This window comes from Pholcus phalangioides, unplaced genomic scaffold (assembly GCF_987345545.1).
Source record: "Pholcus phalangioides strain wild (caught in Gottingen) unplaced genomic scaffold, Ppha-v1.0 ptg000018l_1, whole genome shotgun sequence".
In the NCBI taxonomy this organism is placed as follows: Eukaryota; Metazoa; Arthropoda; class Arachnida; order Araneae; family Pholcidae; genus Pholcus; species Pholcus phalangioides.
Window position 1 is genome coordinate 8,284,152 of NW_028301611.1, and position 144,179 is coordinate 8,428,330.

The 144,179-nt window shown below is 37.5% G+C and overlaps 3 protein-coding genes across 4 annotated transcripts; 1 reads left to right on the forward strand and 2 right to left on the reverse strand.

Moving 5' to 3' along the window:
• Positions 1-31,714: 31,714 nt before the first annotated feature.
• LOC149071651 (uncharacterized) lies at positions 31,715-39,095 on the reverse strand. The gene is made up of 2 exons (XM_089247852.1): positions 38,274-39,095; positions 31,715-32,207 (listed from the first exon to the last, which is right to left on the reverse strand). Exons 1-2 carry the CDS (start codon positions 38,946-38,948, stop codon positions 31,968-31,970), a joined length of 915 nt encoding a protein of 304 aa, XP_089103978.1. The 5' UTR covers positions 38,949-39,095; the 3' UTR covers positions 31,715-31,967.
• A 227-nt stretch (positions 39,096-39,322) lies between these two features.
• On the forward strand, positions 39,323-43,069 carry Ttc19 (tetratricopeptide repeat domain 19). The gene is made up of 2 exons (XM_089247908.1): positions 39,323-39,484; positions 42,116-43,069. Exons 1-2 carry the CDS (start codon positions 39,336-39,338, stop codon positions 43,029-43,031), a joined length of 1,065 nt encoding a protein of 354 aa, XP_089104034.1. The 5' UTR covers positions 39,323-39,335; the 3' UTR covers positions 43,032-43,069.
• Positions 43,070-47,298: 4,229 nt separating this feature from the next.
• Positions 47,299-115,364, reverse strand: mle (dosage compensation regulator mle). 2 transcript variants are annotated; one of them, XM_089247922.1, is made up of 28 exons: positions 115,298-115,364; positions 109,605-109,753; positions 109,337-109,480; positions 105,348-105,545; positions 105,029-105,168; positions 100,249-100,295; positions 96,804-96,940; positions 95,100-95,195; positions 93,328-93,489; positions 91,183-91,260; positions 88,641-88,760; positions 85,385-85,456; positions 81,453-81,594; positions 80,423-80,505; positions 80,148-80,304; positions 79,925-80,028; positions 78,444-78,542; positions 74,248-74,457; positions 74,032-74,105; positions 72,228-72,380; positions 69,903-70,063; positions 64,978-65,089; positions 63,733-63,985; positions 59,191-59,289; positions 54,864-55,031; positions 50,545-50,660; positions 47,860-48,093; positions 47,299-47,760 (listed from the first exon to the last, which is right to left on the reverse strand). In XM_089247922.1, the coding sequence occupies exons 2-28, from the start codon at positions 109,716-109,718 to the stop codon at positions 47,436-47,438; spliced, it is 3,798 nt and encodes a 1,265-aa protein (XP_089104048.1). In that variant the 5' UTR covers positions 109,719-109,753; positions 115,298-115,364; the 3' UTR covers positions 47,299-47,435. The 2 variants fall into 2 exon arrangements, with proteins under 2 accessions (XP_089104048.1, XP_089104050.1); XM_089247924.1 differs by lacking the exons at positions 105,029-105,168; positions 105,348-105,545; positions 109,337-109,480; positions 109,605-109,753; positions 115,298-115,364 and adding an exon at positions 103,524-103,542.
• Between the last annotated feature and the right edge of the window lie 28,815 nt (positions 115,365-144,179).

Here is a 144,179-nt window from a genome sequence, read left to right on the forward strand (position 1 = left end):
TGTTCCTATGAAAACTTATCAGGGGGGATTAGAAAAGCGTTCGTTATAACGAGATTTTCGCTATAACGGTATTCGTCAAAACGAGATTTTCACTATAACGGTATTCGTTAAAACGGGATTCGACTGCATAAGTAAATTTTAACACGTGATTCCAGAATAAAAATATGGAATTAAAACTGTCAAAACTGGGACCACCAGGTTATTGACGTGGGGCCCCTCTGGCTAAGATAAAAGTATATTCATTGACGCTATATCCGAAGTATCGTTATAACCGAGCTTATGACTTCAGTAGAGAATAAGTTTCTTTTCTTTTGAGAGAAAAAACAACACGAAACAGGTTGTCCTAAAGATGAAAAATCGTTGCTGATTGGTCAAAAAACTTGAAATTCCGGTTTTTTTTTTGACCTATCAGCAACTACGTTTCATCTTTAGGTCATAAAAATCCGAACCCCTCACACTGATTAATATTACATTATCTGTGACAATTTGTTTTTGTTCTCGACGAATAACGTTTGCGACGAGATTTCGGATTTTATATAGTTGCGACGCTCGAACGTCAACTGAATGAATGGGAGATCCATTTCTCTCGCCGCGCGTTCCTTAATTACCAAGTGATTCAGTGCTTTTCATGATATAAATTAATTAGCTAAAGGCCCTGGCACAGCGAAAACAGCCCTTTAACTTGTATCTGGTTTGGTGTTCGCCTTCACCCATAGCAACATCACGGAATCACGTGATTTTTTTTTCGATTTTGTTGTCGCTCGCTGCACACACAAGAGGCAACACTTTTAACAAACTAATCACATCGGAAGCATCGACTAACATTCGCGTCACGCAGATCTCGTTGAGCGATTGTTGTCTACTTCAACCCTTCGTTCTTTTCCATTTCTAATGTTATCATCTACTTTTTTTTTATAACAACAACCGCGCGTGATAATATAATCGGGGGCACAATTTCAACAAAATTTCAGACTCGGTTAATGTATAAACTGGCGCAGTGATTGACGGGAGTTTTTTTGTGGTTACACGTAGAGAAATCTCTATGTGACTTCGAAAAAAACTATTTTATATCGTGTCCCCTGATTCAAGTGTTCTTTTGAGATTTGGTGCTACGATCAAATTTTCCGTCAATGAATTGTTTGTCGGTGAATTTCCACCTTCGGTGAATTTCCACATTCGGTGAATTTTCCTTTCGATGAATGTCCTTGTCGATAAATTTTTACTTCGAGAATTTTCCGTCAATGAATTTTTGTCGCAGGATTTTCCGTCAGTAAATTGCTTATAGGTGAATTCCCCAATTTTTTCGATGAATTTTTCTTTCGACGAATTGTTCTGTCGGAGAATTTCGGTGACTTTTCCCTCAATGAATTTTTTATATGTGAATTTCCCCTACGATGAATTTTCCTGTCGATCAATATACTTTACGATGAATTTTCCTGTCGATCAATATACTTTACGATGAATTTTCCTGTCGATCAATATACTTTACGATGAATTTTCCTGTCGATCAATATACTTTACGGTGAATTTCCCGTCAGCGTATTGTTTGTCGATGAATTTTCCTGTCGATCAATATATTTTATGGTGAATTCTCGCTTTCAGCGCATTGTTTGTCGATGAATTTTTTGTCGGAGAATTTTCCGTAAATTAATTGTTTATAGGTGAATTCCCTAATTTTTTCGATGAATTTTCTCCTTTCGATGAGAATTAACCTGTCGATGAATAATTTATAGGTGAGTTTTCCGTCAATGAATTGTTTGTAGGTGAATTACTTCCTTCCCGATGAATTATTCTGCCGAGGAATTATTCAGTCGAATAATTTTCCTGTTGATGAATTTCGCGGTGAAATTTTCCTCAATGAATTATTTATAAGTGAATTTCCCTGCCGATCAATTTACTAATGGTTTATCACATTTTCAATACTCCCAGTAATGAGGCTTCTTGAATAGACGTCATAATAATCATCATCAGCATCGCTTTGAGAGTCAGGAAAAGGGTGGGAATCATAGGAATCAGTGTTAAAATTGCCGATTTTACTGTGGAAATGCCGAAATTTGGTGGGGTTTTCTGTGTCACATCAATAATTTTAAAAATTGTATAGAATACTCGATTTTTGAAATATTGAGTTCACTTATACCAAGCACAGAAAATTAAATATGAAGTAATTAGCCGGACCTACATTTGAGTTGGATATCCACACAATAACATTGATTTTAACTTTTTATTTACATCTTCTCAAGCATGATAATTAATGTCTCCGTATTGTCTTTTGACATTCAACTGCATAAGTTCATATAGTTTAGGTTGTTTTTAAATTAATTACGGGCCCATAAATTACATCGAATAAATTCCACAGCTTTAATTAAGCATTTTTGGAAGCTGAAATAGGCAGAGATGCATAACTCATAAGTTCAAGGGAGGGGAATCGACATGCCTAGCGCCCCTTTAAAAAAAGGGGAAAAAATATATTCATTTCTACGTTTCTTCAAAATCTAGATTTGTTTATTTCCTGAGCCGCGCAGGAAGTCGCCATATTGGTTAACTTAGACACGGTTTGCATGTCCCTCAAAGAAAGAGGGCGATATACCACGTGATCCAAAAAGCCTCATTAAAGAAAAGCGCCGGGTATTATAGCTGGTTAAATATATAATAATAAATTATATCTATATAATCATGTTTCGAATACGTCGTTTAATTATACTGAGATGAAAAAAGATCGAAAGCGGAGATTAAAGTTGTTGCAGCCATTTCAATTCGCAAATCATTCCAGGTCAAATTCTCTCACGCACCCTGTATACAGCACCCTGATGATATCTTGGAAATGGCTTCTTATCGGTAGTCCTACTAATGTCCCAAAATTAAGAATTAACGCTACCGTCTGACCATCCTGGAAGAAAACAAACGTTAATTAATCACACCCGAACGAAACACAGGTGTCGTTGCAATCAACCAAGACATCGGTCATGCGATCTAATCCCCCAATTTCGTCTCGTAATTAAGGAGTTTCATGCTCGACCTGTAAATGACGCATCGTTTTTTTTTGTTTTGGTTTCGGATGGCAGATGTCCAAAGCCACTTGTTGGGAAAAGACGCGTTGATGTGCCAAGTTATCCGGAAACACTGGAGGGCTTACGGTCAGTCTGAGCGAGGAGAGGAGGTTTAATTAAGTTACCTTCTGCCAGTCTTCCCATATATAGATCGATCACGTGATTCTCGAGGGAAAAATGCTGTTCTGGCGTCTTCGACTGAAGCAACGGCATTGGCATTTCGAGGTGACGCGCTGCTGAAAATTAGCGTGGTTGAAACGCGCCGTGTGAGGAGTCGGTTGACTAGTCGCTGCAAGTACCAGTATCATCGTTGTGCGGAAAAGGAATGATCGGGCTCAGAATTGGCGATTTCTATGCCCCCACATCCAATTGCTATGCGGCATTTGTGAGCCAGTCAGGGAGATTCTACGCCAAAATAAGAAGAAACGAAATAGGATGCTGTGTTTCAAAATGTGGCAAACTTGCTAGGTATATAGTCTGAATGACGTTTATGGCAAACAGTGCAGAGGCCTTTTATCTCTAGGAGGTGCTGGTCTAGCACGTCAACACCTGGCAGCTTAAAAAACAATCCCTACATTTCTAGCTGCATTGTAGAAATTTAGCGCATCGTGATTGGCCGAAATGAGTGATGAACCATTACGTCACTCATGGTGAAATTTTTGCTGGCGACGTTTTTAACAATAGATACATTTAATTGTATTTGAATCCGACATCCACCGTTGGAGTAATGGTTATACAGTCGAATCCCGCTATAACGAACGCCAAGAGACCGGAGGAATCACTTCGTTAAAACGAGATTTTCGCTATAACGGTATTCGTTAAAACGGGATTCAACTGTAATACTAGACTCACATACCGAAAGTTGTGCGTTCGATTAGGTCTGAAACCCATCCAAATTTTTTTGCTGTCATTTACTGATTTACTAAAAAATGTTTCCATTTTTGTTTCTGATTTAATCAAATGCGATTCACGTGCATCGAGAAGACAATAATAACGGCTCGTGAAGCTGGGCCCAGCCTATCATTTACTCATTCAATAAAAGAATGCTTTCATTGTTCGTTAATAAACCTTGAACTTCAGGTTCGCCCAAAACTCCGCCTCTCTCGTGACGTCATGCTAAGATTTTTTTGCTCACAGTAACCAATCACCGGCGTGCTGATGCTTCCTGTGCCACTAAGAAAGTAGGGACTAGGGATTGTAATTGCGCCACCCGGCAGGCGAGAAGACGTGTGGGTTTCGATTCCCCGCAAGGGGTCCGTTGAATTCTCGTTCCCGGATTCATCGTCGCATCAGCCAGCTGTTGAAACCTTTGTTATGAATAGAGGAGAGTAAGACACCATCTTCGGATATGTCGATGTTGTGGGGGGGGGGGGTGCTAAGAACCGAGAAAGTCTTGTTTCTTCCGCAAGATGTCGCTATATGTGGCTAATAAATGGCTGCGAAATTATCACGAAAGTATTAGGACGACACGAGAAAATTCCAAGAAAAAAAAAAGGGACTAAAATCACTGATATTAAAAAAGACCCTTTGACGGGGAGGGGGGGGGGGGTTGCGGGATTTTTAAATTCATTCTTGGTCTCTGTTGGCGTTCAAAATATTAATATAGAACGAATCCCGTTTTAATGAATACCGTTATAGTAAAAATCCCGTTAAACGAACACTTTTCTAATCCCCCGAAACACTCAAATGATATGGAATTATGCCGCGAGTCACTCGAGTGATCTGGAATTATGCCGCGAGTCACTCGAGTGATGCGATACTCCACCGTGGGTCACTTGCACTGGCCGCTGAAGTGCTCTGGAATTATGCCGCAGATCACTGAAATGATCTGGAATTACGTCGCGGGCCACTCAAGTGATCTCGAATTATGCCGCGAGTCACTCAAGTGATCTCGAATTATGCCGCGAGTCACTCGAGTGATGCGATACTCCACCGTGGGTCACTCAAGTGATGTTACAGTGCACCGTGGGGTCACTTGCACCGGCCGCTTAAGTGCTCTGAAATTATGCCGTGGGACACTCAAGCGATCTGGAATTACGCCGCGGGACACTCAAGTGATCTGGAATTATGCCGAGTGTCACTCAAGTGATGTGACAGTGCACCGTGGGTCACTTGCACCGGCCGCATAAGTGCTTTGGAATTATGCCGCAGATCACTCGAATGATCTGAAATTATGCCGCAGATCACTCAAGCGATCTGGAATTATGCAGCGGGCCACTCAAGTGCTCTGGAATAATGCCGAGGACCACTTAAGTAATGTGGAACTGCACCGCGGGTCACTTAATTCACCACGTGCCACTTAATTAATTTTTTATACAAAATTAGGTTTGAGATAACGGGCAGCATCGTATGAATCAGAGGGGCCACATTTCACCCGCGGACCATGGGTTTTCTCTCTCAGACCATGTATATATTATACCCCTTCAACTCTTAAAAAATTCTCTTATTACCAAATATTATCACGCGGAATTTCCTCAGAAAACTCTTTTCTCCACCAAATAGGATTAATTTATTGATTTCATTAGATCTTCATCGGTAATCGGTAAAACACGAGTAATAATCTAACCAAATAACGATCATTGCCAGTTCCTTAATCACGAATCCAATTTCAAAAGGATATACAAATACACAATTTCAAAAACAAAAAGAAACGAAAGACTTAAATAATTGAAATTAACGGCGAAATTTACATGTAAATACTAAATCCGCAAGAATTTCAAATTTTCATCCAATATCGAAGGTATTCGGAGAGAGAAATAGAAAATACATGAAATTTAATACTATCATTAGTATATCGCGTTTGGGAGGAGCATCAGAATGAAATATAATGGATCCGGCCGCGGAAATTATTAACAAAATCATTAAAATCGGGAGAAACTGTGATTTTTCTTTAGGAATACAGTCAAACCTCGTTAGTGCGTCACCCGGTTAACAAGCCACTCCGCTTACCGGGTCACTTTTTTGGAAGTCCCAATTGTCTTCAGGCAGGAATCGGCACATTTATGGCTTACTCCGTTTAACGAGTCACTCCGCTTACTAAGTCATATTTTTGCTCTCCCAAGAGTGACTCATTAACAAGGTTTGACTGTACGTATTTTATTTTTTTTGTACAGGGTGGGCAAAAAAAAAAAGAAACTTCAAAAATTCATAACAGGAAAAATAACCGAAATAAAAAACGGTTTGCAGGGTTAGCCACGCTAGGTCACGGGAATTTTTTTTAAGACAGGAAAAAAAAAACTCAAAACAGCGGATAGAGGGCACTGGCGTACACAAGTCAAAGAAAAATACTCAAATAACGAACAGGATGCCTCCAAATCGTTTATTACAGCAGTACGTGTTCCACATGATTACCACCACCAAAGGGGATAAAACATTGCAGGTGAATCACAAATCTAGCAGCGGCAGAGTGCAGCAGGTCCACATACACGGTTCACAACGGTGAACTGGTTGTGGATTAGGAGCCTTTAGAAACTTTACGCAAAGTTCTTATAAAAACCGTCTCACTTGCATATTTACACCGAAGTCGCTCGTATCAGCGCCACCTATCGGCTGTTTTTGAGTCATCTTTTTTCCGTCTTAAAAAAATTCCCGTTACCTTAGCTATGCTGACCCTGCAAACCGTTTTTCATTTCGGTTATTTTTCCGGTTTTTATTCATTTTTACAGTTTCTACGGACTTTTTGCCCATGCTGTATTTTCGGTATTACACACGTGTATTCTCTCTCATGAAACTTTTAATGAACGTTACATTTTGGTTCTTCTCTACTACCCAATTACTCTTTTATTTATACGGGACACGCGTCACGGCTAATAAGGCAAAATGTCGGAGAGGAATCGTATCTAGAGATCATGAAACTGGTTATTATGCGTGTATGCCATAATTCCCAATTTTTACTATTTTGTCCATCCCTTTAACTCTTAAAAATTCTACTATTACCGAATTCTCAGATGAAATTTTCTTAGAGGAATTTCTTCCTTTTACAAAATAGGATTAATAAAAATTTTCATTAGATCTTCATCACTAATTGGCAATTCGCGGTAACACAAACTCCGATATCTCGAATATCTGTTCAAGTCGAAGTTGTCGCTCAGTCGCAGAACTTTTTCTGTATTTTAGTGTATCATTAGCAACAGAATTATTTAGAATTTAGCAACATAATTCAGCATTTTATGAATCAGAATTCAGTATTTAGCAACATAATTCAGCATTTTATGAATCAGAATTCAGTATTTAGCAACATAATTCAGCATTTTATGAATTAGAATTCAGCATTTAGCAACATAATTCAGCATTTTATGAATTAGAATTCAGCATTTAGCAACATAATTCAGCATTTTATGAATCAGAATTCAGTATTTAGCAACATAATTCAGCATTTAGCAACATAATTCAGCATTTAGCAACATAATTCAGCATTTTATGAATTAGAATTCAGCATTTAGCAACATAATTCAGCATTTTATGAATTAGAATTCAGCATTTAGCAACATAATTCAGCATTTAGCAACATAATTCAGCATTTTATGAATTAGAATTCAGCATTTAGCAACATAATTCAGCATTTTATGAATTAGAATTCAGCATTTAGCAACATAATTCAGCATTTTATGAATCAGAATTCAGTATTTAGCAACATAATTCAGCATTTAGCAACATAATTCAGCATTTTATGAATTAGAATTCAGCATTTAGCAACATAATTCAGCATTTTATGAATTAGAATTCAGCATTTTATGAATTAAAACTCAGCATTTTATGAATTAAAATTCAGCATTTTATGAATTAAAATTCAGCATTTTATGAATTAGAATTCAGCATTTTATGAATTAAAATTCAGCATTTTATGAATTAGAATTCAGCATTTTATGAATTAAAATTCAGCATTTTATGAATTAGAATTCAGCATTTTATGAATTAAAATTCAGCATTTTATGAATTAGAATTCAGCATTTTATGAATTAAAATTCAGCATTTTATGAATTAGAATTCAGCATTTTATGAATTAAAATTCAGCATTTTATGAATTAGAATTCAGCATTTTATGAATTAAAATTCAGCATTTTATGAATTAGAAATCAGCATTTTATGAATTAAAATTCAGCATTTTATGAATTAGAATTCAGCATTTTATGAATTAAAATTCAGCATTTTATGAATTAGAATTCAGCATTTTATGAATTAAAATTCAGCATTTTATGAATTAGAATTCAGCATTTTATGAATTAAAATTCAGCATTTTATGAATTAGAATTCAGCATTTTATGAATTAAAATTCAGCATTTTATGAATTAGAATTCAGCATTTTATGAATTAAAATTCAGCATTTTATGAATTAGAATTCAGCATTTTATGAATTAAAATTCAGCATTTTATGAATTAGAATTCAGCATTTTATGAATTAGAATTCAGCATTTTATGAATTAGAATTCAGCATTTTATGAATTAAAATTCAGCATTTTATGAATTAAAATTCAGCATTTTTTATGGATCAGAATTCAGCAACAGAATTTAGCGTTTTATGAATTAGAATTCAATATTTAGCAATAGAATTAAATTGGCATTCAGCAACAGAATTTCGCAGAATCATTTCGTAGATTCATTTGTCTGCTCGCAAAAAAGTGAATGAACGGCTTTCTCATGAAAGAAGGACAAAAAAAAGTGAGAAACGCAGTCGAAAATCACCGCATTTTTTCCGAGAGCAAATAATCTTGCACACACTTTTTTGATTTATATAATTCGTTTCCTTTATATAAGAGTATCGAGTATGCACGTCTACTTTATTTCAAATACAATAAAACCTCTCTTTTCAGGGGTCGTCGTCTGTAAAAGAGGGGGGGGGGGTGACCGTTAACTAGGAGTTTGAAATGCATAATTTTATTATACGAGAGGAAATTTTTTTTTTTTTTTTGGCCGTAAAAAACGGGTGACCGCATCAGCGGGGTGTCCGTTAAGGCCGGGATTACACTATAAAAGTTTGATGAAATCCCTTTTATAAAATTTGAAAAATCCACCCAATAAGATTATTGGTTACATTCTAGAAAATGCAACCAATGATCTTATTGGTTAGATTTTTCAAGTTTTATAAAAGGGATGTTACCAATCTTTTCTAGTGTAATACCGGCCTTAGAGAGGTTTTTACTGTAGCCTCATTCAATAATTGAATATGATCAAATAAGTTATTGCAATTCCTTCACCTCCAGAAGTTTAACATGTTTTCACCAATACGATATTCGTAAACAGCGCTGTTATTTTAATAAATCCGAATTTTCGATAAGCCGAACCTAACGGTAACTCGGAAGTTGTTTTTATTAGTAGAGTAGTATTCCGCCGCTGCACATTCGACTTACCGCGATTTCGATTGAAACATTCTAACCAAAAGTGATCATTACCAGTTTCTTAATTAGGAATCCAATTTCAAAAAAGGATAACCCCCCCCAAATAAAAACGGAACACAAAAAAGACTTAAATAATTGAAATTAACGGCGGAATTTACATGTAATTAATTAAATCCGCCAAGAATTCCGAATTTCCATCCGATATTCGGGAGAGGAATAGAAAATACATGGAAAAATTTAATTCTATCATTTGCATATCGCGTTTGGGAGGAGGAGGAGCATCAGGAATGAAATAATGAATCTCCGGCCGCGGAAAATATAATAATAAAATCATTAAAAATCGGGAGAAAATCTACTCCCGTTTTTTTTTTTTTTCTCTCGAAAAAATACATATTTTACTCTCTTTTCGGTATTACACACGTGTATTTTCTCTCTCTCTCTCTCATGAAACTTTTAATGAACGCCACAATTTGGTTCTCTCTTCTCTACCCAATTACATTTTATTTTATTTTATACGGGACTCGCGTCACGGCTAATAAGGCAAGTGGTTGGAGAGGAATGGCATCTAGAAATCATGATTGCGGTCGGTAATGTATTATTATTATGTGTGTGTGTGTATATATATATATATATACGCCCGAGAAAAACCGCATATACCTGTTTTTAATAAGGATTATTCAAATAAGGCGAAAAGGTTTATTACTATTATTTTTATTATTATTTTATTCCAAAAAAAAAAATTGCCGGTCCCCTCGCATTACGCACGCACTGCCGTCTTATTAAGGAATGTCAATCACACGCGGATTATTTTTATCATTATTTCCTCCCCCTTCCTCTCACTATTGCCTCGAGCTCATTTGCTTAAATGCATGTGCCATACACGCATTTTATTATTATTATTCGTTATTCGTTATTTGTAAATATTGTAATAATCAATTGCTTTCTTGTTGCAGTTTTTCATGTTTCGGGATTCATTTTGATCATTATTTTTGCGATTATTATTGCTGTTGTTACCGGTGGGTGGGTTTTTTTATTGTGTTATGACGGGAGGATGTGGTTTTGAGTTTTCCACGAATTTATATTTATTTTGTGTTTGCGGTCTATTATACGTGGGGGGTGATTCTAAATTCATGGGATAAAATTCAAGAGGTGATACAGTAGAACCTCTCGATAACGGATAGCCATGGGACCAAACGTTTCGTCGGCTAACGGGGAGTGTTCCCTAGCGGGGAGTAACGATATACATTTCATTTTTTGGTATCCAAGATTTGGTATTCAACCCAAGTAGGAAACTCGGTCGGCGTGTGTGACTAGTGGTTAGATATTTTTTCCCTCTGAAGACGACACCCATTGGTGTCGAAATTGCATAAGGATTTTTGTATTTTCGTGGATTTGCCCTATTCGTTGGTGTCTTCTTAATAACGATAACTCTGCGGATCAAAAAATATATATATATCGTGGTGAAAGGGTTAGCGTTATATCGACTTAATAGACTTATCATCACAAATTTATGCTGTTTTGGCATCTTTGCTGAATTGGTGTTGTTAGCATCACCATAAACTGCATTTGTGAGTTCTCATTCACAGCATTAATTTCTAATTGATCAGTTTATCAATAAAACATGGTTATTTTTTCCACTCTGTGTAAATTAGCTTACCTCATAGTATTTTTTTACTACACAAAAAAGCAGTGAGTACTACTAAGGGGGTAGTACCCTTCCCCCTATTTAGTAGTTCGTTAACACATTCAAAGGACAGATATAGTGCGAAATACAGGTGTTATTAGACGCTCTCGAAAGAAGAAAAAACTTTTGTGACAAATTTAAAAATTAATTGAAGGTGTGGTTTGAGCGAAATGTAAAAAATATCGCTGTGGCTGTGTTTCGAAATATAGAAAAATATCGTTATATATACGATATATACAGTCAAACCTCGTTAGTGCGTCACCCGGTTAACGCGTCACTCCGCTTACCGGGTCACTTTTTGGAAATCCCAATTGTCCTCAAACAGGAATTGGCACAGCTAGGGCTTACTCCGTTTAACGAGTCACTCCGCTTACTAAGTCATATTTTTTCTCTCCCAAGAGTGACTCATTAACGAGGTTTGACTGTATATACATAGAGAGAGAGAGAGGGGGGGGAAAGGATATATGGATTTACCATAGTAAAAGATATCGTTGAATCGAAAAGCGTTTATCATTAGATTATAAGCAATTCCATACATGATTTAAATATATATATATGTCGTTGTACAGGGATTTAATTTATCGTTGTAGCGAGGTTTCACTGTATAATGAAAACTCTCAAAATAGAAACCCAAAGGAGAGGAAAATTTCTACGCCAACGATGTACTAGTCCGTTGATACTGGAAAAAAAAAAGCACTGAAATATGTTGTTAATACTCCATTGATGGGAGGGGGGGGGCGAGGAAGAGTGAAATATATCAGTAGTAGAGGAAGAAGCTAGCATAAAAAACATTGTCAATAGCCCAATAATAGTGTAATTTATCAGGAATAATCTGTTAATAGGGAAAAGAAGGTAGTGAAATATCTTGTTAATAATACATTAGTAACATATTGAACAAAAAATTTAAATTTCGCATAGCCGCGAGAACTTTGAGAACTATATAGACTATAAAGGTGATCCAACAATGAAAGTAAAAGAAGTAGTTAGTAGTCCGATGATAACAAAAGTGGGGGGGTGGGAGAACTTTATTGCTAGTAGTCCGATAATAACGGAAAAAAAAAAGGATGGAATAGTAGTGAAATATAACGGTAATGGAGGGAGAAAGTTGGTAAAATATATTGGAAAATAGTCCGCGTGTGTTAATAGGGGACAAACTAGGGAAATATATTGGTAGTGGAGGAAAAAGTTGGTGAAATATATTGGAAATAGTCAGTTACTATATAGGGAAACGGTTTTGAAATATATTGGTAATGGAGGAAAACGTTGCTGAAATATCTTAGAAAACAGTCCGTTAAGATAGTCAAAAACTCAGTAGGGAAATATATCCCTATTCTTTATCCTGTAAAAGATGGAGGGAAAAAGTTAAAATATATTGGGGAAATAGTCCGTTAATGGGGGAAAAAGAAGGGAAATATATCAGTAATGGGGAGGAAAAAGTTGAAATACATTGGAAACCGTCAATTAATAGGGAAAAAGTAGAGAAATTCATCGGAAATAGAGATAAAAATTTGTAAAAAAAGAAATAATATCTGAAAGAATTACTTAAACATTTTTATATTAAAAAAAAATAATTCTTTTTCTTGAATTGTCATCGTAATACAGTCGGTGGTGGTCAGCTGAAGTTGGTTTTCTGTGGTTCCCAACTTCGTGGCACGAATACGAGCCGATCCCCCCCCCCCCTTTAAAATATCTCGCCACAGAAAGCAACAGGCCTGTAATAATACAATTCTTCTTCACAATCATTACACTTCATTCATACAAAGGTTTTTAAACAGCTGGCTAAGATATATTTTTGGAAAGAGAGGGAAAAAATTCAACTGCCTCCTGCGGGGAAACGAACCCACGTCCTTTCACTTTCCGGGTGAACACCCTAGACCCACTAGACTACAGAGGCAGCGAATTTCTCAATTTCTCCTTGGAGCTCGTGTGCACTGTACGGCACCGTACACGGACGGCCGGACATAATTCAGGATAAATCGTCATCCTCGGATAAGTCGCCATCTAGTGGCATCGTCAGCAATTATGAGCTTCGGTCTGAATTGTGTCCGACCGTTCATGTACGGTCCCGTTCAGTGCACACGACCTCCAAGGAGAGATTGAGATATTCGTTGACTCTGTAGTCTAGAGCGTTCACCCGGCAAGTGAAAGGACTTGGGTTCGATTCCCCGCAGGGGCACAGTTGAATTTTCTCTCTTTCCAAAAATACACTGAGCCAAAAAAAGTGGTAAACCTGCCTAATATCGTGTAGGGCCCCCGCGAGCCCGCAGAAGTGCCGCAACACGACGTGGCATGGACTCGACTAATGTCTGAAGTAGTGCTGGAGGTAATTGACACCATGAATCCTGCAGGGCTGTCCATAAATCCGTATGAGTAAGAGGGGGGTGGAGATCTCTTCTGAACAGCACGTTGCAAGGCATCCCAGATATGTTCAATAATGTTCATGTCTGAGGATTTTGGTGGCCAGCGGAAGTGTCTAAAGTCAGAAGTGTGTTCCTGGAGCCACTTTGTAGCAATTCTGGACGTGTGGGGTGTCACATTGTCCTGCTGAAATTGTCCAAGTCTGTCGGAATGCACAATGGACATGAATGGGTGCAGGTGATCAGACAGGATGCTTACGTACCTGTCACCTATCAGAGTCGTAGCTAGACGTATCAGGGGTCCCATATCATTAGATAGATTTACTTTTTTACCGGATTCCCGATATTCACGGTACACTCGTGAAATGGTCATACGTGAAAATCCAAATTTCATCGCTACCTCGGATATGCTATGTCCCATCTCTCGTGCGCCGACTATAACACCACGTTCAAACTCACTTAAATTTCGATAACCTGCCATTGTAGCAGCAGTAACCGATCTAACAACTATGCCAGACACTTGTTGTGTTACATAGGCGTTGCCGACCGCATCGCCGAACTCTGATTTGTTCCATATATCTTTATTTGCATACGCATGCCTGTACCAGTTTTTTTGGCTCTTCAATTTACATCTTGCGGGATGCAAGAATATTTGCCGAGATCTGCCCTCAGGAAATATACCATCGCATCATCCAGTGGAGAGTGACGTCATCCTCGGACTTCATTCATAGTTAGAAAAACTGATGACATCACCATGGCCCCCACATCTTGATGTAGGGCCCCTAGGCTGGGACCTATGGAAGGCCCCCCCCCGAACTAGATTTTTCACGGGCCCGCCCTTCTATACTGAATATATAGCATGAAAAAATCAAAAAATTATGATAATTGTCCCGGGCCCCAGGGCTAGAGCTCTGTCAGTCCTGCCCACGTGGGGGCCATGGGCATCACACACTGCACATGACAGGCATTGCACAGAAACAAACCTCACGTTAGATCCACAACACAGGTTAGAAATTCCGCAGAGGAATGTGCGCGATGTGCATGTGCGGTTTAGTAGCAGCCGGACAAGAACCGAGCTCTCAAATACGACGCCTGGGCATGAGAATATGCAAATAAGGTAAGTGACGCGCAGTAAGCAAAGGGAGTGTGGCCTTAAAATTTTTCACACACCCCGTTTCTACACATTTTTTGTCATGGATTGTATTGAAAAGAGAAACGTCATCCCTTTTTTTTTTCTACTGGTTCCCGATCCCGTTTCTGATGCCGCCGGAGACGGGACAGAAATGGTCTCCGAAGGTGAGGCGACCCTAATTGGTAATGCTGTCGGCAATTATGGGGAGAGGATTTTGAAGTCACGTGACGTGCTATTAATCTATTCCAGTGGACGTGACACAACAACCCGAGAGATCCGTAGGATACATCATAGGAAGGGGGGTTTTGAATGGGATTGGGGGGGGGGGAAGCTCGCTCTTCGACATTGATCCCCCCCCCCGGGGTTTTTGTTTTTACCCCTTTATTATGAAAAGAGATGTCAAAAATGAGACGGAAAAGGCTCAGCCCTCACTCTTTCTACTTTATTGTCGGTGAAATTAATCAATTATTCATGAAAACAGTGCTTACTACGAGAAATGCGGTGCCCAATGAAATCACGGCCACTTTATACTAGATTTAAACTACAATAATGACACAACTACAAATAATGATTTTAACAAATACGTTGTAATCACATGTAAAAATAGTTTCGTGCACTATGTGTACGAAAAGAGAGAGAGAAAGAAATTGCGAAATGATGAATGATGTACGGGGTGATTATAAAAAAACATTATCCCGACATATGGGCCCCTAACTATCACACCATTCACAGAAACTGAATGAAATTTTGGCATAAGGTATTTTGAGGTATGCGCTCAAGAATGATATGGAAAATAACAGTGTCACTCTAACAGTTACGGTTACAGTGAGAAAATTTCGAAAATATCAAATGGCAACACCAAGTTTCTTGTATTGGAATGCGATCTCCACACTGAAAAACACTAAATAGCGTTGGAATGGCACCTGTAGCACGAAAATCCCCGGAGCTAGGCAAGGAAAAAGTAAAAAGGACTTTGCCGTGCACCAGAGCATTAACGTTCGTTTCATTCGTCACACCGTTTGAGATCCCAGCCTGATTAGTCCTCCACAAGGTCATGTGGGAAATTTGTGAAACACAATAAAATGCTTTATTTTATGCTGCTTCTCTGTCCTTATTGGTTGTCCTCACTTTTAGCCTATCTACCGCCGGTGATTTTCATGCTACAGTTGCCGTTCGAACGCTATTTAGGGGTTTTCACAATGGAGATCACATTCCAATACAAAAAACTTGGTGTTGCCATTTGATATTTTCGAAATTTTCTCACTGTAACCGTAACTGTTAGAGTGACACTGTTGTTTTCCATATCATTCTTGAGCGCATACCTCAAAATACCTTATGCCAAAATTTCATTCAGTTTCTGTGAATGGTATGATAGTTAGGGGCCCATATGTCGGGATAGTTTTTTTATAATCACCCTGTATATGGTTGTGCATGTAAAGTATAGATAGATACGTGTATATGTATGTTGTTTAACGTACTAACTGACATTCATAAGGGGTCATTCAAGTATTACGTCAGCATCGATGGGGGGGGGGTGGTTTCCGATTTGCTGACTTTGGATGATCTTACGTCGTCAACCACCGTTTACGAAAATATTCTTAATGGCATCTTACTCGGTGCACCAACAACGAGAGAAATCCAGCGCCGCCATTATTTAGGGGGGGGGGGGCGTTGCTTTTGAAAACACACTAAAAATGGTACATATATATACAAATATATATATATACATGCATTGAGTACATGTGCTCTGCCCCCCCCCCCCCCGCCCTGGAAAAAGTTGAAATGACGGCCCTGGAGAAATCTTTCGCTAGTTTGTGGGCACCTGAACTCCAACGGGTTCTCCCTAATTATAAATCCCTTACAGAGCCTCTTCAGCGATCTCTAAATATTTCACGGATCCTTCAAGTGCTCGGGAAATGTGTCCGGGCTGCTTATAAGTGCTACGCAAATGTTTTCGGGCCGCTTAATTGCTTTGGAACCGTGAAACGCATCACTCAAGTGATCCGTAATTATGCCACGGATCACTTAAGTTATCTGGGAAATGTTCCGCGTGTAACTTGAGTAATGTAGAAACACGCTGGAGGGCGGGAGGGGGGCGCTTAAGTGCTCTAAAATTGCGCCAATTCTTGTGGAAATTCAGAATTTATGAAAGAAATTATTATTACCGCAAACTCGGGGGGAGGGGGCCTAGTGCGACCGCACCTGTCTGCGGTCACACCACCTAAGGGCAGCTCTGCGCGTGCTGACAAATTGTCTGGAAGTTTCGCTCGAGCTGATAATAACGTGATCCACACGTATTCCCAAGGGATCAGCATGATCCGTCCAGGGAATTTGTTAGTGTTAGTAAACATCCATGCCCGAACCGGGATTCGGACCCAGACCTGCACAGTGAGAAGATAGTTCCCTAACCACTCGACTGCCAAGCGGCTTGATGAATATACTGTTTGAGAGTTTCCAAACTAGAGCTAAGGCTTCAGATGCAGTAGGTACTGATTAAGAAATTTTGCGATGTTAATTAAATTGTCATTTTACCCCGGCTGACTATTGATTCCGTACTGCGAGCGACTTTTCCCCTGTTAAATTTACTGATAAGTGGTGATGAAATTCAAATAGTATAGCGCCATCTATCGACGAATTTTTAAACATTTTTTTCCTTAGCCAAACAAAATTTCATTGCTTCAGCAGCATTCGCGCAAATTTTCAAGTCATTCTGGCTCATGGCTGTTATTTTACAACCTTTTTTTCATCGCAACTTTAATTATAATCAATCACCCTGTATTCTGTTGTTTTCGGAGAAACTTGCTTCAGAATTCGTTACAACTAGGGCTGGGATTTTTGTAAACCCAAAAGCCGACAGAATACGTTCCATAAAAAAAGCATTCATGTAATAAGAAACTGAACATATGCATTAAGAACCTAAAAAAAATATGCTTTTATGAATAGATGGGCTGACCATATTATCTCGAGAAAATTACGGGAAATTTTACAGAAAATCACCAATCATTGCCAAAAATGATGCCAAAAGAGAACAAGTAAAACTGCCAATTTTTGCTTATATCGCCGGCAAAAAAAACTGCCAGTCATTGCCAAAAACGGTAAGTAAAAGTGCCAATAATTGCTAAAATTGCCAATTGTGGGGAAATAAAGCTACAGAAGAAAGAGTTTAAGGGAAAAAAATCCGTCTTCATTGTTATGCTATGCCGAAATATGCAAGATAATGCTCCAAAATATGAAATACGCCTTAAATTCCTAAAGATCACGAAAAACACCTCAAAATTACTGAAAAATCATAAAAAACGCTCTCTATCGCGTAAAAACAGCGAAATATGCAAAAATGCATAAAAAAAAATTATGCAGTCATACAAATCTTGGCCCTAATTATAACGGTAATGTCGAAATTCGCAATTGTTCCATTCGTAAAACATATTTAGTGATTCGAAAAGTTTTCGTTACAAAGAGATTTTCGCTCAAACGGTATTCGTTAAAACGGGAGAATCGACTGTACCCCAGAAGTTTATATTTGCACAGGGTATGGACTTATGAAGAACGGGGCTCCTCGGGGTATGACCCCCCCCCCCCCCCGAAATCAACTGGAAATGAACCGGCGTCCAGAGAAATCACCCGGAGAGAAAGAGAGACAAAAGACAAAATTTATATCAATTTTAACGTTTTCCTCCGGAGAACGGTTCCGTACAATTTCCAGAGATTCTCCACAGAAGATGACCTGCTGCCACCACCGACAACCAACCACGGCCGGTGATCCTTCTCTCCACCTTCTTCGACTATTAGGATTGAAGTCGGCTAATTAGTGAAGAGTTTGGGGTGGCATCGCTACGCGACGGAACTGTGACAGCTCTTCCCGTGGTCCCGCGACGGTTTCGCGGATTTACCAACAGAGCCGGGCCACCCCCCACCCCACCCCACCGCCTGAAAAGGGGGTTTTGGTCGGGAAAGAGTGGGGGTGGAGGGGAGGGAGCTGCGCCTCATTAAGTCTACTTTCACAATAACCCGGCGCTACAACTGGAAAAGATGCGGTGGTACATCGGGAGAGAGAGAGACACACAGCAGCTTCTCCCCGGATAAAGGTTCGATTCCAGGAGTAGGAGGAGAGTACAAGTGGTGTGGGAGGAGTTCCTCTTGTGATGGTGGTAGTAGTGGCTGGTCGGGTAGTGTGTGTGTGTGTATGTTGTGTTGGGTGGCATATCCCTCTGGTAAGGTAGTAAAGTTTAGCGGAGAAAGCGCTCGCTAAATTGCCATAATCGGATCTGAGCGAATTCCCTGATTTCTCTCCACTTAATGCAATAGGATTTAGTCTTCACCGGAGTTGGAACGTCGCTCGGAATGACAGCGGGAACGCGGAGATACGAAAGGCTGAGGTAGGGCAAACAAAAAAAAAAATGCACTGAGGGGTTGGTGGTAGACTCCTTGACATGCGCAGTGTATCTTTTTTTTTTTTTTAGCTCAAACAGCAACAACAATCACCATTTTATTAGGAGGGTACGTGAGCTTAAAATATCACCGATCGAAACAGTAAAAAAAAGACGATGAATTTGCAATTTATAGGCGTGTTGGTCGAATGATTTCAAGTTGAGATGTACATACAATGATGATGGAATTCAAAAAGATTTACGATCGGCACTTAAGGGGTGTCGCGACCCCTGGAGTCGATTTTGCAAAGAAATGACTTTAAAAAATATATTTCCTGATTACTATACATATTTACTGTATAAAAAATTACAACCAAACCAACCTTGTTAAGCCGTCACCCCGGTTAATTCGTCGATTTTCTTCCCGTCCAGCTTTCATTCATACATAACAATGTTCATAAACCCCTCGTTTACTCGTCGCTGTGGGAAAAGTTTCAGAGCGGAACATATTGTATTTTTCGACGGCTTCCTATAAAGAATGAGCTTGGTAACAGCGCATTGCGCCATGCGTTCAAAAGTGACCATAAAAGGCTTGCGGGCCAAATTAGAGCGGCTCAAGTCATGGCCCCCACAATGGGTGGGCTGACAAGGCTCCTGCCCCGGGACAATTTTTCACATTTTTTTTGCTTTTTCACGCTATAAATTCATCATAAAGGAGTCCCCCAAGTGAAAGTCTTGTCTCGGGGCCCGCAAAAGACCCCAGTCTAGGGGCCCTGCTTCAAGATGTGGGGGCCATGGCTTAAGTAACGAAAGTTACGCCGAAGGATATCAATTTGCTTACTAAAAAAAAAAACAAACGTTATTGAAACGTTAGGGAACGTTTTTGAGCTGGACCTGATTTCTCTGCGTGGGACCCACTAATTTGGGGGCTTCAAATTTAAACAAAATACTTGTTGAAGAACCAGGCATTTTTCTCAAATTTGAGGCCTTCTGGTGCCAGCTTTTTCCTGCTCAGCCCAACTCCCCAAAGTCAAAAGTGAGCCCTGCCATATTTGAAATTACGTTGTAGTTATATCATGATCAGAAATTCAAATCACTGAAATTAAAATGACGTGTATATGCAAAATTGATGAGCAATACATACATATGTAGTTCTGTTGTAGAGAAAGGCTAACTATTCTAAGTTTCTCTGATTAGTGTAAATTAAAAATTACAAAGATAAATCACAAGCGCGTACCAGTGTATTCTGCTATAATAAACTAAATACCAAAAACTCAAAAAATTTAAAAATTCCGTTTTCTTTTTGTAATCTATAAATTTTGTTAACATATATACTGAGATTTTAATTCATATTTCAATAAATTTTATACTACAGTTGAATCCCGTTATAGCGAACGCCAAGATACCGGAGTAATCACTTCGTTATAATGAAATTTTCGCTATAAAGGAATTCCATTGTTCCTTTGCAAACTTATCTGGGGGGATTAGAAAAGTGTTAATATAAAAGTGCTATAACTGTATTCGTTGAAACGGGATTCAACTGTACTTTGAATTTATACGATTTTTACAATAAAATTGCACATTGAAACTGACGGCACTTTGCTTAAGTCGTCACTCCGCTTAAGCCGTCATCATTTGTTTTTTTATCTTCTCAAAGTGAAAGAACGAAGTAATGAATTATAGTGTAAATGAATACGAGAATAAAACACTTATGTCAACTCGATTTCCCTTAAAAAAAAAACTACTGCTCCAAAAATTCTGAAATTTTGCAGAAATTTGCATTTGGCATGTTATTAAAGTGAACTTACGCTTTAGCAATTGACCAATGCGATGTATTATTAAAAAAAAAAATGTTGAATTCAGATTTTTGAAACTTATATTTTCTTTGAAAGTTTAAAAAATTTATAAAATTTTAACGAATGGTGAGATATCCAAGTTCGACAGCAACATGTAGTATAAATACTCCAACAAAATCTCATAAATTTTGAGATGCAGTATTATTATCATTATTTCAATATTAACGGGTGAGCTCACAAAAATTGCAATCTGTAAGGGGAAATCACGTTCATGAGTGTTTTTTCTTGTATTAATTTACACTATAATTCATTATACGAGGTACGTAGCAAACACGGAGAGGATTATGGCATTTTACTGGCGATCCGTTGACCCTAAAAGTATACTTTGATATTAGAAAACGTTACCAAATAACATGTAGTACTCAGATATGTCTAAATTTTCACCGATTCACCTTTCGCCGATAAATCTAAAATCCAATTCAATAATCCGATCCACATAACGCAGAAGAAAAAAAAAACTGCGTTAAATGCAGGTTAAACGGTTATTCAGCATTTTTACAGCTTTTTTCCCCCAATTTTCCCCAAGTTTTTCGAATTCGAGAGAATATCTCAGTGAATATTGCACTTAGAAACACGGAGCTTTTTTTTTTGTTGGCATCAACAGAGAGATAGGGTAACAACCCTCTAATTTGGTTTTGAGACACACGGGGACTGTAAGAAGAATCAATTTTTTTTTACTGTAATACTTATATAATCCGCTGCAACATGAATGGTATATATCTGAGTATTACACGTTACTTGGAAACTTTTTCTAATTGGAAGTATTCTCCTAGGATCAACGGTTCGCCAATAAAATGCCATAACCCCCCCCCCCCGTCCCGTTTGCTATGCACCATGTATTATTCCTTTGATCATTTGAGTCGCACCACGGTCATTTTCTGCACACGAGGGATTATTAGACCGGGACCTACAATTTTTTGCCGATTCCGAACGGCAGGCTTGTTTCTTATACTCATCGAGAGGCTGGTACGCTAACCCCTCGATGGGGGACCCCCTGCGGTAGCAATTTTTTGCTGCGGTCAAGTCGCCGTTTTTGTTGTACCCCTGTGTCAGGAAAGTTTTCTGACAAGGGCGAACCGGGTATCGAACTCGCGACACCTCTAAATATCCTTTGGTACTTCAGGGGAGTATCTTATCGACTGGGCTACCGCGCCCTGTATTATTCCTTTATTTTGAAAGAACAAATTAACCGACTGACACGAAATTTTTTTAGTAATTTGATTTGCAATCGAATGAAATATTTTTTAAAGTCATTTTTGAAAAATCGACTTCAAGGGGCCAGGGGACGACCCACTTAAAAAAAGAATTCACTGGTCTGAATATTTGCAACGCAGAATATATATGAAAGAAATAGTTTCGGAATTGGTGAAAATTCAGAATAAATGAAGGAAATAGTTTCGGAATCGATGGAAATTCAGAATAAATTAAAAAAATAGTTTCGGAATCGATGAAAATTCAGAATAAATGAAAAAAATTAGTTTCGGAATCGATGAAAATTCAGAATAAATGAAAAAATTAGTTTCGGAATCGATGAAAATTCAGAATAAATGAAAAAATTAGTTTCGAAATCGGTGAAAATTCAGAATAAATGAAAGAAATAGTTTCGGAATCGGTGAAAATTCAGAATAAATGAAAGAAATAGTTTCGGAATCAATGGAAATTCAGAATAAATGAAAGAAATAGTTTCGGAATCGGTGAAAATTCAGAATTCATTTTTAAAAAAATTCCAGATTTGGTGGAAATTCTCAGAAGTTGTAAAAGAACTAATTCCAGAACTACTTTCGACACGGAAATGCAATTCCACGGAATTATTTCTATCTAGATGAAAATTTCCAGAATTGATGAAAATTCAGAATTTATGAGAGAAAGTACTTGTGACCGTAAGTGCGAGGCCCCCCTCCCCCCAGGCCCGGTGCGTCTGCATCTGTCGCTCACCCCCTAAGGGCGGCTCGGTTCTCTGACACTGTGAAGTTAGGAAATATCGCAATTATACGGGAGTTTGAAACACTCCGAGTTCTATAATCAATATTCTCATAAACGGTTTAAAATATTCAACGAAAAAAAAATATATATAAAATAGAAACTGGAACGGCTCTTTCTCCGCTTTTCCCCCCAAAAAAATTACGGCTGAACAATATGCGTTATTTGCGAGACAAAATGACGCGAGTAATCCGTTTTACCTCCAATCTGAGAACTGGAAGAGGTTTACGGATAATTAAACACAAATTTCGATCATTTTTCAGAGATAAATAGGATAGAGATCCGACATGTTTAACTGCTTTCCAACAGCGAATAAGACAAGCGGAGATAAAACAAAAAGTATCACAAAAATGGGTTTACGCCCAGCTATGGTCATCTTTTAATGGCCAATAACCAAAAGAGCAAGTTCATTTATTAGAATAACACCTACCTGTCTTTCTGGACCAAATCGCGATGGATATTTTTATAATTATAATAAGAGGAGGGTAACATGCTTGGGATATGATCTAAAAGAACGAGTATGATCGTCCTTAATAATTCAATGGACATTCACAAGGTTTCGCCCAAGCCCGAATGGCTTGTGTATAACATTACCTACGGGTGGCAAACCTCTCTCTCTCGAACCGCGGCCCCTCTTAAACGTTATTATTGAGGCCTCGAGGCTCGGTGGTGGTAATTGTGAGATGTGGTAAATCCATTTCACGCTCGGTCAAATCTGTGATTCATAGACTTGATTTACGGTGTTATATGTGGTACGAAAGAGGGGGGGGGGGTTATGTTATGTGTCTCTTCCGTTCCGGTAGCTTTCCTGAGTGAAAAACTAAAACAAAAAGGGTAATCCTGATTGGATTAGGACTGAATATGGCAGAAAGTGTTCAACATGATTGATTTTTTTCCGTCCCGAAAATATGGTTGTGGTGTTCTTTTCAATTTCAGAGATTTCAGTACAGTCTTTTCACCGTGAAAACACAAATTTCCTTAATCCTCTCCCCGGCATTGACGAGATATCGCGTTTTGTTAGAAGCCTCTAATTTTAGCTATGAGAAGTTCCGATATGATTTCATGAAAAAGTTTATAAATCAAGATGTGTAACGTCTAAATTTTTGCTTTTCCCAAAAGCTTTAGGCACATTATTGTAAAAGCAAATTCGTTTGAACTCGACTTTCCTACTCGACTAACCCATGCTGGTTATTCGAACAAACATTATTGTCCTCCATACCTTTTAGTGATAATTTCAAGCGTTTTCTTGAAGAATGGGTTTCCGTTAAACACATTGAACGATAGTTTGAAGCGGTTTCTTTTCGGCCTTTCTAGAAAGTCGGGACCGCATTGGAAAGTTTCAAATCCCATATACAAATACAACGCCACAACAGGCAAAATGCCCAACGAGGTGGCTGAGATAAGCTTTAGTTGCTTTGACGCTACCCAAAGCAACACAATTCTTGCGGATGGCGAAAAACAGTACATTAGCACATTTTCTGGAGATAAATATCATCTGTTCATTGATGGCGTATAAATATTGTTACGAAGTACAGGGGTGGGAAGTGACTAAGTCCATTTCGGAGCAGCTTTGGAGCAGCAAAATTCGGGATTCGGAGCAGTTTTGGAGCAGCAAAATTCAGGATTCGGAGCAGCAAATTCTGGATTTGGAGCAATTTTGGAGCAGCAAAATGTGGGATTCGGAGCAGATATTTATAAATTGGAGCAGTGAAATTAACAAAAATATTTTCGTTAACCCTCAACCCTTTTCAAAATAAAACTGCACTGTCTTTTGCTATGAAACATCTCTTCATCAGCTTGATTTTTGTTTTTGGTGTTTTAGTCTTTTGACACCTTGTTTGAAAGAGCGGCTGTCATAAAATTTTTTGCACCCGTCTATTTAGGATGATTTTTGCTTACTGAGGGCACTATTTGCTGCCTTGAACAGCAGCACTTCAAATGAGCTAAAAAAATGTTTATAAGTTTTTAATTTTTTTATACTTGGAAAGAAATTGTTGCAAAATGGGAGAAAATTTCGGAAGCATCAACTCGATGTTTGGCGATTCAGCACTCATTATCTGGCGAGATTGGCGATCTGGCACTCGTTATTTGGCGAGATTGGCGATTTAACGCTCGTTATTCGGCACCATTGGCGATTTAACCCTCGTTATTCGGCAACATCGTCGATTTACACTCGTTATTCGGCAAAGTTTCTAAACTAACATTCGTAATTCGGCGGACATGCGCTTTTTACTCCCGGAATGACAATTTTTTCACGAAACATCGGGATTTAACACAATGACAATCGACTACAGTAATTTCTGCTGCTTCCAGTGACGACTTTTTTTTAAACGGAAACACTCGAATTTGCACTTTAAAGCTGAAAGGCACTGCAAACCATCTTCAGTTCCACGATCACGGGCAATATCGGGATTTCGCAATGGAAAGCCCGATCAGGGGCCGATAGTTTAAGTATAGTGGAATAAAACACGCTCTTTTCGTAAAGAAACGTTTCGTGGCTAGCAGGAACAAAAAAAACTTTTGGCGTCCTTTCCGAAATTCCGGGCATACTGAAGCGAAATTCGCTATTTGGCGCAGAAAAATGCGAAAATACGCTATTGGAGCAGGATGGCGCAAGATATTAGTTTTGGCGCAGTGCGGCGCAATTGGCGCAGAGTTCCCACCCCTGGAAGTATAGACATTTGACTAACGCATGAAAGGCCCGCGTGGCATGCGATTGTGAGAAGAAGAACGCGATTCTAAAGGGACTCGGACAGGAGAATTCGGAGAGATAGAAGACGTTTGGAAGGCTGCTCGCTGCTCTAGTTTTAGCAGTACTTTTAGTTTATGTGAATAAAGCTGTTTATTTGTTCTCGAATCTTCGTTCCTGTGAATGTCTACCCATCCTCAAGTCCTCATCGAAGAACCCCGAGAGAGATCCGCGCGACGGGACGAATCTGGTGACAGGAGGTTCCACGAGTGGCAGCAACAACTGTGTCAGAAGCACGACGCTGCAAGGACTTGAATGGTGAAGACAAGAAGGATGAAGAAGGACGAGATGGAAGGACAGTTCAAGCAGCTGACGGCGATGAGGACGCAGATAAAAGTTAGCATGAACAAACAAGAGTCCAGCATCACCACTGTGAACAAATCCATAGCTGCTGTCAAGAAGGATATTGCCAACTGGAAACAAGACATCGCCACGGTCATCGGCGACGTGAAGAACCATGGACTCTCTTCGGAAATTCGGAGTGACCAGTTGCGTACAATGAAACAACAGAACGTCGTTCTAATTGGAGGTTGTCTCGACGAAGTCCTTCCGCGGTAAGTGATGGCCGTTCCAGAAGGAGGAAACCCCGACGGGAGCATGGACGATGGCGGGATCGGAGCCATTCTCTTGAGAAGACCGGGGAGCCGTAAGAGAAGGATCCAGAGGGAGAACCAGAGATCCCCATCGTGAGGGAACATCGAGGAGAAATTCCGGTGCCATATAGAGGAGACCATGCCCACGGAACTACCGTCGTTGTTTCAAGGTAGAAGGAAAATACGGACCTGCAGACCCTATGGTGCGACAGCTGAAGTCTCAGGACTTGAGTGACGATCCTTGGAGCGACGAGAACACCCGAAAGGTGCAACTGGAAGATCCTGACATACGACCGATCGTACACTGGAAGGAATCCACTGGGAACAGACCAGCGTGGCAAGACGTCACTTCTTCCAGCACGACCACAAAGATAAAAAAAAAATGATGTGCAAGTTGTGTACTGCATAATTATAGCCATCATTATTTTATGTGCAAATTCTAACAATCAGAAGACAAGTTCATTATGAGCAGCATAAACGCTTCGTAAGTATAAAGCGGCAATGTATTGCTTCCATGATATAGAGATAGACCAATCTATGGTGCGTTTTTTACATGTAGAAAAATTATTAAAGGAAGTCTTGTTACTATACTCTAACAAATTAACTGGAATTTAGAAGAAACGACACGACTAAGAGACATGTTGTTCTTTCCAGAAAGCATCTCCTTGAATCTGGATCTCCCCCTTCCTCCACTTATATACAAAGCAGATAGTGTAAAAATAATATGGCTTAAGAACAAAATTGTAGGGTTTGGGCAGTGGCGGATTAAAGTCGGTCGAGGCCCCAGGCGCAAAATATTGAGCCCCCATAAATTAGAAAAAAGTGTAAAGTTAGTGTTTTTCGGGGCACTTTAGACGTTGGGGCGCCCAGTGCGCTCGCCGTTAAATCCGCCTCTGGGTTTGGGTTATCCGCGAATTTTCCGTACTCGCGGTCAGCCCTGGAACGTAATTCCCCCTTCCCGAATGCGGAGGGACGATTATAATCTACACGATATGAATCCTATAAAACGGTTCACGGATTTGATCTTGATGATGTGATTCTATTCGATTAAACAGGCTAAAAAACATCACGATTATCTCGCACCATAATGGGTAACTATACCCGATTAAGTCTTTGCAGTTTGGTGCTTTTGTTCCTCAAATGGCACGCACTTACCACTGAATAAACGTATGAACACGTAAAAATGCGCATGAAAAATGGCCCAGTTTTGATAACTGATCTAGATAATAATCAGGAAAAAATGGCTTTGGTTAGACTTTACCGACAGAACACGTGCTAACACACACGCGCGCGCGCACATCCTCGCCAAGCTCATCAGCATTCATGAAAGGGTCGCCAACTTCTCACGTTGTATTTATTAGGGCACGGTTCGGTTAATGCGGGCAATATATTAATTCTCTTCCCCCCCCCCCCTTTTTACCGTGCAAAAAAATAAAATAAAAATACCACTTCCACCGTAATTGATTGTTTGGCAATTTAGGGAGAATGGAGGGTTTTTATCGCGAGACGAGTTCTACAGTCAATCTTTGGTGTATGTGTCATGTCATGTCCCGAGTTTCCCCTCTTTTTCCACCAGAGCATGTGGTGCAGGGTCAAAAAGAGCTTTTGTTTCATTATTCCGTTTAATTACGAGACGCGTGCGAATCGTGTGCGGAAAGTGGAATCGGGTAGTAATAGAATAATTGATGTCGTACGAGAGTATTATGAAGTCGCTTTTGATGATGATGGCGGAGGAGAAAATTAACTGGATGGGAGGTGAGACACATATTGTACTGCGTTAAATGTGATTGATAGGAATACGGAGCTTTCCTGATGGGAAAAAAAGAACAACAAATGTTGTTTCCATTATTATTATCATCGGATATTTTCGCCGGTGTTTTGCTTTTAAATGGAAATTTAATCAGTTGAAATTCACTTCATTTGTACCTTATCCACGTCCATATTTTTAACCGCACTCTGCAGTTGGATGTTGCCGCTGTGCGGTCATAGTGACGGACTCGCACCGCAAGAATCCGGGTTTGAACCCCACTGTGGTGGCCGACTGAAATTGATTTTCTGAGATGCGAATATGAGCCGACCTCCCCACTGAAAAAAGTCTTGCAACATACGTAAAAATATACACACATTACACTTCAATCATAGTTTAAAAAATAGGTGGCAGCGCTGAAAAAAAAATTCACATACACAACATTAAATATGCGCACTTCCTTCACAACTCATTCGGGAGTAAATTGCCCGTGGCGATAGACCCGAGTTGTGCTCGGTTGGAAAGAAATTGAGTGTTAAAGCTCGAAATGTGTATAAAAAGGTCACCGTTTGTGAAGGAAAAGAAAATTTAGGTGAAAGAATTACACATTTTTTTTAAATATTTGTAAAATTTCCCATAAGCTTATGGAGACGAGTCACAGGAAGCAATAAACACTCCAAATATACCGTAAGCACACGTGCACGTGAATTGTGCCTTTCAGGACCGTCATTTCAACTTTTTCCGGGGGGGGGGGGGCATAGCACATGTACTCAATGTATGTATATATATTTGTATATATATATATATACCAGTTTTAGTGTATTTTCAAAAGCCAGGGGGCCTAAATGACGGGCCTGGTGCCTTTGTGTAACTGGCAACTTTACTTGCCTTTGAAATTTTTTTTGGCTAGAATTAGCAACTTGAATTTGAAAAAAAAATTTGTGATAATTTGTGCCATATAGGCGTAAGCAAAAATTTTCTCTGGGGGGGGGGGTTACGTTTTTTCCTGCAAAATAACACTATAATCTCGGCTTGAATGGGAGGGGGGTTAGGACCACCTCCCTACTTTGCGTAAGCCAATGATTTGTGTACACGAACAGATTGACTTTTTTCACGTATTTTTATGAAATATGTTTAGCCTAGAAATTTATTGTGTTGAGTGAATTAATACTTTTCTACTAGAACATCTTTGGGATAGAACCACCTGTAGCCATTGGATACAGCAAGCCGACGCATGCGATATCTTTACCTTTTTTTGACAGTACAACCGAACCCGCTTATTAAAAACACGGATATATTACGAAGTACTCCTACTGTAATAATTGCGGTAGGACTTTCAACTTCATGTTTTACTTCTAGAAATTCACCCTGACATAACCTATTACACAGAAAGGGATAGGTATGCACTACACAATAAAATATAATCATTAAATTGTTAATTTATGCAAAAAATTCCAATTAATATAAATTTTAAAATTAGTTTGTTGCGCTAAGATTTACACGGATATTCGGCCGGGCCGAATGTTCGTCCCATCTCTACTCCTAGTTCGTTAATTCTTTCTTTAAATGTTTCGGGGAAAAAGAGAGGAAAAAATTTTCCGGTGCCAGTGCTCTTATTAAGAGAAAAGGCTTTGAATCTTGCATGCATAATTGGCAAAAATGATGTGAACGCAAAACGTTCAACGTCCACAGTTATATCAGGGGGGGGGGGGCAAAAAACACAAGGTTTGATACATATTGTTGTTGATATATTCAATCACGCAAAATTTTAATTAGTTGTTAATATTCATTAAAAATGTGTTATTTTAATCCATTCATTTTAATGAATGCTTAGATTATCGAAAAATGCGTATCAAGCAGTTTCATTTTGCTTGAACGCATCATTTTTTCCAAGCCGGTACGGATATAACGAATAGTTTCGCTGTTTTTTCCGATTTCGTTATAAACGGGTTCGACTGTATATCCAATGACTTTAGGCGAAATAACTTCTTCAGTGACGTCACGTGCTCCGCGCGGAAGCCTTTTGCTGCAAATGGTGTTGATAGAACCCCTTGGAGGGCCGCAGTTTACCCATCACTAGTGTAGACAAATACAAATACAACGCCACAACAGGCAAATTGCCCAACGAGGTGGCTGCATCATGGATCCCCGAGCCCCTACCTACTACTGCTACACCACCCCCCCCCGCGGAACCCCCCAACGAATCGTTACATGCGGGAATGTGCGTGTACGTGTAGTGCAACCTGACGTAAAGTTTTTTTTGTTTTCTGTGTAATGCTTGTTATGTGTAGTGCTGTCATCTGTCCCCAGTTTTACTAACTATGAGTGAAGTGTTATGGTTGAATGATTTACCGTTGTAGGACTGTTGCTCTCTGTGGCGAGACTTTTTAACGGGGAGATCGGCTCGCATTTGCGCCTTGAAGTTGGGAACCACAGGAAACCAACTTCAGCCGACCACCACTGTGGGGTTCGAACCCGGATCCTCGCATCACGAGTCCGGCACTATAACCACTCGACCACCACAGCGGCAATCTAAACGATTTTCAGGCGCCTGGACACTTCCGAGGGAGCTCCCTTAAAACCGTGACTTACAAATAAATTTCAATCGGGGGTCGACATCCAAAAACACATAAAAATAAAACTGAATAACATACAGGAACGGCGGAAAATATCTGTTCAGAAATATGAACACCCCAAATAATAATCAGAATAAATGGAAATTTAACACTGATAATCAATCCCGGAACTAATAAAAATGCAGAATCAATGAAAAGTAATGCGATTTCTATTAAGCAGAATTGCTGACAACGTCAAATAAGTGTTAATGGGAAACCTATAAATTAGAGTGGACTCGTTGTCCTCAATCTTTGTGAACTAGAATGCTTTGAAAAAGTATTGGGATCTGTTCTTCACCCTACAAGTGAAAGTGACAGATGCCTGAATTTGTTTTGTTTATGTAAGTATCGTGTTGCTGCAGGTCCACCTGCTGTATGTGGGGAGACCTTCCAGCGCACCTCCTTATACGTTAGAGGTTCTTCCGAGTATTAACGTGGAGGTGTGTCTGGCTGTCCTGTATGTGGGGAGACCAGCTAGTATTCACATCTCGAAGTTGGAAAACCAACTTCAGCGATGTGGTGCTTTGCGCGACCCGTGCTCTGCGGCCAATACAAAGGGTTCGGTCCAACACAGCGTGACTATATTTATCTTAGGCTGCTCTCATAGTGGAGCGAAGAGGTACGAGTTACAAGAATTACGACTAGGAAAGAAAAAATGCATATATAGAGGTTGAGGAAAAGATGTCCGCACATAGCAAAGGAGGATAGAGAAAATGACCGGATAGATTCTGAAATGTAAGGGCACAGCTGCTTGAAAGTTCGTGAAACTCTTAATGCAGCTTTGTGTGAAGGTGTGGTGATGATGATAATCCCTCCGTAAAAGAGGGAAATAAAAATAAAGAAGAAACGGGCCAATCAGTAGATTGAGGAGAAAACAAACAGGTTTGTTGAAGTCGCGCACCTCGTTGAGTGGCCTCTTTCTCTCCTTCACCTAGTTTCTCGACTATGTCCGGTGTAGAACAAAACAATACAATTGTTTTCGTCGCTAGCCTCTATTATACACTCCCGTAGCTCTTGGTCGCCGCACTATGTGGTGCGCGGCCTTAGTCGCGCCGACCAATACTGTGCCACTTGCAAGAATCCAACCAGGGTCCATCACGATGTCCAAGTGGAATGTCTGGAACCAAACCTTTGTGTTATTCGATCAAAACTGATTCTAAGACTCCGTTAAATAGAATGCTTAATTAAAGATACATGGATGGTATTAGAACAAAAAAAAGTAAAACATGGATCACCAGCAACAATTATGTTTCCACACGGTTTTTAATAATTTTCTGCATATAGTAAGCCCCGAAGATCTTGTATAAAAATATTGATGAAAAAAAAATAAAAACTAAGTAATCACTTTTACGATTTACATTAACGAATATAATGAATTGTATCACATCAAATGAATATCGATGAATCGTATCACAAAATCACGTTACCATTAAAAAAATTATCTGACAACAATGATTGCAAATAGCTCTCTTAAAAATAAGAGACGGGGAGCAAGTATCAAGACCTCAGTAGGTATGTTCGAACCAAGGATTTTCTACTGCATCGAATGCTTTTTGTACGGCGCAGACTTCAAAAGACGATTTCCTAATCATCTCTGGTGGAGAATTCGTGCTCAAGGTGAAAATGTCCCTCGGATGCTCCATCAACAGATATGTTGGAAATTTGCGTGCTATGTCTAAAACCAGTTCCGCATTTATGTCAATGTATAAAAACACTGCTCCTGGTTTCATCGTTGAGAAAATTCTCTGTGAAAAAAATTAAAATAATAAAAGACATGAGTGGAGAATCGTTGAGTGAATGTAAGGTGATTACATTTGTGATAAAAGCTTAATTAGTTCTAGCAGGCTACCTGTGGAAGCAAACTTTCCACCATTTCAAACTAATGATCTAAATTCGTTTCACATTCCTACAATATTAGTGCTCATATAGGAAATCAGTAACTATTATATTGAGTGAAAGTAGTTTTGTAACAAAACAAAATACACAGTACGAGTCACTATGCAGTCGTGTGAGCATTATAAGATGGACTCGTATTGCAAGGATACGAGTTCAAAACCCTGCTGTCACAACAGTGGTTGGTCAGCTGGTCTCCCACTTTTTTTTTTTAAAAAGTCTCTTATTAAAGAGCAGGCAGACCTACAACATGATACTTACACACACAAATTTAGGCATTCGGCACTTTCACTTCCAATGAAGAAGACAGTATCAATATTTTTGGGTCGTTCACATGAAATTGGAAGTAAAAAAAATTGCCGAAAAATTCAAAGTGACGTCACTTTATCTGCTAAAAAGTGAAATAGCAAACATTCAACAGCAAAATGTGTTTAAAATTAATGGTAAAAAAATTTTTTAATTTAACCATGTTAAGAGATAGCACTGAATTTCAATAATGCAAACAAAATTTATTTGCATCAAACAGTATGTTTGCAATTTTGCAAACAAAAAGGCTAAATTTTCTCTAACAGAACACTGATATGGTTCATCTTACACACTTTTGAAAGCTGTTGCAACGGACAAGTCTTTGGTAAATTTGACCAATTGTAGCTAGCAGGGTGTTTGAAATTGACGGTTACAGAATTTGGCGACAATTCAATTTCGAACCTTGCCAACATTTCAGCACGTGTAGATTGCCAATAAATCCAGATATTTTGATGGAAATGGTGTTGTTGTCACTTTCTAACTTCACTCTGCTCTTTCTAAACATACCGGCAAGTTCGGAGGTGCGGCAAATTTGAGTAAGAAGTGCCAAGAAAATTGGTAGGATGAGAGAAGGATGGGGAAAACGTGTAGTGCACTATAAATCCAACTTTGCCAAGAGAAAGAGAAGGACCAACTAGGTCAGTGAGTGACCTGCACAGTTTGCAAACATATCATTGACCAAAAGAGTGATGTAGAGAGAGAGACCAGGTCCTCTCTTTGGTCCAGTGAGTGACCAAAGTTATCTACAGTTTGTGCAAGCATGTGAGTGACCCATAGCATGTGAATGAAGAGTGACTCTGAGAGCGTTCAAGCATGTGAATGAAGAGTGAAATAGAGTATATATATATATACAGAAGCAAATCTTTAAAGTTTTGCCATCCTTCTCTCAATCTAGTATAATTTCCCTGATCACTCATTCTTCATATTCGCCACGCTGTGCTACTATAACCCACTTGGCCCCCCACATCTGTAAATAGGCCCATGTCTCTAAGTCATTCTTTTGGCCACTCCTTGTATATCTTGTATACTCATCTGATCACTCACATGCTCACATACATTCTTTATATATCTTTTGGCCATTCACATGCTTGCAAACGTTTGGGTCACTCTTTTAAGCCATTCATATGCTCGCACATGCTCTAGGTCAGTGGTTCTCAACCTTTTTTGCCCATGGCCCCCCCTTTCAACCATTTCTCATTCCTGTGGCCCCCCCTTTTAACCATTTTTCATTCCTGTGGCCCCTTGCGACCATGATTAATTTCCTACCCCCCCCCCATTTTTCCATTAAAAGACTCATCCAAATATTGTTTGAAGTATAAATATGTGTTTGAATCTAATTAATTTTTAATTTATGAAAATAACGAAAAAGCAAAACCATAATACAACACAGTAAAAAAATGTAATAAATTATTTTCAATCAATGGGATCATTGGTGGGAATTTTGGGATCATTCAAGTATTACATCAGCATTGGTGGGGGGGGGGGGGGGTTCTGATTTGCGGAGGGGGGTTTGAAGGTTGCTTACGTCATCAACCACCTTTTTTTAAAGATATGAAATATTCTAAGCTGCTGACGAAATTTTGCTGACAAGGGGGTCAGTGTTATGTTGACTTTTGCTGACAAAGGGGTCAAAAATGGCTAAAAATTTTCTGACGTAATACTTGAACGACCCCTTTACGCTTGAAGACATCATAATGTTATCAAGTTACTGTACAGGATGAAGTTTGAATTATTTGCAAATTAGTTTTTCTTGGGTAAATGTGAATTTGGATAAATCAGAATTTCAAACTAATCAGAAATTATAAATAATCAGATTTCAAATAAAAACACTATTGGTTTATTGATTATAATTTTGATACGGTGAGATTTACATTCATCGTGAAAATCTGATGTCTCGTTAAATGACAAGCTATCTCCAAGTGGCTTTTTTGGTTCATGATGTGGCCTCTATCTCGCAGGCGAACAAACAACGTGTGAGTTGGTTTAAACACAACATAATATTTCACATAACAGACACTACTATATGTAATGTACAGGGTGCATAGGTAACAAGACGTATGGTATTTTACTGGCAAACCGTTCACCCTACAGGAATACTTTCAATTAGAAAAATTATCCAAATAACGTGCAGTAGTCAGATATGTTGTTCATGTTGCAAAGGGTTGTATAGTTATTAAAATAAAAATGTTAACTTTTTATACGGACACTGTGTGCTCAAAAGTGTAGCCCGGTTTCTCCTGATGCCAACAAAACTGTTTCATCCGCATTTAACACAGTTTTTTGGATGGTTGTATTCAAATAAATGTTACTGTCAAAATCACTGTCATTAAAGTGACACTGTATATATAAATACATTAATCTCAAAACCTTACAATTATTGATAACACAACCACAAGAAGAAATGTAGTAGCTAATAACTTATCAGCAACGACGTTTCATCTTTAGGTCACAAAAATCAGAGCCCTACTTATGAAAAATTGGATGAACACACACACACACACACACACAAAAATGTCATTGCGCTTGTTTTCGTGAAACTCTTAAAATATTTGATACTACAAGTAATAAATTTCATCTTTCAACTACTCAGATCCTTATGCCCGGTGTTGAAAAATCAATCAAATCTTTATGTTAATGTTACTTGAATACGGGAAATATTGTGAAAAAATATATTCTATGCATTTTGTTTGAAATTAAATTTTTTTAGTCACTCTTTTAATAAATTTCTTTGTGGCCCCATTATCAGCAGTCATGACTTCCCTTTTGCGATATTTTCCTCCATGGCCCCCTGGAATATCCTAGGGCCCTCGGTTGAGAACCACTGCTCTAGGTCACACTTTTAATCGATGTTAATTAATTCGGTTTAATTGGTCCCTTGCTTTTTAGGTCACTCTTTTCATAATTCACATACTTGCAGATGCCTCTAGATCACTCTTTTGATCATTTACATCATACTTTGCTTCACTCTTTTGATCATTTACATCATGCTTTGCTTCACTCTTTAGGTCATTCACATGTTTACAAATGCTATAGTCCATTTCAGGTTAACTTTGCAGTGAAGAGGAAGCTACGAGGGAACCGCATCACTCGTTGCTATGGGAACGAAAGCCTCTTAACCAATGTATCGATGAGCGGACTTGGTAAGTTATGGCAAATTCTCGCCAATCTCACTTAGAAAAATTTTTTTTTACGTGTAATGTAATTCGTGTAAAAAAATTAGTAACTGCAATAAAGCACAGTAAGACTCAGGGCTGTCATTTCAACTTTTTCCGGGGGGGGGGGGGGGAAGGGGCAAAGCACACGTACTCAATGTATGTATGTGTATGTATATATATATATATATACCATTTTTAGTGTATTTTCGAAAGCCAGGGACGCCCCCCCCCAAAATGACGGGCCTGGTAAGACTAATAATTATAGAATTTTTTTTAACAAAACCGCTGCCGATACTTTCAGAAATTAAAGTAAGGTTTTTAAAATCTTATTTTTTGATTGAAAAATGTTTTAAAATTTATAAAAAATAATTATCTTATATCAGTGTGTCACTTACTCTTCATTGATATGCCGTAAGTAACATTAAAAATTTCGAAAAACATAGTAATATTTTTCTGCAATATTCCCTCAGCTGAAATTTATTTATAAAAAAAATTTCAAACAGTAATATGAAGGAAACGTATAATTTTAAAATGTACTGTATATTAACCATGGCTCTCAAAAAACTTGGGGATTTTTTTTAAAAATTTATACGGAAAAAAATGAACGTTAAATAAAATTTTTGAAGCCACTCCCAAAAAAATTAATTAATTAAGAACAAGCAGCTTAACTCTGTTTTCACGTTTAAGTGCAGGAATAGCACCAAATAATAATAATGATACAGGAAAGTTCAGAATTTTTTTACTCACTTTTCCTGCCGAAATTTCTGTCATTTCCCCCCCCCCCCCATCTGTGAATGGTATACGTCGATGCCACTTGTTTTCACGACAGTTTTAGTCTTGTTACAGTTGATGTGCTGCTCATGGTTATTACGGATGATTCTTATCAAGTTTTGTTTACAGCGAGTATTTGAAAACCAAAAATACAGTATTGAGGAATGAAAAACTTTTTAGCGTGGCTATACTGGTGAAAAGATAGATACAACCGTCACATAAAAGATGCAAGCCTAAACCACCATGCCCCCCCCCCCCTAATCTCGCTTATTTTATCTGGAGAGACACTAAAGAGGCATCAGGAGAAACAAGTGGCCCCCCTGCTTTGGGTGGAAGATGGCGTTCGTGTGGGTGGAGACACATGACTCGTGCCAACACTCTCCGTGATTGGCTATAGGGATTCGTGGCAACAAATAAATAATTAAAAAAAAGTAGGACCTAAAGCCAAAACTCCTGCGTCCATAAAGAGCCTCTCGCAATGGTATCGCCACTCTCGTGGAAGAGGAACCTTTCCTGTAATCTATGAGTGAATATCCGAATTCATTGAAGCCTAATTTTCGGAAGAAAGAAAAACTGATTGAGAATATTCGTCTGGATGTAAGCCTATATCTGCATGTAAAACTGAATGAAAAATTGTATCGTTACGGAAAATTCAACCAAGTAACGATATAATATATATACAGTATATAATTGTGTAACAAAAAAAAGCATGACAGTGATATATATTGGCGGGGAAAATTTCTAGGATATCGCGCCAAAATGTTGTTGCGCTTGCCATGGATTTTTGATAAGGGTAACCAATATTTTTTTCTAATTTAAAAATTTTAAATAAATAAACATCGGTTCAAAACGGTATTTTTTCAGTATTTTTTTCAAAATCAAAGAAAAAAAATTGAAATATTCTGTATATAGGATCATTGTAAACCTCCAATATATGGGAACTATATTTTGCACCGAAGGCATGCACTCTCTACCTTTTTCTTCACTGCAAAGTTAACCTGAAACGAACTATAGGTAATTTCACTCTTTTTGTCATTCCCATGCTCTATGTAACATTTTTGCTCACTCATGTGTTTTCACACTCTTTTGTTTACTCAAATGCTTGCAAATTCTTCAGGTATCACTGATCTAGTCTCTCGCTCTCTAAGCAGAGGCGGATTCATGATTATAAAGTCTTCTTCCCCATCATGTACAAATTTTCTTGGCCACTCATTCCTTTGCCGCAATTCCAAACTTGCTACCCTGGCCCGCTATATAAGCTTCCTATGTAAATACATCACTGCGCATGCAAGCATGGGACTGGTCAAAAGAATAACCTAGAGTATGTGCAAGCATGTGAACAACCTACAGAGTGTACGAACATGGGACTGATCAAAAGAATGATCCAGAGCATGTGCAAGCGTATGTTAATAGCCCAAAAGAGTGACTTATACAGTGTGTGAGCATGTGAGTGTCCACAACAGTGACTTGGATACAGAGGCGTATTTACAGGGTTTATGGGCTGAGTGGACTACAGCATAGGGCAGTGAATTTGAGGAATGAGCAATCAAGAAAATTACATTAGAATGATAGAAGGGCAGCTGAGTAGCCCACAGGCGACAAAAACATAAATCTGCCTCTGGCTGTAGAAAGCAATTTCATTCACTGGAATGCACACCTCATTGGAAGCAACAAAACTAAAATCACCTGAAGCACTTCCATCCTTTTCACCAACGGGATGACAGAAAGGACCTTGGTCATCAACACAATGTCCGCTGTTTCGATTTCCGCCCTACTTCTTACATGACATATATCACTCCAAACGAAAGACTTCGTCACATCTTGCAAGTTACTAAGGAAGTGACTGACCATCCCGTATGAACCATGGCTGACAGAATCGGTGACAGAGATGAAGGGTTCGAACCAACCTCTTTTACAGTCCACCACTGTCAAACTCATGCATTCGAACAGGATGGGTCTAGAGGCGAGAGCACTGCAAAAACCAATCATGTCGTTACCTGGTCCACCTCCTAAGCTGACCACTTTGAGGTGCTCGCGGCTGAAAAGTCTCACCAGCACGTGCGTCGGTGCGGCGTCGAGGAATCTCGTGGCGCCGAACCTCGCAAGGGCACTGTGGCAGCTCGCGTATTTCTTGAGGTAGGCGCAACAGGTGGTTATGTCGTCGAAGTTGGCGCTTGCGAAATTGTGATCCTGCTGCCAGGCCCGCTGCGATAACTCCTCGCACAGCGAGTTCGACGAATTGGCGACGTCTTCGTCCGTCTTTTTGTGGACAGCCATCAGATGATTGGCCACGGCACCGTAGAGAGTGCACAAATCTTTTTCTTCGGCGACCACCGAGCTGTAAAGTGATGAGAACGACATTGACGATAACGGGGAGTCGAGGCCGCACTCGATCAGGGCTGAGAATTTTTAAAAAATATTCGGCGAAGAGTGTGTGAAAAAAACGGCACTCAACTATTATCAGTATTTCCTGGTGTTTAGTTTTGGTTTGACGGGTTTTTTGGTTTCCCGGGTCACGTGTTTTTTTTAGACGTCGTTGCCAGATCCTCAATTCACAAATCTTTGTCATGAAAATTTGGGGAAAAAAATCAAGTGAGAAAAAATTTTTAGCGGCAGTAAAAAATTTCGCTCAGTACAATATTTTCTACTCGTCATTTTAAACGTGAAAATTTGATTTTCACTATAATATTTGATTGCTTTCTAAAAAAACAGAAGATAAAAACTCTAGCCTTCGAAATAGCTCGCCCGATGGCGTCTGCTAGAATGCGTTTGTTTACATGCGGTTGTAGGTTGATAAGCCGTACGGCAGCTGTCAAGAAACCGCGGCTATTCTTCTCCCGCTCGTTAATTTGTTGCTCGAATTATCGACGTGAGAATTTTCGGATCCAAAAGCGTAGGTGAGTAAATAATTATTTTATCATTCTACTTACTCACTCACTCACGTGACATTGTCGTTATTTGTGAATAAATGACTTTCAAAATAGATTAAAAAAACAGTAGTTCTTGATCTGGGACCCCTTAGTTGCCCTAGGATATTTTGGGGGAGGGCCATGGGCGGAGATACGGGGGGCATTGCCCCCCTCCCCCAGCGTCAAAGGTGAAGTTGACTGATCTAATGTATATATGAATTGACATCATCCTCATGCCCCCCCAGACTTCCAAGTCTATCGCCGCCTATGGGGAGAGCACGGGTAGAAATCAAGTGAAACAGGAGCCATGACAGTTGCTTAAGGGGTGGAAGGCACGGGGGTCATGCCCCCCCCCCTTTCACGAGTGTAGGGCTGACAGGGAGGTAGCCATAGACGGAGATAGACTTGCAAGTCTGGGGGAGGGGAGCACGATGATGATGATGTTAATTCATATATACATAAGATCAGTTGACTCCACCTTTGACTTGGGCGGGGAGGGGGTTATGCCCCCCTACATCTCAGCCCATGGAGCCAGCCGGCATAGGCAAACTTGAAAGTCTGGGGGGGGGGACACACACATGATGATGTCAATTCATATACACGCAAATACATTAGATCAGTTGACATTTCCCCCCCCCCCACCTGAATTGTGCTCGGTTTGAAAGTCGGCATTGCCCTCATATCTCCGCCCATGCAGCACAGGACGATTTTTAACATTTCTTTTTTTTTCACACAAGATTCTATAAGTGAGGTTGCACCAAATGTGGCGATTGTTTTTTGTTGCCAACTGATAACCTTGGTACTTTCAAGGTTTTTCATTGGTGACAATGAGTTTTTCAAGTCAACGCACTACCCTCGGCTGTTTTAGCACTATTTTCATTTATTGTTATCACCAGTACCCTCAATTCTCGTGATCAGGACCGTCTTAAGAGTATAATGGGCCCCGGGCCAAGTGGTTTTTCAGAGGCCCTACCTGGTAAATCCTAGAAAATTTCTACCGCATCTCATTTTTGTGAGGCCCGGGTGGGCCCAGGCGTTAAGACGTCACTGCTCATGATCGTGCTTGTCATAGTTTTTATGGATTATCGTTCTTCAGTCAGACACTTTTGAGTCGCAACCACTGCTTATACCCATCATCAAATGAAGCCTGCAATCTGCTTAATTGTTATCTTTGAATGCAGTTTTTAACCCATTAACGCCGATTGATAAGAAAATTTGCCATTCAAAATTTCAATTTTTTTTCTTTGCCTATAAATGGCGGACGTGGTTCCAATCAGTATTTTTGGTTTTTCAGAAAATCAAAGTCGTTGTTGTTAATGGGTTAATTGAAATATTGATCAAGTGCTCACAAGCACGAAATTGGGTATGAACATTAAGTACTCTTATTACTTTGAGGAACACCACAGTGCTCGCAAGCAACAGGTTGAAGTTGGCTGACCTACATGGTGAGATCTGTACTACTACAGTTTTCAAGAGTTTGCAACTCCAGAACATCACTTTAAACCGGGGAAGCCCTTAATGTTGGTGAAGGTTCTATGCAAAGGCCATCTCAAGAGAATCTCACAGAACTCCGACCCAATGATCTGGAGACCAGCATTATATTGGTTTGTTATAAATTTAATCAATTCAATAAAAAGTAGGAAAGGTGTGACTCCCAGAGGAGAGCAGGATCCCAAAAACATGTTTCGAAACAGGCTGTAGCTGGGTCCGCAGAGTATTGTTATATCTAGGTTTGACTGTATTTGATTTTTCACAAATAGTTACCTGATAGAGCGTGATGAAATCATTGTATTAAATGAAAATTTAGCATCAATGAATCTGCATCCTCAAAAACAATTCTTGAAATCTTCTATTATGAAAGGGGGACATTATACTTCGCTATTTTATGTGACAGTAGTACACAAGATTAATATCAAAGAAGCAATATACAATGAACCACAGCGTTTTAAGGTGTTTGCTACAAGATGGTATTGATGTCTTCTCTGTACATTTCTGGGATTATGGATTTTCAATTGCATCCATCCTTCAGAAAGGTTTGGAACTGCCTAAGTGATGGGAATGAGTGCAACTGGTTCAGTGTACGAGACTTCATGCTTTTAATGTCATATCCACAGCAAATACAGAATCGTTAAAATCAGGGGTGGCCAACAGCTGGCCCATGAAGTGATTTTGTGCGGCACCGATAACGTAAAAGTACCATGAAAAAAAATTAAATTTGTGATCATTATTTGAAGTATTGGTTCCAACTGCAGATTTCTTGATTTAACAAACTGCTTATTTCTAGTGATGAAATTAATTTAATAACTAATTCAATTAATAATGGAGGGAGCGGCTTATACACCAAAATTGTATCACTGATGCGGCCTGTGACGCTATGGGTGACCATTATGTTGGCTCGCAAACAGAAAGAAGTTGGTTACTCACCCCTAACTTATATTATTTAAGAAATAAATATAAAATATTGATTTAGGCTATGAAATGTTTCGAATTTCGTACGTGTATTTTTTCATTCCTTGTTGCTAAATTTTGCCAAGGATGTTTCAAAACATTGAATAGTATTCATTCAGTATAGGAAATTTTTCATACCAACGTTTGTTCAATTTTGTTTTTCCATTTCAGGAACCAAGTGTTCTTATGGGCAGGATTACTCTCCTGGTTTGGTCTGAAGGAAAAAGAGGAAGAGGATGTCCTAATAACAACTATAAAGAGAGGCATCTTATGCTTGCAGGGGAAAGAATACAACAAAGCCGAAAATATACTCCATCTAGCCCTTAAGGTTGCTCAGGAACGCCAAGATATGCAAGCACAAAGGTATGTATTTGACCTGCTTGCAAATGTGGCTTTCGAGAAAGGTGATCTTGAAAAAGCAGAAAAGCTGTTCATTGAACTAACCAAAGAGCTGTTGGGTTCAGGAACGACCATGGATGACAACAGCATCATTGAGATTTCCCTGAAATTAGCTTCAATATATAGCCAGAAAAACGATGATATGAAAGCAGAGGAAGGGTTCAGATTTTGTGTTGGTTCCCAGGAAAAAAAATTGAAGTCCATCAATCTAGAGGACTCGGAATTTCTTAGCGATGCCGAACGAAACGATGCATTACTTTGGGCAATGAGCATTGATTGGTATGGAAAACATTTACTTTCGAGAGGTTATTGGAAACAGGCAATAGAAAACTTTCAAAAAGCGCTTGCAGTATCGGAAAAAATAAACGGAGAAACACATCCACAGACATTGGTCCTGATAAACGACATCGGAAGTGTCAGCAGTTTACAAAAGGACTATGGCACAGCGATACAATATTTCAAAAGGGCCATCGAACTGTCATCTAAAACCGGTGACTCCGAAGACTTGCCATCTTTTTATTGCAATCTTGGTGCCACATACTTTTTGAAAGGGGATTCTGAAGAGGCTGATAAAGCATGTACAAAGGCATTGGGACTAGCTAGGAAAATGAAAAACTCCACGGCAGAAACAGAGGCATTAGAATGCTTAGCAGATATAAAGAATGATCAAAAAGCAACGTCTACGTAATGTTATTTGTTGCAGAATAAAATATGTTTCAATTAGAATTCGTTTTAAGGGCTTATACTCATTTTCGTAAAAACAAATTCTCTGACTTTTCCAGGTTTTTCAATCGAAAATTTGATGTAAAAATTAATTATAACATTGTAATTATAGGTTAGATTTTTTTGAACACACCTGATGGAAAAATGGAACACAAGATTTTCCTTTTTCTGCAATATTTCACCTCGAAAATTTCTCCAACATCCTTGAATTATGGGATGAGTGGAACATCATTAATTTCAATGTCCGCAAGCTTTAAGCCTTCACTGTTGTTTCCTTTGAAACATTAGTCAAAGATGTAGTTGGTTTCACTGAATAATAATTCTTTGCAGTTGACTTTTATGGCACAATTACATTGGGAGAGTTTACTCGTTGCCACTAAAGTCACTCTTTAATAATAACTAGGACTTTGATTTTTATGACTGAAAGATCACTGCTGATCAGTGTGAGCCCTAATAATGTTATCTAGTGAACTCTCCACTCATTCTGCTAGTGACAGTAAAGTAAAGGGTGGGCTACTTTTCTCGCTACTAGCAGGCGGTTTTTTTTGTTACACCCCGGGTGCAAAAAAAAAAAAAACCACCTGACTAACTTTCTTTCTACTCATTTTGGCTCACAACAAAAGAGAAAGACAACAATAAAAAAAGGAGAGGGAAGAAATGAAATACTAGCTCATCTAGTGAGCGATTTTACTAGTTGTGTGTAACAAACTCACTGGGCTAGTTGAAACTGGTCCTCTCCCCAGTTACTTGCCCAATGTAATTGAGCCTTTGCATAAAAGCTAGAACCAAAAAGTTGTTGTTTACGAAATTGTCTGTTCATGTTGTTCAAATCGAACGTTTTGCTGCCAAGCCAACACCATGCCTTATACCGGGGTTAGGTTTTTACTGGGACAGTGGAAAAACCAGGTAAAAGATAGAAAAACTGCAAAAACAAATTGAAAACAAAAGTTGAAACCATGAACATATAATGGATGTTATGTAATTAATAAGTAGAACAATTTTGATGGATAGTTTTCCACTATTTTTTTGTTTCCATATTTCTATTAATGTTATTGAAGTGAATATTAATTGTGTGAGCGGCGTGTATTTCGAGCAAAACTGTTTGAATGGAAATCAATATTAAATCCCTTAACAATAATGCTCTACATGCCAAAAACAAAATAACTCAATTGTCCTTTTGATGCACTTTTGCATTTCATCCTGGCTGTAATAGCTTTGTTACTTTACACTTACATATGGCCAAATTTTCAACATTTTGCCATGTCTTTTTATAATCCTTGGAAATAGTTCTTACATTATTTAATGTTAAAATAGCAACCTATTATATATAACTTATGCTTTTAATTTAAGAGATGCAAAAAAAAAAAGACAAAAACCTTAATATAAAGGATGAAACATACTGTGGGCTATTCAATGAGAGGTGACCTATTTAATATTTTTTGTAATGAAACTGTGGCACTAACTTAACTGACCCTTATCAAAACTGAAGGAATTTTCCACACACTCATTTCTGTGATACAACTTGTATCAATTCATATTGTTGGGTTTCATTAGGAACATTTCCTTGGCAAAAATGGATTTTATTTGTATTTATTTCCAAACGTTTTGTCTAATCTAATTGGACGGAAGAGAGCTTCATTGCAGAGGTAAAAAAAATAATTAACAAAAGGTAAAATATGTAAAAATAAGTTCTAATTTTAAATTCAATTTTCACCACTGGAAAAAATATGGCAAAAAACTACACTCACTTTCAAACGTTAAGCAACATTACGACACACCACTTTAATCTTGCCCCTCTAGATTGCACGGTTAGTGGAACACAAACGTGTGATACTCATGCACATAGTCCCTTCACATGGGGCTGTCAGCACCAGCAGATAGTCTTACCAAGTGATATTGCAACCTTGGAAGTAACAGTTGTGGAGATCGCTCGTCAATTCTGCTTAGCTACAATAGCAATATACTGATTAAAAAAACAATTCCCAAAAAGCAAGTCAAACAGCTGACCAGGGACATCAGTCCAGTCAACCAGGGTTACCACCCCAATCTGATGATTGGTTTGCTATAGTACCCAAGCGGAATTTACAAGTGACTTTCACCACTGTTACATCACTTGGTAAGACAATATGTGGCAGTACTGTGTGCCGAAAGCTCCACATAAAGGGACTATGCACCTGAGACCACACATTTGTGTTCCATTAACTGTCCAATCCAGAAGGGCACAGTCAAAGTGGTGTCGTTATGTTATATAAGCCATCACATGCTTAACTTTGAAAGCGAGTGTATTTTTGCCAGGGCGATTTTTTTCCATTATAGCGAAAACTTGCCAACAATGCTTTATATGGGTCATATTTGTTTGCTTCAATCCAATCAGCATATTGAAGATTCAGGTTTTCATCCACCCATTCTAGATTCAAAAGTTTTCTTATTACTCATAATTTTCAAATAACAAATACCCAAGAGGAAAATCATAGTACAGTAAAACCTGTTTTCAACGAAATCTCACGGAACAGATTTCTTTTTTTCCCATTGAGCACAGGTTTCCACTTAATAAAGGTTCAAATAACATAATGTGCAAAATAAATTAAAAAAGCTTGTTATAACGACTCCACGTTGCAGCGTCCATTACAATGACCATAGGATGTGAGTCCCAAATATATGTTTTTTACTTTCAATTATAATGTCTGTTTTCGATGGGATGAAGAGGGTCGTTATATCAAGCACTGACTGTGATTTCAATATAGATAAAATCAGGGTTCGTTGATATATATCAATCGATATATATGTACAATATTTTTGATATTTTAATGGGTAAATGAATTCTTCAATCATAAATTAGTTCGTCTGTAAATAAATAATTTGAAAATAAAAGTATTCAGCTGAGAAGGGTCCGATATTTTCAGTCAAGAAAAAATGTAGATATTTTCAAAACTGTCTCGTATTTTGTCTTCTCCTCCAGTTAAATGTGAAAAAGGATTTAAAATATCTTATTAATAATTATCAAATGTAAATCTTAATGTCAAATTGGAAAAGTTTTGTTCTAAATTTTATGGCTTACACCATTTGTGAGAACATTTATAATCTACATTAGCTTGACTATTTTATCGAAAATATCAAATCACAATTTTGATATTGAATGCGAGAAGTTATGTTAAAAATATCTGAATGTTTTTTGGTTAAGAAAGATGTTCTATTACTTTAAATCAAGCCCGAAAATGTTGATCATCAACAATATGGATTATTCTATAGAAAATATCGGGTATATATCAAAATATCCGATACTTACGAACCCTGGATAAATTAATGTACTTATGGACTCTATAATTACTAAAAAAATGTTGATTTTCACAGCATCTCTGCATAAAACTTCACCCCACACTGTTCATCTAAACTGACAATATTTACGTTCATTTGATTTTCCCTAAAATTTTTAATGAGTGTGTCAATATCTGTCATGTTAGGTTCAGTTTGTATATCGTTGTCTATGTTTATGTAATCCTCAGCACTAGGGATATAACTAGGATTTTTGTGAGGGGGACAACTGTCCAGACAGTAAAATTTTATGATTGTACAGTTTTTGTTCCCACCTAAAATATGCCACCCAGCCAATTGCTGTCTTTGCTTCCCTCTAATTCCCACCCTGCAATCACGGAAAGCAGCTTTCATACAATTTTGTAAGTTCTGCATATCATTTGGACATCCAACCCTTACCCTGATTTCCCCAGTAGAAAAGCTTGGTTTTCCGAAAAATTTTGTCACAGTTTCAGAAAGCAACTGTTCCACTACATATGGCTTTTTAAAACCACATGAGTAAAGTAGAAATATTGGCAAGCAAGGATTGCATAAAAAATTTCGATAGAGCATTTTGACATTTTGCATGATCCTTTGGTTACGAAACAGTCAGTATTTATATGAAATATGACGATTGCAACAATTTTTTTATGTCCATTGTCAGACATTTTCAGGTTTTAGAACAAAAATGGGATATTTTTTCCTTGACAATATCAGGTTTTTCCTGACCCATATGAACCCCGATTTTGATATTTTCAGACCTGGATAGCAAAATCATAGAATAGTTTCCTCCATGTTTGGTTGGTTGTGCTGACCTCACAGCATGTCATTGAAATGAATGCATCCTAACAGTATTTAAAGGCTGAAATTTCAATGTACAATTGCCAACACAACCTTGCTAACAAATGAGTCACAGTAGGAGGTAAAAGATGGCGCATAAGTAAAAGTAATCGCAAAATTTTTATTTTTAGCTATTTTTCGATATGAGAATGTAGTACATATATAATAATTTTACAATAGAACGACATAGTCCAACTGATGCGAGTCTCTGAATGATTAAATGAGCAACAATGAAATTTTAAAAACCTCCTCGTCCTCTTCCATATCCACCGTAACCGCCGCCGCCTCCTCCTCCTCCTCCATAGCCCCCATAGTATCCACCTCTTCCCCCAAAATTTCCTCTATCATTGCCATATCCTCCCCTATAACCACCGCCATTTCCGTATCCCCCACTATTTCCGTATCCACCACTGTTGTAGCCACCTCTGTAGCCGCCACCACCGCCATAGCCACCTATATATCCTCCGCCACCTCTTCTGGGGCCTCTTCCTCCAAATCCTCCTCCTCCCATAGGTGGTCCACCACGAGCCATTCCGGCACTGAGGCGGGGCATTTTCCTAGGCCTAAAATATATTAAAAAGAAAAAAAATTCAGTTCACCAAAAGAAACTTGCATTCAAAATAAAACACAACTTTACTTAATCATGAAAAAAGAAATCTCACCCTCCGCCATCTCTGTAACCTTGTGCTTCAGAAGCATCGTCACTTTGGTCCATATTGAATCGGCCAGTATTTATATCGCAGAGCTTTTTCACAAGTTCAATTATCCGAATATTTATAGGCATTGGCTGTAACACTGTCTCTGGATCGTTTGCGGCTTGCATTATCAGATCCTCTATGGCTGGTTGCAGCGCTACGAGAACTGCTGCATCACGAGGAGACATTTTCAAATTAATCCTGCACAAAAAAAATGTTTAAATACTACTGCATACTGAAAACAAACATTTTTGATGAGATGAAAGTCTAATTTTTATGTGATATATTATAAAATTACAAATTATCAATAGACACCAATGGCATAATGCTACATGGCATCCAATCTAAAACCAGTTTGAAAGGGAGGACTCGACCAATGCTATCTACAGCAGAAGGCCTCAGTGCGAAGCTTGTGATGTCACTAAAGAAGGCAATCTCACCTATAGCCATTGGATATAGCTGACAGACACATGCACCATCTTTACCATTTTTTATAGTATGTCCAATGGCTATAAGTGACATGACCTCTTTCAGTCAAGAGCTTCGCGCAAAAGCCTTCTGCTATAGATGATATTGACTCAGCACACCTTTTAGACCGCACACCACCCAGGCTCTATCAGCAATTGCCAACTTTTGCCATTGTTGCAGTTAAGGGACTGGATGGTGTCGGGTGCTTTATTATTCATGTACATAAAAATTACATACAAAAAAAAACTTTTACAAATACAGTCGAATCCCATTATAATGAACACCAAGAGACCGGAGGAATCACTTCGTTATAACGAAATTTCGATGAATTCCAGGTTACCTAGCATTGTTCCTATGTAAACTTATTTGGGGAGATTAGAAAAGTGTTTGTTAAAACAAGATTTTTGCTATAACAGTATTCATTAAAACGGGATTCAACTGTAATGACAAAACTTCATACACAGCATAAGATTAACTTAAATTAATATTGAAATACTTAAACATGTGGTTGATTGTTTTAGCAGACTGCATAGTGAGCAGCATCCTCAATCTGCACTGAGTGTTTCACATGAGCTAGGCGTGGCATGGGCTAGTTTCATGGGAAAGCTGTGAAAAATCATATATGAGAAAGCACCCGAAAAAAGTAACCAGAATTGTTTCGCGGTAAGCAGAGCATCCGTAGTACACGGTTTTCCTACTAGGTAAGCATAAAACCCACTCCTCCTGAGTCAACGTGCCCAGTGGTATTGCTTGGGAAAGTTGTGTTTTGCATGCCCAAATTTTTTTCGTTGAGGCTTTTTAGCCTGTTCATTTTCTGTCATAGCAGACTTACTTGAACAGCGTGCGGGGCTGTGAAGTTTTGCTTCCTGCTCGGGAAAAAAAGCAGCAAAAACTGTTGGGAAGTTGGAAACAGCTTATGGGGATGCTGCTATGGGTAAGACTCAAGTATATGGATGTTTTTTCACAAGCTAGCTGCTAAGAAGATTGCACAGCAGTGTGCAAAGAAAAGAGCCAATTTGTGAGAGATGGGTAGCTGCTTTTTGCATGGTGACAATGCTTTGCTTCAAGCATATTTCACAGTGCACCAATTGCTGCCAGTGTCCAAAAACCAATGCCCCACCCGGATTAGCTCAGTGTGACTTTTCTTTATTCCTTCAGATGAAGAGGGACCTGAAATGGAAGTGCTTTGCCAACACGGATGACGTGCAAACAAAAACGATGGAGCGGAACTGTCCGGCATCACAATAGATGCATTTAAAAAATGTTTTCAACAATGGAAAAAAGACTTGACAAGTGTTTTAACTCTAATGTAGAGTACTGTCAAGGGAATTGAAGAATTTTTTAAAACAAAAATTGAACAAACAGACCTACCAACCTTCAAAAGGTAAAAAACCAGCAATTTACTTGAAAATCTGGCAACAGACGAGCCAACTTCTGGAGTCCAGAAATTCAGAGATTCTTCGGGAGGGTGAGTACTTAAAAAAAATTATTTTAATCAATTGAGAAAAAGTACCCCCCCCCATATTGGGGGAAGTGTTACTTCAAGGGCCCACAAACTATTGAAAAGTTTTTCTCGTTTTTGGCGCACCGAGGAAGATGCCATTAACCCTCTGGCTGCTCATCCCGCGATTTCCACGGGCAACTCAAATGTAGCAAAATCTGCTCATCCCGCGATTTCCGCGGGCATGTGTTTTTCTTCCTTTATTGAGAAGCGCATCCCGTTTTTTCCCCGTTTAATAACTGAAAAAAATTATATATAGTATAAGACGTTTCATTTACGTTTTGGCCAACAGATGTCGTTAGTTGTCCAATAAATTGCGGCATTTGAAGGCACGTGGTATTACCGCTCAAACTTCACTTTTTGAGTGAAAAAAATTACGCAATTTTTGAAGCAATTTCGGTCCACAAATTGAGCAGTCAGAGGGTTAAGAATATTTTCATAAAGGATGGTTGATGACGTAAGCATTATCCAACCCACCCCAATCATCAAAACTCAGCAAATCGGAAACCCCCTCCCCCTCGACATAATACTTGAATAGCCCCTATAACAAAGAAATCGGCTGTGGTAAGCCAGTCTTCCAAACCAGTGGTTTTTTTTTTGGTTTACTTGGAGTAGCACTGTGTAGTCAATCCGGACCATGTATTAATACTAATAAACAAAAACAGAATCAACATGAGCATTACCATCTATCGACTTGTACAACTCCATCCACAATTTCAACTTTCTTGCATCCGAAGAGAAGCAGGTGAATAGGTGTGATCATGGTCATTTGCTTGCAAGAAACTGCCCTGGTACGAATCTAAAACAAGAATAAACTGATGAAATTCATTTTGTCTACCATAGGCTAGTCCTAGTAGTTCGCAATCACAATTGGGTGTGTCTGGGTCCCACCTCCAGGCGTCAACAGCCTATTTACTGTGGGGTTCCATGACCCATTTGTAGAATTTAAAAAAAATATGCCAAGTAAAAAAAAATAAATATAAATAAAACAGTAAACTTCGATAATTTGGCAGTGAGTTAACCCCACGTTTTTTAGGAGGTTTTCTTTAAACAAAGAAGAGGAAAATATGTCACTATGTCTGTGCACAGAAATTCATATTATTTAAATGGGCTTTTTCAATTGACTTGGAATGATCTGGCACACCCTGGTCTGATATGTGCTGGAATCTACTGCACTTAAAAGACGTTTTCATCAAATTAATTACATCTACAATGTCGGTAGACTGCAGTCGTAATTTTGTTATTATTTGACAAAAAATTATACTTGTCAAATCTCTCTGTACGAAACAGTGTTGCATCACATTTACTAGTACAGGGTTGGGTTTTTGACATGACAAGCATCGTGATATTAATTCATAGAATCATAAATGAATTCTTTCTGATAATGTTTTTAACACAAAAGGTATATAACATGATAATACGCAAAAAAGTACGTTTTTTGTCAAGTTTTATTTTTAAACACTAACTTATTGCAATAATATTGAAACAAAATATTAATTATAATTGGCAATTTTAAATTTTTCGACACACAAAGATTAAAGAACAGATGATATAGAATTCTTTATTTCGTTTTATCTAAACTACTGATTACCTGTGTTCAATTTGCTAAGCGAAATAATAGAATTGTTTATTCAAAATATGTGTGATAGGAGATCACAGGGTCAAGTTTTTGATTTCAGAAGCTAACTCAATATTAAAACAGTCAATGTTATCAAATAGCTTTTTTTAACCTGATAAGAGATATGTTAAATAACATGCTTACTTTTAGAGATGAAGGCGTTTTATATTTTTAATTATAATTACTGAATATAAAATATATATATATTTTTCAAGAACCCGTTTATAACAAAGTCAGAAAAGACAACAAAAATATTCATTATATTCATACCCTTTTGATAATCAATACAGAATTCACGGGAAATGAAAAAACTTGGTTATATGCAAAAATTCATAAAATCTGCATTCGTTGTACGGGAGTCCGACTGCATATTGTTCAAAATAATTCCATAGAGAGTTGAAAATTGTTTTACAATCCTATTAGCACATTTGCATCATGAAATGAAAACTCGTATTGCGACACGTGTGAGCTTTCTGATACATTTTTAGATTACAGGATTATACATCCACAGTAGTGCATTCCTGCCATTGTTAGTGCATATATTCACATCCCATGAGAGAAAATGGCAATAAAACATATTACAAAAATAAGTATCACAGTTTAATATGCATATGTTAAAATATCTTTATATCACTAAAATACCCCGATTTATATGAAAGTTTTACAAAAAATAGCCTGTAAGAATGTGTTAAATATTTATTCTATGTATAAAGTCTCTTTAAACATCACCTTCAATTAATTTTTTTTCCCAAGGAATTTTTACATTGAAAAGCAATAAAAGCAATGTTTGAGGTTTTTGACGTGGTGGTTTACACTGTCAAAAACTGTCATGCGTCAAAAACCTGCCACCCCCGGCTAGTACTGTGTGGATAGAATGCCCTACATTGTTTAAGAACGTTCCTGCTGATACATGGCTGTGTAGTTTCTGTAACTATAAATAGGGATTATATATCCCATGAGAATCGTGGTGTCTGGCATGGGGGGGGGGGGGGAGAGAGAGAGAGAGAGTCCATGGCAGACAAAATCCTGTTTTAGTTGTTTAATTTAGTTGTTTCCATGGGAAACTAAAAGTATTTGGGAACCACTGGTCTGGTCATAATGTATTTCGAATAATTACAAAAAAATAAAACAACTTTCACATACAAAAAACAAAACAACCAAGGGGACTTTAGCCCCTTACTGGTTTTAAAATGAAAATGTTTGTGCAATTGACGTTTATTATAACGACCCCACGTTCAGTAACCATTCCATTGCAACAACCAGTAGGATAAGTCCCAAATGTTTCTCATAGAACGACTATCACATATGTTTTACTATAGATATAACGTCTTTTTTTGACAGGACGAAGGGGTTCGTTATATCGAAAGTCGACTGCATATGTTAAAATGATTACAATAAATTGGTTACAATTCACGAGAAATAAATAAAAATACAGTTAACAGCAAAAAAAAGAGTAAACATTTTATATATTATTAAGAAAAGAGAGGAAAAAAAAAGATGAGAAAGGGAAAAAGTTAATTTAGCATAATAAGTGATGACAAGATTTTTTCAGTTGGTGTGAATAATAAACATGTAACAGAGCTGAAAGTGCTGTGACGCTTATGAAATACAAGACATGAATCAAAATATACGTAATACAATAATGTGGATCCGTGCCAATGCAATACACATACAATTGTCTAAGTCTTGTAAAAAAAAGAAAATCTGGATATGTTATTGACAACACACATTCTGTTTCCCTATTTATTTAGTTTATACACAGAGTTAATAAAGCAGAAAAAAAAAGTATTTTGTTTAAGAGAAAAAGTTTAAGGATGAAATTAAAAGTGGATATATCTCTATACTATACACCAAACCATATTGAAAAAATTATCACAATTAATAATTTGAGGAAATTTGCATGTTACAGACACTCACATGGGATAGGAAAATTCATCTGCAAGCAAAATATCACCAAAACCTTTGAAATAATTTACAATGAAATTGTAGTTTCTGATTTGTCAGTTACAAAAATGAGCCACTTGATAAAATCAAAATCACCAGGATAATTGTGACATTAATAAATGGTGGGCACTGCATTAGTAAATGAACAGGATTCAGATCACGAAATCATTTTTTTTTTTTAGGTTTTCAGCAGCTGATTCTCTAAAAAGATTTTGTAATCTCAAAATGATTTAGTTGACAGGCTGAACGATTTATTGAGCCTTTAACAGTTTTCTGCTAACCGAAGGCTTTTTTTATCAGTAGAACCTTGATAACTCAACGTCCCGCAAGCATGAGCATCTTGACTTAAGTGGATGTCAAGTTAGCGAGGTTTCATTTTCATACCCTTTCCAATCCCTCCCAATTTTTTAACATCATTTATGCCATCAGGGGTCTGCCCAGCCAAAATTTGGGTCCATTTTCCAGACCCTGCACTAAATTCTGGATCTAAAAATTGAACCCTTCACCAAAATTCTGGACCTGAAAAACGGATCCTTCACAAAATAAAAATTAAAGGAACCATAAATTTGAAATTTCTTTTGTGATAGTTTAACTAGATCACTTCCCACAAAATTAAGGAAACTTTTCACAAAAACATGACCCTACAAAAAAGTCTGGACAGACCCCTGGCCACGTACCTATAGATGATAGAATGGAATTTTCAATTACGTATAAATTAATAACAATTAATCTGCAATTTTCTACAAAAAGTTTCTGAATAATCCCGAATTATGGTGGAGTATCTGTTATTTGAAAATTAGCAGAGTGACTGTCGAAAGTTAGCAAGATCGTTAAACTTCCAGATATCTACACTTATTGATGATTTTCGTAGACCACAAGTTGGGTTTCCAGGCTCCAAAAAATGGCAAGTGACTTTATACGTTCCCCCCCCCCCCCTAACCTCAAGGAATGAGGAAGTATTTTTGGATTGTGGTTTTAAAAAGATGAGAAATATGCAAAAAAATTAAGGATGATTCAAAAAAAAATTGTTATACTGTATAAAGGGTGTTTTTATTCGTTAAATAGGGGGTTGACGTTTATTTTTGCCAGAATTTTAGAAAAAACATTTGTCGAATTTTTGGAGTTCATTATATCAAGGTCCAACTGTACATGGTTTTTATCCATTTTTTCTACTTTAATTCTTAAGGAAACAAACACTCAAACATTTTCGAGAATTTTGTTGACACGTTATAGTGAAAACTTCCTAATATTACAATTCACCATTACATGCATATTTTTGTAGCTTTAACATTAGCTTTTTGAACATTACTTGCAAATCACTCGTAATAGTGAACTTCTCATGATAAGCCATACCAGTTATATCACACTTTTAGCATAACACGATAATTGATCATCATCAAATAAAATATTTTAAAAGAGAAGCTTATATCGAGAACATACCTTCTCTCCAAAGACAAAAAACGGTGAAGGGAACTTTACAGGCATGTTACTGTAATTCACTGAAGTCTTGTGTATGAGAGCTGCCCTTCCTTCTGTAGTCAGTACTCTTCGCTTTTCCTTATGAACACATACGTTAGGATAATGACCCATCACAAGAAGTGACGCAACCTGAAATGTATGAAGGGGGAAAAAATTGATTGAGATACAAGATCTCCCCTATTGCTTATAAATGAAACAAGAACTGCAAATGTATTAAATTAAAAATTTAAAAAAAGTTACTGTATTTGCTCAAATAAAGTGAAAAATACCCCCCCCCCAGCGAAAATTAGACTTGTTTATGCAGGGGTATACACTATAATAGTGATATCTTGCCTAATAAAGATAATTCATTCTGGAATCATGTTCGTTAGCCGAAATAGGATTTCCCATGGGTTTCTATGGAAAATCAGTAAAGCTTTTAAAAAACACCAAGGAGTTATAAGAAAAGGAAACAAGTGACCGAATGCTGAAACAAACAGCTTCAAAATTGAATAAAAGAGAGTTTACAGGAAGATGAGAGACACAGAATATCTTTTTAATTTACACTATGTACTCAACCAACAGTAGCGTTAGTCCACTCAAGCTGGTGTTAACCAAACCTAGTCCAGTTCGTAGGTGTCCCAAATACATTTGTGATTTGGTCTGCTCATTTCTATGTCTGATACACACACAGATGGACAATACAAGCTCCTAGAATGTACAGTTCGATGCTATGAGTCTTGGGCTGAAGGAACGTATGCTCTGAAAACATAGGTTCGTTTTTTATTATTCATTCCATTTTTGCTGAATCCTTCATTTCACATGAAATAGTAAAAAAAACTTTCAGAAAGAGCAGAGGAGGTACACCCGGAGAAAGATTCTGAAGTGGACATGAGTTAATTTGGCTCTAGTGCCAGTAATTATGATGATTGCGTTGAAAATTCAGCTCCAACACAACTGTTTTGTATTAGCGCATGCATCCATATCAATTAAAATGTTGGTTAGCTGAATCTATGTTAACTGAGGCAGAAAAATTACGAAAAAGATCTTCATTAGCCAAAAAATTTGTGAGCCAAGATATCACTGTATGTGACTATAGGGAAATAATTTTTCACACTAGTATTGCCATGTTAAACTAAGAGTTAAGTTGAGACATAGAATTCTTTTAGAACACTAAGAAATTAAAATTTTCTTAGTCCACATAAAAAATTGGAGAATGTTTAATAAAACATTAAAATGAACCAATATCCCTAGAGATATCATTTGATCACACCACTGTTATTTTCTGCACACAAGGGCTAATTAGACTGGGACCTACAATTTATTACTGATTCCAAATGGCAGCTTTATTTATACTCATTGAGAGGTTGGTGCGCTAACCCCTTGATGTGGGACTCCCTGAGGTAGCAATCTTTTTCTGTTGTAATCCTGTGTCAGGGAAGTTTCTGACGAGGACAAATTGGGTATCGAATATCCCTACTGACATGAAAGGAAACCAGGTCTGTCTTAACACCTGGACATGACCCAGGGTGCTTTCTTGTGGTGCATGAGGGGAGCCTCTGATGACGTAGCACAGGACAGTAACTAGAATTTATGTGTGTGTGTGTGGGGGGGGGGGAGAAAAACATGATTTCGCCACCATTCAATGATTTTATCACTCTGTTTTTGTTCCCTCCTAAAATTTTAAAGTTTACTGCCCCCAAGGCAGGAAAGGGGTTGTCCCCCTTTGCACCCCCCCCCCTCTTGTTCTGGCACCGCTTTGAATAGTAATTAAAATCTGTTGCATCAAACTTGTAGGTCCAGATTGCTAGAAACCCAGTGTTAAAATGACCTGGCTTGAAATGCCATCTGAAAGTGCTATGAGGCGCTGCTCACCACAGCATTTTAAAGGACTCATCCCCACTCTTTTTTGTGTGCCGTGCATTCCAATTTTGAATAATAGCCTACTTCTTACGTCACCACAGTTAAGTATTAGTCCCATTGCCCAAAATTTTCAGGCTGTTATTCCGTGGTCAAAGCTTTTCATCAGTTTTGTTCACAAATGCAATGGACATCATAGGCGCGGGTAGCAACAAAATGACCTCCTTGGAAGACTGTGATCTGGTACTTTTTCTGGAGTTGCAGCATAATCTGTATTGCTGTTGTGAAGCAGAACTAGTGACACATTGAATGTTGGTATGACATGGTAGCTTTTGATTGGTTGGGTAGAGTTCAGAGTCAATGATCAAGACAATAGAGAAACCAATGCTTTCAAATTCTGATTCCCCCCCATTCCAATTTGAAGCTTCCAAATCCTACCCATTGTTGCCTCAATTATTCCACATCGCAATAAGAAACAGACTCCAGCGTATTTTCAACCACAGTTGATCACTGTCTTCTAAGGAAGATTGTTTCATTTTGTTGCTTGTTGTCGCCTTCACTAGTGATGTTCATGGTGAATGAAACATATGCTGATGAAAAGCCTCAATCCTGGCATAATGGCACCAAAAAAAGGTAGTATATTCGGATAGGTCTTTTGTTGGACCATTTGACTGACATTCACTCCTAATTGAGTGCATCATCTCATCATGAGTATAGCGCAAAATAATTTCAGACCACTCTATGGTTTTATTAGCTTCTATAATCTTCATTGTCTTATTTTTTATATTTATTTTTCTTTAAAGTTATTCATTTTTCTATTCTCCAATAGTTAAATCTGAAACACAGAGAAACACTTGCTCATTAAAACCATCAGAATTAGAATACAATCAATACCTAAGCAAACACATTGATTTCCTCGACAAATGTGGGCTACGTCAGGGCTGTCATTTCAACTTTCTTCGGGGGGGGGGGGGGAAGTACATGTATCAATATAAACTGAAGAGCCAAAAAACTGGTACAGGCATGCGTACGCAAATAAAGAGATATGGAACCAATCAGAGTACGGCGCTGCGGATGGCAACGCCTATATAACACAAGTGTCTGGCATAGTTGTTAAATTGGTTACTGCTGTTGTAATGGCAGGTTATCGAGATTTAAGTGAGTTTGAACATGGTGTTATAGACGACGCACGAGAGATGGGACATAGCATCTCCGAGGGAGCGATGAAATTTGGATTTTCACGTATGACCATTTCACGAGTGTACCATGAATATCGGGAATCCGGTAAAAAAATGAAATCTACGACATCGCTGCGGCCGGAAAAAGATCATGCAAGAACGGGACCAACGACGACTGACGAGAACCATTAAACGTGACAGACGTGCAACCCTTCCGCAAATTGCTGCGGATTTCAATGCTGGGCCATCAACAAGTGTCAGCGTGCGAACCATTCAACGAAACATCATTGATAATGGGCTTTCGGAGCCGAAAGCCCACTCGTGTACCCTTGACGATTGCACGACACAAAGCTTTACGCCTCGCCTGGGCCCGACAACACCGACATTGGACTGTTGAGGACTGGAAACACGTTGCCTGGTCTCGGTTCCAATTGCTTCGAGCTGATGGACGTGTACGGGTATGGAGACCAACCTCATGAATCCATGAACCCTACATGTCAACAGGGGACTGTTCAAGCTGGTGGAGGCTCTGTGATGGTATGGGGTGTGTGCAAGTTGGCGTGATATGGGACCCCTGATACGTCTAGATATGACTCTGACAGGTGACAGGTACATAAGCATCCTGTCTGATCACCTGCACCCATTCATGTCCATTGTGCATTCCGGCGGACTTGGACAATTTCAGCAGGACAATGCGACACCCCACACGTCCAGAATTGCTACAAAGTGGCTCCAGGAACACTCTTCTGACTTTAGACACTTCCGCTGGCCGCCTAAATCCCCAGACATGAACATTATTGAACATATCTGGGATGCCTTGCAACGTGCTGTTCAGAAGAGATCTCCACCCCCTTTTTACTCCTACGGATTTATGGATTGCCCTGCAGGATTCATGGTGTCAATTACCTCCAGCACTACTTCAGACATTAGTCGAGTCCATGCCACGCCATGTTGCATTAACTTCTGGGGCCCTACACGATATTAGGCAGGTGCACCAGTTTTTTTGGCTCTTCAGTGTATATACCATTCCTAATACATTTTCTAAAGCTGGGGGGGCAACGGCCTCCTCGGACCCCCCCCCCAGATGATGGGCCTGGGCTAATTATAAATGGGGTCCACTGTAATATGAAAAGCATTATCTTTATAAATGGGTACAACACATAAATCACATCATTCGACCATTTCTAGTAGCAATTATGAGATAATGAGCACAGAAAATTTATTTGAGCATTTTTAAGAAAAAAAAATTTTTGGAGTTTGCAAAAACTTACAATATCAAGCCTTGTATCTGGACCATCAAAGTAATAACTATTCACAGCAAGAGATTCTTCTGGAAATCCAGCAGCAGTCAACAACTCTTTCAGTTGATTCTGAAAAAATAAATAGAACTCGTTATTATGGACAAAACATTTTGTAACAGCTCAAATACCATGATTTAACACTATCACCAGTTTGGAAGAATTTCAGTGACCCCCCCCCCCCCCCTAAAGCCAAATATCCCGAAAACTGTGATGTACGTTGCAGAACAATGGATAATAACAACTTTTCTCGTACGAAAAGAAGTCTTCTGTGTAGATAACACAATCGTGTGAATTTTTATTACCTTACTTCACCAAACATGCACACCTCATACACATTTCTCTGCAGACTACAAAACAAGTTTCTACCTAACAAATCGGTACATGTCAGAACGTGCTGTGAAAGTGTATGTTCATGCATGGCTAAAATGTATTTATGATGTTAGAGTTCTGCTTGTTTAGTGTTATTGCTGGTGCCGCTGTCTTTCATATTTCGAACTGAAGATGGTAAATGCTTGAATTTTCATGTTATGTAGGTATCATGTTGGAAGATCAACTTTCTCTCTGCAGAGAGACTTTTTCAAATGGGAGACCAGCTTATACATTCATGTCTTGAAGTTGGAAAACTGAGAAAAACCAACTTCAGTAGACCACCACTGTGCCTCAACTGGGTCTGAACCTGGATTCTCCTAATCAGAGTACAGCATGATGAAGATTTGTATCGTTGTAGACCTGGGAGATTGGCTTGCACTCTCACCTTGAAGTTGGGAGCCACAGAAAACCAATTTCAGCCAACTACCACTGTGGGTGCTGGTGGGGTTTGAACACGGGTCCTCATGCGATGCCTATCTGTCACTATGACTACCATAGCGGTGGCAAATTTTCACAGCAAGAACCTTTTCAATAAGCTGAGGGCTCGATGCAGAACAATGCAAAAAAATCTGCTTCGTGATTCAGCACTATACTCAGTTTGAAGTTATATTCTATTCAATCACGGTTCAACCAGGGCTGGACAAATCTCCAGAAATCTACATGCATGAATCAGCACATAGCAGTGTCTGGTATATGATTGAAAAAAAAATCAAGCTCCAGCCATGTCGGAAAGTAGATTTATCCGGCCTTGGGTTCAATTCCTGTACCCTTTTTGCTCCAGAGGTACACGTATGTGTTACCACGGAAAGATGGGCCTCTGAAGGTTACACAAAGTCAGAGGCCATCTTTCCATAGTCACTATACCTCATTTTAAATGGTTTTTATAATGATTCTTTTTTCAAGTTAAGACCTGAGGTACATATGTGTGTACCCAACTCAATGGCCCTAGTAAAGATCAGGGTTGGCAAACTGGGAAAAATCTACAAAAACCTGCCGGGAAATTTTAAGCCGTAGTTATTTTTTTAAAATAGAAATTAGTGTTATATAGCTGAATGTTCTTTATTTGCATGGGCGAATAAATTGTTATCCTGTATACAAAGTACAAGCCCACCTGTGAAAACCCGGCAAGTTTTTGTTAGGAATCATTTATCAGTCCACAAATCTCACTTTCAGTCTTAAGCAAATAAATTTACTTACCTTTCTAAGCCTTAAGGTTTTTATTTATTTTCTCAAATAGAAATATATACCACCTAAATACAATTTCTTTGCATGGAAGAATAGATTGTTATCCATGTATATGAAGTACAGGCCCGCCTACAAAAACCCACTGAGTTTTTTGCTAGAAAGTGGGTTTTGCTGAAAATCATATGTTAGCCCACCCTTCTCACTTGTTTATAGTCTTTAGCAAAATGACAAAACCTTTTTAGCCTTAGTTTTTTTATATAACCTATATAGAAATTAATTAAAAGTCCTATATGAGCCTATTCACATAACAACCATCAGCATCACTTCGTAGGATAAATACAGGATGATTGCCTCAGAAATGTTAAAAGCACATATTTCACCGTGGAAATATAGGAATTTGGAGTTTTAGCCACATCAGTAATTTTAAAAACTGAATTCTTTGTTTTCAAATTCTTGAATATATTTGGAGATAAGCTGAGAATATTATTTATAAAATTATATGATCGACCAACCTACTTATGAGTTAGATAGCCATGAAATAACATTAATCTCAACTTTTTATCTTTTATCAAGTATGAAAATAAAAAAAAAATTATGTTTTTACTAATTTTTACTATTTAACTATCAATTCATATAGTTCAAGATTTTAAAAAATTCATAACTAGCCTATAGAATATATTGAAGAAATTTTGCATCTTTAATTGAAGCATTTTTTGACTCAAAGAGATGGGTAGGAGATAGAGACCAATCTTACCCTTGAATTCAAAAAAGCTTTCACAATATCCATTGTGACAAAAAGAGATCTGTGCAATTTTACATGTCATATAAATCGGATTCCCCCCCCCCCCCTGAAATGAATGAAATGAGCGTCTGAGGAAGTTGCCATGTCTATTACCTTTGATACAGTTTGTATTTCCCTCAAGCCTTTCGCTTAGGAAGGAACATATCATATTACATAAAAAGTCTATGTGATATAACAACTGGTGTAACGATACCCCGTACAGCAATAATCACCTATATATCAATATTACTCTTTGGTTCTGGTGCACTTTCCATAGTCTTAATGTATTCTGTCTGTAGCAGTAAGTTCCACCGGTCCTTTATTATCATTATACAGGAATTCCACTGCATTTTATACCATTAAAATACAATTTCTTTGTATGAGAAAAGAGAATGTTATTCTTTTATTTAGAACATTTCCCCACTTAATACAACTTATTTTCATGGTCCCATGACTCTTACAAATTTTCATCAACATTTCCAGTTTATAGCATTTTCCTGCTTACATTTTCTTCACAATGGTTTTTTGAAAAACGTTATAAATGAAATTCCCTGTATAAAGTACAGACCTACTTACAAAAACGCATTGGGCTTTTTTTGCTAAAAATCATTTGTTAGCTTGCAATCCCCCCCATATAGTCTTCAGCAAAACAATTTTTTTAAAGAAATTAGTAAATAAATTACTGGCTGAATACAAGGATTTTTGCACGTGGGAGAAGAGTATGTTGTCATAATATATGCAAAGTACAGAAAAGTTAAGATACTTTTTAAAGAGAAATTAAGATTTAACATTATAGAAGTAGCTCAATCTCACTAATACTAATTTCATATTTAAATTTAATTACTAAGTACATACATCTAATTAGATGTATACAAACCATTTTTAATATTTGATAGATATGTAACATTGCAAACAGCATATTCACAAAAACCCAGAAAAACCCGGGCAAGTTAGGTTTTTGCCAACCCTGATAAAAAAAAAGATAGAGCCAAATTAATTAATCAACTAATTACTTTTTCTCTTTTTTGGTGGGCATTTTGACATAAAATGAACACAAAATAAATTGAAAACAATTTTATAAACCTCTTTAGGATCACAGGCTTATAAGGGCGCAGTAACTTAGGTTGATAAGAAACTCATCTGAAGTACCAGGATAGTTTAGAGGTGTCAAGTTCAATACCTGGTTCGTCCTTGTCAGAAACTTTCCTGACACAGGGGTACCAACAGAAACAGCAACATGACCACAGAAAAACGTTGTTACCACAGGGAGTCCCACATCAAGAGGTTAGCCCACCAATCTCTCGGTGAGTATTAAAAAAATGCCATTTGAAATCAGCAATAACTTGTGTCAAATTAGCCGGTCTAATTAGCTCTAGTGTGCAGAAAATGAGCGTGGTGCGACAAAAATGATTAATGATCAAAGGCATAATATTAAATCCAAACACCGGGGGAATAAATTTAACAAGTTCTCTGTGTTTTCTTTCCTCTCTCTTCACCATTGCAAAGAGCTTCATATAGTAACATTATCTCTATGGAAGTTGCATTTTCCTCTTTCTTCTCTATATTCCTGTTGATTTTTTTTTATACACATAGAATGTATATTTCTACTATATGCATGCAAGAGCAAAAGAGAACACATGTAGGGTGAGAGTGAAAAGAGGAGTCTAAAAAAACCTCTGATCTACTTTATCTATTACACCTTTTTCCTTTATATACATATATATATTTTCTTTCCCCCTTTCTTCTTTTTCTAACATGTGGTCAGGTCAGCAAAAGGTTCCCAGATTTACTGCTGATTCGTCAAATACAGATAATCCAAATTTCTTGTGAAAACCTTGTACGTGAAGTGGTTAATAATCAGTTTTAGATCAGATGTGAATAGGACATGGAAGATTTTTTTTCACTCAAACGTTATGGCACTAAATCGGGGTGAACCTGTATACAATTTCATAGCAATGTATGTCTGCTAATAGCTTATTTTTAACCTAGCCTGACTCGACTCGTAATTTCAATTTTTTAATTTTATGACTGAATAAGAGCATGGAAAAGTTAATGAAGATTATTTTCATGAACAAATTAACAAATGATTATCATCATCGAATAATTTGTCGAACACAAAAAATTATAGACCTTGGGCGAACAATACTGCATAAACAAACAAATTAATTGATTCAAACCTTTGCATCGTAGGTGATCCTCAATGTAGATAAGCTCAAGGAAAACCTCTCACAAAAAGCAGATTCAGCATACTCCCCTTGCATATGCGCATCTTCCCACTGGACAAAGGCATTCAGCATCGTCAGATGATCACTCCACCTATTGCCACAGAATTTGCGATGAACATAAGCGAGTCGTTTTGGAAAAGGAGTATCAAATGGCTCAGGGAACGTACTACTGTGAGCAGCCATGATACACAAAGGGTCGCCACACCTGAAAAACAAGTAAACTGATTTCGATTTTCTTGAATTAGTATTTGAATTGGTTTTGAGATCAATTGGATGAAATTACTCTCGCATTGGATTGAATAAAAAAAAATGTCTACATATATGTCCAAGTAATACTCTTTCCCTTTTGTAGCACACAGCATATTTAAAAAAAATAAAGTTCAATTTCTTATGGAAAAACAATAAACACTAAAAATGTTACTGATGCAAAATATTTATTTTTTTAGCAGTCAATGAGAAATGAAATGTTGACGAACCCAAAAATACTCAAAAGTAAAAAGTTAAATGCATTTAAAATGTCAAGGAGTTCCTTCATCTGTAGCAAAAAGAAGACATCTCTTACAATAATGGAGGTTGCTCTTGATACATGCATAATAAATAGAGTTTTGAACTTGGATAATTCAAAGCTTAAGGGAACAGCAAAAAAGTTTGAATTATAAAGGGTGTTTCACTAAGTATGCAGTTTTTAAAAATGCAATAAATCAGAAAAATCGAAGCAAAATGCAAAAGTTTCATTTAATTTCTTTCAACATACGTATACTTTGATTTAATATTGGAAAATTATATCAAGTGTATGTCCACCTCCACTTTCTCTGCAGGAGATCATCCAATCACTAAAACTAATAACTCTGCATTCGAACATTATGGTTTCGACTGTGTTTTTCATATTATTTTTAAAAATATTTGTTTTAATACAAATCACAAAATATGTTTTTCTAAGATATTACAGATGAGAGAAGAAAATAGATGCATTTCTCTTAAAACCCTTTCACTGGTAAATCTTTATGTTCAAGATTTCATTAATTGTGGTAAAGGAAACTAGAAATTTTTATATGAAGTTCATATACATTTTTTTCCCTTCAAAGTAGCAAAATTTGCTTGAGTGGATTATAGGCAGGAAATAGTGTTTTTTTTTAGTTTAGCACTTTGAAACTCGAGTCATAACCAATTTCAAAAGAAAAAAAAGAAATAATTTACCCAAAAATGCAAGCTAAAATCAGCATTTTCCCAAGTCTTGGCTCGACTGGCAAACGAGCTAGAATTTTTCCAAGGGGTGTCAAATCACTGTAGCGATCAAGAGCTCCCATTTCTATGATCAAGAAATGTCAAAATTGATATAGCACTGTTAAAAAATAATAAATATGATAAAAATAATTCGAAGGAAAAGAATCTTGTTATAGCAATTACCAACCTTCTTCCTCCTGTGATAGATATAAATTAATAAAAATTCTGAAGCCAGTGTCTCACCCAATCAGTTTTGCCAAAATGCACAGGATTTTGACATGGTACTCCAAATAGGTTTTGGTCTGTGTATTCTTGAGGAACCTCTGACATGCTGGACAATCAAGGAGCAAATCCCACAAGATTTTGAAATCACCAGAAAATTAGCTTCCATGACAGACCAGTTAGACAAGAGTTAGAGAAATCAAGAGTAACAGGTCATTGCTGGGAAAATGGTCATGTTTTTTTAATTTAGTCAAACTCGAATAGTGCAAAATGTGAAAGCTTAAGTGTTACTGGATTATCATTAGGCTGGCCGTCCACTGACAGCGACCTGAAGCAATAAACAAGTAGAGCACAGTTGTCTGTATTTGCAAGACTGATTCCATTGCACAGAAAGCATGAAAACTTCATCCATTGACAGCGATCTTCAGCTTGTGATTTCTGGCTAAAACAGCAAAAGAGATTTTTCGATTTGAACAGGATCTTGAGCCTCTTGCTATATTTATGCAAACACAGTATGGTTATTTACTCTTTTTTTTTTCACTATTTGCTTCATTTTTGCTGCCCCCCCCCCCATACGAACATGGAAACTTTTAAATTTTATAATTGCTGTTTATGGGTTGTGATGGTGAGCAGTAATCAATTAAAAATATTTATTTATTTACAACAAGAACACCTTTCCCAAGTTTATGTCGGATGTCCCATGAAGTAATGGACAATAAATTTTCTTAAAATTTTTAGTTTTCAATATTTCCTTAAGTTTATTTAACGAGCACACTCGTCTGCATGTAATGCAGTCATGAACAGTGTGTAGAGGTTGCTTTCAATGGACAATGTCAGATGCACACTTTGTTGTTGGACTCAATATTGGCTGTTGAATAGCTTGCCGCATGTTGTCGCTTCCAGTGGACAACTTGCCTTAAGGACATTCACAACAATGCAGGGTTGGTAAAAAAACAGTTTTTTTTTTTTAAAAACCGAAAAACCGGGGTTTTTTTTGGTTTAAACCAGGTTTTTTTGTTTTAAATAGTATTAACATTAAAAACAATAAAATTTTTGAAAAATCATTCAAACTTCTGGTAATTAAAATAAAATGTTTACTGATGTAATTAACACTATTCCCATATTAATTAATCAATAAATATTTCTTAAATTTTAACAAAAACCAACTTTAACAATTTAATTATTTTTTGCTTAGCTTAATGGATTACTGTGTGTTTGAAAATTCTTTTAATGTTGTTATTAATCATATAATACAGAGAGGTTTTTCTCCAGTTATATACTTTCAGTATACTTAATTAGGAAGCTATTTTGCAAAAACGAATAAAAATTAGGTGAATATAATGTATTTAATGAAGCATAAATAATGCAGATTAATTAGCAATGATTTACGATATACAGGGTGATTATAACTAAGGTTCCGATTTCAAAACACTGTAAAAAAAGAATAATTGTCAGAATGACTTGAAAATTGACATGAATATTCCTGAAAAAATGGAATTTTATTTGGTAAAATGGAAAAAAATACTTTCAAAAAAGTAAAATTAATGTCATCATCCAACATGTGGGAAATTTGCTTTCAGAATAGAAACAATAGCCATTCATGGCAAAATGATAACTTAATCATAGTATTGCACGATTTCATAATTCATGGAAAAATCACAAAAAACGAAGTAATTGAACAAATAACTACAACTTACTTAATAAAAAATGCTAAATATGTTGTCCACCGTGTTCTGGCTTTGAGGTTGAAAGCACAAAAATTCTCGTTCAACAACAGATCAGGGTATGTCATAGTCATGATGTGGATGTGCTTGCAATTCAGCTTTATTAAACCAAACACGTCCCCCCCCCCCCCCCGTTAATATTCCTGAGGAACTTCTAACATATAAGAGATATGATGGAGATTGCAATTCACTAAAGTTTGCAATCTGACCACTGTTTATAACATTTTGAGGTACCCCCACAGCCAGAAGTTGCAAGGGTTAAGGTGCATCCTGTCAAAATGGGTCTTCAGCAGCTGCTTTGCTGGTATTGCAATGTGCATCTTGATAGAAGTTCTATCCACACACTGATACTGTGGAAGTGCTGAAATGATGTGGTTGCACAAAATAGATTATACTGCTGGCCAAGTACAACATCATCTACTTGCACTTTTTTTCCTTTTGCAAAAGAAACTTCCATTGCTTCAGGAGGATCCATGCAAATCTTCAAGTCATTCTGATCAGTACTTATTGTATAGTTTTGGAATCAAAACTATAATCACCCTGTATATAGCTGATTATTTTTCATAAATCTGTTACTGCTATACAGTAGAACCTTGATTAACTGGGCTTAACAGTGTGAAAGTATAAAAACACAACTATTAAATATTAAGACTGGGAGATATACAGTAGGAGATGTGCTACTTCTTATGGGAAAGGAAATGAAAATGTATGTGAGGTAATGTAACTACTAGTACACTGGTCTTTGTCCTTTAAGGACAGCTGGTGTCTTTATTGGATTATAGGACCACCTGCCCCTAGCATGATGGTGTCACTACTGTTGCTGCTTCTTTGTGAATAGAAAAAGAAACCCTGTGAGATAATACACCACTACATTTAGATGTGTTATGCAATCCTTATTCATGAATTTGCTAAAGATAGAGCATCAGAATGTAGCCAAAGGTTAGAAAATGTTGTAAGAATGAGAAATTTTGGCTTTTGTATATAACTTTAAATAACTAAGATACTTCATATGAAAAATATATATATATATTCTGTCCACTTTTATGAGACTTTTTGAAAAAAAACCACTTATAAAATCTTATGTCATTTAAAGATATACCATCAGAATGTACCCCAAGGATATAAAATGGGGTAAAAATGAAGCATTTTGGCTAATAATGAACCAATATGATATTTTTCAAGGAAAAAAATTATATTTTGGCAACTTTTATTTGATTTTTTGAAAAAAACCAAACTGGTTTAAACCAAACAACCCTGCAACAATGCTTTCAGAGAACGACAATAAATCTACAACTGTCTCACCACTGTACCAATACATTTTACAGAAAAATCTTTGAAAAATTAGAATGACCTATCCAGCCAATCATGCCATTGCAGAAACTTTCAAGCCACTAATACCACAACAAAGACAGTCAAACAATCAATAAGGAAATAACCTAGTCGTAAACAAAAGCTCAATCAAAGACCTAATTTTTTATTTCAAATCTCAGCGTCTGATTTTATCAGACATGCTACTAAGCAACCTCTGTACAAAATGTAAGGCTAGTACTGAAGGGGGACCCCAGTTCATTAAGATATTATAGTCATTTCCTAACTTTTTTTTCTTTTTCCTCTGAAGGCAACACCCATTGTGTGTCTTGAAATGTACATAAGGATTTAAAACAATAAACCTATTAGTTAACCTTTGTTTTGAATCATTCTGCCAAGATTTCAAATTATTTAATGTGACAATTTTTTTAAATTATCTCTGTAGTACAGGGATGGGCAAATCGAATAAAGAATTAGGCGTCAGCTAAATTTCTTACGAGCCCACACAAGCAAGATTTCGTTCTCTAGAAAAATGGTTAGTTTTGTTAACTAACCTACATAATATTTTTTCCCCAGTTTCCTAGGATCAAAAAACACTCCGTCATGAATTCCAAAAATTTCAAGTCATTCATTGACTCTAATTCAGCAATCAAATGCAGAAAATTATAGGTGCCAATGCTGATTTCCTAGTCTCTGTACTGCTGCTGTGGTGGTCGAGTGGTCAGTGACGGACTCGCATCGCGAGGATCCAGGTTCGAACCGACTGCCGCCACAGTGGCGGTCAGCTGAAGTTGGTTTCTTGTGGTTCCCAACTTTCAGGCGCAAATGCGAGCCAATCTCCCTATTAAAAAGTCTCGCCACATAGAGCAACAGGCCTACAACAATAAATTATTCAATCATTACACTTCACTTATAGTTAGAAAAACTGGTGGCAGATGGCGGCACTACACATAACAAGCATTGCACAGAAACAAACTTCATGTCAGGTTTCACTACACGTACACGCACATTCCAGCACGTACCGATTCGTTAGAGGTTCCACAGAGGAATATGGACGAGGTGCATGTATGGTTTAGTAGTCTCTGTAGTGATCCTCTACTACTTCACCAAACACCAGCTCTGGCCATATCGCTATATCGCAATTTACTGCCATTAGTGAGATGGGTTGGAAGTGAAGGCGCTGTCTATCGGTGGTCACTTCGAGTTCATTAGGGGAAATATCTTATCTATATCCTCCCTTGGGTTCGAACCCGGGACCCTGACAACAACCTTCACGATGGTAGACGAGCATCTTACCACCAAGCCACTCGGGCAACTCTGTAGTGATCCGGCACCTACAATTTTTCAATTCCCCCTTGAAGGAGAGTAATATTTTCATGGTTTTAGATTTAAAAAATTATCCACAATTAAGATATGAAAAAATACTTGGAACAAATAACATGGAAATACAGTAAAACCCCTCTTAACGAACACCTCTCAGATGGGGGGCCCCCCTTCTTTTATGACCAAATTATTTCCCCATATAATAAAAGTATGGATTTCAAATCCCTGATTAACGGTCACCCCCCCCCCTTTTACTGACAAATTTTTTTGTCCAACCAGTGTTTGTGAAAGAGAGGTTTAACTGTATTTGTTTTGTATTACCTCGTAAAAGGACCTCTGACTCAATGACCGCGTCTATAGGTGGCGGCTCCAGAGCTTTAGACAGAAAATTGCTGATGTCACCCAATCGCAAGAGCTTTATAGCGAGAGCTACTTCATGCAATGGTGTTCTGAAGATTTCTGGAGTGGTGTAATTGTCCAACCTGTCAACAAATTTAAGACATAACTTCCATAAAAATAAAAAAAATATAGACGTGCAATGCATGTCACTAATAACTGAAAGAAGTCAATGAACACTTATAATTGCCACAAACACACCAAAAGTCCAAGAAGTCCAAATACTTTATTCAATTGATTATCACTGCTCAGCACTGATTTTGTCTTCAAAGATTTTTTAGTAATTTTGGAGTGCAGATTCCAAATCTGGCATAGGTTTTGTCAGATCGGCTCTAGTGGTTTAGATGAAGTTAAAGTTAAATTCTAATAGTAATACGTACAAGCAGCATACAAATTATGTTTGAAGTTCACGAAATGTAAATCATTAATAAACTTAATATCAATAAATAAAGACCTGATTTTATTTATATCATGATCAGACACTGATGTCTGATTATGATATAAATGTTATAATTAGGGATATGTAAATTTCATATTTACGAAATAAACGCAAAAAAATGCAATAATTTCAAATTCAGGAAATAAATGCAAAATTTGCTAATTTTGACGAATAAATGTGAAAGTGTGAATTTCTACTTTTTGCTATGGAATCTCAATATAATTTACTTGTGCACCTTACATTTAGACGTCGCTAATTCTTCCACATGCTTCCCAAGCTATAACTGACACCTTAAAAGAATACAAAATTGAATATTCTTCATGCAAGCTATGACTGCATGATTCAACTTATTGAAAACACTTCATGATTACATCATTTTGCACTACCAATGCTGGGCACATAAAGCAAATCTTGTGGGTGACGTTAATAATTGTTTAACCTTCATGAGGTTAGCAGAGTGCGGCATACCTTGAACTGCTTATATTGTTAGCCATTTCATCTTGAAATGACTGCTGATGTCGTAAACGACATAATAAAAATACTTCTTTTAAAAACAAAGTTACTTATTAAATATAAAAAACATAATAGCACCAGAGTACACACGTTACATTAATAAATGAGGGAAAAAGAAAAGAAAACAAACTAGAAAATAAGGATAATACACAGTGAAGTTACATTTCTCTTATATAGGCTGTACACACCATGCGACCACGTGCCATGATAGTGACATAACTTACATGTGATGTCAACACACAAAATATCTTATCAAAATGATGCTATCTAGCCATGATTTGCAGGAGAAAGCAGAAAAGAAAATATATGATTGGTTATGATTGAAACCGTAAACTGCAAATGTAAATACATAAATATTTCTTATATTCCAACGGATGTATTCTAAAGAATTCAAAGAACTGAATTCCGTTGTGGGAAAGACCGAAACAGTTTTTTATGTACAGAAGAAAAATAAAGTGTATTTAAGTTACCAAAAAGAAAAAAGTATTCAACTGTAAGCTACAGACCTCTTCCAAAGAGGCCTGTAGTAACCAGGTGGAATTAGTGGTTCAAAGCTGTAATTTATCTGAGCGAATATGTATATGAAGCATATTGTTGCTTCGCTCCATGAATATGAAAACGATAACTCGAGCATAAGTTTTCACAATGAAATTTTAGCTCGTAAAATATGAGTTAAGCTGACTTTCATTTCGAGTAAGTTCTTATCTGAGTGCTAATTTCAAGGACATTTTTACAGAAAAAATTGACAAATGGGGAATTGTGGAGTTGGTGAAGAGCATATTACTATGCTACAGCAGCAGAGAAGAGTTTAAATAAATTGAATCTACACATGACATCCAACACAACAATGAAGCTTGCCATAGTACACGTAGACTATTCTGTCCACCTGAAGCTGTGACAACAACTACACTTTTAACAACTATTTTTTGATACTTTTATTTATTTTTTGATTTGAAAATTGTTTTTGTGTGTGTTTGAGCAAAATGTTTTTGCAAATAAATGCAAAATTTTAAATTTGTTTACGAAATTTACACACAAAAAAAAATTTGAAAGTAAAAATTCCCATGCAAAAATTAGTGGTTGCAGACTATATTGAAATTTTGAGTATGCATTATCTCAAAAACTAGAGCCAATTCGGCACAACCAACACCAGTTTTAAAATCAGCAGCCTCCCCTCCCCAAAGTTACCCTTTGGGAACATGATCCCCCCCCCCCTTCAGAGGTGTTATGTAGTTATTTTTGCATACACAATTTTAAAAGAATTAGTGAATATTTTATTTTTTTAGAGTATAACTTACTTTTCGAATCTTGCCCTGCTACAAAGATGGAAAGCAAAGCCAGCCCTTACACGACCTGCACGACCTTTACGCTGTTCCAAATTAGTCTTTGAAGCCCACACAGTGGCATAATTTGTCATGTTATTGTGAGATGTGAAAAGCTTCATCTTCACCCTTAAAGAGAGAGGAAACACAATGTACACAAAAAACACCAGAATAACATAAACTGAAGAGCCAAAAAAACTGCCACAGGCATGCGTATGCAAATAAAGAGATATGGAACGAATCAGAGTATGGCGCTGCGGTCGGCAACGCCTATATAACACAACAAGTGTTTGGCATAGTTGTTAGATCGGTTACTGCTGTTACAATGGCAGGTTATCGAGATTTAAGTGAGTTTGAACGTGGTGTTATAGTCGGCGCACGAGAGATGGGACACAGCATCTCCGAGGTAGCGATGAAATACTAGATACGACTCTGACAGGTGACAGGTACGTAAGCATCCTGTCTGATCACCTGCACCCATTCATGTCCATTGTGCATTCCGACGGACTTGGATAATTTCAGCAGGACAATGCGACACCCCACACGTTCAGAATTGCTACAAAGTGGCTCCAGGAACACTTTTCTGACTTTAGACACTTCCGCTGGCCACCTAAATCCCCAGAAATGAACATTATTAAACATATCTGGGATGCCTTGCGGTGTGCTGTTCAGAAGAGATCTCCACCCCCATCTTACTCCAACGGATTTATGGACAGCCCTGCAGGATTCATGATGTCAATTACCTCCATCACTACTTCAGACATTAGTCGAGTCCATGCCACGTCGTGTTGCGGCCCTTCTGCGGGCTCACGGGGGCCCTACACGATATTAGGCAGGTGTAACAGTTTTTTTGGCTCTTCAGTGTACAACATTAACTATAACTTTTTGGTTCTTTCATGAGTTGCGCAGGAAGTCGCCATATTGGTGAACTTAGACACGGTTTGCGTGTCCCTGAAAGAAAGAGGGAGATATCACATGATCCAAAAAGCCTCATTGAAGAAAACCCGGGCAACGCCGGGTATTATAGCTAGTACATTATAAACTTAAGAATAAAGTTGAGATGCAGACGTTTGCTTGGCACCTCTACAATTTTTTTAAAATTCTGTCAAAATTCTCTTTTTTTTTTTTGCTAACTGAAAAATGCTTTCTCTTCAGATGACCTGCCATTCTTTGAATAAGCATAAAATTTTGAAGTAACTTTATAACTTTACTGATTCTAAACATGTGGGCAGCTTAATTTTTTACAGTATTAGTGTATATGTTACCACTAAAGCTCGAAAGCCGTTAATGTGCACATTGCAGAGCATTACCTAGCTAATCTGCAGATTAACTGATTTGCTCCTAGCCGTTAACGTGCACATTACCTAGCTAATCTGCAGATTAACTGATTTGATGCCTAGATAATCTGTTGAATAACTGATTTCTACACTTTAGGGGTAACATATACATCAATTGGCCTCTTAAACCTTCCTATGCACCCTAAATGGCTTTATTGTCTCACTTTACTCACAAAAAGAAAAAGATTCCTGCTTTCCCACTTTCGTTTGTTTGTCTGTCTCTTAACGAAAAGTAGGTCAAATCCTGAAAAAAAGTTTTGTTATATCAAGGGTTTTTTTTAATTCATTAAATTATAGCTTGACTTTTGTTTTTACCAGAATTTTGGAAAAAAAATTTTACATCAAGGAATTTGTTGAATTGGAGTTTGTTATATTTGGGTCCGACTGCATAGATGTTCTTAAGATACTATTTATTTTTAAAAAGATTGAATAAAGTAACATACTTGCATGAATCAATCACATACACGACGTCATTGATGGTGATGCTGGTTTCTGCAATATTTGTAGCCAAAATAATCTGCATGAAACAAATACCAAGACAAATAAATATATTATACTTAGGTCTTGTTCCTTTCACGTATATAGATTTACACTTTTGAATTATTTCATTCAATAGCATTGATTCAATTGAAAAATGTGGCACAAAAATTTTTTGTAACCTTTGTTACACCAGATGGCACTGGTTCAAACACTTTGTGCTGCTCTTCCCTGGGCACTTGAGAATGTAGAGGTAATATACAGTAATCTGGGGTACCGAACACCGGGTGTTCTTGAAGATGGCGCATCAATGCAAATATCAAATTCCATCCAGGGAGAAACACAAGGACGGCTCCAGGAACTCCCAGATCTTTGACGTATTTCAGAATGGCCTGATTGAGAAGAAAAATGTATTAAATTTATTAGAACGACACTCACAAAAACTGCAAAAATTTATGATTATTAACAACTTTTCCAGACTATCCCAGGGTTGAGAGCAAAATTTTCTCAATGCTGATTTTAATAGTCAGACCTACTGAAATTCAGCTAATGAACAGGACTTCTTGCACAGAAAAAAATGTTTTGCTCCTAGTGTGTAACCATTACAGTTGTGACTTGCCCAGAAAGGTCGGAAGTAGCAGCTCACCAAATGGATGTTTAGGGGTGTGATGATTTCAATACCTGCACAGTCCTTGTCATAATCTGTCTTGGCACACGGGTACAACAAAAACGGTGACGAGATGACCACAGCAAATACTGCCGCTACTACTGTTCACTGTACATGCACTTTGCAAACATTTTCTCCTCTGGGGAATTTATAACAAATTGGTACAGCCTGGAATGTGTGTTGAGTGTATACGTGGCTCCAAGGTATTTATATTGTGAGAGTTACACAAGTTTCATGTTCTACTGGTGCTGCCATCACCATCTGATGGCTTATTGCATGATAATAAGTTGATCAATTATCTTGGGTACCAAGCCAATCCTATTAAAAACACACAAAAAAAACTGTTATTTTGTAGGTGAGCAGAGAGTGGAAGAAAGAGATGAGAAAGACGTGTCTAATATGATGAAAAACACTTTACTAGAGTGAAAAACGACAAACATACGAATGTAAAATTGTGGTGAAGGAGAAAAAAAAAGTCCTCAAAAGAGGGGAAAAAGTGAGCATATGAGAGGAACATCATACAGAAATGGGAAGGGGGAAATATTATTCCAACATATTTTGTGTCACTGAAAAATATTTAGCTAAATTTCAATAACTTATGTTAATCATTATTATTTTCCATTACCACTTTTGTGTAAACAAAATGCCTGGGGTATGAAAAAAAATCGATTTTTTTTTTAAATTAAAAAAAAAAATTGAATTTTTAATTAAAATTTACTGGCTGCTTATTAATTAAAACAAATCTTGATATCAATTAAGAAAATGAATATTTTTATATCACCTACCTATTTTTTTCACTTAATATCTCAAATTTAATTCAGCAATAATAAATAAACTACAAACAAGAAATACGAACACCAAAATTCTGTGTTCATGTAACGTGAAAAGTCGTTCAGCCCAAATTAACTTCATGAGAGCTCCCCCACCACCTTAAAGTAAATCCCTGGTGGTGACTCAGTATCTCATATGGCGCAAGGTTTTTTGATTCACTCGATGTACAACTAAAGGGTCATTTAGCATCAACTAAATGAAAAACATCTTCTATTGAAGAGATTGTTTCTTGCACAATTGGTGGATGCATTTATTATGATGTGTTTCTGATCTACCATGTTGCTGCTTAATAATTTACACATTTGCATTCCTTCATAGATTTAATGACTTTTGGTAAAAAATAAAAAACAAGGAAACTCCAGACTTTTTCAACTTCTGTATTAAAAGTCCAATAGATGGACTTAAAATTTCAATATATATGATGTTGGTACAACATCCATTATTTTAAATCAGCAATTAGGGCATAAAATTTAAGGTTTTTTTTTAATTATTGGACTGAACACAACACATAAAATACAAACTGGGAAAAACACAAAACAATAAACTTCACAAAAAGTAACATTATGATGATACAGACACTCTGTGACCCCAAGGGACTGATAATCCTTCCAGTGGGTCAATATAAGTTAAATTAGAGAGTTAATTGAATTATGCAACAGCCTTGTTACAGTACTAATTGGTTAATATTTTATAATGTCATATATATATTTTTAGATACTTTTAATCTGAACAAAGAAAATATACATATATATATATATATTTAGATTCAAACATATAAAATCAGTTAGTTGGCAAACACAGAATTCATGCACAGTATGTATTCACATGTATTTTTGAATTGATTACAGGGATGGTTATATTACTGATGTTTTTAGAATGAATTATTTTAATTGTGTTATTTTATGATCTACTAGCTATAATACCCAGTGTTGCTCGGGTTTTTTTCAATGAGGCTTTTTTGGATCACGTGATATCTCCCTCTTTCTTTGAGGGACATGCAAACCTTGTCTATGTTCACCAATATGGCGACTTCCTGCACGACTTATGAAAGAAACAAATCTAGATTTAAAGAAACGTAAAAATATATATATTTTTCTTTTTTAAAAAAGGATGATACATATTTCGATCCCCCCCCTTTGAACTTCACTTTATCCATCTCTGGCCTGTTTCTGCTTCAAAAAATGCTCAATTAAAACTGTGGAATTTTTTTGATGTACTTTTTACGGCCCATAATTAATTTTAAAACATCCTAAACTATGAATTTATGCATTTGAATATTAAAAGACAATATGGAGACATTAATTTTCATGCTTGAGAAGATATAAATAAGAAGTTGAAATCAATGTTATTGCATGAATGTCCAACTCAAAAGTAGGTCCGGCTAATTACTTCATATTTAATGTCCTGGGCATCGTATATCTCTAAGCGAACTCAATATTTCAAAAATCTAGAATTCTATGCAATTTTTAAAATTATTGATGTGACAAAAAGACCCCACCAAATTTCCGCATTTCTACATTAAAATCGGCAATTTTAACACTAATTTCTATGAGGATCACCCTTTTCCTGACCCTCAAAGCGATGCTGATGATGATTATGACGTCATTCAAAAACCTCATTACTGGGAGTATTGAAAATGTGGCAAACCATTATAAAGGCATAAATATTATACATATTTTATTTACTGACAGTCTTGAAGAAATGACAAGCCATTGTAAAGGCATATACACGTCTTAAACGCACTGCTAGGGAACCAAAGTAACCAAAGTAAACGTTCGGAAAGTGATTGTTGAGGCCCAAAAACCATTGTTGCCAGACAGTTTTTTGCCCATTTGGGGCATTTACCCTCCTCTGACGAAATTTTAAAGTAGCCTATCGTTCAAGTCGGGTCCCATTTGGTATATGTGCAAAATTTGGCGACGATCGATCTAAAATTGTAGATTTGTATAGAGAACATATATATATACACACACACACACACACACAGACGGACAGACACACGGAAAATAAATTTTATATATATAGATTATTGTTGTAGTATGGATTCTAAACTATTGTTTATTGCGAATATAAATATATTGTGATTGAATCTTAATTTATTATTTGTGCGATTAGTTGCATGGTATTAGTTCATTATTTTCGCGTGAGAGACAGTATATCTATAATTCTTTTGGAATAGTGTTTTATTTATTTTTGGCACTTGATAAGTTGTTCAATCTACATGGGGTTCAATTTTGTTTCGTTTCTAACCATTTATTGTTTAAAAATGTGAATTTTATTAATCTATAAATATAGTTTTGTCTTATAGTTAGTTTGTGACATTGTTATGTAATTTTTTTTTCTGTAATGTTTGTTATTAGGAATCTTATTCTGTTATATATATTATCTAGTTTTTGTATATTTGTTTGATAAGCTCCTCCCCAAGCAGTGATTACATATGTTACTATTGAGTATATCCAAGCATAAAATATAAGTATAGGCTTTATACAAAACAAAAATCAGGAGAAGTGTAGTGCCCCATTGTAATGAATTGCAAATACTTAGTGCAGGTATACATAACTAAGTTTAGCTCCTTATATTTTTCTGCAATTTTTTCTATGCAATTTATCTTTCCGCACTGTATCTAAGGACTAAGTTTGTCTATATTTACCTTCGATTTCTTTCTCAATCAAGAACTTTACAGCATTCCAATAACATGCATACCATGCTATGTTACTTTTACTTCAATACCAATCAAGTTAAATAAAGGGAAAAATGAAATTTAAATTTTGTGTTTTAAATCATGCTGATTTAGACTGACATACCCTGCAAAACGTCATTTAAAATCATGTATACACTGAAAATAAACACAAGCTTTCACATGCAATTTTCAAGCTTTACCTCAATCAATTCAAAAGACGTCTCTTTTTCAGTGAGTTGAGCCATAGCATGAGCAGTCTGCGGAGAGTATTTTGAATCGATAACCTTGTTGAGATTCTCCTGAAATTACATAAAGTACTCATTTTAGATTGCTGTAAAATAAATGTACACTTGTACACACAAAATGCTGTTATCTAACATTAAAGTCACACCACATTATCATAAACTTCTGAACGGGACTGATTTTGTTATTGGATCAGAAATAGCAAAACAACTTATTGAATAGGGCAAAAATTCTAATTCACTATTTTCAAGCAGCGTTCCCTATGGGGAGGGGGGTTGACTGCATTTCATCATGACCCAAATTCAAATCTATTCCTCTTTGTTTGTTTACATTTGACAAAATTAGAAAAAATTTCCAAATAACGTGTAGTACTCAGATATGTCATTCATGTTTCAAGGGGTTGTATAGTTATCAAAATTTCAAAAAATCAATTTTTTATATAGTCTCCATGTGTCTTAAAACCGAATTAGAATGTTTTGTCATGTCTCTCCTGATGCCAACAGCAACAAAAAAATTCCATGTTTTTAAGTACAATATATCTTATATATTGTACTTAAAAACATGGTATATTGTACCTTATACAAATACCATGTACCTTAATTACAATATTCAAATTTTAAAAATTGGAAGAAAGTTGGAAAAAAATCAGCTCTAAATACAAAAAAACCATTTTACCCACATTTAACGCTGTTTTTTCTCAAAGTTCCTCAGTTTTTTGAACATCTCAGTGAATACTGCACTTAGAAACATGGAATATTTTTGTTGTTTTTGGCATCAAGAGAAGCAGAGCAACAACTTTTGGTTGGGTTTTAGGGCACATGGGGACTGTATAAAAAGTTGATCTTTTTATTTTGATAACTATGTAACTCTTTGAAACATGAATGACATATCTGAGTGACATATCTAACCATATACTACATGTTATTTGAAAACTTTCCAAAATTGGAAGTATATCTCCATGATCAGCAGTTTGCCAGTAAAATGTCATACTCCCTGTTTGCTCTCTGTATGCACCCTGTATATATATTTTTACAGTGGCAGTTATTGATGCTTTGTTTCTTACACAGTAATACTTTGATTTATGTTCCCTTAACTCAAGTCAACCTGCATTTATATCCCCTCAGCCTAAAAATTATTTTAAAGTTAAATGCATTTCAAGCAAAATTCGAAGGCTTTCGAAATCATATTCTTAGAAAGGATCATCAAGGGCGTGTACAGTTAACAGGAAGAGGGGGAAGGGAATGTCCACCACCACCCTCTCGCCTATTCCAATAATAGTTTCTTTAGTAAATGGGAAGGATGATTGTCCTCATCGTTCTCCTTCCTCTGTATCTGCCTATGTTAGGTATCTATTTAAATTAATAAATATTTACGATAAAAGCTGCGATAAAATCTGCTGGTATCTAAATATACAAACTACCAGAATTTTTCTACTCACATCACTATCTTCAACATCAGCCCCTTCATCATCACGTTTACGTTTTCTTGTGTTAGGCGGAGGTACAAAATTCACCATTTGGATACAATCCTCCAAGAAATATTCTGAAAGATTTAAAAAGAACCAATGAAAACTGAGAATAAAACAGCAAATTTCTGAATAGACTCTGGTTAGCACAATCACACTTGCTTCACTCTGAGTTTATGCACAAATAACTACTCACGCTCAACAGGAAATGTACGTCCAGATACTTCAATAATTGGGCATTCACCAAAATATTGCTGGAAGAGGCTAGTATCAATGGTTGCAGACATCAGAACAACGCGCAACTGAGGAAATGCTTTGACCATGTCTCTCAGCACCACCATTATGAAGTCAGTCTGAAACGAAGAGGGTGAAACATCAATAGATCCACTAAAAAGAAAAATTTAAATTATCATTCAAGGTACACACGCAGTACTTCACAATTTTATAGGAGGAAGAATGAAAGATATATACATTAACATCTCTTTCGTGTATCTCATCCACAACCACATGCGACACACCACGAAGACCTCCTTCAAGTTTTCTGAGAAGCACTCCTACAAATAACAAAGAAAAAACACTGAAATTAAGGTAGGAAGCTCTTAATACCAGAACCTCAATTATCCAGGCTATTTGATTTTACAGTAAAAAAAGGAAAGCAACATGTAATAAACTTGCAAATGAAACAATTAAGGAAAATTGAAAACAAGAACTTACCAGACTGTTTGACCATGTTCTTATCATTTCTATTGTTTCATCACATCTGTGGCAGGCATCTTTAGAGGTAAACGTATCATAGAGTGCAGGGTTTATGCTAGATAAAAAATTCCTTTAGCAAATAAACGAAAATGGGGGGATAATGCTTTAGCAAAATGCTACAATGCTAATGATTTATGGTTGGATGTCTTCTCGTTTCGTACCTCCTGTACGCATTTTTGCAAAAGTGGCTACTAGTTCTTTCGCATTTTTCGCAAAATGCGACCATAGTTTAAACCCTGATAGAGTACCTATGAAGGGCCATCATTATAAACGTTTCCAGATCTGCTTGTTGCAGTAGTACTTTCACTTCTGAAGATACCAACCCCAGATGTGGGTGAAGGGTTAGAAATGATTAGAACAGGAAAACTGGCTCCCATTTGCTCCTTGAAGTTGTAAAATTCCAAAAATATGATGGTGAAATCAAAACATAAAACCTCTATAATCTCGTTTGCAGGGTTCAACCCTGAGCTTTCATCATATAAAAGTTATTGTAACATCAACAGAGTAGCTCTTTCGCTGGGCGGAAGGTTTTCTCTACTCGCCTCATCAGTCATGAGTGTATACTTGAGTTTTTTTTGTTTATATCAATCATGATGAGAAAACTTAACAAATTTTAACTTAATGAATAATTTTGCTGTTACTGTATCATGTGCTTATTACAGGAAAATTAAAGTACATTTTCACACACTTTCTTTTACAGAACACCAATTGAACACACTTCAATAAGAATATACAATGCACCTACCCACTGTACAGAACATGATAGATCCATAAGACCTTGGTAAGCAAGATTCAAACCTAACACTATAACCAGTAGAATTCCCAAGAGATTCTGCTCTTTCTTCAGCAATTCGCTCAGCAACAGTTACAGCACTGATTCTTCTAGGCTAGAGAATCGGAAATAGGAAACAAGAATTATTGAAACAGTAAACACGTTTCACTAAAAAAACCTCTCAATTTATTGCTCTTGAATTCTTTTACTTTTGACAAATATACTGATTAAAATAAAGCTCAACTGATCGTTTACTATTTATGGGAAATAGTCATGAATTTAAAAAAATGAGAACTTAGGGGCCATTCAAGTATTACATAAGCAAATTTTTAGCTATTTTTGACCCCCCCCCCCGTTCTCAGCAAAAGTCAGAAAAGCGCTGACCCCCCCTCCTCCCCCTTGTCAGCAAAATTTTGTCATCAGCCCCTCGGAATCCTAACTCATATTTTAATAAAGGATGGTTGATGACGTAAGCATTATCCAAACCCCCACCCCTTCCTTGTCATCAAAATTCAGCAAATCGTAACCCCCCTCTCAGGTCACACACTTTCTCATTAGGTCACTTATTCTGCAAGTCCCTCACTCTGTCACTTGCTCACTAACTACTGTATCATTCACTGACTTGCTCACTCTGTCATTCCTTGCTCACTAAATGGCTCACTGACTCGTGTCCAACTGTTATCAGCGAATTTTCCTATCAGTGAATTGCATGAATGAAATTCTTGTTTTTAGATGAAAATAAAATTACTGGCAATTTCAAATGCAGGATATTTAATTTTAATTATGCAATTTATTATTTAAACACATATTAAAACACTGTTAGTTGAAAGATCTTTATTCCATGATACTGACAATCAAATTTAACGGTGATATATTGTATTTCGATGTTACTTTTAGAATCAATTTTTATTTTAAACACGTTACAATTTTACATCTAATTAAAAGAAAATGTCAATCATTATTTGCTCTCAACTAGCAATGCATCAAAAAATTTATGACTTATTTTTCCCCTTTTGCCTCTTTAAGTAGCTCAATACATTTCTTGTCTATGACATGAATGTTGCTCTCCACTTGTTAATACAAGATATACAGAAGACTGGATGTTGTGAAGATATTTATTATTTGAGATGTTAATTTTTTAAGGAAGGAAAAAACTCATCTCTGCCTCTACCGGGAGTCGAACCCGGGTCCCTCGATTGCCGGACGAGTGCTCTGACCACTAAGCTACAGAGGAGATAGAGATTTTCCTTCGCTAGAGCCACTCGTCCGGCAATCGAGGGACCCGGGTTCGACTCCCGGTAGAGGCAGAGATGAGTTCTTTCCTTCCTTAAAAAATTAACATCTCAAATAATAAATATCTTCACAACATCCAGTCTTCTGTATATCTTGTATTTCTTTAGTTACACCCTTCAGTTAGTGAAGTTGACCTGTATAATTTATGCGCACTTCTACCTTCAGACCTGCCAATCTTCAAAAAAGTAAAAATCCTGTAACTTCCTTACGGAAATCCTGCAATTAATTCGAAAATAAGACAATTTATTCAAAAATTTGGCAAACATACTTTTGCTAGCCATATTGTTTTATGACCATAATAAGAACCGACATAAGAAGTAATATTTCAGGTGACCATATTACCCATCTTTTACAGGACATTCCCATACTTTATAATTTGTTGTCTGAATATTCTAACAAAATTCAATTTTTTCCCTTGATTACTGAATTCTACCTTGAATTTGATATTTACTAGTCATTTTTGTTTGTTGAACATTTTTTTTCCTGAAATAATTCTAATTAACAGAGATTTAACCCTTTGCGGTCGATAATCGCAAGTCGTCTAAGAAGGCAGCATGATGTCATTCATGATCGCCTGTCAAGCAGCACGTGAACAAGGCTAGCAGTGATAATTCAAGGTAAAAATTGGCCAAAATTTGTCATCTACAGACCATCTACAGTGTAACCTTCAATGCCATTCGTAGACATTAGATTGAATAATCAGCTTCAATAATTTGTTCAAGAACCAAGAAAGACTGTGCAGTATGTTCTGACAAGAAAACTCCAGGAAAAAGACAAGAAACGTGCACGTACTGTGATACCTGTACCCGGAAGCCAGGACTTCATATCGGTGATAGTTTTGCAAAATATCACACTTTGGAAAATTATAGAAATTAAAAATTTACATTTTTATGTATTATAAGTATTTTATCAAAAACGACAAATCAGTTTCAAAAAATTCTGTGTTTTTTAATATCGATATATTTGCTTTAAATCACTTATGGAGAAATAACTCAGAAAAGCTAAATTTGCTCCGACTAGCTGGTACTCCCATCAGAGAAATTTGCTGATCACAAAGGGTTAAAGAAGCGTTCAATTTCCCCACTATTGGCAATTTTCAATAATAAAGTAGGAATTTTGCTCACAACTGGCGATGTCATATATTTTCCAGTACATTTGTTCATGTTCACATATTTGGATGGTCTTGATCATCATTCATACAGGGTACTGGGGGTCTAGAGTTTAAGTGATGCGATATCACAAATTAATTTTTAATTAATTTTTCATGTAAATGGTGGGAGTCACTTTCTAAAGAAAAGAAACATTGAATTTGTGGTTTTCTGCCGCCATTGTTTCTTTTCTTCATTTTTCAAAGTTTTCATTCTTTTCATTTTGATGTGAATAATTGAAACCTAGCAACATGAATTCATAATTTGGAAGTCCTGTAAACATTGCAAAATCCAGCATTACTGGGCTAAATCTGGAAAGTTGGCAGGTCTACCCTACTGCAGTAGGATGTTCTATTTTCAGTTCCATGTTTTCCTTATTTTCTAGACATAATTCACCCTGACATAATCTCCTTCATGGGGAAATGGGAGGATATAAATCATACAATAAAACATAATCAGTAAATTTTTAATTTATGAGGAAAAAACTCGAGACAATATAATTTTTTAAAGTCAGTTTGGTATAGTTAGATTTGCACAGATATCTGAATATTTGGTAAAAAGGCTGAATAGGATAGATACTGAATAGCAACTGAATATGTCCCATCTCTATTTATGAGCTCTATACTTGTAAATACTGTACATCTTACCTTAAAACATCATACGTATAAAATTGGTTTTGCATGTGTGAGTGAGTGTGCATGTGTTCTTTATATAAATCTACGATTTTAGACCAATCGTAGCCAAATTATACATATATACATGAAACTGGGTCCAACTCAAATGATAGGCTGCTTTAAATGTTTGTCAGAGCAGGGCAAATGCCCGAAATGGGCCAACAACTGTCAAGCAATAATGGTTCGTAAGCCCTCAACAATGGCTTTTGGAATGATTACTTTGGTTACTATGGTTCCCAAACAATGCGTTTCAGAAATGTATATGCCTTTACAATGACTTGTTACCTTTTCTAATGCAGTCAGTACATGTATAATAGTTTATTCCTTCATAACGGTTTGTCACTTTCCCAATCCTCCCAGTTAATGAAGAAAACCAGGGCAATTATAGCTAGTATCTGAATATAAAGGGATCATGAACTCATTTTTCTTGGGTATTTTTATCATGACAGCACAAGGCTTTGCTAAAGGTGCATAAGGTGCCTCATTCACCATACTGATGCAACTTTTTCTTGGTTTCTGACATTTATGTCATAACTGTGAGAAAGAAAATTTTCAAACTATAGCTGTAGTGGAAAATGCGAGGGGTGATTGTGAAGAATATCCCGCCAAACCACCACCTCCAGCAAATGTTCAAAGATAGAAAGAAATGCTTTACAAAGATGGTGAATATTTTGGAAATGATAATTATAGTAAAGATCTTGAATACAAACTTTCCCGAGAGAAAAAGAAAACTGTCCTATTACTTATAGAGCAGCTTACACAAATAAAATAAACAGATTAACACACTAACCTGTGTCACAACAACACAACAGTCAGCACCATAGCCAGCAGAGATATACGAGTCCAATATGTATTGCGGCACCTGAAGATATGAAAAAAAAATGGCTACTGTTTAAAATATGCAATTAATACTTTGGTTTTGCTCACTAAATACCATTAGCATTAAAAAATGAAACATAACGATGCTCAAGGGACCAGAGAAAAGTATTGTCATACAGAAATTGTCATACAAAAATACAGAAATATATATGCAATATATTTACAGTTTGGGAAGTGTGCCGGGACCTGAAAGTTATACATATAGGATTATCATTATAGAGGGGTATTCATTATACAGGATTTTCACTGTATTACCATGCAGCCAACCCCCCATTCCATATACAGTAAAACCTCCATAAGTCCCTAACATTATCGAAAAATTATTAAATTATGATGGCTAAAGTGGAGTGACGATTTAAGCAGAGTGCTGTCAGTTTCAATGTGCAGTGGTGTGAAAATATTATAAATTTAAAGTAATATAACATTCATTAAAATATGAATTAATTAAACACTAACAAATTTCATAGATTACAAAAGAAAAAATTAGAAATTTTAACTTTTTTTTAGGTCTTAGTACACTACAGGGGTGCAAGCGCTCCTCACCCGAGCAGCAAAATTCATTTTTGGAGAAGAAATATCAAAAATGGAGCAGAACTAACTATATCTGCAATATAAGATGTAATTTTTCTGTGAAATGCCAAAAGTTTTGCCAAAAATGGTTGGAACAAATAATTCTAAATAAATTTCCTTCACAAATCAAAGTCCATTTAAATATTTTCTGAAGTATCTTATCTCTGTCACTACTAAAACATGCATTACTGAAATGACGAATAAAAATTATTAGACTCTTCAAATTAAGCAGCATGCATACTGAAAATCTAGGCAGCAAGAATTTCTGCTGCTTAAACACCAAAATCTTATTAATCCTGATATAGCAAAAAAAAAAAAGTGTGTGCAGAATGTAATAAGGATTTCCATGAGAAAAAGTTAGCTTCTCAAAGAATTTAAAGAAATTATTAAATTTAAAAGCAAAATGCAAAAAACAAGAAAAATATAAATACTTTATTTCACTTAAACAATTTCTCAACATAATAGCATGTTACTAGATTAAAAATGTTTTTTTTCCTGCTGTTTTCTAAGCCTGAAGTCTGTTACAATATTTTCTATACGAATCACGAGTCGCTTTCAGAATTTCAGCATCTCAATGACAATTTTTTTTTGCCCTTGTTTTTCAAATTTTTCATGCCCTTGAACAAAAGATTTTGTGTCATTAAAGTATTGGATGGACAGATTTTTCACTGTTCAAACAGACTTTTGTTAACACTGAACTCTCTTTCACTGTCTAAGTTACCATGTGATGAAAATAAAGCCTTCACAAAAACTGGAAAAATTTTTGAATTTTGGGCTGCTGCTTTCAAGGTTACAAAATTTGAATATGTCTGCCCAATATGAAACTATCTATTCTCTGAACTGATTTCACTTCTTGTATTCTTTGCATTGTAGTGAAACCCATTCATCACACATAATTGATAGTTCTGTTGGTGATGCAATGTTAAGCAACATCCCAGCAATACGTGAGGGAGTAATGTACCATCCCAGCAATGCACGAGAGGGAGCATAAAAAACAAGAGAAGGTGCAAACATTTCATTCTCTCCAACATGTATTGGAAAAATAGGACATTTATATATAATAGGTATCTCACAGAAGTTATGTAAAAGGAGCATGCTCCTAGTACAAACTCCTTCTTTTGGCTATTGTTAAGAGTATGTCCCCCCCACCAATGCAGGGGCAGACCGTGCGGCCATATTGAGCACTGCTCTAGGAGGTGTGCGTGCCAAATGGAGTTCAAAGGGTGAAAAAAACATTGTTGACCAAAGAAAAAAACAGTCAGTAGCACCAAAAATAGGTTCGCCAAAATGGGTTTTTTTTCTCGAGCCGCCCCTGTTCGCCAAATCCGGATTTTCGCGATGTGAAATTGTCACGATCTGCAACAACCGACGATAACCACACAACCGCACAGTGGCTGGATGACAAAACTATGGATATTTTAGATGGAGTTTTTACAGATCCCATTTTTTTCCAACGATCTTCAAAAAATTTCATTGATTTAAACGAGTTAACCAATCCCCTTTTCGATTCTTCGCAAAGGCGCGTGTGCAATCTTGTGAAAAATAATGTGAATTAACGCCGTAGATATGCTGTCCTTGAACGCAGGTTGGTAGCCCTGGAATTTAAGTTTATTTTCAGATGTATATAACCCGCAGGAGAAAAAACACTCTAAATCGGCAAATTTTGTAGATTCATTCAAGGACTTAGATTGCCTGCGGGTTTTACTAATAACAGTACTGGATTTTGTATTTCAAAGTACAAATACAACGCCACAACAGGCAAATTGCCCAACGAAGTGGCTGACTTAAGAACATCATGGATCCCGAGCCATTTTTTGGAGGCCCTACCTACTACTGCTACACCACACATGCACCCCCGCCCCCGGAAAACCCAATGAATCGGTACATGCGGGAATGTGCGTGTACGTGTAGTGAAACCTGACGTGAAGTTTTTTGTTTCTCTGTAATGCTTGTTATGTGTAGTGCTGCCATTTGCCGCCAGTTTTTTCTAACTATGAGTGAAGTGTTATGATTGAATGATTTATCGTTGTAGGACTGTTGCTCTCTGTGGCGAGACTTTTTAACGGGGAGATCGGCTCGCATTTGCGCCTTGAAGTTGGGAACCACAGAAAACCAACTTCAGCCGACTACTTGGAAAGTAGTAGAACTACTTTCCAAGGTGCTGAAATAATGTGATTGTGGTAGATGGTAGGAAGTGAAAAAAATTGAAGTTTCCCCTTCTGTATCTTTTCCCTTGCCTCGGAATGAACACACCCTGTGAACAAAATTTTCATGCTTCTTTTTCCTAAATTCCGGGTATTTGACGCACTACAGTGCATTAGCAGCATCTCCGCAAACCACAAACAAGAATTGGCGCAAATGCGCAGGGATTCAGCACCTTGGCGCACTATGTAGCAAGACAACCGTTTTGGCACAGTTTGGCACAGCTCTTGCATCCCTGACACTATGTTAAAGCAAATCCAAGCCTAGGAATGCCATGTTATACAGGGGTCACCTATACAGGTATACACATATAAATACTGAAGGATATATCTGTGATTTACTTCATTTGAAATCAAGGAAATTCAGCCATATAAATAAATATGAAAGGATTTTACTTGAGTAGTTTTTCCGCAGCCAGTTGCACCTCTAATGATGACAGCAGAGTTGTTATTAATCATATCCAAAATCTGTTCCCGAAACTGATAGACAGGCAATTCTTTTCTCATGTCCAGCATCTATTTAAATAACATCCACGTTAGTTTTACATGAGAATCACACAACTGAACAATTTTAAACAAGGGAAAAAACAATTTTCATGCAAGCTATGTGAAATCAAGAAATATTAAAGACAAAAAATAGGTTTTGGTAATAGCAAGAAAGAACTAATCGGATTATAGTGAGATATATGGCTTTTTTCTCAGCCCGAGATATCAAGGAAACAGTTATTTTCCGGATATGATGCATACCGGAAGATGCAAGATACTGGTATGCAAGAGGGCCTGGGTTCGAGTCTCGGTGGAGACGAGATGACCTTTCTTTCCGAGTTCGCCTCAGCATCATATCCGGAAAATAACTGTTTCCTTGATATTTCGGGCTGAGAAAAAAGCCACATATCTCACTCTAAAACCGTCCCACCAGGGGGCCATTTCCGGAAGTTAAGAGAGGCTACTAATGCCTCTACTTCAGCACCTCACGCCACAGGGCGTGAAATAAGGAAGGCAGGGTCATGTCTCTAGTGGTGTAGATGGTAGCATGCTTGCCCGGTATGCAAGAGGGCCTGGGTTCGAGTCCCGGCGGAGACAAGATGACTTTTCTTTCCGAATTTGCCTCAGCATCATATCCGGAAAATAACTGTTTCCTTAATCTGATTATGCTTACAAAGAGTCTTATTAGTAGAGTTTGTGACAGATGATTGGTAAGACTGAGCAAGCATTTCCAAAAAAAAAATTCTGCATTAGCAACTGGATGGGGGCCGTGCTTCCAGTTTTTGATCACCGCCTAGCATCTTGCAAAAAAAATTGTATTTCTAAGCAGGTTTTTTACCAATTTTAGGTGGTAGGTCACAATGGCACCTACAAATTTACAAGTGTGATCACATAAATCTGTAATACAATTTAGATGTCATACTATACAGGTACCAAAGAAAAATTAAACTCGTTTCTAAAAATTTTTCCTTTATTTAGATGCCAAAATATTTAATTTACTTCCTCAGTTAGTAAGCCAACAATCTTCATGTACATCTTTTTTTTTTTATCAATTTTAAAATCTTGGTTAACTCAAGAAAATTTAAATTATCAATTTGGCATTGCAATGTAATCTTCTCTTATCTTGCATACACTGCTAAATGCCAATTTTTTTTTTTGTCTATCGACTCTATTCTTGTTGCCACTTATTTCTTGGTGTTTATATATATGTGGATTTTTTTTTCTTTTTTTTCATTATTATTTATGCTGATAGATATGTATCAAGATATACAGAAGACTGGATGTTGTGAAGATATTTATTATTTCAGATGTTAATTTTTTTTTTAAGGAAGGAAAAAACTCATCTCTGCCTCTACCGGGAGACGAACCCGGATCCCTCGATTGCCGGACGAGTGCTCTGACCACTAAGCTAGATTGAGTTTTTTCCTTCCTTAAAAAATTAACATCTGAAATAATAAATATCTTCACAACATCCAGTCTTCTGTATATCTTGTATTAACAAGTGGAGAGCGACATTCATGTCATAGATATGTATCAGTTACTGTTTTGTGGGCTCACAAGCTTGCTTAGTCTCTAAATGTTTTGTAACTGTGTTTCACAATTTTAAATAAAGGAAATATGTATATCTATCTAAATTGAAATCTGAAGACAACACATTTTTTTAAAATTATGTCACAGTGTTTACCAACACAGAGAGGGCATCACTAAGTTCCAAAAAATTAAAAAAATTAAAGACATTATTTTGGGCAATTTTTCTTTAAATGCACATACCTCCTATGAAACTTGGCTGAAATTATTTTTTGATTTGTCAAATCCTGGTACATAGAATAACATATATTTTATAGTGAATACACTACCATTCATTTTCCAAATCACTAGCATATGCTATAGTGCATGCATGCATATTTTGGAATTTCCTGAAACAGTAAAAGCTTTGGCAAGGCTTTTCTTTAGATAATATCTCTCATTGCACATTGTACAGACCTCAGCTAGCATACGATACCTAAAAGATTAACTTCTCGTTAAGGAACTGGTAGGTGAAAGCTGTGCAGTTGATAGGAATATTATCGGGCTGTGTGATTGTCACATTCAAGGGCCAAAAAAGCAGCGTCATGCTGAAAAGTCACACTAGAAGATCAGCATGTATCACTGACTATGTAAACCAGGATCAAAACTACGATTTTTGGGCGGAGGGGAGGGGCAAATATGGTTTTGCTCTGCCCCCCCCCTCTCTACTATTAAATTTAATAATTTTATACGTGTTTTTGTTCCCCTTGAAATTTGCAGCTGAGGCAGTTGCCCCTTTTTCCTCCCGGTAGCTCCGTTTTCGCAGTAGACCAACAGAACAATTCGTGAAAGAAAACTGAAGGTCTTATCTTTTTTTTTTTTTTTTTATAAAATTCCATTAATTATAAACTAATTTTCAAAAAAAAATTATTTGCATCAAAATTACCTTGTGCAATGATGCGTCATTCTCCATCCTTTTGTCATATTCTGTTTTCATATCTGCACTTATCTGGTTAAGAGGCATCTGAAAATACAGAAACAAAAAGCTTTTAATTTATTTATTAAATCTATACACTGATGAAATAACCCACAAATACTCAACGTGCACCAATCAACATTTTCATAAGCCTGGGGTTCTCAAACTCTTCTCTGCCAAGGATTTTTGGGTGCTTTGTGAAGAGACTGGAAAATGATTTAAATTGAATAAATCATTTTTTCCAAAGTATTTTAACACAATAGGTTAAAGCTGGGAGCACTGTTTCTTTTGAATCAACGAAAGCATGTTTTTAATATTATAAAACATATTGGAGCAAACTTTTGAGGTTTTGTTTTTGAACTGAACTCGGCATTTATTCGACCAGCGTGCAAAAAGAATCCAGTTATTTATTTCTGCACTTAACCCTGACAGGTTAAGACAGTTCTGCATCATGCCATCATTGAATCCCGATAAACTTGTACGATTTCAATACGGTATGTTGGGTCATAGTTTTAGCTGCACAACAACATAGTATACTTAGAGATAGGAATATTGCAACTATTCTAATGGCTGATAGTCTGTTCACTGTATGTTCTAGCCTATACCTCCTACCATATTGTTAGAAGTTCTGCAGAGAAATATAGATGAGGTGCATGTATGGTTTAGTAGTAGCCCATACCTCCTAGAAATTCCCATTATAAGAGCATTAATCTAGCTATGAGTTTTAATTGATAATCTATGAGTTTTTGGTTTCCTACAGTGAAGTATACATTGCACAGTTCATATACAGGCTGTTCCACTGAATTCCTCATTCAGCTGGGTGGTAATCTAATTTGTGAATATCTGACCTCATAACAATGTACAATCCAGCTGAGCAGTTTTTGATAGCGATCACCCAAGGCTAATCGTGCTGCTCTGTAGTTTTCCCACTCGTTTCATCTACTCTCACCATATACTTCTCACTGACACAACGCTAAAAGCCCAGTTCTAGATACTAATTAATAATTTAAACCTGTGGGTATTGTGCTAGAATCTCATGAGGATGCAGTTTGAATCCTGTTTGTGACACAAAGGTGGTTGGCTGAAGAGTGCAAAGATGTACAGTAGACGGTGAAAAACAAATATGTGGGGACTACGGAAAATGAAATATCAAAACACTGTAGACACATTGGAAAAAACAAAATAGTACATGGGACGGTGCACAACAAGTGCGTGGGGACCACAGAAAAATATAACTATGAAGAAGATATGGGTGCAAAAACTTAAATATCCACGTAAGTTTAAGAACATACATATTAAATAACTCTCTATCCCATGTCCTTGTGTGGCACCTTGGGCCACCAGTGACTGTGGAAGAAAGTCTGTGTCGTTATTGTTGTTAGTGAAATCTTTTGCATTTCCATACTCTGGCAACATTTCTTGGGGGCTGGTGGTACCGTTTGCTGCCTTATTCGATCTGATATGGGGAGGGTTGATCTGTTCTACTGGCAAATTGGGTCATCTGAGAACGCTTGCCACCCTGTCCACGTCCTTCCACAATAAGTTGTGTAAACCCTCAGCTATGAAGCAGCTCTTGGAAAAGAATGGGCAGAATTACCTATCATTCTACCAGTTGGTAGAATAACTATGATTATATAAAAATTGGCACAAAAAAAAAGTTATCAATTTAGAAGACTGCCAATTTGACTAAATAAAAAGTTATTTAAAAAATTTACTTTCGTTTTCCAAAATGGAAAATTTTTGTTTAAATCTGGACATGGTCATAGCATACATTGAAACTAAATCTTAGTTGCACACAGGTAAAGCATGACTTCCGGCATTAATGTCAATGCTCTGAGTTCAGCTTTTTGCCTCAAAAGTGCTCAGTGGCTTGAAAAGATTGGGAACCACTGCCATAAGCACATACATTCATAAAAATAAAACCAATTTCAAGAACAATGTCTTTAAAACTTGCTTTGGAATGTCTTATCAAAATAGCACATACACAGTGTGTGTGTATTACAGATGTAAATATTAATATTCGATTGCAATAACTGAGGTTTTTGACATGATGGTTTAAACTGGTTAAAACAACAGAAAAACCTGTCACATAAATGTAAAAATTTGAAACATTACCAAAGCAAGAGGACCTTCATCAATATTGCAACTAGTCCAAGGGTTCCAATTTTGCTGAGGTGGAGACCAAGGAACCACACCTCCGGGATGAGGTCTTGCCTGATTATCAACATCAACATTTTTCGCTATCATCACAGAAAATGGTTCTTCTGGATTTAGGGTCTATTAAAAAAAAAGTCATAACATATGTATCAGCATTATTGCAAACCACAAAGATTCATAGACAATAAAATTTCTTATTTCCTTTTCATGACCAGACTTGTTTTAAAATTTTATCCTTCAGTTTGTATCTGATTTTGTTGAATAGAAGTTTTCTATATATACTCACATACATTCATAAAAATACAAATGGAATGAAACCTGATTCAACAAACCAAATGGGATCAAAGTTTTTATTAAGTCAAGGTTCATCATATCATGGTCCAGCTACATTAACCCTTTTTAAAGGGCCATTTTTTTCTACTAATGGTACATTAAAATATTTTTGGAATTGAGACTGATTTAAGAAAAGAAATTCACTAAGCTAGTTAGATAAAATTGATTTTGGAAAAATTATTTTTTTAGATTTATATAATTATTTTTTGTTGTTTCTGAAGTTATTCATAGATGGTAGCTCTAATGAGAGGTAGTAAAATAGCCAACCATGGACCAGGGCCCGATTTCCGCATAAACATATTTTAAGAGGGGCCCCAAATTTATAATATAGCATATATTGTAAATTTCATTCAAATTTTTATAAAATTTATTTAATAAAATTTTGGAAAATCAAAGAACTTTCTATAAAGCACATACTATTTCCAAAGTGCCCATTATTAACAAATCCTATAAAATATAAATTTTAATATTATACCATTCAGTAATAGACTTTACACAGCCATGTACAAAATGATCCTATTGCAATACTAACTCCACGATGAAAGAATGTGTCAGTCTTTTGTTTGATTCCTCAATTTTATATCTTTTTGACTGTGAAATGATTTATGAAACAATGACAAGGTTTGCATGCTTGATCAAAAGGAAATCCCCAAACCTTCATAAAGATTCTGTATATTTGCAATGCAAAACTTTATGCATATGATCTTGGACACTTTTTTACATGAACTGCAATAATTTTCATCCTTAGTTCTGATTGATGACACAAATGTTAAATAATGTTAGAGGTTTAGAAGAGATGTTTCCAAATGCTGAGACAGCACTGAATCATCATTGACACCATCACCAATATCAAACTGTTCTGGAGAAAGATCATTTTTATTGAAAAGGATTAAATCATCGGTTCATTCAAGTCTTTTACAATAAAAACTGTCATCTTTAGCTTTTTGTGTATTGAAGCCAAGGTAACTCAAAAATTAGATTTTGATGACATTATTGGTGATTTTTCCTATATGAGAGTGCAAAGAAGCATTTATTGTAAGATATTTCATGGGAAACTTTACATTGCATTTCTCATTGTAAAGAATGTATCCTTTTTTGATGTGTTTACAAACAACAGAACTGTATCTGCTGACATATCAAACCTCTTCGATCAGTCAAAGCTCCCCAAATACCTCTTTTGCCCATGACGTCATCAAGTTAAAGTTAGACCCTGCCATGGACATTTAAAAATTTATGAATTTGGTGTGAAGTATACTTCCCATGGCCTTGGGAAGAGTTAAGGTACCAGAAAAAATTATATATCTCAATGACATTTTGTTTAAGATCTATGAGCACGTGTGTTATTATTATGCACTTACGCATAAATGAAATTATTTAAAATAATTGAGAGTACTCGCCTCAGGAATGTCAACTGGATGAATTTCCAATGCCTGCAAAACATCTTCTACCTCTGCAATCAGAGCTGGGTCAACGCTAACATCATATGGCTCTAGCTACAAATATATCAAAAAGATTTAAAATTTATTACAATCAAAGTAAATATATAGCAAAACCTTTGTAATTTTAATTTTAAAAGAACAGTATCAACCCTTTCATAAAAAATGTTTAGTAACAATATAGGCTACATCCCCTTTAGGTTCCATCTTTTACAGTAATTTCTAATTTTTTTTACTATGCTGCACCTTCCCTCCCCCCCCCCCCCCCGTGAAATTCCTGTTTATCATTTTTTCACCCCGATCTCTCCCCCAGTGAACTCCAATTAACACCCCCACAATCCTTTAAACTAGCACTTTTCAACCTTTTGTGACCCACGGCTCCCTTGAACTAATAGTCATATTTTATCTGTGGCTCCCCAGAATAGTTCAGTAAGCTATTTTCAGGGATCTGCCAGTCATAATTTCGGTCCGCTGTCTGGAACCTTCACGAAATAAAAATTTACGAAACCATAAATTTGGCATTTCATTTCTTTGGTGACAGACTAGATTATTTCACTTCCCAAAAATTACTTATTTTAAGAAAATTAATGAATAATTTCACAAAAGTAAGGAAAATGTTCACAAAAACTGAACCTTACCAAAAAAGTGTGACTAGACCCCCCTGATTCTGCATCCATAAAAGAACCACTGCAAAGCACTGAGAATAACCCACCAATATTAGCCAATTCAACCCCAAAGCTAACCTCAATTTTTTTTTCATATGAAAAGAAATTTCTTGGTATTCTATTATTTAAATTTTGTATTTTCTCTGGATTTTCTATTTTGACTCTATTTAAATTCTCATAAGGGTATTTAAGTTGGTAAGAGAGCATAGGTTTTTTTCCTTCTTTATTTTAAAAATCAACCTAAAAAAGTTATGAATACAACAAAATGGCATTCTAGTATGACCCTTTTTCTTTCTTTCAAATCCAGCACACAACTCAGGCCTATCACCATCTATGGGCGATTTACTATCTAGTGAGTTGTGCCAGAAGTGTAACTGTGTGTGTACCTAACAGTCTGAGTGCGTATGTAGTTTTGTGTTTGCTTTTTCAGTGCTTCCATCTATATTTCAAAAGAGAAGCGAGTGATGTGTTATGAATAAATTATATTTGTACTGTTTGTAGGCCTGTTGCTCTCTGTGGCGAGACTTTTTAAAAGGGAGATAGACTCGCATTCGTGCCTTGAAGTTGGGAACCACAGAAAATCAACTTCAGCTGACCACCATTGTGGCATTTGAGCCCAGAACCTCGCGAAGTGAGTCCGTCACTATGACCACTCGACCACCACAGCGGCTCTAGTATGACCCACTGCTCCATCCTTTTCAGACCCGAGCCAAAACTAACCATTAAAAAATTGACTGATTCATGTTTATGTCAAAATGCCTTTTAATTAATTTGTTTTTTTTATGAATTTGGTTCAATATACTAGTATCATTAGTTGGGTACCTTTATGCATACTTCGTCTTAACTTGAAAAAAGAATCATTAAAACCATTAAAAATGAAGGTACCCATATGGAATCTCTGGAACAAAGAGGATAAATTAAACATTTGAATGTAGTTTTAAGCCCCAAATGCAGTTTAAAACTCATTAAATAAGTTTTACAAATTTGTAATTTCATGTACCTTATCAGATTCTTTTTTCTTGACAATTCCGGTGTATGCTTCTATTACATTGAGATGATACAACTGGCGGACAAGTGACAAAGCAACTGATTTTGAAGCCACTTGTTTGTTTGAGCCATGTTCCCTAGCTGAAATATCTGAAAGGAGAAAAGAAGAAAATTGAGTATGAAAACCTATATGGTAAAAATATATGTATTGTCAAACCCTGTTGTAACACTCCAGAGAACCAATGATTTGGTATGTCGACACAATGAGGGGGAAAATATATATATATCTTGGTAATGCAAAATATTAACTATTGCAAAAAATATGGTAAGTTTTGTCACAGTGAAAGGTTTTTAGAATTCATTGGATAACATGAAATTTAGACGGTGAAAAATTATTTTCTTGAACCCTCCAGTTTCATGCAAACAAGGTTTCACTGTAATATAGTAAAACCTCTCTTGTGCGGACACTGGCCGGACAAAAAAATTTGTCAGTAAAAAAGGTGACCGTTAACCAGGAGTTTGAAATGCACTTTTATTATGAGTAGGAAAATTATTATTTGGCTGTAAAAGACTGTTATCCATTAAGAGGGGTTTTACTGTACTTGACAAAAAAATAGTGTAAATAGTCCGGGGGAGGGGGGGGGGGGAATAGGATAGTTAATAACACCTCAATGTTTATTTTAATGTGAAAATTTGTTTTTCTTTTACTGGGGAAAAATTCAGCTCTTGGTATCTCAAGATAATGTTGAAAATTGTGGCAACTAACTACGGAAATGACCGTAGCCGGTCAATTTGTCGCACTCAACTTGTCGCGCTCAACTCGTCGCGCATCAATTTGTCGCAGTGCCAATTCGTCGCGGTACAAATTCGTCGCAGAGCCAATTCGTCGCGATACAAATTCGTCGCAGAGCCAATTCGTCGCGATACAAATTCGGCGCAGAGCCAATTCGTCGCGATACAAATTCGTCGCAGAGCCAATTCGTCGCAGTGACAATTTGTCGTGTAACCAATTCGTCGGGACGTCAATTTATCGCAGAGTCAACTCGTCACGCGATCTGTATGTAGGTTTTTTGTCTCATACGTGAAAAAATAAACATGAAGAAAAGTTTTTTTCCATCAAGAAATGCACAGAGTTTACTAAATTTTTGTTTTTGTCATTTCGAAAAAAATCATCGAAATTAAAATTACAATTGATATTAATGTTTTATTATTCAATTACTGTAAATGTTAAAAAAATCATTTTTTCTATGATAAAATTTTAAAATTCTGTAAAAAAATGTCGGTGTTTATGATATTCCCCAAATTACAGTACAGCGGAAGCTCTCTTTAAGTGTAAACTTGTATCTGTCCCATGTGGAATCGAGACTCCCACCAACATTAACCACTACAGTATCTCCACAAGAACCTGAAATAATTAATAATTTAATTAAATTAATATTTCATTTTCACCAGATAAGCCACACTTGTCGCTTTCTCTCGAGATTTCCATTACTCGTAACGAGGGGAGTTGGGGCGCACACCGAGATGATAAATTGCGATCACATACATTTTCAAAATTTAATTTGCACCGGATAAGTTGCTCAAGTTAAAAACTCAAAAAATCCAACCAATAAAGTTCATAGGTTACATTCGAGCAAATGCAACCGATAATCTTATTGGTTGAATTTTTCAAGTTTTATAAAAGGACTTTTAGAACACTTTCATAGTGTAATGCTAGCCTTAGATATATTGTCGGTAAAAAATTCCTCAAAGATGTATTCCCTACATGGCAGATACATATTCAATAGTGAATTAGGGCCATTCAAGTATTACGTAAGCAGATTTTCAGCCATTTTTGACCCCCTCCCCCTTGTCAGCAAAACACTGACCCCCATCCCCTCCCCCGTCAGCAAAATTTCACCAGCAGCTTAGAATATTTCATATCTTCAAAAAGGGGTGGTTGATGACGTAAGCGACCTTCAAACCCCCCCCCCCCCGCCATCAAAAGTCAACAAATCCGAAACTCCCTCCCCGATCCTGACGTAATACTTGAATGACCCCTTAGGCAAATTGTGCTTTGGGATGGGCATTGATCCTAATTTATCATCTTGGTGTGTTCCCGCAACACCCCTCGCTGCGAGAAATGGAGATCCCGCCAGAAAGCGGGAGTGCGGCTTATACGGTGAAAATTTAATTTTGAAAATTTATTTTATCGTAATTTATCATCTTCGTGTGTTCGCCCAACGCCACTCGCTGCGAGAAATGGAGATCCCGCCAGAAAGCGGGAAGTGTGGCATGAATACCATGAAAACTGAATTTTGAAAATTTATTTGATCGGCGTACTGACTCTGCGACAAATTTGTACCGCGACGAACTGATTCTGCGACAAATTTGTACCGCGACGAACTGATTCTGCGACAAATTCGTACCGCGACGAACTGACTCTGCGACAAATTTGTACCGCGACGAAATGAGTCTGCGACAAATTTGTACCGCGACGAACTGACTCTGCGACAAATTCGTACCGCAACGAGTTTGTAGCACGACGAATTGACGCTGCGACAAATTGATTGCGACGAATTGTCACGCGACAAGTTGATCGCGACGAATTGACCTAGACCCGGAAATGACAGTGCATTACAAATTATGAGCAAGTGAACAACTCATTCACGCTAAAATGTACCGATTTTAAAACCATCCTGAGAAGCAGCCTTAGAATTGCTGATGGATTTTTTTCCCACTTGAAATATAAAAAAGAAATTTTGATAACTTCTTTTGTCATTTCTCTTCTACAATCACTTTTTTTCAGGGTCCTCAATGTTGATGGTATAAAGAGGATACACTACATATCAAGGATCAATTACTTTTATAATTATGGATTTCATTCTATCTAGTTCTAAAAGATGACTAAAGAGGGAGGGGTGTGGAATAACTTAGACCAGTCAAGCTTACCAAAATGTGAGAACATCTCATGCGATACATGAAATCATGATTGTACTAAGCATTATCAGTTTGTTACTTTCAGTTCAATCTTCCTTTCCTTTCCAAACTTCCGAATAAATTTATGCTCTCCGAAATAAGTTTGCAGCCCAGACAATTTTTTGCCTTCCATAGGCTTAATTTGGAAGACAGAGGAAAAGATAGGCAAAACATAGGAAACCAAGTGCAGTAATGTAACATGAACACCCTAGATTCAAAACTCCTGGTCAAAAAGGCACTGATGAAGATGGTTATATCTAATTTCAATATTTTTCATGTTTTTTGCTACAGCCGTTTCAAATAACATTTCATGCACAGAATAAAAAAAGACAGAAAAGTTCATTCATTATATCCAGAGATTCCTTGAGCTGCACTTGCTATGGCTGGATTATACTGTGTAGAAAAGTTAGAATAAAAAGGAAATAAAAATATAAGAACTCAAGCTCCTATTTTGTTAGGGGGAAAAAATTGTCAGAATTAAATTTGCAAAATATACTTACTTCTGCCCAGCTTTCGAACAAAAATAGTCAATTCACAGATAAAACTCCTGAAAAAATATGCAAGCATAAAATGGAATGAGATCATTCATGTACACACATGCATGGCAGCGCACTGTATCTTTATTTCACTGAGAACCTGATTGGCTGAGAGATGTGGAGTTATCTCTTAGCCAATCAGGTTCTCCCAGCAAAAGAATTGTTTTCAATTCGCTGCCAGCCATAGGATCAACTGACCAATAGTGGATGTCAAGCCACTCGTGTACGTAAATATAACCCGAGACTCCGGAAAACTTGACTTTGATTCAGTTTTATCAATTCTCCTGTTGGGGAAACATTGAGAATTAACTCAAACGGAAAGACCCGAACAAACAATTTTCATCATAATACGTGAAGTCGTACTTTCCAGTACAGATGCTGTCACGATTGTTTTTACAAAACTGTCAAAAAATTAAATATAGCATTTTTTTTTTTGACCAATCCTGCAAGATCACTATGAATTTTTTTTTTTTTTTAATCAGGGAATAATGTAGTACAAAATGAGCCTTCAAGGCGCGAATGTGAGCCGATCTCCCCATTAAAAAGTCTTGCCACAGAGAGCAACAGACCTACAAACAGCACAAATATGTAATTCAATCATAACACATCACTAGCTTCCCTTCTGAAATATAGATGGAAGCATTGTAAAATCAAATACAACACTACATATGCACTCAGACTGTTAGGTACACACACAGTTACACCCCCGGCACAAGTCACTAGGTAGTAAATCGCCCATTAATGGTGATAGACCTGAGTTGTGCTCAGTTTGAAAGAAAGTACAAAATGAGCCTCATCAGGAATGAGCATCACTGCAATGCACATTTGTGTTAATGAAATTATCAAAGTAGATGGCGACATAAATACATCTGAAATAGCATCAACAGGAGAGCTCAATCAATTACTGAGGATGGCCTCAATCCTTGAGTACAGAAAAGAGTGTGCTTGGTGTGTTCCTAATGACATTCTTCTCTGCGACAATGCAAAGTGACACACTGCTACATCAACTAAAAAGCTGAAGCCTGTTCACTGGTCAGCTCTGGAACATCCTCCTTAGTCTGGATTTATCCTGCCTGCAATCACCATTTGTTTGAACCATGTGAAGAGTCATTGGGAAAACAGTAATTCATCGATGATGCAGAAGTAGAGAGAAACGTCTAGCCTCTAAAGAAGCTACTTCTGATAAATTTATCACACATACGCACTATTACTATCACTAAACCACACATGCATCTCGTCTATATTCTTATGCAAAACTTCTAACAAATTGGTACATGTTGGAATGTGTGTCTGTGTTGTGAAGTTTGTGTAATACTTGTTGTGTGTTTGGATTCTCAGTGCTGCTGTCTGCCATCATGTTTTCTAACTATGAGTGAAGTGTAAGAACTGAATAATTGTACAGTTATAGGCCTGTTGCTTTTTGTGGCGAGACTGTTTAAATGGGGAGATAAGTTGCATTCACACTTCAAAGTCAGGAACCACAGAAAACCAACTTCAGCCGACCACCACAGTGGCAACGGTAGGGTTGGAACCTGGGACATCATAATGCGACCAGTTGACCATCCAAAGGTTACTGGTTTGATTCCAGCTCGTTAAATCTTTTTTTACTTTTTTTCTCTTTTATCTTCATTATTATTTTTATGATCTCTGATTGTTTTTTCTTGGCTGTAACTCTGTAATTGGAGAAGTTTAGGAGAGTTGTCCCCCCCCCCCCCACTGAGAATGTGGCAAGATGGTACAGGACTGCCCCTGTAGGGCCACTCCCACTACAGAGATTATCTTTATGTTGGTTCACACAAGAAACATCATATCACGGCCACAATGTGGTGATTATTTTTTCAGAATTTGAAAGAAAAAACTATGTATCTACATTGTTATACAGATATTTTTTCTCTCAAATTTTGTGCGGGGTCAAATGATCATAGCACCCTTATCGCTCCTGTGCAAGCAGTTATGACAAAATAAAATTGAAATTGCATCATCCTCACACCAGGAAACCTTCCCATACAGCTCTGTATAATTCTTGTTGTAATAATCCATATAGTGCACATGCACACAAAACTAATCAAAAGTAGCATCTTGAAGGCTACACTTGTGAAGTAAAGCAGCTTTCGCACAACACCCCTCTCCTTTCTTTGAGGAAGGGATTAAAATACTCCCAATTTCTTTGGAAAAAATATACCTCAAAATCTAGAAATTATGTAGAAAAGTGAGGCGTTATTTTTGTACTATTTTATTACTTTGAAAAATTATGAGATAACTCCAGTTTATCTTTGATTTGCCCTCAAAGCACTGAAGAAAAAGTAATTTTTAAGCTATTCATGGTTTTTAATATTAAGCAGGAAAAAATTCATATGAAAATAAAATATAAAATACATCTATGATTAGGCTGCAACTTACAAATAATAATTTACTGAAAACAATATAAATTATGTCATTGAAAGCTTCACAACTTCATAAATTAACATATTGTACTACTGCCATTCATCTAAACAAAATTTACAACATCACCCCAACTTGGTGCAAGTTGCGTTTTTATCATCTTCATGGCCATGAAAGCGAATTTTGATGCCTGTAGACATCTCTCATGGATGCAGGGTGGTTCAAAACTCTGTTAAAATTTTTTACTGGAGATAGAGAACATCAAAATTAACCATATTCATTTGAGAAAGTATGATCAGAAGCACTACTTGAAGATGGATGGATGGTAAGGTAATACATCATTCAATCCAGATGGCCCAACAGGGACATTTTTTTGCCAACAACTTTCAAAGCCGTAATACACAAAACCTTTGTTGTTTCTGAAATGTGCCTTGTGGCAAAAACCAATACTGATATAGTAACACTAAACTCTGAAGTCATCGTTTTCAAAAAAAATCTATGACATTGTCAGTGTTAAACATATATCACTACTAATAGCAGCAATGACATTCTTGCTACAAGGTAGATTTCAGAGGCCAAAGATATTTTGCAAAGCAAGAATTTGAAGGTCCTCCACAGAAAGAAATCTCAATTGCCTACTTGGTACATTACTAATCAGTGCTATCTATGGGTGACATTATCAGCCATGTTTTTCCCATGTGAATGTGATTAATAATGATTTTTTCTATCTCTTCTCAAAGGTGTTATGAGAATTTTGAACCTTTCCAAAAGAATCAATATACAGATATTTACTCACATTTATAAGTTTGACACAGCTTAAAAAAAAATTCCACATATTCACATGAAAAAACACTGACCTCTCGAAAGCAGTACATTCCAGAGAAAGAAAGTGCACAACAAACTATGGCCAAATAACTCACAGCATCAAAGTCAAATTCCACCTCATTCAGTTGCATCTAAATTAAATGTTCATTTAAAATCATTTTCATCATCAAAATGATCATACACATGCCCATTCACACACTCAGGAAACAATAAGAATAAACAAAAACATGAAAAAGATTTTTTTTTCTCAAGCTAAGGGACGAGTGAGTTTGAGTATCGATACAATTCTCTAACACCACCTGTTGGCATAACCAAGAAGATATTAGGTGAAACTGACAGCACAAACACTACAATATCGCCTGATAATGTCAACTGTTAGTGTTAGAGAAATATTGAGTCTACACTGTGGTAATCTAATCAAAAATATCACATCCTCACATTTTAAAAGATATTCTAATTTAAATTTTTTTATTTTAAGTATGAAAAAAAAATGCTATGTAAAATACCCTAATACCAGAATTTTATCTGAATGCTAACGCAGTGAAACCTGTGTATAAGGATACTGCCTATAATGGTTTATCTGCCTGTCACAATATTTTCTTTGATCCTAGCAGAATTTCTATTCAATAGCGAATAATACAAATGTTTATACTACCTACAATGATAATCTGTCTATAACAATGTTTTCTAGATTGCTACAGTACTGTTATAGACAGATTTTACCGTATTCCCTTCAGGCCAATAAAAAAAATTTCCCTTCTGGCCCAATAACAAACACAGGCAACAGAATTTTTCCATGTAAATTCTTAAACAATAACTTTTTTCCTCTGAAAGTAGGAAGTTTTTGCCTAATCACTGTTGAAATTCGGGAGATATAAGAATTTTTTGGGAGTCAGGAAGATAGGGAAATCTGCAAGCCTCCCAGGAAAACCTGGAAGACTTGGCAGCTATGAAACATACACAAATCATTCCATCCTTCAACATGTACACATCAAAATTTCAAATAAATAACCCATGATTATAATCCGAGAAGCCAGAGACTTATTAAACTGAGTTAAGTCAAAGGCTTTTCATGGAATTTTCATCATAGAAGTTTTGCTTTAGATTTGCTAGAAAGAAAGCTAACCTCTAGTCTAAAAACAAAAGATACGTGAGATGCTCTCATTTAATCGTTGCGCTTTTCACTTGTAAGAAGGCTGAAGGGTGCAAGATTCTGAAGAAACTTGCACCATTTCAGCTGTAGATATTTTGTTGAAACTTCACCTGCATAGTGGAATCATAATTCCAAATCATTCAACAGCTTTTTCATAATTTGTTTTCAGACTAGAAAAAAGCTCTAATAAATTTTTATTTTTTTGCGATGCTGAGAGGTACTGCAATATTTTATACCACAAAACATCTCTGGAATGTACTGCGCAATGAGAGGCAAATGCTGTAAGTACACATCAGTGTCTCCTTGCCACAACTGGCAGGAAAACAATGATACAAAACCAATGTTTAACCGAAACAGTTTTCTTTTTTTCATATAATTGCAAACCTATTGTGATCAGGTCCCACTTGGCTGTACTTGTATTCAGGATTCAATTTATTCATTTGAAGAAACTGATGCAATTTCGACTTTGCATTCTCAATTGTCCAATTCCCATGGATTCCAGCATTCATATCCAGATCTTCCGCCTTTCGGAAAACAAGACACAATATTCAACATTTTTATCACTGTCTACAATCAAAACATAATATTGATCCTCATTTTTACTGAAAAATTGTTCTTTGCGTCCAAGAGCATTAAGAATATTTTGTGTTCCACAGATAAATTAATTTTCAAAAACAAATTGATAAATGATCATTTTCCAAACCTCGTTGAGTTCCACCCTCCTTTTCTCTGCAAGCTTGTCCATATACTCTGTTGGTACTCCAGCTTGATACGGCAAATAACTGTTATTCTCTGGGAACTCACCTCTCTCCTGTTTGATTTTGAGATGAGGTGGAATTGGTCCTTCAGATGGTAACTCTGATGGAGAAGCCTCTGTGTTGCCACCCATAGCTTGAACATTCTATATAATTGAGAATAAATTGTGAAACAGCAACAAGAGAAAATTAGATTGTTCTTCTGAAAATGTTTTCTGCAGTAGGGTGGAGAAACGGTGGATTAGATTTCATAACATTTCAGCTCAAGTCTGGGCTCAGTGCCAGATCACAAAGTTAAAAATTGGTATTTGTGCCTATATATAAAATTTTCTATGTTATTGGAGCCTGAGGACTACAATTTTTTTGGAAGTGATGTCTGAGAGCCTACTAGAACAGAAAGAGAATCGCCAAGTCCTGGAAAAAGTTTTTAAAAAAAAAAAGTTATTTGGATCATTTTTCTTGAAAAAGAAATAAGCTTGGCTTTCATGAAATCTGGAGAGCACCTCACTTTTGTTTGAATTTGTCAAGCGCTGCTGTGGTTTAAGCAAGATCTTTTTCAAAGTTATGTAGCTCCAAACAGACCCAGAATGTTTGCCCTCTGGGGCAATGTTTCAGGAGAGGGGGGGGGGGGTGCAACTTATTGTGTAAATTTATTGTATCGTCCTGTATTTTATGAAACAGACCATTGCCATTTTGTAGGATCAATCATTGCCAACCAGTAGGTTAAATTACCTGTCTATTACTTTTCATCTCAAATCACATAACGCCAACAGAAAAGATTGCAATTGGGCCTAAAACGGAATACACAGACTTAACGGGACATATGATCCTGTTAAGTCCTGTTAGCGGTGTTATCCGAAAAAATAATTTTGAACAGTAATTTCATTTTTTCCAAAATTTTAAGGAGTATTTATGTAAAAAGATGGTTGTATTTTTTAAATGAAAAACAGAAAGAACAAATTAAAAAAGAAAAATGTTGCTTAAAATTTGTGAAGGAGTACAACTTCTCACTCCTCAATGAAATTTAGAATAAAATTGAATTTTGATGCGTACAGGCAAACACTGCCATCAGATACAAGTTCTCGCTAATTTAGGATGCCAAAATGCAGAACTGTTTGGTGAATTTTGGCTCTTCATCCCAAAAAATTATTATTTTTTTTTTTTGTGATTTGATGCAATGACAATTTACATGATATTTGTGACATCATTTCTAGGATTAAAAAAAATGAAAGCATCTTTCTTCCAGAGAAACTGAGAATTTTCCCCAAAAGCAGGGATTTTTTCTTACAATCATAGTTGAAATTCGGGAGATATGACAATTTCTCTGGAATCTGGGGGAGATGGAGTAGAAATTCGGGAGCCTCCCAGAGAACCTCGCAGACTTGGCAGCTATGTGATAAGATGCAGCTAAAAAATTCATGTTTTTAACTTATATTAAAAATTCACAGATTATACACAGGAAAAAATTTTAATAAAAAGTCAGCAAGGATCCTGGCAACTTAGTTAAAACAAACCGCTCCAATTTCTATGTATTTTCCAAGCTTATTGGGCATACTACGAGGTCATTAATAGGCAGACATGCAAACATTGGCATGAAACCTCTCAGTACCCTCTCCCATAATCATGGTTCCAAAACAAAACATTACTGAAAAATTTTCCAAATTGAAATTTATTTAAATACAGCACCCCCCCCCCCCTCCCATAGGCACTGAAACCTACTTGCTCAGGCCACATTAGCCCTCTTCACCAAGTAACTTTGCGAGGTTGCCGAGTCCCTCAGTAATTTATGAAATATTGAATGTATAGTGATACCATTACATAGCAACCAACAAGCAGCAGATAGCGTTAGCCATCCAGGTAGCACTAACATTCTTCCTTCGGCTGCCACTTCAATGTCTGTCAGGATGGTGACTGCACAACATAAATCGCTTTGTGTTCTAAGCTTTGCAAAGTGTTAGTCCATAACAACTGTTCATTGTGCTTTTCATCAACAATACCTGGTCTTGAACTTCCTACCACTCAGAGAATTAGACGATGGTATAAACAATTCCCGAGATATGGGTTGTCTGTGTAAAGGGAAATCCCCAGGCCATCCCTGTATGTCAGACAAAAATGTGAAGCACATCCAACAGAATTTCACACGTAGTGCACAGAAATCCACTCACAGTGGATGCACAAACATGCTCTCAAAAGTTTGGGACGAATTTGACTTTCCTTACACTATAAATGTGTAAGGAATCACTCTTGCGTGTCGTATGTATGGATGTCGTGCAACCCAAGCACCCCCACCAATGGTTTGTTTATACCATAGCTACGGCACTTTCTACCATGAACCATTCTCTCCAGAACCATCTACCCGGTCTCAACCACACACATGAACAATGCATACTGTGCATGCAAAACTACTAAACACACTATAGGTGCTTACGACAGATTACCTTACCATCTACAGACAAGAGATCGGTGCAAATAATATAAAATAAAGATTAGAGTGAACATGGCTCACAAGTGTCAAAATCATCTTGAAGTTGCCAGTCTGCACTGTTTTTCAGACATTTCTCTTTAACGGAATAGATAGCTTTTCATGTTTTGGTGGCAAAAAACATAAATTTTGCCTCACTCATTTGAATGCTCTGTTGATCAGCCTTGAAACTAGGAACTAATTTCATGGTTCGAGAACCAGCTTTACCATACAAGGAGGAACAGAGATTAAATTACCATGGTTACCATGGACTGATTTAGAGAATAGATTTCACATATTCCATGTATTTTTCAGAAATCATGATATTAGGCACTTATTTGCTCTATTGTCATACTGTGGTGTCAGTCTGGGTCATGAGCTAATCAATCTATGCCTTGCATTTTGGTTCAAATATTCACTTTATGACGAATGATACATAAATTTGATCACCCGACCAAGTTTGCCTTCTCTCGTTCTGTCACATGAGGATACAAATTTGTCATTATGCTATAACTAGTCAGTAAAGATTGCAGTGATTTCAAATAATAAGTTACTGAAATATATATATAATACTGCAAGAAACTCAGTGACTTTTTTAATGGAAAAGAAATCTGAAGGAAAAACTATTTCTATGGTACTGAGAATCTTCAGTAACCCTTAGTTGAATGCAGCCATCTGTAGAAACCACTTGCAATCTGTAGCAGTTAGCAACTCTTCATACAGTGACTCGTACAGTGGTGAGTGTGTGTGTGGGGGGGGGGGGCCTCAGATGACCTTGCGTAGCAATCAACATCAATCGTGCTGTGATGCTGTTAAGATGGCCTAGTTTTCATGGGCAGGATGGAAAGTACTTTGTGGACATTCTTTCTTTCAAACCAAGCACAACTTTTGTCCTATCGCCATGGGCAACTTACTACCGAGTGGGTTGTGTTGAAGTGCACAAGAGTTGAATATGTGTACCTAACAGTCTGAGTAAGTACCTGGTGTTGTATCTGATTCTTCACAGTGCTTCCATCTATACTTGTGAGTGAAATGTAATGATTGAATGTTTGCACGCTTGTTGCTCTCTATGACAAGTGAGTTTGAGGGCTGCTTTTCACCCAGACTAACGTTTGTGCATCCCTAATGTACAGGGTAAAACTCTGGTTCAATTTTCCCTCCTTAAAAATGTACCCATATTATAGGATAACCCCAACGATGTAGCAATAGATTTTTGAACAAAATAACTTGACTTGCACAGGAATATATTTGGTAACTGTTCGTCATAAGCAGTCATAACATAAATACAGTACAAAATTCAAAACGCGTGGAAAAACTTCTTTTATTCATGTTTGCTATAATATAACTAATATAACTATAATATTGCTAATATATCTGCTTAGTTTAAGCTTTAAAAAAACCTATCCAATAAGTTCCAAGTGTCATATTTCAGTCGAACGAATTGAATCATAATAAATATGACTAAAATATATTTACCGGAATCTCCATGGGGACTTCCGACTGAAGCATCTTGCCAACGCGCACAAGATACAACAAAAAGTCCCTCGCAGCGTTGGTTTGTGCATCTTTCTTGTTTGTAGAGTTACCGACTCCAACATAATCAAAGCCAGGTACCGACACCTAAGGGATTAAAAAACCATGATCAAACAGCAAAAGACGTACATTTTACCATTGAAATATATAGATATATACATTTTTTAAAGAGGATGGGTGATATATCAAGGAAATGATATATAGCACTTACTTCACAGAGAAATCTTTGCTTGAATTTAGAACCAGCCGTTCTGACATCATATTGCGGGGTAACTTTGTTTTTTCCGCACCAAGCATATAGAAAAGCTTTTGTCACATCACCCATTTTGAAAGAATCAGCGTGTACCGATCCACCTAGAGCTGATAAGTGAAATAATCACACACCTCATTAATGAAAAATATTACAGCGTAATGTTTTTGACTGGATGTAATACCAGAGGATATCCAGTCACGTAAAGCACAATGACAATTGGAACACTCGATGCATAATCACACCAACAGCCGCCACTTTGTTCGATACAACCAAGTAACAACTGTACTTTGGCAATACATTATAAATATATTAGTGGCAGCGGTTCTCCCAAACTAGGTTTGACAAATCAAGAAAAAAATTGAAACAATAATTAAAATTTCTTAGGACCCCATCTAATTTTTTCCGAGAAATATGGTCAAAAACAAAGTTTACTTAATTTTTTATGGGACTTTAATGTCCCTTTTTGTTGAACACATGGACAAAAAAAATTTCAATTTCATGTTGGTCTCAGCCAATCAAATGCAGAAAATTTTAGGCAGCATTATAAATGTTTTAGTCAAGGTAGAGACCTGCCGCTTGGGATTTTTCAAGCCCCGGTACACACACACAACTACAATTGCCATATTTCTAACAGAACATTACCTTGGTAAGGACTGTTTCCCAGGATCCTAGTAATATTTCCAATGTTAATCCTACTGTATACAGCTGCTTGCCAACTATATTTTTTATAGCCAGACACGATTTGGCATTATCTTTAGCATTATTTGGCATTGATACAGTTACTGGCGAGACAATAACAGAAATCGAATACACGATGGTGTTGCGGAACGTTGTTTTGGCATATTAGAAAACTTGGCAACAAAAAGTATACCCTGTATCAGGAATCAATCATTTTCAGATCGCGCTAAAACAGCTACACCGCACACCTTCATAAAAAGGGACTGGAGAAACGTATCATTATAAAAGGAGTTGTTATAGATGGAATATATTAACACTATGAAAAGAGAATCTGGACTAGAGAGCTACATCACTATATGGGCAATTATTGTCACACAGCAGTGGTACTCAGAACTTTTTTCTTCAGCTGCTCCCTTAATTATAATAATGCAGCGTTTCTCTACCTTTTTTTATACCCAAGGACCAGTAAAATGTATGAAGCATCTCTGCGGACCACCGCAAGTAGTGAGTATATGACCCACATTTTACAGGACATTCCTGTGTTTTTGTTGAACTAATTTTTTTTACGCAACAGGCTAGTCCCGTTTTTTTCAACGAAACTGATTTTATTGTTATCTTTACTAAAACCATAAATGCATGTATATATAATTTCAATAATTTATAAACGATGTTATGATAATTATAAGACTAAAAATATCTATCTCACAGATTTGTCTTATTTCAACTGGTTTTTTTTTTTCGAAAACTGCATTTCAACTAAAATTCACTGTAATTTCCAGTAGCCCTCCCATAAGTCATTTTTCAGCAATAATTGGTGATTTTGACAACTGATAGCAATATTTATAGTGACAATTGTCGATGTACTCAATTTTACAGCATTCAAGATCCCAATTTTTCCTGAACGAAATGTGATCACTAAGGTTTTTAACATTTTTTCAAGAAATTTTTTTTCAAAGTAACATAACACAATGTGTATTAACATAACGGCCCCAGGTTCGGTATGTAAAGAACTTGTTTTCTATGTTCTCCCCTCAGATTCAAACCAGTTGACCCTGATGGTATAGGTGCACTGTGGACCATAGGTTGAGACCCCGCATAGGTGACGCGGGGTCCAAAAATGAATATATGTATACACGGCTTCCCCTCAATACTCTAGCAGAGAACTGCTTCATGGGATCAAATAGGCACGTAATACGAGCAGCTCACTGCAGCACCCCTGACAATGGTTGGTGTCACCTCAAGGAGCTCTGGTGCACACTTTGAGAACCACTGTTATAGAGGGAATGGTTATAGAATTTTTTTCACTGCATTTTCTTTCTAATTAATCTTTTTATTTTTGTTATTTAACCAATAACCAAGGCCTATATAAGAGAATGCAAGGACGAAACTTTATAGAACTGTTTTACAGTAATAAATATTGTCCCCAAACTTTCAGTAAAATTGATAATGGAAAGGCTGTAGTTAAGAAAAACATTTTTCAATTCAATTTTTTTCGTTACTTTCAACCCCAAACGATTATGCATGTAGTCTCAAAGCTGTATCTAGAGATGGGACCAGCGGGGTTCAAAAATGTTGACTTGCACATAAGGAATCGCATGTTTTGGGTGTCCTGTCTCCCCTGTGTCTTTTGTTCTATCAGTTTGGTTCCCCCCCCCCCTCCCCCAAAATAAATTTTTGGCAACGGGCCTGTGCAGTCTATAGAATGTGTCTATTTTTTATTGTTTTTTATGTTGTATACATTTGGGGCAAAAATTATTCACCATAATCGTTATTTTCTTCCCAAAAAATGGATCACGCTGAAGTTTTTTCAGCCGACATTAGGTCACGAAGGAGCCTGGAACAGGTCCGTCTAGACCAGAGGTAATTAATCTTTTCCATCGCACAGACCCTTAACTCTTTACTGCCCATAGATGACTGAGATGGGCGGGTATGGGTATATATGTGAGATTTTTGTAAAAGGGCAGAGGGGGTAATTGACAACTTTTGCATGGGGGAGGGAACAAGAAAGACACCCCATCAATTAGATTTCAAAAGCTCCACTCAAGCATGCTGTCGTGATCACAATAAAGCTTACTGTTGTTTGTAGCAATATGGAAACTTTCTTTCAAACCACCATGGGCAATTTACTAGAGTGTGTTGTGCCGGAAGTGTGTAGCATATATAGTGTTGTGTGATTTTTGTGATGCCATCTGTATTTCAGAAATAAAGTGAAATTATTTAATATTTGTGCCATTGCAAGCATGTGGTGAGACTTCAACAGGGAGATGGACTCGCATCGTGCCCAAAAGTTAGGAACCACAAAAAACCAACTTCAGTCTACCACCACTGTGGAGACGGTGGGGTTTGAACCCAGGTCCTTGTGATAGAAGTCTATCACTATGACCACCCAACCACCACTGCAGCACATTGGAAGAACTTTTTCTTTCAAATCGCAAACTCAGGTCTATCGCCATGGGCAGTTTACTACCAAGTGAGTTGTGCCATAAGTGTGAGTGCGTACCTAATAGCCTGAGTGAATTTCCAGCGTTGATTTTTCAGTACTGCCATCTATATTTCAGACGTAAAGTGTAACAATTGAATATTTGTACTTTTGCTCTTTGTGGCGAGACTTTTAATTGGGAGATCGGCTCGCATTTGCGCTTTGAAGTTGGGAACTAGAGAAAACTAAACAGAACTGCAGTACGGTCCGTCACGACTTGGGCGACTTTTTCCTCGCGATAAGTCGCCAAGACCGTCGTAATGAGGGAATGGGTTGCCGTATTTTTAAACATCTTTTCAGTTTTTTCTGGGTGATACCAGATGGCGCTGGCTGCGCCAAACAGGATTTTTCTTTTGTTCACCGCGCTTTTTCAAAAATTCAAAACAGCTGTTGTTCCATTTCCAGCGCGTCTCTTGGATTATTCCTCCCTCCCTTCTGTAGCTCGCATCATTTGGATTATTATCTGGTCAGGTTGTATCATACCGTTTTATTATTTCGTTCTATTTATTACTTATTCATCTAGTGTGCCATGCCATCTGTCGGATTCCCTTCTGTCTTATCGGTTTATTATTTAAAATGAACCTACAGAATTTTTCATGCCCGAATTCCTTTATTATTTAAAAAAAATGTCCGGGTTTTAGTTTTTAATGCATAGAATATTTATTCAACATGCCCGGATCCGTTTACTAAAAAAAGGTCCAGGTTTTAGTTTCAATGCATGGATCTGTTTATTATTAAAAAAATGATCCAGATGTAATTTTTTTTAACTGATATTTTTTTCTATATTTATGCTTGGTGATTTCTATTATGTTTTGCGCGCCAATGATTTTTTTTTTTCGGCGTCCGTAGTGTCTGACGGCCTTGGCGACTCGTCGTCGGGCCATCAGACATGTTTGGCACAAAAAATCGCCAAGTGGTAGACCATGCAACAGCTGTTCCGTTTGGACGAGTCCATTTCAGAAAGCAAACGCTTTGTTTTTTTTGGGGGGTTTCAATAAAGGAACAGCTGTCGTATGGTCCGCCACTTGGCACCACACATGTCTGATGGCCCGACGAGTCGCCACGGTCGTCAGAGACCACGGATGCCGAAAAAAAAAACAGCGTGCAAAACATAATAGGAACAGCTTTGGTATAAGGGACACGCCAATTTGGCGTGTCCCTTTTGGAGCCTTTTTTTCCGGCGATAAGTTGCCATCGTTGGCGCGCTCTGGTTTGTTGTTGTTCTGCTGGGTTGTCGTTGTTCCAGAATGTTCATAGAATTCTGCCAGTCGGTGGCGTTGACTGTTGTTTTTCCGTGTTCTTAGCGTCCTAGCGCGTCTTTCAAACGGGTTTTACTGCGATTTTCAAACTGGTTTTCTCTTTTTCTCATTCTATCCTCTCTCTTTTTTTCTTCCAAATGACGTCACTTAATAGCCGCAGCGTTTTGAAAAACTGTTGAGGTAGTTCTTCATATTTTCTCTTCCTTCCGTATATATGATGTAGTGTGTGTGTCGGATTAATTGGAATTATTTTGGACATCTTTTCCCTCAGGTTGTACCTTTAATATTTTCCAATATTTATTCTTTTCTACATGCAGGATGCCCCTGCATCCTTTTTATTTTATTTATTTATTTATTTTATACCGTTGATTATTTACCGGATTCTCGGAAAGAGAGTCCGGGTTCTTATTTTTGTTTATGCCATTTGTTTTTACTGTTTTCTATGCTGGCGACTTTTTTTTTCTGGCGCACGTAGTGTCTGGCGGCTTTTTCTCGGGCCGTCTGACATATTTGGCGCCGGGGAAAAAAAAGTCGCCGAAAATCGCCAACCTGTCCCTTATACCAAAGCTGTTCCAACGGGGAAAACGGCTGTTTAGAATTTTTGAAAAAACGCGGTGAACAAAAGAAAAATCCTGTTTGGTGAAGCCAGCGCCATCTAGTATCGCCCAACGAAACCGGAAAAGTGTTAAAAAATACGGCAACCAAGAGAAGCATTATAACGGTCTTGGCGACTTATCGCGAGAAAAAAGTCGCCTAAGTCGTGGCGGACCATACTGCATCTGTTCCGGACCCATAAGGGGGGGGGGGGGGTCCTAAAGTGCATGGGAGGGCATAATATACAGATTTGGTCTGCGACTTTCGCATGCTACTTGGTAGGCTGTGGGGGGGGGGCAAATCGCGTAGGGCGGCCTTGTGAGTACAAGCACGAAAAAAGCGACCCAAAACAGTCCTAAATCAAAATTTTTCAAAAAGTAAATGAAATAAATTAGTTCCCCATTTATTTAAATAAAAATTAAATAAACGGAACTCACGAGAGCGGAAAACAGAAAGAAAGAAAGGCTAATAATGAACAACGCGGCATATTCATAATAACACGAATACAATAATGTAATACCGTTCATGTATCGTTGCTTCCCCGTAAAGTTTTAATGAATCATTCATGAAATTGAGAAAGATGTTGTTAAAGTCATTATTTAATAAATAATTAAATTATAATGAAAAATAATTAACCATACTCTGTTGCGATCCGGTGAATCAGCGATGTTGTTTATAACTTTCTTACAGAAAAAAAATTTATAATCGATTTTTTTATCGCTTTGCCGAGAGTTGTTCTCTTCGCTGTCACTTTTTTTTTTGGTATATCTTGACCATATTGAACGGTGAAAATTACGTGTAATTGCAAACGAAAAATATTGCCAATTTACGACAAAAATCATTACGAAACATGATAAGATTGACAATTATCACCCATATGGCTGAAAAATTGCAAACGGAGGGGGGTATAACAGGATGCTGCGGGAGTCGAAATTTATTTCAGAAACAACACTGAGATCAGTGCAAAAACATCCACACATAACAAATATGTTTGCTGCCACCTGGCGGCCATTAGCTGACATTATGATTTTGCAGTCTCCGCCCAGCAAATCATGGTACTGTGCAGGTTTTAAGAAAAGAGGATTGTCTGCCTGTGGTACAATGGTCAGCACGATTGTCCGATATGCATATCATATGCCAGAAGTCCTGGTTCCGAGAGCGAGCGACACTTTTTTCCCAAGTTTACCTCCGCATAGGGGTTCCCGATTTGTTGACTTTTGATGACAAGGTGAGAGTAAGGCGACTGGATAGGGACCTTATTCTAGTGGCTATAGGGGAGAGGAAAGGGGGTTGGATAATGCTTACGTCATCAACCACCGTCTATGAAAATATGAAATATTCTTAATGAAATCCTACTCGGTGCGCGAGAAACGAGTTGACCTGAAACGAGAAAACCTTTCGATAGTTTGTGGACACTTGAACCCACATTCTTCCTATTGATAAGTCCTAAGAATATGTCCCCCTCTATAGAACCACTTTAGTAATCTCCAAATGTCCCATAGATCCTTCAGGTGGTCTGGAAATGTGTCCAAGCTGCTCAAATGTTCTGGAACTGTGTCACGCATAATTTGAAACCACTTTCACTAATCCGAGGAAATCACCAGTTTTTCCATCGAGGTTTTTTTTTCTTAGAGGAGATATCTCCTATACAGGGTGTCCTGTAAGTGCTAATGAGGCTTTTATCTCATCAACCGTCCGTCGTACAGGTATAGTTCCAATTAAAAAAATGCTCAATTATAGCTCAATATCAACGCGTTATAACGCGTCAAATACCCGGAATTTCGGAAAAGGACGCATAAAAATTTTGTTCACTTCGTTCTTTCCTAGTTCTAAGAAGAAAAAGTAGAGAGGAAAAACCTCCCCAACTTTTTTTTTTTTCACCATTTATCATGATCGCGCGACCTTGAAAAACCCCTTGACCCTGGTTTTACTACTTTGTGCACTATACTGTACTGATATACACGCGGGTTGTTGAAGAATAAGACGAGGGATATCTGGTTGCTTCTCTGAATGAGGGGCCATGTACAGAAGTTTCAAATTTCGGATTTTTTTATTACCCTGCAGGTTTTCTTCCTTCTGGTTATATACGGGAAATTACTGTACTTTCGCGGCTATCGGCCGGCATTAAAAGACCGCGTCTATACGGCGTAAATTCATCTTGTTCCTATTATATTGCGAATGCGCATTTTCTTTTAATCGTAAAGGATTGGAACGCCCGTTCAAATTGTAGAACTTTCCCGATTTCGTGGGAAAAAAAACCGAATCTGTAAAAAATTGACCTTGAATGTCCACAGTTTTGTCATCTAACTGCTATGCGGTAGTGTCACCGTTACGCATCGCGAAAATCAGTAGTGCGTACGCAAAATTGGCTTTTGGTGGGGGCACAAGGGTCTAATGCTTTGATAGTATAAAAGAAATTTTATTCCAATATTTTAATTCTCTACAAAAATATTTTTAATTTTTTTATCTTGGGGGGGGGGAGGGGGGGGGGAAAGGGAAGAGGTTCCTTATAACCTTCCCCCAAATCAAATTTTGCTTTTGGTGAAAATCCGGGTTTGGAACGCAATGGTAATCGACTAAAAATGTGATTTTACAAGGGTTTTAAATTTTGAGTTGGCTATTCCTTTGAAAAAACTTCTGGTTGCCACGGCGATCACACAGACCTACAACACAAATTTGCATACATTAAACTTCAAATGCACGCATTACCAGTTTGGATTATAGATGTAGGGCCGCAACTGGGAGGGGGGAGTGACAGACAGGTCTGGTGTCCTGGGCTCTGGACTGTAGAGGGGAGAGCACCAAATTCACCCTTTATAACTGTTTCTTCTACATTACATCTTCTACATTCATTACATGGGTGTGCCAAAATGTATACTTGCCCCGTTTGAGAAAGTATCTAGTTGCGGCGCTAGATAGATGGCACCACCTACTGAACACAAAACACGTCAAATGCTTGGCGCACACACATAAACACACTGTTAAGTTTCTCCAACACAAATCTGACATAGCTCCCATATATTCAGGTGTTAAAATATGTGGCAGTTAAATGGCGACAGATCAGAATGCTAGACCATCAGGGAGGGGAAAAAATCATTTTACCAGGAAAATCAAAGTATGAATAGGGAATCAGAAGATAAGTGTCTGAGAGAGGAGAGAGAGAATCGAATTTGCTTTAAATTTGATCAGAAGATATTGAAAGTGCTAAAATTTTTTTAACGAAATGTAAAATCAATCAGAAGGGAATTTATACATTGATTATTAGAAAATATATAAATGTGTGCCTCCAACTGTTAATTAAAGTGGATCCTGCTTATAACGTTTTTCAAAAAAACCGTCATGAAAAACGTTGTAAATAGGAAAACACTTTATACGGGATATTTTAATGCGAATTACTTATCATTGGAACCACAAAAATAAGTTGTACTAAGAGGAAAAACGTTCTAAATGGGAGAAATGTTATAAGTGGGATCAACAATATATTTGTTTTAGATTTATTACATGTGCAGAATTCCAAACGTTAAATTCTCAGTGCTAATGAGCTTCTTTGCAAGCTTTTCCTACTAGTAGACAATGAAAGAAAATGAACCTTTTTTGGATAGAACATGTTTTTAGAAATGAAAAAAATTACTTGATTCACAGATAACCTACCTTCTTCTCCTACCCAGAACATGACCCACCGCTCAGTCTCAACAAAGAAATATAAGTAGGTAATCAAAGACATGGGGCATGCTGGAAGAAAATTCATAGAGATACCAGTGAATTGTAAGAGGGGGGGGGGGAGGGGGGGAGAGGGCATAATTTTTTTTCAAGAGGGATCTACTTTCACTCAAAAGGACCCAGATTTTTCAAATAACCTGGGCCCCGGGACCCAGATAAACTAGAGTACAGTGGCATCTCTGGTAGTAAATGCCACGGTAAATAATATAAATTTGCTAATTTTCATCGTTTATTCTTGATAATCATTCGGGATAAATTGATCTACCTCGAAGGGGTTGCGACCAGTTATATGCATTCGTATATGTAGAACCGCTAGACTAACAATGTCCCTCAAGCGGAGCGTTACAGCATCAGATAAATACGCATACATATTTGTGCACACTGTACATACACGTTCTTATATTTCCTTCGCTTGCCGTTGATGAAGGAACTAGTAGGCCACCTTTTCGGCTAGTTTCTGACGCACATCTTGACTAATGCAGTATTTATTTACCACACACATCGATCGCATTGATGAGACGTCGTAAACCACGACCAACGATAATCATGGCTGCTAAAAAATTTTTTATTAATTTAATTATTGTAAAAAAAATTTGTCAAAATAAAAGTCATGTAAAAGAGTTAGATTTCGGGATCCATCGGATGATTTTCTCCGGCATATGAATTAGGTGGATGCAATGGGAGGTTGGCCTTCTGCTTGAATTGGGAGATGTGCGGCGGCTGTAATGGGGAGAAAAAAAAAGACAAAAAACTGTTTTAGAGAGACACACACACACACACACTCTCTCTTGTAGCGATGTTCTTAATAAAGATACATTCCAGTAATTCAATAATTCAACAGGCAACAATGAACTAGGCAAGTTCTAGACTTATTAAAGAATCACGATATGACCACATCAGAGCCATATTGAGCTACCAGATAACTGATGAAAACACCTTCCACAGACCGCAGCAAATAGCGCTGCTTAACTGGGATGAGAGGTACTAACCTTTTTTCCCAACAGATGGCGTTAACAACTGGCGACTTTTTTTTTCAAAACGGAAACTAACTCGCATTTGCTCTTTAAAGCTGAAAGACCATTGCAAATCATCCTCAGTTGCACGATCACGGATATTATTGGGGTTTCGCGATGGAAAGCCCGATGATGGGCCGATAGTTTAAGAGCATCAGGGGGGGCCCCAGACCAAGTGATTTTTTTTTCTAAGGTGTTTCCCGGCAAATTTACATGCTCTCTCGAAAATTTCAACCAGATCTAATTTTTTCGTCTCCTGTCTCTTGATGCTCGGGTGGGCCTATGCGTTAAGACGACACTGGCCCTGCAGTGTTTACTGAAATCGATGTCGAAGATGAATTTCATAACCTTTTTGTTCCACTACATTTCAAATTTCTCCGAGACTAAATTTGTTGATAAAAATAACAAAATCGAAAATACAAATGCAACATCACGCCAACAGATAGCGCTATTCATATCAGTCCTCTCGAATTTAAAATGTTGAAATAGTGCAGCAAGTTGATTGAAGAATCATTCTCTGTGAATCAGAGGGTTTTTGCGCGGAAGGGTGGGGGGGGGGGGGTGGGGAAGGGCTCAGGCTTCCTCCCGATCCGGCCAAAAATTGGAGAAAAAAAAATTATATAAAATCACGAAAGAAATTACGTTCTACACATATAGTATTTTAACAAATTTCTGTTCATTTAAATGCTTTTCTGAAGGATGGTAACGGCGGATTCCTCGGGAAGAAAATTTTTGTGCTCAATCCCCCCCCCCCCCAAGTTCTTTTGTGGCCCCTCCAAAGGTCGATCCTGCGTACGCCCCCGCTATGAATGCCTTGCTTCTCCCGATGCTCTTCCCATTTAGCTGTTAGAAGGAAGGTACATTAATTTTCGGAAACTTTTATTTACAATCGGGCATAGTTTCCTAACCTTTTTTGTCCCATCGCCCCCTTCTTCAGAAACTTTTTCTCCCAACGCCCTCCAACGCAATCCAACCCATAGGATCCTATGTTATACCCGTAGCTACTACCGCCCCCCAGGAACATTCCATCACCCCCGAGGGGGCGTTAACGCCCACATCGGGAATCACTGCAATAGGGTTTTTCGAAGTCCTTGAAATCGCCTTTAACGTTCCAAAAAATCATGCGCACAATCCATGGTTTGTAATGGAAAAAAAAAAGCTCATAATATTTTTCTTAGTGGGCAAATTAATTTACAGGGTGTCCCGTAAGTGCTAACGCGGCCTTTGTCTCATCAATCGTCCGGCATAGAGGCGTGATTTCAGTATAAGAAATGCTCAAAAGGCGTTCAAAAATCACCCTGTACAGTGTGTAACAAAACAAAAAAATCTAAGATTTTAAACGGTCCACCTGTCCTCTAACTTCCAGTCAGAGAGTTGTTCCCCTGTCTTTCGTGAGGCCAACAAAAACATTCCAAGTTTCTAAATGCAAATATTTGCTGAGGTATTCTAATTCAAAAACGGAGAAAAGTTGGGAAAGGACAGCATAAAAAAAGGGAAAGGAGCGTTGTATGTTAGTTCATGCTGTCCTTTCATAAGGGGCCGTTCAAGTATTACGTAAGCAGATTTTTAGCCATTTTTGGCCCCCCTCCCCCTCTTGTCAGCAAAATTTTGTCATCACTGCCCCCTACCTCCTAACGCATATTGGTGGGATCAGAAACATACGCGGGAAGGGGGCATGGCCAACCCCCCCCCAGACGAAAAAAAAGTCATTTTTTAATGCAAAAAAAATATTTTTAAAAAAATTAAAATTTCGAAAGAAAATACCTTTAAATGTTATTATAATCGATTTCTGTTAATTTCAATGCTATTTGAAGGGTAAGAACTCAAAATTTCTCTTTAAAAAATTCATTGCGACCCACCCTTTAATCCATATATAGTAAACCCTTGACCCGCGAACCAAATGTGGCCCTGAAGTTTATCTGATGTGGCTTGCCGCCCCCCTACCCTCAAACCTAATTTTGTAAAAATTAACTAAGTGGCACATTTCCAAATCGCTTAAATGACCAATGGCAAAATTCCAGAGCATTTAAGTGGCCCGTGGGGCACATTTTCAGATCACTGAGGTAGGTCTCAAAGATCACTTTCACATTCAAAGATCGCCTAAGTAACCCGCGACACAGTTACAGAACACTTAAACGATCCGTGGCACATTTAGAGATCCCTTGAGTGACATGTGGCGCAGTTTCAGAGCACTTAAGCGGCCCCCCAGTGCGGTTCTACGTGTCTCTCAAGTTTTACCCGCGGAACATTCCCAGATTACTTAAGTGGTCCGTGGCATAATTAAGAATCACTTGAGTGATGCGGGCCACAGTTCCAGAGCACATAAGCGCAAACATCAGTGAAGAACAAAAATACCGTTATAAAATCATCAGAATTCAAGTGGAGAGGGTGACAAAATCATTGTTTGCCCCTCCTCATAAAAATCGTAGTCACTAACTTGGATGAAATTGTCGTTAACGATAAATAGTATTGATAACAAAATACAAAACAAGAGGGAAAAGATTACTACTCACTGTACTTGGTCATGGGTTGATGTGAATTTCGGCATATACCGTTCTCATCCGAAATGTGGAACGAGCGGTCAAAGTAAGAGAAAGGGTGAATATTACCCTCCCGCCCCCGGTCCAGGGTGCCAAACCAGCACCAGCTATAGTGAATATGAACAAAAACTATTTATTGTTAAGCTTCAACAGAGTAAAACAAGACGAGGCTTCAAACAAATAAGAACGCGACAAAACTACAGCCAATTCGCTGTTTGTAAATAATTGTTAAATATGATATTTGATGATGAAGAAATTCTGGAGAGGTAGGGCTTCGCTGGGTGGTGCGCATGTGCAACATCGGGAGCCACAGCTTGGTAAGGAGCCAGTGGCAGAATTGCATCAAATCAGGTCGGAACGAGCGGCCCACAGGGACACCACTAATGCTAGGCTGCTTGATGGGGGGGGGGGCTGGATAGTGTCCTCATCATGGATAAAAAGAGGAAAGAGGGCTGGATGTGCCGGACCGGATGGCCTTCAAATGTATCTCGAGGGCTTCCCGGTCGGACACCTTCAGCACTCTCCAGCACGGACCAACTCAGCCGAGTGAATGGCTAATATCCCTAGCGGGACAGAGCCAGGTCCCTGCCTGGTAAGAAGAAGAAGAAGCCAATTCGCTGGATCACTTCCCTCGAGCAAAAACAACAATTCAACTTGAGGTCAGTTTCTAGCAATTGACCGTTTTCCTGGAGCATGCTAAATGTTCGCTTGTCATGTGATGTTACATGACCAACACTGATTAGACATTGAGAGCGATTATGTGTTATTACTAGAGGTGGGAATATTGACATTTTCGGTGAACTCACCACCCACATAAAATGATGGTCACTCGTGGGAAAATTTCCCCTGCGTTTTTCATTCAACATTAAACAAAAGAATAATTGGAAGAAAAAAAAACGCAGGTCCATGCCAATACCTTTCTCGAGACCTTCTTCCGAGAATGACCATTTCTATACATTAAATCGATGTAATTGTTGTGGATTACAAAAATGTATCACTTTAATATAGTTTTTCATTGCATATTGTCACATCAAAAGCTCTAAACTTTGATGATCGACTAATTGACTTGACAGAGGTACGGTATCAGAGGCCGCAACCAGATGCTTGGTCAGCCGGGGCAAACACGCATTAAGGAGGCCCCTCTCCTTTTAATGTTGGGGAGAAGTTAAAGAATGAAATTTTCGCCCCCTGTGGTCTGGCGCCCGAGTCACCAGAACTCCCAAGTTCCTCTCTGGTTACAGCCCTACTCAGAATACTTAAAAAAAAACACCCCTTTACAGCACTGAATAGGCAATCAGCAATGTCGACAGCTTGCCGCGACGCCCTTGACAAAGGTTGGCGATGCCCCTGAGAGACTTTGAGAAACACTGATATCCAGTGTATTTCGGGTCTTCTCTTTTAGACAACTTTTAGAGAGTTGGACTCCATGTCCAACTGTTATCTCCTTTACTCAGATATGGAAACCAAAACTTTTTCAAAAAAAGTGAAAAGTTACGTTTTTTTCTCCTTCAAATCTTCAGAAGAACAATATAACAATGCTCAGGATTTAAGGAACGGTGATGAAATGCGAATTAGTTATTTAAGTAATTTATAATATTGTTTTGAAAAATTTAATATTGTGGCTAATTTTTCCGTAAGAATTATTATTATATAACAAAAGAAAAATGCAATTGAAACCACTGAATTTTTGTTATATTTTCTATGAGGTCTATGGGGAGGGGGGGAGGGGGGTCATTTTCAAAGAAGTTTCAATTGTACGATTTTCACCCTTATACGACGTTTTGACGTGGCCTCTTGAGCGTTGTGTAAGAACGAGGTTCCATTTGTGGGAACGAATCTGTAGCATGGGAGAATCTGGTGGGGGTGGGGGGCACAGAATGCAAAGGAACAATTTAATACTTCCGAATCTTTGAAGGGAGACCCTCATAAAAATCCTCATGTAGGTCTCTCTTGAGAGTTTTGGGAATATCAATTCCCAGGAAGTCATTGACTGTTGTTGTCTGAAGGCATGGCCCCCCAACCAGGGGGACGCTGACAGGACCCGGGACGATTCTCATCGTTTTTTTATTTTTTCACACCATAAATTCCCTATAAAGGGGCCCCCGTGAAAAGTCTGGTCTGGGGGCCCGCCAAAAGTCTCATCTTGGCGGCCCTGTTCCAGGATGTGGGGGCTATGACCGAACTTGTGTGCGAGAATAGGAAGAAAGAAAGGAGCCAACAAGAGAATATTGTTTGTCTTCTACTGGTCGATTATCCAATATTTTCTCTGAATTATTTTAGAGTACCCGTTCTCAACAGAAATAAAAAAAAAAAATTGCTTCAGGTGAAACAGTAACAAGAAAATTTTTCAAGCTAGGAGGGTTCCGGGACTTTGGGGTTCCGTCCCTTTTGATTCCGCGGAACCCCAAAAAAAAGCTCTCATGGGACCCAAGGGTTCCGTGGAACACCGGTTGGAAAACCCTGCAGTAGGGGACTTATCAATAGGTAGAATGTTAGTTCAGGTGCCCAATAACTATTGAAAGATTTTTTCCGTTTTTGGTGCTCAGAATAAGATGCCATTAAGAATATTTCATATTTTCATAAAGGGTGGTTGATTACGTAAGCATCATCCAAACTCCCCCCCTTTCCCCCCCCCCCGTCATCAAAAGTCAGCAAATCAGGAAACGAACCCCCCCCCCCCCATCGATGCTGACGTAATACTTGAATGACCCCTAACCTTTCTCTGATTTTCGAATTCGGATATTTCAGCGAATATTTCACTTATAGAAGCTTGGAATTTTTCTTGTTGGGGGCCATTCAAGTATTACGTAAGCAGATTGTCAGCCGTTTTTGACCCCCCTCCCTCCCCTTGTCAGCAAAAGTCAGCAAAACACTGACCCCCCCCCCCCCTTGTCAGCAAAATTTCGTCAGCAGCTTAGAATATTTCATATCTTCAAAAAGGGGTGGTTGACGACGTAAGCAAACTCTACACCCCCCCCCCCCCCCTGTCATCAAAAGTCAGCAAATCCGAACCCCCCCCCCCCGATGCTGACGTAATACTTGAATGACCACTTGGCAGCAACAAAAAGACAGAGCAACAAAATTCCAATTGCAAGTTAAAGGACGGGGGAACTGTATAAAAGTTTAGTTTTCTTATTCTGTGACACACTGTATTTTCACTTTCAAAACTGGTACAAGGTAATTTTCGAGCACCTTTTGAGCATTTTTTAAATTGGAATCATTTTAAAAGCATTTCTTTTTAATTGGAACTGTACGAAAGATGGTTGACATACGCTGTGTATCATGTCACCGTCACGTTCCGTGTTTTCCCTGAAAAGTTAAAATGGAAATAAATATTTTTAAAAATAAATATGCAAAAACAAATTTTTTTTAAAGATTTATAGATGGCGCAGAGATGTGCGAGATATAGTAACATTGGTTTTTTCCCCTAAACAACGTGAGCGATCTCTTCCAATTCCTAAGATGTCAATACAGTAGAACCTCTCGAAAACGTCAATAATAATTAAGTGCGAAAATAATAGTAGCACCCTCCCCCAGCCCTGATTTTTTTCCTTCTCTGAGAGAGGGGGAAATCGGAAATTCTCAGAAAATTAAAATCAGAATAAATGAAAGAGACGGTTTCAGAATTGATGAAAATTCGGAGTAAATGAAAGAGACGGTTTCAGAACTGATGAAAATTCGGAATAAATGAAAGAGACGGTTTCAGAACTGATGAAAATTCGGAATAAATGAAAGAGACGGTTTCAGAACTGTTGAAAATTCGGAATAAATGAAAGAGACGGTTCCAGAACTGATGAAAATTCGGAATAAATGAAAGAGACGGTTCCAGAACTGATGAAAATTCGGAATAAATGAAAGAGACGGTTCCAGAACTGATGAAAATTCGGAATAAATGAAAGAGACGGTTCCAGAACTGATGAAAATTCGGAATAAATGAAAGAGACGGTTCCAGAACTGATGAAAATTCGGAATAAATGAAAGGGACGGTTCCAGAACTGATGAAAATTCGGAATAAATGAAAGAGACGGTTCCAGAACTGATGAAAATTCGGAATAAATGAAAGAGACGGTTCCAGAACTGATGAAAATTCGGAATAAATGAAAGAGACGGTTCCAGAACTGATGAATATTCGGAATAAATGAAAGAGACGATTTCAGAACTGATGAAAATTCGGAATAAATGAAAGAGACGGTTTCAGAACTGATGAAAATTCGGAAAAAATGAAAGAGACGGTTTCAGAACTGATGAAAATTCGGAATAAATGAAAGAGACGGTTTCAGAACTGATGAAAATTCGGAAAAAATGAAAGAGACGGTTTCAGAACTGATGAAAATTCGGAATAAATGAAAGAGACGGTTCCAGAACTGATGAAAATTCGGAATAAATGAAAGAGACGGTTCCAGAACTGATGAAAATTCGGAATAAATGAAAGAGACGGTTCCAGAACTGATGAAAATTCGGAATAAATGAAAGAGACGGTTCCAGAACTGATGAAAATTCGGAATAAATGAAAGAGACGGTTTCAGAACTGATGAAAATTCGGAATAAATGAAAGAGACGGTTCCAGAACTGATGAAAATTCGGAATAAATGAAAGAGACGGTTCCAGAACTGATGAAAATTCGGAATAAATGAAAGGGACGGTTCCAGAACTGATGAAAATTCGGAATAAATGAAAGGGACGGTTCCAGAACTGATGAAAATTCGGAATAAATGAAAGAGACGGTTTCAGAACTGATGAAAATTCGGAATAAATGAAAGAGACGGTTCCAGAACTGATGAAAATTCGGAATAAATGAAAGAGACGGTTCCAGAACTGATGAATATTCGGAATAAATGAAAGAGAATGTTTCAGAACTGATGAAAATTCGGAATAAATGAAAGAGACGGTTCCAGAACTGATGAAAATTCGGAATAAATGAAAGAGACGGTTCCAGAACTGATGAAAATTCGGAATAAATGAAAGAGACGGTTCCAGAACTGATGAAAATTCGGAATAAATGAAAGAGACGGTTCCAGAACTGATGAAAATTCGGAATAAATTAAAGAGAATGTTCCAGAACTGATGAAAATTCGGAATAAATGAAAGAGACGGTTCCAGAACTGATGAAAATTCGGAATAAATGAAAGAGAATGTTCCAGAACTGATGAAAATTCGGAATAAATGAAAGAGACGGTTCCAGAACTGATGAAAATTCGGAATAAATGAAAGAGACGGTTTCAGAACTGATGAAAATTCGGAATAAATGAAAGAGACGGTTCCAGAACTGATGAAAATTCGGAATAAATGAAAGGGACGGTTCCAGAACTGATGAAAATTCGGAATAAATGAAAGGGACGGTTCCAGAACTGATGAAAATTCGGAATAAATGAAAGGGACGGTTCCAGAACTGATGAAAATTCGGAATAAATGAAAGGGACGGTTCCAGAACTGATGAAAATTCGGAATAAATGAAAGAGACGGTTTCAGAACTGATGAAAATTCGGAATAAATGAAAGAGACGGTTCCAGAACTGATGAATATTCGGAATAAATGAAAGAGAATGTTTCAGAACTGATGAAAATTCGGAATAAATGAAAGAGACGGTTCCAGAACTGATGAAAATTCGGAATAAATGAAAGAGACGGTTCCAGAACTGATGAAAATTCGGAATAAATGAAAGGGACGGTTCCAGAACTGATGAAAATTCGGAATAAATGAAAGGGACGGTTCCAGAACTGATGAAAATTCGGAATAAATGAAAGGGACGGTTCCAGAACTGATGAAAATTCGGAATAAATGAAAGGGACGGTTCCAGAACTGATGAAAATTCGGAATAAATGAAAGGGACGGTTCCAGAACTGATGAAAATTCGGAATAAATGAAAGGGACGGTTCCAGAACTGATGAAAATTCGGAATAAATGAAAGAGACGGTTCCAGAACTGATGAAAATTCGGAAAAAATGAAAGAGACGGTTTCAGAACTGATGAAAATTCGGAATAAATGAAAGAGACGGTTCCAGAACTGATGAAAATTCGGAATAAATGAAAGAGACGGTTCCAGAACTGATGAAAATTCGGAATAAATGAAAGAGACGGTTCCAGAACTGATGAAAATTCGGAATAAATGAAAGAGACGGTTCCAGAACTGATGAAAATTCGGAATAAATGAAAGAGACGGTTCCAGAACTGATGAAAATTCGGAATAAATGAAAGAGACGGTTCCAGAACTGATGAAAATTCGGAATAAATGAAAGAGACGGTTCCAGAACTGATGAAAATTCGGAATAAATGAAAGAGACGGTTCCAGAACTGATGAAAATTCGGAATAAATGAAAGGGACGGTTCCAGAACTGATGAAAATTCGGAATAAATGAAAGAGACGGTTCCAGAACTGATGAAAATTCGGAATAAATGAAAGAGACGGTTCCAGAACTGATGAATATTCGGAATAAATGAAAGAGAATGTTTCAGAACTGATGAAAATTCGGAATAAATGAAAGAGACGGTTCCAGAACTGATGAAAATTCGGAATAAATGAAAGAGACGGTTCCAGAACTGATGAAAATTCGGAATAAATGAAAGAGACGGTTCCAGAACTGATGAAAATTCGGAATAAATGAAAGGGACGGTTCCAGAACTGATGAAAATTCGGAATAAATGAAAGGGACGGTTCCAGAACTGATGAAAATTCGGAATAAATGAAAGAGACGGTTTCAGAACTGATGAAAATTCGGAATAAATGAAAGAGAATGTTTCAGAACTGATGAATATTCGGAATAAATGAAAGAGACGGTTCCAGAACTGATGAATATTCGGAATAAATTAAAGAGAATGTTTCAGAACTGATGAAAATTCGGAATAAATGAAAGAGACGGTTTCAGAACTGATGAAAATTCGGAAAAAATGAAAGAGACGGTTCCAGAACTGATGAAAATTCGGAATAAATGAAAGAGACGGTTCCAGAACTGATGAAAATTCGGAATAAATGAAAGAGACGGTTCCAGAACTGATGAAAATTCGGAATAAATGAAAGAGAATGTTTCAGAACTGATGAATATTCGGAATAAATGAAAGAGACGGTTCCAGAACTGATGAAAATTCGGAATAAATGAAAGAGACGGTTCCAGAACTGATGAAAATTCGGAATAAATGAAAGAGACGGTTCCAGAACTGATGAAAATTCGGAATAAATGAAAGAAATAGTTTCAGAATAGACGAAAATTCAGAATTCATTGAGAAAAAAAAACGTTTTCAGATATGGTGGAAATTTAGAATTTACGAAAGAAATAATTCCAGAGTCATTTTTTCCTAGATGAAGATGCGGATTTCTTCCGAATTAAATAATAATAAAGAGTTTATGAAAAAAAAAATATTGCTACCGAAATCCGGGGCCCTCAAAATGCTGGGGCTCAGTGTGACCGCCCCAAGGACGACTCTGAAGTATCCTGGTAATAGACTACAATTTCTGTTCAAAGATTACGAGGCCATAGCTTTAAAAGCTGCAAAAGAGAAAGTCTCAAGCCTAGTACGACAGACAGCCGGAAAATAAAATTTCTACTTGTCTTTATCTTCACACACATCTGTTAGCAACAAATAGGCTCTCCATCAAACTTTTCAAGGGACAAATCGAACAAGGCCTACACCATGACATTACATCAGTTCTATTCATGATAGAGAAATACAGATAAATATCGTTCGGATGAGAGACAGACTTCCTGGTTTTGAAAAAACTGGTCGAAACATCACGTTGTTGTTCAACAGATCATTTTGATGAACCTTTCTCTTTATTCGCATATCATGATGAAACACACCTTCTACAGCGAAAACAGTAGGTATTCCTCATTTTCGTGCATAATAATAATTATAATTATAATAAACGGGGGAAATGAAAATCATACAAAAGCTCGCTCTATTAATCATTCCTAAAAGAAACATGAGAGTCGGCAAGGACAGAATGTTGTGGTTATCATCCCCACAGCAGGAAGTTATTACTGCAGCTCGTTTCCTAAACTAGCTTCTGATAACTCTGAATACGTAACCAGCGAGGACATTTGTTTTTCTGATATTCTTTTTCGGTGAGAATTAATTAGCTGGTGATAATATTCAGCATTTTTTTGAAATACGGGCTTTCATAAATTACTAGCTTTAAGACCGAAACAAGATGAAATGAACCATCAAGTGTGTGTGTGGTTAGAAACTTTACACCAATGCAGTGAAACCTCTCTACAGCGATACTGGATACAACGATGAATCCCACTACAACGATATTTATTGAAATCGTATTTGAAATCGACTATAGTCTCCTCTTGGTGCAATGATATCCATTACTACGATAAATCGCTCTATAACAGGAGCGGTCAACCCGCGGCACGCCATGGTAGCAGGAGTGGTGCGAACGCTTTACAAAAATTAAAGAAATTCTATCCCATTTTTCAATCGGAAAAGAAATTCTCTTCCAACACTTTCTTCAATCATTTTCTTATAAACGAGTCTCATTTGTTAAGCACTCTAAAGCACTACGCTGTGACATCTTTGCAGGGCCGGTCCTAGAAATTCTGCCGCCTGAGGCGGATAATATTTTTTTGCCGCCCTTAAGATAAGACTGTCTGAAAAATAGTTTTCTTTCTTCACCTCCATTACCTTCATACAGCGGTTCCCAAAGTGTTGGTCACGACCAGCTTGGGGGGGGGGCGTGTAACGTTGATGATTTAACCCAATAGTTTCCCAACCTTTTTTTTGTCCCATCACCCCCCCCCCTCTTCTTCAGAAATTTTTTTTCTCCCATCGCCCCCAAACGCAATCTAACCCATAGGATCCTATGTTAAATCCGTAGCTTCTACCGCCCCCCCCGGAACATTCCATCGCCCCCAGGGGGCGTTAACACCCACGTTGGGAATCACTGATTTAATCCTTTAACGCAAGGGCGTAGCCAGGGGGGGGGACTTGGGGGTCTGGTCCCCCCCCCGAAATGTGAGAAAATGACCGAAAAAAAGGAAAAAGATGGCCAAATCCATTGTTCTGTCACTTTGGTCCCCCCCCGAAATGAAAGTGGTCCCCCCCCCGAACGAAATTTCTGGCTACGCCCCTGCTTTAATGACTATAAGGGAAACATCTTTCCCCATTTTAAAATTGGTGATTGTCGTAATTTAAATGAAAACGTTCTGATGGAGTAAATATATCTAATCAATATAACGATTTTTCTTTAGGGGGGAGGGAAGGGTAGCCCCATATTGGGCACACTTGTTTACTTTTTTTCTATGGATTTTGGAAAATCTTCCCTTCAAAGGATTGATTGAGCTATTTAGCCCATATATATCGTATAACGCATTAAAATTCCACCCAAAATTTACTAAAAATAATTTGAAGAAAAATTTTATTCAATCAGGCATCACAAATGTTTTTGCGCATTTTTAGGAGAAAACATGAAAATTGATAAATTGATACATTTATTTTGAAGACAAAATTCCGGAACTGCTTTATTTCTTTCTGAATTTTTATTAAATATCATTGTTGGGCGCACCTCCCAAGAGCCGAATAATCAAATATGTCTGTACCGTAAAACACGGGATGATCCCCGATGCACTTACACAATAAGTCGCTTCTCCAGCACATCGCCATTGATTCGTCTGCCTCCGCTCCATTCACAGCTGAAGATGCCTGCCTCGGCTTCATTCGCAGCTGAAGATATTTACCTCGGCTCAGGGACGTACGCAGGATCGACCTTTGGAAATGGTACGAGGAAAATTTCTCCCCAGAGAAAATTTCGAGTTATTTACATTCGGAAATCGTTTTAAATCGATATAAATTGATTAAGTTAGGATATAAAATATTTTGTTTCGGTATTTTATTTTTTACGAAAAAATTAGGAAAATAAATTTTCATCGTCTTGGGGGGGGGGGGGCACGGGCCCCCAGTGCCTATGTCTCAGCTAATTCGCAGCTGAAAATGTCTGTCTTTGCTCCATTCGAAGCTGGATTTGTCAGGATCGGCTTCATTCGAAGCTGAAGACATCTGGTTAGGCTTCATTCGCAGTAAAGATGTCTGCATACGTTTCATTCGCAGCTAAAGATGTCTGCCTCTGCTCATTCGCAGCTAAAGATGTCTGCCTCTGCTCATTCGCAGCTAAAGATGTCTGCCTCTGCTCATTCGCAGCTAAAGATGTCTGCCTCTGCTCATTCGCAGCTAAAGATGTCTGCCTCTGCTCATTCGCAGCTAAAGATGTCTGCCTCTGCTCATTCGCAGCTGAAGATGTCTACTTCCACTCAGGCGTGGTTCCAGAGAAGGGCCTTGAGAACGACCGAACCTCCCAATAGCCGAATAACACGGGAAAATTTGTCTGTCCCGTGAAATACGAAACGATCAAAATAATTCACACAACTCACATCTTCCTAATGTTCGCCCGCTGACGTTGCACCTCGATTCATCCTGGAATTCAAAATGAATGATTTTTAATAGATGCTATTCGGGTTCTCTCAACAACCCGCTACGATTATATCAGTCGAACGACAGTGTCTTGATTTTTTCACTCCAAAATTTGGATACGGATCGCAGCACCAATAGAACACGAAACAAGCATAACTAAAAAAAAACTAGTTTTGCCGTTCCAAGCTATGCCTAATCGCCGAACAAAAAGCCGTATAGGGAACGGCGATTGACTGTAGCGATAATACTGACGCCCCATTTTCGCTCAACGGGGCTAGAACCCCTTTATATGCTAGAATAGAACACGAAGGCTAAGGCTTTCGACAAAATAAATCACCAGACACTACTTTACAAACTCCGTTCTTTCACTGTGTCCGAGAACTCTATCATGTGGTTCACCAGCTACTTAAATTTGGGAACATCCAAGTTTTATTTCATAACGCAATTTCAACAAAGTATGTCAGTGGATCAGGTGTTGCCCAGGGTTCGAATCTTGGACCATTGCTTTTCTTAATATTCGTGAATGACCTTCCTCGGTGCTTCAGTGCATCAAAGTGTCTGATGTATGCTGATGACGTGAAAATTTATCGCGAAGTTGGGAGTCTGGAAGATTGCATGGCTCTACAAAGAGACCTACAGTCTCTCCATGATTGGTGTGGGGCTAATTTCTTCCAGCTCAATGTTCGAAAATGCCACGTTATCAGCTATACAAGAAAATTGTCATCGACCGAATTCGACTACACCATTGATGCTGTCTCGATCAGTCGTGTTTCCGTAATCAAAGACCTTGGGGTTTTCTTTGACTCCAAGCTTGCATTTACCGATCATATACATGATCTTACCAATAAATGCTTAAAACTGCTAGGATTTGTTGTGAGGAGCAGCAATAATTTCAAATCAATCGCAACAATCGCGACACTTTTCAGGACTTATGTACTCCCGAAACTAGAGTACTGCACTATTATATGGAGTCCTCACAACAATCTAGACTCGTTGATACTAGAAAGAGTCCAGAACAGATTTCTACGTTACATGTTTTACAGGCAATTTCACGTCTACATAAATGACGTAAGTACAACGGAACTGCGACGTTTTTTCCATTTCCAATCATTGGAATGCCGAAGAAGAAGAAGTTACCTTCGCTTTTTGTATAAAATTGTCAATAATATAATTGATGACTGCTACCTTCTTCAACTTGTTGATTTTTCTGTGCCAATTGGAAATAGGCCTGTGTTCGGTGAACTTTTCGCCTCCCTAAACCCCGAACAAATATTTTACGACGGTCCCCTATTTTTGAGATGTGCAATATATATAATCAGTGCGATGTGAAACCCGATATGTTCAATTCAACTATAAGGGAATTTCTTAAAAGTTATGTGTGAGTATTGAATATACATGTTATTATGCTTTTCCGTATGTATTTCTATTGTTCCACTCGTTTTTTTTTTTTTTTTTTGTACTATGTTGTGTTTGCGTTTTTGGATTTTTCTTCTCTTGTCCATCTCTGTAATTGGGCAATCCTTGCCTGTTGAGACGTGAATAAATAAATAAATAAATAAAACCCATGGGCCCCCACATCCTGAAGCAGGGCCTCTAGGCTGGGATCTTTTACGGGCCCCCCGACCAGACTTTCACGGGAGCCCCCTTTATAATAAATTTATAGCCTGAAAAAAAAAAAAATGATTGAAATCCTCACGGGCCGCAGGGCTAGAGCCTTGTCAACCCACCCCTTGTGGGGGCCATGCTAGAACCCCTTTGTATAATGAAGGCGTCTTAAACGGGACTAACGAGAAAGAGAGTTAGTCCAGTGAGCTCAAAGACAGTGGGCGAGTCAGACCGGAGTTTCGAGGAAAAAGCCTCTTAATGTTTAGACTGGGATGTTCCAGAATATATCCAGTGCGCGTTATTACACGCAACACCATCTCTAAATTGCAGCGAAAAGTTGACGAATATAATATCCCCCCCTTCCCATTAATAATGGAATATAGCCAAAATTAGTTCCAAGATGAGTTCCATTGGTATTTTAATGCAACATTTACTGCAAAGCCTTATTACGCTCCGAGAGAGAGAAGGGCTTTCTTTCAGTTTTTTTATTTTGCCACATCTTCTCACGCCCTTCTTTGTTTGTTTGCAACTTTCGTTAATGATGATGATGTTTCTTTTTTGGCCACACACCACTCTCACACCCATGTTCCTTTATGCGTGTTTTCCCAACATATGTATCTATGAAGGTAAGGGGAGGGGGGGGGGGTGGTGAAGAGAGACTGCCAAAGAGAGGAACGAAATATTCAACCTTGAAATATCAACTCAAGAGAATGTCCGTTTGGCATGAACAAGGTCACACCTACTATTTGTCCATAATGAATGCCCATGTTCGAGAGTTTACAAGAGTATATAAAAAAAAAAAGCCAACCATTTTTTTTTAAAGGATGAGAGCTTCTTCTTCATTACCTAAAAAACATTATTTCAGCGACGTTCACCTTTCAAGGAGAACTCGTCTAGTGTAAAACAAAGAGGTCTTTTAGGTTTCGAACCGTCGTTGTGTTTAGGAACTGATTGTGGCGTCATCGTAGAATCGTGCCTGGACTTGTTAAAGGTTACATAAAATTAGGCACCACGCCCATCTCGCGGAGGCCTTTTTTTTTCTTTTCGATATCTTCGGTGTGGTAATTATGCCACTATACTAGAGTGTGGTGTGGGCAGAGATTCCGGGTAGAAACCCTTATTTAAAGTAGCGTGTAATTGAATGATGTTCACGGTGAGAGAGTGAATCTCGAGATGGCAACGTGCACGTGCTCATGTTCGCAATCGTGTATTTATATGCCCATCGTTTTAGCATTATCAACACTGGTGGGGGGATAGCACCTGGCTTTTCGGGTGGCCTCGGAATGCCTGGGATTAAGCGTCGATGCCCAATCATTTAAATAAATTGAGTTCAGGTTGCTGAGATGGAAGTTGTTCATTGCATCATATATGTAAAGTGCTTATTAATAATCATCGATCCAAAAGATTTATGACTGTTCGGGGAAGTTATCATGTTGGAAGGGAAACATCGTAGATGAAATTCCATCGTAGATTAGAGGAAACTACATTATCCAAGATGCTTTCGGAAAATTATACGCGACATTATAGGTTATGCTACAATGTATAACCCTACGAGATAAGGGGCCGTTCAAGTATTACGTCAGCAAAATTTTTGCCATTTTTGACAACCCCCTTTTGTCAGCAAAATTTTGTCAGCACTGCGTCCTACCTCCTACCACATATCGGTGGGATCAGAAGCGTACGCGAGAGTGGTGGGGGGGGGCATAAGGGCTGATGCGCCTCCCCCCCCCCCCCCAGACGATAAAAAATTTGTTTTTTAATGTAAAAAAACACTTTAAAATAATTAAAATTTCGAAAGAAAATACCTTTGTATGTTATTATAATCGATTTCTGTTAATTTCAATGCTATTTGAAAGGTAAGAAATCAAAATTTATCTTTAAGAAATTCATTGTGACCCACCCTTGACCGGCGGAGCAAATGTGGCCCTGAAGGTTATCTGATGTGGCTTGTCCCCTCAAACCCAATTTTGTAAAAATGAACTAAGCGGCAAGTTTACAGATCGCTTAAATGACCCGTGGCACAATTCCAGAGCATTTAAAAATGACCCGTGGCGTGGCACATTCAAAGATCACTTAAGTAATCCGTGACACAGTTCCAGAACACTTAAACGATCCGTGGCAGATTTAGATATCCCTTGAGTGACATGTGGCACAATTTTAGAGCACGTAAGCACCCTCCCCTGTGCGGTTCTACATCAGACAAGTTACCCGCGGAACATTCCCAGATTACTTAAGTGATTCGTGGCATAATTACGGATCACTTGAGTTGCTGCGTTGCACAGTTCCAGAGAACTTAAGAGGTCCGGACACATTTCCTGAGCACTTGAAGGATTCGTGAAACATTTAGAGTTCGCTGAAGTGCTCTGTAAGAGATTTATCATTAGGGAGAATGTGTGAGTTCAGGTGCCCACAAATTATCGAAAGATTTTTCTCGTTTTTGGCGCACCGAGTATAAGATGCCATCAGGAATATTTCATATCTTCAAAAAGTGTGGTTGATGACGTAAGCATCATCCCTCCTTGCCACCAAAAGACAGCAAATTGGAACCTCCCCACTCCCCATCGATACTAACGTAATACTTGAATGATCCCTAATACCTTTCTCGGGGAAAAATACTGGAATTTGTGGGATCCTAAATGCGCCCATCGTCGCAAAAAATTATACATAAAATAAGCAAAACTGCCAATTAGATTTGAAAAAAAAACCTAAAAAATGGCCAATTTTGGTGGGAAATAAAGCATTATTATTACTACTACTACCACTTACTTAACCGTACCTGCACCTGAATTTCTAACGAACTGATATATGCAGGAACGAGATTGTGCATTTGCATGGCCATAGTGAATTTAGAGTTGTGCTTATACTGGTGTGTTGACCATCCAGCTTCCAGATTTTGAAGTAAAACTGGCAAATGCCAATTTGTAATTTAAATATTATGTTGAAGGTCAGCCTTCTCGCTTCAGAGAGACTTTTACAAATGGAAGATCGTCTTGCATTTGGGCCTCGAAGTTGGAAAACTGAACAAAACCCAACCCACTTCAGCTGACGAACGCTGTGACGTCAGGTGGGATCGAACCTGGATCTTCGCGATGAGAGTCCAGAACAGCGAGAAATGATCTGGTAAGGAGGAAGTCAGTGAGTGAGCAAAAGAGAGTGAGGTCAGTGAGCAATCAAAAGAGCGACCTTGAGAGTGTGGAAGCATGTGAGTGATCAAAATAGAAATCTAGGGAGTGCGCAAGTATGTCATGTGAGTAATCAAAATAGAAATCTAGGGAGTGTGCAAGCATGTGAGGGATCAAAATAGAAATCTAGGGAGTGCGCAAGCATGTCACGTGAGTGATCAAAATAGAAGTCTAGGGAGTGCGCAAGCATGTCATGTGAGTGATCAAAATAGAAATCTAGGGAGTGCGCAAGTATGTCATGTGAGTAATCAAAATAGAAATCTAGGGAGTGTGCAAGCATGTGAGGGATCAAAATAGAAATCTAGGGAGTGCGCAAGCATGTCATGTGAGTGATCAAAATAGAAATCTAGGGAGTGCGCAAGTATGTCATGTGAGTAATCAAAATAGAAATCTAGGGAGTGTGCAAGCATGTGAGGGATCAAAATAGAAATCTAGGGAGTGCGCAAGCATGTCACGTGAGTGATCAAAATAGAAGTCTAGGGAGTGCGCAAGCATGTCATGTGAGTGATCAAAATAGAAATCTAGGGAGTGCGCAAGTATGTCATGTGAGTAATCAAAATAGAAATCTAGGGAGTGTGCAAGCATGTGAGGGATCAAAATAGAAATCTAGGGAGTGCGCAAGCATGTCATGTGAGTGATCAAAATAGAAATCTAGGGAGTGCGCAAGTATGTCATGTGAGTAATCAAAATAGAAATCTAGGGAGTGCGAAACCATGTTTTAATAATGTACAAATACAACGCCACAACAGGCAAATTGCGTGGCTGACTTAAGAACATCATGGATCTTCGAGCCATTTTTTGGAGGCCCTACCTACTACTGCTACACCACACATGCACCCCGCCCAAAGAGGCGTACTAATAGGAGAGAAAGGCTAAGCAGGTTATGGTCTACCTCGACAAATTTAAAGAATGAATGGTCAAGAAACTTGAACTGCACTGGGAGAAAAGCAGCATAATTTGTAACTCACAGGCAGTAAAACTATATTTCCTCCACTGGCCATATATGGCCCGCGGGCCATGCGTTGAAGACCTCTTACTTAAGCGGAACCAAATGATTTCAACGACTTTTCTGTGACTTTTATCGAATTTTACCGGTGAGTACTCATTTACTTCATGCAAGTAAATTGAAAACCAACTATTGCTATTTAAGCCTAAATGTGAAAAAAAACGTTGGTCCCACGAAATGGCATTGAGTGACTCCCAAAAAAAAAAAAGTGTCTTGTCGAAACAGATTTAAAGACATTTCAGCTTGTTGATGTAATACCTGCCTCTGAAAGAGAAGAGAAAGTTGTTTTTCCATTTTTCTCATTTTTCAGAGTTGCTTCAAGCGTCACTTTTTAATTCTTCAGGCTTGTATCACGGTAGTTCTTGTGAAATCATCTTTCTCGCGAGGAAAAAATCACAGGCATTTGGGATCCCGAATACGCCAGTTGTCGCCAAAAAAGTTACGCTGAGGTACGCAAAACTGCCAATTATGACTACAGAAACTAAAAAAAAAAATAGATAATTGGCGGGAAACGAAAAAATACTACTAACTTATTACTCTACTTAACCTCTGAGGAATTCCTAAGGAATTGATACATGCAGGAACTTGTTGTGTATGATATGTATGTATAGGGTCTCCTTAAGTCCTAATTCAGCCCTTACCTCATCAACCGTTCGACGTAGAGGTATGAATCTTAACTTAAACGATGCTCAGAATGTGTTTAAGAATCATTCTGTATCAGTTTTGAGAACGGGAATACGGTGTGTACCGCCCCTTGATAGGGCCAACGGCTGAAATTGACTAAAGAAAGAAAGAATGCCATATATAATAAAACAACTAAATTTTTATACTGTTCCCTCGTCCTCTAACTTCCAATAAAAAAGTTTTTACCGTGTCTCTTCTGCACCCAACAATAAAAACTCCATTTTTCCCAACTGCAATGTTTGCTATTTGATATATGATTTAAAAAAACGTAGAAAAGTGAGGGCGGAGTACAGTATTCAGTCATAACACTTCACTCACTTCACATCTGACATATAGATGGCAGCACTGAAAAAATTAGACACCACGCAAGATACGCGCTCAGACTGTTACGTACACACACACTTACACTTCCGGCACATCTCACTTGGTAGTAAATTGCCCAGAGAACAGTGGCGGATTAAAGTCGGTCGGGGCCCCGGGTGCAAAAGAAAATATTGGTCTCCCAAATTAGAAAAAAAGTGTGAAGTTTGTGTTTTTCGGGGGCCCTTTAGAAGTCGGAGGCCTCAGACTTGCGCCCGGTGCTCCCACCGTTAAATCCGCCTCTGCCAGAGAAGCTTTGTCCTTTAGTTTATGCTAGTCTCTCCAACTTTTCTCTGTTTTTGAATTCAAAAATGCAATTCATTTTTCACAATTCAATTATTGAATTCATTAAAGACAATATTCGCCGAGATTAATATCTCGGCGGCGAATATTGCGCTTATAGAAACATGAAATTTTGTGTTTTGGGCATTTATATCACCGCATCAAGATTCCCAGCGACTTTTATTCGAATCTTTACTCAATTACTTTGATGTAAGTCAACTGCCGATATCATTCGTATTGTGAAGACGAAAGTTGGACTCAGACAATGGCCTTGGGGAACTCCCAGAAAAGCGTCTTGTCAAAAGAGATATAAAGACATTTCGGAGATTGTTGACGTAATACCTGAATGTGAAAGAAGAGAAAGCAGCTTCCGTCTTTCAGAGTCGTTTGAAGTCTCGCCATTTTATTTTACTTGAGGCTTGTATCACGATATAGTTCTTGAAAATCATCTAACCGTATCTGTGAATGTTTCAGGAAGGAACAAAAGCCTGCAGCACTCACTATATCTACACAGTCTCTATCTATATACACGGTTCGTGACACAATATGTTACAACTCCGAGCGGCGATGGGTTTTGCAATTTGTATCGCTGCTATATTCAGAGAGTTGCTGCCATTATGGATATCAATTCAAAGTTACTGATGTGAGACGCGACATTTTCGTATTCCTGACATCAAATGGAAAAAAAAAAAAATACCGTAGATAAATTTCGTAATAATGTAATAAGAAAAATAGGAAACATGTTTTTATATTTGCCGTCTTTCTTTAATGAATACAAGGCCAAATATTTCATTGAAGTCTAGTTTATTATTATTATTATTATTGTTTATGTTGGAGACATCTTCTCTTGCGCAGTTGGATGGAAGATTGTCTAATTAAAATTCACCGATATTTCTTCTGTATTTGTGCAATTAATTGATTGGCAAATAATCACTGTTTATAAACGCGATTATTTTTATTGAATAATTTTTCCATTGGTTATGTTAATTGGGTTTCCCTTGGAAGTTCGCGATTTCGCGTCTTTTAGATGCTCGGAATTGCTTAGTCTTACGAAATACGGTTTACGGAAAATTCACCGACAATAGCTCGACACGAGTCAGCAAGACAGTAAGTGATCGAGGAATGACCGAGTGGGTCAGTAATTGCCACAGTAGTTAGCTAGTGAGCGACCGAGTAGTTAGTACTGGTGAGTGGGCAAACTAGTGAGTGAGCGAATGACAGAGTGAGTGTCCAGGTGATCTAGTGTGCAACGGAGTGAGCAACCTAGTAAGTTAGGTGACCTAGGAAGTAATTGAACGACCAACTGAGTGAGTGAGTGATCTAGGGAGTGAATGAGTGACCCGGAGATCAAGTGAGTGATCTAGTAAATGAGTGACTGGCCTATTGAGAGTGTGATCAAGTGACCGGTCTATTGAGGGTGTGATCGAGTGACATTGTGAGTGAGTGACTTGGCGAGTAAGTGAATGACCTAGGGAGTGAGTGAATGATATAATGAGCGGCCTAGTGAGTGAGTGAATGATATAATGAGCGGCCTAGTGAGTGAGTGAGTGATATAATGAGCTATCTAATTATTGACCGAATTACCTGGTGAGCAAGCAAGAGCGAGCTAGCTTCAGTGACAGGCCGGTTTCGCTCATTCATTCACTCACTCACACTCTCATTCATTCACTCACTCGTTCACTTGCTCATTTGATCATTCATTCACTCACTCACACTCTCATTCATTCACTCACTCACACTCTCATTCATTCACTCACTCGTTCACTTGCTCATTTGATCATTCATTCACTCACTCGTTCACCTGCTCATTTGATCATTCATTCACTCACTCGTTCACCTGCTCATTTGATCATTCATTCACTCACTCGTTCACCTGCTCATTTGATCATTCATTCACTCACTCGTTCACCTGCTCATTTGATCATTCATTCACTCACTCGTTCACCTGCTCATTTGATCATTCATTCACTCAAATGAGCAAGTGAACGAGTGAGTGAATGAATGAGAGTGTGAGTGAGTGAATGAATGATCAAATGAGCAAGTGAACGAGTGAGTGAATGAATGAGAGTGTGAGTGAGTGAATGAATGAGCGAAACCGGCCTGTCACTGAAGCTAGCTCGCTCTTGCTTGCTCACCAGGTAATTCGGTCAATAATTAGATAGCTCATTATATCACTCACTCACTCACTAGGCCGCTCATTATATCATTCACTCACTCCCTAGGTCATTCACTTACTCGCCAAGTCACTCACTCACAATGTCACTCGATCACACCCTCAATAGACCGGTCACTTGATCACACTCTCAATAGGCCAGTCACCTGCTCATTTGATCATTCATTCACTCACTCGTTCACTTGCTCATTTGATCATTCATTCACTTATTCATTCACTCACTCGATCATTCATTCACTCATGTCGAACTGAGGTTGGTGAATTTTCCCTGCCATGAATTTTCCTGTCTGTGAATTTTCAGGATATGACGAAATACGCATGGCCCAGGGGCCAATCAGGGCCCGCGAAAGTTTCTGCAATGATACGACAACTAAAAGGCTTGCATACTTACAAAATTTATAGAAATGCCTGAAACCCTTCAATGAAAAAATTTGTGAATTCCCAGAATCGCGCGCGCGGTGAAAATAGTATAATTTCAAAACTAATTTTGGAAAAGTACTATATTTCTAGAATTGATGAAAAAAATATATCCGAAATTAATGAAAAATATTTCCGAAATTAATTTTCATATTTAATTTTTAAAAATGTTAGGATTTACGGAAGTTCATATATTTAATGGGAAAATAATCTCTTAATAAATAAATGTTTCCATTAACATAGGGCCCTCTGTTTGACTCGAAGCCCTGGGAAACGCTGGGCCCACCTGTTGTGACACCGTTATGTGAATGTAGATACCACAGTTTGGCATGTCGGCCCTCGGGCTTCATGGAAATTTATTTTTGCCCACAGTGTCTGAAAGGTTGCTCTAGAACTTTTAACAGCTCAAGTTCCGAACATGCATTGCAGGGTGATTCTTGTTTAGTTGCGTTTATTCATTTAGCACTATATTGTTGAGAATTTTATTTATTCTGAGATTGAATATGAACTATTCTGAAATTAAATTTTTCATTAAATATTAATTTAATTTTTTCTGAAATTAAATTTTTCATTAAATATGAATTTCCAATTTTTCTGAAATTAAATTTTTTATTAAATATGAATTTTCAATTTTTCTGAAATTAAATTTTTCTGAAATTGAATTTTTCATTAAATATGAATTTTTCATTAAATATGAATTTTTCATTAAATATGCATTTTTTTATTAAGTATGAATTTTTTTATTAAGTATGAATTTTGAATTTTTTTGAAATTGAATTTTTCATTAAATATGAATTTTCATGAATTGTGCAAGAAACTTTTCCACCAATTCTGGAAATATTGCTTTCAATAGTTATGAAATTATTTCTCATTGTACGGAAATTATTTCTCATTATATCGAAAATTATTTCTCATTATATCGAAAATTATTTCGCTCATTAATCTGAAGTTATTTCTCTCATTGAATCAGAAATTATTTCTCTCATTGAATCAGAAATTATTTCTCTCATTGAATCAGAAATTATTTCTCTCATTGAATCAGAAATTATTTCTCTCATTGAATCAGAAATTATTTCTCTCATTGAATCAGAAATTATTTCTCTCATTGAATCAGAAATTATTTCTCTCATTGAATCAGAAATTATTTCTCTCATTGAATCAGAAATTATTTCTCTCATTGAATCAGAAATTATTTCTCTCATTAAATCTGAAGTTGCGTCTCTCATGAAATCTGAAGTTGCGTCTCTCATTAGTTTTGAATTGTTTTCTAAAAGTAATTTTGAAAATATTTCCCCTAATCCTAGGAATTCACCAGTTTTTTCATCGAGGTTTTTTCCCTTAGAGCAGATATCTCCTATACAGGGTGTCCTGTAAGTGCTAATGCGGCCTTTATCTCATCAACCGTCCGTCGTAGAGGTATAATTTCAGTTCAAAAAATAATCAAAAGACGTTCTTTCCCAACTTTTCTCTGATTTTTGAATTCGAATACCTCGGCGAATATTGCACTTAGAAACTTGGATTGTTTTTCGACGACCTCACGAGAGACCGGGGAAAAATTTTCTAATTAGAAGTTAGAGAGCAGACGTACCGTGTAAAAATTTAGATTTTTGTTAATTTGGTGACACCCTGTATTTCATTCTCAATACCGGTACAAAGTACAAGGTAAGAATGTCTTTTGAGCCTTCTTTGAATCGGAACCATACCGCTACGATGGACGGTTGATGAGATAAAGGCCGCATTAGCACTTATAGGACACCCTGTATATTATTTTGTCCTCAAAAGGCATTTGTGTAAATTCTACACTTATGTGAGATTTTTCGCCGGCGGGCCACCGAAAAAAAAAGCTTCGAGGGTTGCATGTGTCCCGCGGGCCACGAGATCATGACTCCTGCTGTAGGATCCGATATGATGTACTTGAAATACATCACCGATTCATTCACGGGCCGACAGATTAGGGGTCGTTCAAGTATTACGTAAGCAAATTTTTGGCCGTTTTTGACCCCCCTCCTTCCCTTGCCAGCAAAAGTCAGCAAAACGCTGACCCCCCCCCCCCACCCCCACGCCTTGCCAGCAAAACTTCGTCATCAGCCCCTCTGAATCCAACTCATATTTTCATAAAGGGTGATTGATGGCGTAA

Bases quoted from the DNA above. Each gene is read 5' to 3' on its own strand.
- LOC149071651 (XM_089247852.1), bottom strand. From the start codon at position 38,948: ATGTCGTTCTCATCACTTTACAGCTCGGTGGTCGCCGAAGAAAAAGAT. The intron at 32,208-38,273 runs GTGATTTTAGTT...TTTTTTTCACAG, and splicing joins AAAGGATGGAAGTGCTTCAG to AGAATTTTCTCAACGATGAA.
- Ttc19 (XM_089247908.1), top strand. From the start codon at position 39,336: ATGGCGTCTGCTAGAATGCGTTTGTTTACATGCGGTTGTAGGTTGATA. The intron at 39,485-42,115 runs GTGAGTAAATAA...TTTCCATTTCAG, and splicing joins TTTCGGATCCAAAAGCGTAG to GAACCAAGTGTTCTTATGGG.
- mle (XM_089247922.1), bottom strand. From the start codon at position 109,718: ATGGGTGATGTGACAAAAGCTTTTCTATATGCTTGGTGCGGAAAAAAC. The intron at 109,481-109,604 runs GTAAGTGCTATA...TTAATCCCTTAG, and splicing joins AGCAAAGATTTCTCTGTGAA to GTGTCGGTACCTGGCTTTGA. The intron at 105,169-105,347 runs GTTTGGAAAATG...GTTTTCCGAAAG, and splicing joins GGAGGGTGGAACTCAACGAG to GCGGAAGATCTGGATATGAA.